Genomic DNA, 144,179 nt, shown 5'->3' on the forward strand with positions numbered 1-144,179 from the left:
CCTTGCACGTGGCCGACCCGGGTTCAATTCCCAGCATCCCATACTGTCCCCTGAGCACGGCCAGGAGTAATTCCTGAGTGCGGAGCCAGGAGTAATCCCTGTGCATCGCTGGGTGTGACTCAAAAAGAAGAAAAAAAAAGAATAGAAAAAGTGCCTCCCATAGAGGCAGACTGTGGGGTTGGAAGGAAACTGAGGACATTGGTGGATGAAGGAATTGGTGCTAGAAAACTGCATGCCTGAAACTCAAATATCTGTAACTTTGTAACTAGTAATTAAATAAAAAAAAATTTTGGTATTCTCCATATTTTTTTTTAAACCGGCATGGTTGAGGGTGGGAGGAAACAAAATTCTAAAAACAAACAAACCAAACCCATGGTCCTCATGATGTAGCAACAATTTTTAATTCTTTTAAACAGATGAGAAAATTTTATCATCCAAAAAAAAAAAAGTCTCATCAGAAGATTGAGAACCTTGGTCCAAATTTCTTTTCTTTTCTTTTTTCTTTTTTTTTTTGGTCCAAACTTCTAAGGGGAAAAAGGCAAAGTTTCCCTTGGTGGGGCTGTATTTTAGGCAGAGAGGTTTAGAATTGCTTGAGGAACGTTTCAGTGTGATGCCTCTCGAATTGTATGGCCCCTTTTCGATCTTACACAGCCTTTGGAGTCTAAAAAAGCAATGAGGGTCTTAAGTCTGCACACAGCGGTCAGAAAATATGATGCATTTTGCCTTATCCGCCAGCACAAAGGTTAGCTCCTCCACAAACCTCCCAGCTCTCAAGGATGAAAATGTGGCTTTTTCTCCCCTTCTTTTTGCAGCAGAGAAGCTGCTACACGACCCTATTACCATCCTAGTCACCTATTAAATATGATTGAAACAACGCCCACTGGAAGTCTTAAAACCTTAACCACCAGTTTTACTTCTAAAATAAAGTAAACTGCCAAAAGTTCGGATAAAAGTGACAATTTATATTTTTAAGTAGTACAACTGGAATTTTCCTATAGCTGTAGACAAAGGAATTCTTCCTCAGATAAGTAGAAGAGCACCAATAAATTTAAGGTAGCTTATGCAAGTTAGGCACTAATGAATGTCATCTTCTGTTTTGTCATGAAAAAAGATCTTTCTGCTGCTAAAGGAGACTGATTTAGATTATGAATAGCTGTAGTGATTTGCAAAAATGGCTCCAGAGAGATAGAATGAGACTCCATATACTCATGGCACTTGAGGTTTCTGCCCTTTTTGTTGAAAATTAATTTGTCCTGTGGGTTATTGGATTCTAGCTCAGCCAATGTATATTGCTCAGTCATCACAAATTTACTTAAAATTTAGTGTAGCTGAAGTTCATTCAACAAGACAAAAGTCTACAGTTGAAAGCTTCTAAAAATCTTTTTTAAAAAATGGGCTAACAGTGGAATTGAAAGTGCTGGCGTCTAAGTAGATTCACATAATGTTTTGCAGGTATCAATATATACTATATTACTATGTTGGAAAGAGATTTTTCTCTAGTTTTCCCAGGAAAAGCAGAGAGGAAAGATTTATTCGCCTTGGGGAAGAGGATGTCTTGGTTCAAGATTTCCTAGCTGGGAAAAAAAAAATTATATATATATATATATATATATATATCCCTAAATGTAGATTCAATTCTGGAATACATACCATCTGTTTCATTCATTCAAATAGTTTATGCAATTTTGAGACAAATATTTTTAATAGCAGACAGACTATACAACGTAGCGTGTCTCCAAGGCCCACACAAATGACACGAGAATTCAAAAGTTCCCCCCTTTTTTTCTTCCTGTTCGAGTGCTTCTTATCACCGGCCACTCACTTCCTGTCCAGGAACTGTGGAAGGAAGCTGAAAGGGCTGAAGACCCTTCAGATGGAGGACTGGGGTACAAATCACTGACCTCTGACAAAAGGACAGGGGGTTAGGACTTCCTTCTTCAGCAATCACAAAAGGAAAAGAAAAGGTAGGAATCTGCCAAAGGTTTGTTGAGAGAAGAGCCGCAAAAGAGAATGAGAATGATAATTGTGGGAAATAGCAGTTTTTTATAAATCCTTCCCTCAAAGCCATTTTCTGGAATAGAATCTAAATTTCATCTTTTATGTATATGAAATTCATTAAATACATATTTGAGTGGGTGTTTGTGGCCTCTCCCCCCCACCACAAACACACACACACACACACACAAAAAAAAAAAAAATCTGGTAACTTAATAGCTACAATCAACCAGAGAATCTCAACTGTGTTAGTTAGGACTAACAGTTAACTAACAGCTTCTGATTCAGTTGGGTTACACAAGGCAATAAACATTATTTTTTCATTCCACTTAGAGTCAAAAGATCACTTGATCATCTTTTTCTCTTGAAACATTATATGACAAAGTAATTAAGAGCAACACCTAAAATGATTTCCCCCCCCCCCAAAAAAAAAAACAGGATGTGTGGTCTCAGAAAAGAAAGCCAACATTCAGAGTGACCTAAACCACCGTATTTTTGAACTTTGGCCTGTGGCTCATTCTGTGATTCCTTGCACTTGGCTTAGTCCTAAACTAAACACCTGATCAAGTTCAAACTCGGAAGCTATCAGCTCTTTTTGCCTGAGGTCCAATTGCACAAAATGAGATACAGAGCGCTCACCAAATCATGACACAATGGACTGGAAATTTTAGATTAATAAACCTCTTCCCGTGGAGAACTAAATAACTTTTACAGTTTTATCTAGGGTTATTTGTTTCTCCGAAGATTTATGGTCCTCACCACAGATATGCATTTTATCTTTCACATTCCAGATTAAAGAGAGATGATTGTAAAACAGGCTTCTGACTGGCATAATCTAGAATTGCAGATGATCTCCATTTTTTCTTCAAAAAAAAAATGCTAAAAGTGAACTTGCGAGTCAGATGAAAATGACTTTGCGCATGTCAGGTGCATGGAGGTGGGTCGGGGGAGGGAATAATCCTCCTTCAGTGAAACCAGGCTGATCTCTCCTCCACAGGCGAACCCCCTCAACTGGCACCCTCAAAATCGCCCATTGCGATTTTGTCCCAGCTTGCCCTGGAATTAAAACTCTTCATGCTGCTGCGGCGGCTTTAATTGATCGATGCTAAAAGTTTAGCAAATAAAACCTAACCAGTGATTACAAAGCGCCCTTTAAGCAAGCCTTCTCCTCCGCAAGCAGGAGCCTCAATTGAAACTGGCAGACCACATTTTTAGGTTTCAAGCAGCTCTGTCATTCTGCAAGGAATGTGTCTGCCACTTCACACGATAGCCTGGGCTGAAAGACATGTACTTGGAATCCGAGAATCAATAGAACACTTAATGGACAATTAGGGGAACAGCTGTAGGGCTGTCCGAGCCCCATCTGTACACAGCTCAAAAGGCAGCCTGGACAGGCCCGCAAACAAAGTACACTGCCCCGGGGCACTGGCCCCGGCACAAAACCTCCCTTTCATTTCTCATTTCACGTTCATATAGTGTTCTTTTTCATTACAAATTTTAACACGTGTAGAAAATTATGGAGATTGCTTAAGCCATTTGTCAACTTCCATCATGCGAATTGATCAATAAATTTCACGACTTTGTTGTTAATGTAGATAAATTTTGGCATTTAATTAAGCGCCAAGTGAAAATGTGGCCACTTTTAATTTCAGCAGATGCTGTCGTTTCATTTGTAATACATAACTACAGGGGTAAATATAACCCGATCGTGAAGGATCACTAAATATTTATAGACAACATAGCAGCAATTCAGAAAAAAAAAAAAGACACAAAAGATTTTTACAGCGGGACCGTGACAGGGTGTGAGATCTAAAATAAGTGGAGATGAACGCTAATAGGTATGTGAAGAGAATCTAAATACCAAGCTCTGCAAAAAAAAACAAATAAATAAGACATATGTATATTTTTCTCTCCCCATCCTGCCTCCTTCATAGAGGCCATCTCTATTCGGCAGGCCTAATTTCAAATTCTTTTCATAGAACAGTTCCAAGTGTTAAATAAGAGTTCCCAAAGTTTGCGCCAACCTATTCAAATGTATCAATCAAAATGAAAAAAAAAAATCCACTTCTGTGTAGTTTTTTACTAAAACGCATAGGGGTACAATCGGGAGGTTAACGGAACAGGAAAATGGAAAATGTTACACTATTGTCACCCCACCCTTGGGACTTAGAGTCCGTGGTCAGCCCAGGGACACAGGCCTGGGAAACGGGGACAGGATGCCAGACAATGGGAGGGCCAGGCAGAAGTATCTCCCTCCATCTGGCCTGCGGGGCCCCACGATGCAATCCTGCTCCTGACAGCCAGAACCCCTTAGAGCCTTAGTCCTCCATCGCCGACTGTGACATGATGAACGGCTGTATCTCATTTGAGGGGGACAGGCTGCCTCTTGGTGATTCTGCCAGTGCCTTCGGGGGAAGGGGGATTCGAAATCACATTGCCGTCTTCACAGCATCATCCATTCCCGGGCGCCAGGCCTCTGCATTGTCTAAGTGCTTCCAGCTCAGTAACCTCCACCCGCCTTCTTGGCAGCCAAGAGCATCTGTGTGCGCTGCCTCTGGGAGCCTGGAAGACATTCAGAGGAGGGAAGTCTCGAATCTGGGTCTTCCGGTGCTGGACACTTGTCTCCATGTCCTATCGGCTGGCACTGAAGGGGCAGTTGAGCACTTTGTTGTCCTGGCAGAGAAGGAGCCGGTCAGAAAAGCTGATTCTTTTCATCCTGACTCAGTGGGCGAAATGAGGAATTAAGTGGCCAACGTGAAAATGAATTGGGTTTCCCAGTCGAACTGAATTATCCATCTAAATTCCCAGCCAAAATTCTCTTTCTGGCACATTCTTCCTAGTTACGCCCGCTTTCTATTTCAAAATTTTAATTTTCTAAGAGACTTATTTGAGGCTTTGTTTTTAGACCCCTAAAAAGTAGATGAGGCTTGGAAACCCCTCTTAGTCCCAATGGAGATAATGAGGAATAGTTTGTAATCTCTAAGATTTAGGGTTCACAGAGTCACATTCCAAGCGTTTTTTCCTGAGTCAGACATCTGTAAATGCCTTTGGGGGAAACTGAGGCAAAATATAACTGGGCCAAAGAAACACTGACATCTCTTAAAGACATTTGGTGTGGATGTTCAAGTCGCAATAAAGTTCAGACAGAAGATTGGGTTGAGAAACAGAATTGATATCCTAAAAAACTGAGATTCTCAAGAATTAGAGATGGTGGTGATGTATCCAGAAACAGAGTCTGTTCTCTTTTCCTTTGAACCTGGGTTGGTCTCATGAGTTGTTTGACTTAAGAGAAGTTAGCTGATGGGTCAGAGAGATTGCACAGTGGACAGGGAGTTTGCCTTATATGTAGCCAATCTGTGTTTGATCCCTGGGACCCCATATGGCCCACCGAGCACCACCAGGAGTGATCCTGAGTACAGAGCCAGGAGTAAGCCCTGAGCACCACAAGGTGTGGCCCAAAAACCAAACAGAGAGAGAGAGAGAGAGAGAGAGAGAGAGTTTACCAAATTAACTTCTGTAAGATCCAGTCCTGACCTCCTCCTCAAAGCTAGTGGCTTTGAACTGCTTGGGTGTCAGCCTCGAAGCTGTCAAACATTCGGGTCAGACTGCGTAAGAATGAGCTGTCACTTGGAGAGTCTTTGAAGATAATCCATTGTGGACATTCTAACCCCGGGCAAAGGCCCAGCTCAACACAGGTGAAGGAATGGCCAGTTTCACATCAGGGGCAGAAGGACCTTGTAGTTGAGCTTAATCAACCCACAGAATCATTAGGAGTAACAAACACATAGGAATTTCAACCATGAAGCATTAAAGTGAGTTTCTAAAAGATTTGATTTGGGTTTGGGGTCACACCCAGCAGTGCTCAGGATGACCACAGACAGTGCTGGGATTCAAACCACAGTCACATGCCAGGCAAGTGCCTTAACCCTTTGGCTTTTCTCTCTAGCCCCCGAAATAAGGATTTTTATGATGAAAAATCTCCATACTGTTTGTTTGTTCTCTGATCCTACACTCGACTAAAATTTTATCAACTAACAATCTTTCTTCTTTTTCTTCCTGACTCTTCAAGTAACACCCTGAAAAAGAAACTACTTATAAATTGGGGTAAAGTGTAAGAATTCTTGAAAAGGAGCCCAGACTGAGCCCCCTGCTGTTGGTTTACTGTTCTCTCCTAATATCTTTATCCAATATTCCACTCGACAGCAACGCTCAAACTGGGCCCAGAGAAAAGGCACTTTCTGAAATTACTCTATCCCTTTCATAGTTCTGGACTTGAGAGCCCGTGTCCTTAAGCTGACTTATAGACACCACTAGTCTAACTTCAGTAATCATGATGAAATCCTGCCATTAGCAGCATTGTAAATCACAGTGCCTAAAATAAAAATTTTTGTAAAGACACCACTGGCCATGCTGCTATATAAGTTGCTAAATATTCTTCAAAATGAATTTTATTTCATTAAGACAATGAGCTAGATTCTAGTCATAGTTCTGTCAAAAGTCACTGTGCAATTCAGACTGGTCTTTGGGGGTTTTAGTTAACTGATTTATAACACACACACACACACACACACACAATTTAATGGATCTTGTCTTTGTATTCCAGACACCATATATGCAGAATAACAACTGGATAATCTTTAAAATTTCCTTAAAAGTTTGTCATCTTGCCAATGTATGTCATTTTTCAAGTGACACCTTATTGTTATTCCTTTGGAGTCACTTAAAAGTCCTTCTTTGTCGTCCACGACAGGGATGGATCTATTCTCAAAATAATATTCTAACCCAGAATAACTGAGTTTGAAAATAAAATTAACTTTCTCCCAGAAATCATAATTATTTATTTTTATCCCATCACTCTGAGATCAAAGTTCATAAAAATTTCATACGTGTTTGTGTCTTTTGTGTATGTGTGTGGAAAGGATCTGAGAGGAACTAAGAGAAGGGAATGGCATTAGCACTGAAGGTAATAACTTTGAAACACACTTGTTCTTGTGTCTGACATGGAAAACGTTGGCACTGACCATGCTATTGTAATTCATAAGTGTTGGCGAGGATGCAAAGAAAAAGGAAAGCTGGGTATGCTTTCGATGGGAATTAAATTGGTACAACTGCTACCGCCACTCCTTAAAAATATAAAAATGGAAATTCCATATGATCCGGTAATATACCTGAGGCATTTACCTGAAGGATATGTAAACAACTGGAAAGGGATCTTTACCTATACTGTCATAGCAGCACTATTTTCATTAGTGGAATTTTTCAAAACGTGTAATCAACATAAATGCCCACCAGCAGAAAATGGAACAAAGAGCAGAAGACAATCAAATACCAGTCAAGAATATGGCTGGGGAGATGGTTCAGTGGGTTGGGGCACATCCTTTGTTTGCAGGAAGCCTGGATTCAATCCCCAGCACTGCACTGTCTGGGAGTGAACTCCTAAGCGATGAGTGGGAATATCCCCCCAGCACCAGTGGGTATGCTCCCCACACACACAAAATAAAAATTAAAAAAAAAAACTCACACTCTGTACTGGAGCAATAGCACAGCAGGTAGGGCGTTTGCCTTGCATATGGCCACCCCGGGTTCGATTCTTCCGTCCCTCTCAAAGAGCCCGGCAAGCTACCGAGAGTATCCCGCCTGCATGGCAGAGCCTGGCAAGCTCCCCGTGGCATATTCGATATGCCAAAAACAGTGACAACAAGTCTCACAATGGAGAGGTTACTGGTGCCCGCTCAAGCAAACTCATGAACAATGGGAGGACAGTGCTACAGTGCTACTTGCTCTTCAAATTGTGTTCTCCCTTAAACATGAATTTCACTTGCTTGTCTTGTGTTTCTCTGCTGGCTTATTTCCACTCTGGAGATGCCTGTGTTCTCTCTTGAACACATTTTCTCTCTTTCTCCTCTCTCACATCTAAGCCAGTTTCATTCAATAAAAATTACTTTGCTGGGGCTCGAGCGACAGTACAGTAGGTAGGGCATTTGCCTTGCATGCAGCCGACCTGGGTTCGATTCTCAGTATCCCATATGGTCCCCCGAGCACTGCCAGGAGTAATTCCTGAGTGCAAGTCCAGGAGTAAACCCCTGTGCATTACCAGGTGTGACTCACCCCCCCAAAAATTACCTCGCTTCTCACACACAAAAATAAGAACACTCAGTCATCAAGTTATAGCACAGCGGGTAGGGCGCTTGCCTTGCAAGCAGCCAACATGGCCGACCCGAGTTCAATTCCTCCGCCCCTCTCGGAGAGCCCGGCAAGCTACCGAGAGTATCTCGCCCGCACGGCAGAGCCTGGCAAGCTCCCCGTGACGTATTTGATATGCCAAACACGGTAACAATTGTCACAATGGAGACGTTACCGGGCCCGCTCGAGCAAATTGATGAACAACGGGAGGACAGTGACAGTAACAGTGAAAGCCATCAAGATAAAATTCTGCTTTTGGGGATGAAATATATAGAATTTGAGGTTACTGTGCTCTGAATTTAATAAGTCTAGAGGCAAAAAAATTTACTAAAATTATGTTAAATAGAAATAACTAAAATCAATGAACTGGCCAAAGACAACAAAACTAAGTCCAAGATTTGGTGCAAATTTTGTTGGCTCCTACAGGGAAGAGGAGGGGAGGAGGGAAGAAAGAGGTATGAAGCTCACCCCAAAACATAATATTGTAGCCAGTAAGTCAATAACAGCATAACTTTAATTTTGAATAAAGGTCTGTTACATTTTGAGCTTCATGAAATCTTGTTAATTTGGGTGTCGTCAAATACATTTCTAATATGTCACACAGGCCTAATTGAAAACCTAAGGAGGAAAATTTAAAACTTGGAACTTCTGCCTTGTTACATTATTATAGCAAAATATGGTAAATGTTTGTCATAGGAAGTATGGGATCTAGAAAAGGGACAGTATAGTTCGTATACTAGAAAGTGCCTGGAACAGTGAACACTCTATGAAGAGAAGTTACAATTCAATAAGAGCTTGGGGCAATCAGGAACCTTACCTGTTCTGTTTTATCTTAAATGCACAGAACGTGGTTCTGGTCAATGGCTTCAATTGCTTTCCAGGGCCTTATTTCATTGTTTATTAAATAAAGATCACTTGGTTTGCATTTCACGGTCTGTTACCTCCTCTGCCCAGCACTATCCAGACACAAACTGTCTAAAATACAGAACTCAGAATGATAGTACACAGTTAAGTGATTCCTGGTAAATTGAAGGTTAGGCGCACGAACTATGCTAAGCACAGCTCACCTGGGACAGCACAGCTCACGTGGAATAGGGGGATCCCTAATCACAGAATAGGTGCCTTGGGAAGTAGAGCTAATTGCCTTTGCAAAGGCCATGACTTTGTCGCGTTTCTGTTTTTGGTGAAAGTTTTCTAAGAGAAAACAAATAAATTGGGTTTTAGGGGGTCCCTGTGGGGTAAGTTATAACTCAGTTTGGCTGGAGGAATAAAACAGAAGAAGCTTCTAGTTGACTGGGCCCAGGCGAGCCCAGGACTAAACTGAAATCAGAACTCACAGTGCCCGCCTGATTTCCCTAATCGCCATTCTATTACTGTCCATCCTTCCTTAAGGGAAGTCAAAGTGAATTTGCAATAGTCCAGAAAAAAGGAATCTTCAAAAGATCAAAGATCAAAGCCTGCCCTGGGGTTACTCCCGTGGTTCTGGAGGCTGCAGCAAATCTGGTTCACTTTGACCTAAATCTTTAATGTGTATGAAATTTTAGTTGAAGATGAACTTGTGCCATCCCCAAACTAAACCAAACCGATGCTTAATCATCTCCAGCAAAATGAACAGACCCTACTTCCTACAGATGTCAGACATAAAACCAAACGAAAAGATTCAATCCAAAACACAACGACTGCTCATTGCAGACATGGGGTTACTGGTGAGGCTGGAGTCACTTAAGACCGTTATGATAAGACTTAAAAAGTGGAAGAGAGAGTTCGGAGGAAATACAAGAAAGGGGCTAAAGCACACATACAAAACCTGGTATTACACATTCCAGGTCCCTAATAACACAGCATAGATGAAAGGAGCAGAGAACCACACTGTGTCCGTACCTCTCCACTCCCCTTGTCGCGAGGATGACAGCAAGTGCTAAGAAATGGGAGGGAAAGACTGTAGAAATGAAGGCCAGGAGGAGTGGTCCTGGTTGGGAGCTTGCCATAAGTGGGGGGTTGGGGGGAGAGAGAAAGCAGTTAGGATAGAGAAGGGACCACTCTGACAATGATGATTGGGAATGATTGCTCTGGACAAGAACTGAATGTTGACAGGACGTAAAGGGATGTACACGATAACCTTTCAGTATCTGCATTGCAAACCATAATGCCAAAAAGGAGAGGGGGGGAGGGAGAAGTGTCTGTCATAGAGGCAGGAGGTTAGGGTGGGGGTGGCAGGAGGGAAACTGGGGACATTGGTGGTAGGAAATGTGCACTGGTGAAGGGATGGGTAGTGAGCATTGTATGATAGAAACCCAATCATGAGCAGCTTTGTTAACTGTGTCTCTGACGGTGGTTTAATAAAAATAAAAGTAAAAAAGAAATGAGGGGAGCATCCAGAAGAGACAATACAGAGGTTATAAGACACAGGCCTTGCATGAACCAGAACCTGGTTCAATCTCCAGCACCACACAGTCCCCTAAGCTTTACCCAGGTCATCCGGGAGGGCTCCTGAGCACTGTTTGGGGAGCCTCTCCCAACCCATGCCCACTCAAAAGGAGGTGGTACTTTCTTTATAAGGCATGACCACACACAAAACTCATTTGAACTTGGCTATCAAAAGGGTTGGACACAGCTTTCCAGAATTACAAGAAAGGTGTTAGATGGGTCTTGAATTTTCACCTGCCTATCAACTTGTTTGAAGCTTCTGATGAGATTTCAACTTCCTGGCTAGCCTTATTGCTAATCTGTTGGGTAAAAATAATTTTGGTCTTTTGTTTTGTTTTGTTTTAGATTTTACGAGCCTGAGAGCTCGGTTATCTAAATATAAACAATGATAATAAATCGGGCGCTGCTTTTCTTTCCAGGCTAAGGCCCTTTCCCAGAGTGCGGCAGTTGGGGACAGTAAGCCAAGGGCGCTCTGCATTCTGGGGAGAAAGTGACTTCCTCTCAGAGGCGGGGGCCCCAGCCCCAAAGCAGAAGGAGCAACGTGAGTGCGTCACAAAGATCCTAACGCTGCCGCTTCCTGGGAAGTTGCTGTGTACCTGTGCATAAAATGTATATTGGAAGTATATTAATACAATTTTATCTCAACAGATTTAATTCTTAAATGCTACATATACTTGTTTAATCTCCCATTTTAAAAGAAGAAAAGGTTAGATTATAACATCAGGTTAGCTCTCTTTGAAGCAGGTAATAATTAAGTTGATTCACTGTTGCAATTACTGTCAAATCCCCCTTAATTACCAGAGATTTTATAGCGGCTTCATTATACGTCTGCTGTAATGCATTGTGGCCCTAAGGAGAAGTGTTGCAGGAAATTCTGCATAGCATGGGTAATTCTGACCTGCAGTCACCGCTTCCAGCAAAAGCGCCTGCACTAAATTTATCTTTTTTTTGACATTTCTCCCTGTTTCTCGAGCAGTTAAATGAGGTAACATTACTAAAATACCCACCTAACTTGGAATGGTAGAATTGATTTCTCCATAGATATGAACAACAAAAAATATATAAGTGAAGCAATTAGTCTTCAATAATTCCTGAGAAGGCATTAAATGATGCTAAGTCATAAATTTAGGTTCTAATATTCAGACCAAAGTGAGATCTATATAATCCTAAACAGAACCTGATCTTTGGATGTCTTATGGTTCCTTATGTGATCTTCAAGGCAAAAAGCATTCCTGAATCCTCCTTGGATAATCATCATGAGGAAAATCAAATGCCTTTTTATTTATCAATGCTTTTTCAACTGATTTGGGGTAGGAGGCAAGTGGTCCTTTTATTTAAAAAAAAAAAAAAGATCGTCTTTTAAGTTTCCATATGCTTGCTTATTTGCATTGACAAAACCTTTACAAACCCGAGCCTGTAAATTGAGTCAAGTTCAAAACAGATAAGTGAATAATGTCCCTCACAGATCCCTTTTTGGCCAAGGAATTCACTCCCCAGAATATATTAGATCCAGCAAGGGCTGCAGTGTCAATGACACTATTGGCAGCTGTGTTAACAGTCAAGGGCCTGGCTTTGTACAGCAATACAGTTATTAAATTTCTCCAGAGACCATGACTCATTAATCAAATATTCATACATCTCTGTAAATACACACTGAACAGAGAATACCCTCAGAGCCGGGCATCCCAGTACAAGCGCTCTTTCATGTAACACTGACAAAATACTGAGAACATGCGGTCATGTTTTGCATTTCTAATGCACTATGGACTCTTCAAGACTCCATTTCCTAAAAACGGAACATAAAATGAGCTTACTGATGGCAAGTGTTAGAGGGTTACAATTAAAATTATTCCACTATTGCTTCATACCGTCTTTTTTTAAAACGGGGACAGTGAGCCGATTCTTCTGTTCTTTGTTTACCATCAAACAAGCGATTTTTTTCCCAGGCGGATGAAGAAACCCAGGGCCGTGCTCCTATTAATACAAGAATTTGTATTAGCATGAAAACAACAAATCGCTCCTTAAACGAGGGAGGCCAAATAACTTAACATATTAGCAGACATGAACTTGCTATATTTTGCAAAGTCCTCGGTCTGTTTTATACCACGGGGGGCTTCCCCCTTATTGTACAGTAACAAAAGGTCTTTCTCAATTGCGGACTCTGGAAAATTGGGGTCTGAAGGGCGGGCAAAGAGGAGAAGGCACAAAATGTCGCCTCGGAGGGCTGCTAAATTCAGACTCACTCTCTCTGCATCTCAGCAGGCCCAGGATACAACAGTACAAGGGGAGAGGAAAAGGCCATCCTGCCGAAGTCCCCTTCTACCTAGCCATTTTGGAAACATGGGGACCTGATGCTCAGAGGACGTGAAATATAAGAGGATCTGTCAGCTGCCATCTTCTCTCTACTCCAACTCTCCAGCACACTAACGGCCTGTGTTTTAATATGAGCACTATCTAAGACTTCTCTCCTACCGACACCCTCTTTTATCCCATTCAACTCAATCCTTCTCCTCTAAAGGTCTCATTTTTTAAGATGATATGATACATATATATACATATTTTTAATTGAATCACTTTGAGCTACAGTTACAAAGCTTTCATGTTTGAGTTTCAGTCATATAGTCATACAGTGATTGAACACCCATCCCTCCACCAGTTCACATTCTCCACCACCAATGCCCCCAGTATACCACCCCTGTTCCTCCCCCACCCCGGCCTCTATGGCAGACAATTTCCCTCTGACTCTCTCTCTACTTATGAGTATTATAGTTTGCAATACAGATAGTGAGAGGCCATCATGTTTGGTCCTGTTTTGCTAGCCCCTTCCTGTCCAGAGTTTAGATCCTCTAACACAATGTAATGGAAGAAAAGGGGATAAACTATCCCTATTTCCTAGGATTTATGGGAAGGATAAACCTAACCCTTAGAAAACACATGGTGGGGCCGGAGTGATAGTACAGCAGGAAGGGCATTTGCCTTGCACTCGGCTGACCCAGGTTCAATCTCTGGCATCCCATATGGTCCCCCACGCACTGCCAGGAGTAACTCCTGAGTGCAGAGCCAGGAGTAACCCCTGAACATCACCGAGTGTGACCCAAAAAGCAAAAGAAAAGAAAATACCTGGTGAGTGCCCAGTAAATGACCATTGTTGTCACTAGGTCATTAATACAACTGTTACTTTTCCATCGGTTCACATTGCTTCGTACTTTTCTTTTTCCTATCAATACTTCCTCTCCCTGAAGCCCCTCTGACTCAGAGGAGTGGCTCTGCATCCAGGTTCTGCACGTCCATTGCCATCTCACTCTCCCCTGTGGGTTCAGACCATCTACTTCCAACATGCTCCAGCTCCAGACTTCAGTCTGGGTCTGCCTTGCTGATCACCCCTGTAACCTCCTGCCTTCACCTCTCACTTCCTGTCTATAAATCCTGAGGTAATCTGGTAAAGGCGACAGGCACATTCGTCATAAAATACAATTAAATACAAATAAAATACATGATTACAAAGGGGATAGTTACTAAAAAGCCTTCAATTTGAAATATATAGTGATATATATATATTTTGGCTTTATCAAGACAAAAATAAGTCTGGACAACAGAGCCTTATTATATTTATTCATTTATTTTTGCTTTTTGGGTCACACCCAGTGATGCTCAGGGGTTACTCCTGGCCCTGCACTCAGGAATTGCTCCTGGCGATGCTGGGGGGACCATACGGGATGCCAGGGAATCGAACCTGGGCCGGCCGTGTGCAAGGCAAACGCCCTACCCGCTGTACTATCACTTCAGCCCCAGAGCCTTATTACAAATTCAAAGCAAAGTATTTTAAGATATTTTTCATTAATTAAATGGAAGTATTTATGATCAAAATAAAGTCCAGGGGTGGAGAGATAGTACAGCAAATAAGGCATTAGTCTTGTAGGTGGCCAGCTTGGGTTTGTTCTCCCCTACCCCTGAGCACTCACTGCCAGGAGTGATCCCTGAGCACAGAGCCAGGAGTAGGCTCTGACCACCATAGGGTGTGGCCCCCAAAACCAAAAATAGTAAAGTTTTATACAACTGTACTTTTTTGCTACAGTCTTTGTGGGAATAAATACTATGGTTCAGTAGATATTAATGGAAGATGGGTTTTTTTTTTCAGATTCAAATTCATGGACCTTTGAATTCTGAGAGATTCCATTAGCTTAAGGACCTCTATATTAAATAACACTACTTCTCCTTAGCCCCATCTAAAACTCTTTAATGCTGGGGTTGGAGTGATGGTGCAGTGGGTAAGGCACTTGACTTGCATATGATTGACCTGTGTTCAATCTCCTCCAAGACTCACCAGGAGTGATTCCGGAGCCCAGAGCCAGGAATAAACTTTGAGCATTGCCAAGTGTGGCCCAAGAACCAAAATATAAATAAGTAAACAAATGAAATTCGTAAAGGTCATTCAGGAGTTTCCATAGTATAGTGGTTATCACATTTGCCTAACAAAAAGGTCATCCAGAGATGCTCTAGAATGATATCTAAGGAAAACCAACAACAAGTGCAGGGTTTGAGAAATCATCTTCCAGTTTGAACCCTTATATTTTAAAGAGTTAAAGTAAAATTCCATTTCTTCTGCCTTCTATATCCTATGACTCTCGTCCAAACATCTACTTACATAATTATAAGTTCTAGCTGAAACTCAAGGACCAAGGCTCTCAATAATCAAGTGTCCACAAATATTTTATACTTATCATCTACCCTTCTGGTCATATCACATAGGATGTGCAGAATATTCCCTGACCAAATGCCAGCAAGACTCCCCAAGTTGGAGCAGAGGGCCCAGTCGTTCTGGCGACAAACAGAGACAAGATGGTTTATATCTCAAATGCACAAGCACTGGACAGCTAGAATCAGTCTCCATGGAGATAATCTTTGATAACATATTTCTTCTGGGGAATAACTGAGTTCGTGGTTTTGATATTATTATTATTATTATTATTATTATTTGCTTTTTGAGTCACACCTGGCGATGCACAGTTATTCCTGGCTCTGCACTCAGGAATTATTCCTGGTGGTGCTCAGGAGACCACATGGGATGTTGGGAATTGAACTTGGGTTGGCCACGTGCAAGGCAAACGCCCTACCTGCTGTGCTATCACTCCAGCCCCATGTGGTTTTGATTTTCAAGACTGTTTCAGCAAGGTGTGAAAATGGGAAGAGGCGATGGGAACCCATTTGACTGCAGATATGACACAGAGGAGCAGCAAGAAGCCCTCCTAGAAAAACGGGGAGAATCGTTATCTGTGGAGCCCTCGTCTTCCTCCAGTGACTGGTGGTGAGAAAGGTAAACCTCTGCTCTAAGAAGCTGACAACTGGACATGCATATTCACAGTAGAAGGAAACCAGGAGGGAAGGGAAGGCTTGACTGTGCAGCCAAAGAGATGAATGTGCATCTCAACAAGGGCTGCTGTGTCCCCACAGATGAATGAGGCCATCCATGCCGGGAATTCCCTAAACCGGGATCAGGAATACTAATACGAGGTTTGACACATGCTTGTCAGTCTCATTTTTGGTACAGTTTATGAAAGTGTTGATATAGTCTGCATAAGCACTTTTAGGTTCTCAGACTTATCTTTATATAACTCAATTGGAAGAAAAATAAAGGGCCACGTATCCGGTACTGGAGTGTCACCTTTTTCAGCTTCTGAAGTGGTTCTATTCATTGTTAATTTCTTCTCATTTAGAAATAAATCAGGTACTTCTAAGTAATATGCATGAAAACAAAAACAAAACTCTCCAAGTCAGCCACAAGTCTGTGAAACGCGCCTGTGAGAGCCCTCCCACGCCCCCCCCCCTTCCTTTATAAAAGACGTCCACACACTGTCTTTGATCTTTGTGCTGTTTTCTTATTAGACCAAATTCTTGCTGTGGCCTTGCACAGAAATCATACTCAATTTTGGGGATACATTTCAAGTATCACCTCCTTCATTAAAACTTTCCTCATTAAAACCAGGTGAGAACTCATTTGGAAACAAATTGTTTTGTTTTGTAGAACTATCATAAATCCTCTCTTCCCTTACCAAGAGTGTAATAGTTTTATTTTTCCCTCATTCTGAAGACCCAGACAAATAATATACTCAAATTACTTATCACATAATACTCACAGTCTTAAATTTGATTTTGGAGTAAATTAAAAAGTTTTTTATTGCGGGGGGACAGGGGTAAGGCATTCGCCTTGCATAAGGTCGACTCTGGTTCATTTCCTGGCACTGCATATGGTCTTGACTGAGTCCCATCAGGAGTGATCCCTGAGCATAGAGCCAGGAGTGATTCCTGAGCACCTCTGAATGTGGCCCGGACCTGCACCCCCTCCCCCCATCAAGAACTAAGATGAGTAAATCTTAACAACAGATTTAACAACTAAGAGTTTTGATGATTTACTATGTGTAAATCAAGTCATTTATGAAGCGTGTGTGTGTGTGTGTTTCATATTTCATCACATGCTGCCTCCACAACAGCACAACACAATAATGACTGTTACCTTTTTACAGATAAGGTTAGGCAACTTGCTCAAGACCATACAACTACCTTCTTCCCCAGTGATCAGAGAAGAAAAAAAAAAAGACCATACAACTAGTGAGAGTGTCCTTCCTCACTTGAGCAGAGCCTGCCTAACTCTGTAGCTCCATATGCTCCTTATGCCTCACCATCATGGCACCCCAGAGCTTGACAGGGAAGTATGTTTTCCCACAAATAAAAGAATCCATGTTTCTGCAAACTCACAGAACTAATCTGTCAAGTTCCTTTTAAAAAACTTGGCCATATTGAACTCTGCTCTGACTTCACATGTTCTTATTCAATATTACCATAGTTAGGGCATTAGCTTTGCACGCGGCCAACCTGGGTTCGATCCCTGGTATCCCATATGGTCCCCCAAGCACTAACAGGAGTAATTCCTGAGTGCAGAGCCAGGAGTAACACCTGAGCATCGCTGGTATAACCCAAAAAAGCAAAAGCAAAAAAAAATATATATGTGTGTATATGATGATAGCACAGAACTGCATTTTGCATGTTCCATGTTCCATCATTTGCCAAACATTTTACCTGTGGTGTTTTGGAACATTTTGCACTATGTTTAAGTTCAGTAGCATATCACGTTTTGAAAAAAAAAAAAGGGAAACAGCTGAAAGACTCCCTTTGCATGTAGATCCAATCCCTGGCAATGCCTGGTCCCCAACCACCAAGCGCTGAGCCAGTGGTAGTTTCTAGGCAGTACTGAATATGGCCACAAAAATAGAAAAAAAAAATTTTCGAAGAAGATGACTAAAGAAGATGAAGAAAAATAAACGATAGAAATTGACACAGTGATCATAAATTCGTATAAAATACAAGGGATTCAGGATGACCTAAATTATGTTGAAAAAGAACAAAGTCGAAGAATTCATATTTCCCAATTCCAAACTTTACTGCATATCTTTAGTAGTAATCAAGATAGCTATGGCTCTGGCATGAGAAAGAGAATTGGGAATCCAGAAATAAACTCCATCTCTTCTGGTCACTTGATCTTCAAAACAGAATGTCAGTGGCAGAGAATGGTCTTTTCAACAAAAGGGGCAAGCGCAAATGAAAATCGACATGCAAAAGGAGGAACTTGGACACCTGCATCCTATCATGTACAAAAACCAATTCAAAATGCATCTTTTTTTTAAGATTTTTTTTTTATTGAATCACTGTGAGTTGGACCCTTAGAAAGCCATTCATATTAGGTTTCAGTCATACAGTATTCCAAAACCCAAACTCCAGTGTATGTTTCCCAGCACCAATGTCCTCAGTTTCCCGCCCATCCCTAACCCCTACCTCCCAGCCCGTCTCTATGGCCGGCACTTTCAAAATGAATCCTAAAAACTCAATGTTTTAGGGCCTGCTACTGGAGCAGGTTTGGGTGGTGGTTGGGAAAACTGGAAATAATGGTGGTGGGAGGGTGTAATGATGGTGGGTGGGATTGGTGTTGAAATATTGGCTGTAATAAATCATCGTGAACAACTATACAAATAAAATTAAATTAAAAAAAAAAAACAAGAAACCTAAATGGGGCCAGGGAGGCAGTGCAGAGGGCTGGTATGCAAGCTGTGCACACAGGATGCCTGGGATCAATCCCTGGTACCACATGAGTGATTCCCCTGGAGCACCAAGTCACAAGGAGCCCACCCACCCTCCCCCCCGCCCCGAGCCTAGTGTGGGCCCCAAGCAAGAAATGAATGACAAGAAGACAAACACCTATATGTAAGAGTGAAAGATAAAAAAAGGAAGCAAAGGTGACATCTTTGGACCTGGGAAGTTTAAGCAGTGGTGTGAAGGCCTCGCCTGTGTGAGTCCCTGGGCACAATCCCAGACTCTGAAAATGAATAACCAAACATTTTGAATCTTGGATTAAGTGATAGGTAACAGGAACTTAAGTGAGAAACCAAAGCACACAAACCCAGGTTTAAAAACTAACAGATACCAAAATTATCAAAATTAAAACCATTTCAAAGGCTACCATCAAGGAAGTAAAGAGACAAGATATAGGATGAAAGAAAAATGCTGATAAGTCATATATCTGGTAAATAATCTCTATGCAGAATATGCTCTTACAGCCTAGTCACATAAAGAAAAACCACTCAATTAAAAAATAAACGAATATGGTGGTGGGAAATGGGCACCGGTGGACGGATGGGTATTTGATCATTGTATAACTGAAATCCAAGCACAAAAATGTGTAAGTCTGCAACTGTACCTCATGATGTCTCACTATTAAAAAAATTTTTTAATTAAAAAAAAAGAAAAAAATGAACGAATAATGTAAATACACATTTTTCCCAACAGTGTGCAAATAGCCACAAGCACATGAAAAGATGCTCAATATTGTTAGTCACTAGGGAAATACAAATCAAAATCACAGGGAGGCACTTTACATACTAGATGATGAAATAAAGGACATCAATGAGGGTTTGTGAAGCAGGAAAAACTGTACCCTCATACATTGCTGGTGGAATGCAAAATGGCACAACCACTCTGGAAGAGTTTGGCAGTTTCTTACATGGTCAAACATGGAGTAATTCTACGTCTAGGCATATACCCAGGAAAAATAAAAACAAATGTCCACACAAAATGATGTACACAAATGTTCACAGCGGCAATATTATAACAGGCACACACACAGAAATAGGAGCAATTGGAATACACATCAATCCTTTTGCATGTTCATTCACTGCCCCCCTGCCCCTGAGGAACGAGGTGCTGACACTACATGCTACACATGGTCTTAAACACGATAACAACAAGTGAGAGTCTCGCATAAGTCCACAAATTGTCTGACTCCACCTACAGGAAATGTTGGGAATAAAAACCTCCAGGCAGAGTGGGATTAGTTAATATGTCTAGGGCTTCCTTTTGGAGTAACAAAAATGTTCTGGAATTCAGCAGTGAATAGGGTGCAATTCTTCAACTGTATAAAAAACAAAACAAAACAAAACAAACAAACAAAAAAATACACTGACCGGTACACGTCAAAGGGGTGAATTACATCTTGACATAGCTATCACTTAAAAAAAACAATACATAAGAGTCCCGAGGAATGAACAGCACAGTGGCTAGGCTGTCTGCCTTGTGTAAGGTCATGAATTCAAATTCTTGATGTCTAATATGTGTAAAATGTGACCCTCATGAGTTCTGCTTCTGTGACCTCTGGTGCCATGGGTACTGGGAAGAACACAGCAGGAAAATCACTTGCCTTGCACACAGTCCGCCTGGCTTCAGTCCCTAAGGCCACATAGGGTCGCCCGAGTAACACCATGAGTGATCCCTAAGAACAGAGCACAGCAGGGTGAGGCCCCACCCCTTCACCCGTTTCCCCCGCCATCACCTCCCAATTAAACCCAATTCACACAGCCAGACATGTGTGAACAGACCAGAAAGATTTGTTCTGGTTGTTCTGGGTGTCACATCATTGTGGCATGATGCAAACATGTGTATGAGCACTGTGGTGGCCCTAACAGGGGGTCACGTAAGTTGAGGTGCTATGCCCATAACCTTGTGTGCCTCAACTAAGAGAAGGACCTCCCGTGAGCAGACCTGCAAGCACAGCAATAAACGAGTGCTGTGACCACTGCGGTCAAGCAGGCGATCACCTCAACCTGCTGAGGGAGCTTCAGGAAGCGCCACAGCCAGGCGTGTGCGCACCCCAAGTCACCGCAACAATAAAGGGAAGTGGGGTGAGGGGAACGGGAATACAAAATAAAGCACTGAAAAATTAAAGTGGGAAGACGCACGAGACAGAAATTCACACGCTAGCCCGTGCCTTGCCTAGAATCCTAGATTGCGCAATCAAAAAAGATAATCGGGGCTGGAGAGATAGTACAGTAGGGAGAGTGTTTGCTTTCCATGCTGGCAACCCAGATTTGATCCCCAGCATCCCGATACGTGTTTTCCAAGCACTGCCTTGAGGGATTCCTGAACACAGAGCCAGGAGTAAGCCCTATGCCCCTCCCTCCAAACAAACAAAGCAAAAAGATAATCAGTTTTTGTCTGTACTCTGATCCCCCTACATCTTCTTAACACTTAGAAAACTTGGGTTTCTACAGGGAAGTTGACATCAAAGCACTTCAGACTCTGAGCTAATGCTTCCTGCTGGCCAATACTGCGCAGAACAGCTCAGTGGCAGTAATGTCTTGCAGACTGGCAGGAAATTTGTGTGATAGGAGTCTATGGCCCATCATCCCTGGCTTATGTAATACTAGATTTTATCTATTTCTCCTCATAGCATGACCAAAAGAAAAAAATGGAAACATGATCACAACTAAAACTTAAGGCAATAAAGGAAGGAATCATACATTTAATACAAAAAGTACAATAGAAGCACTCGCTAGCCTCCACTAAATGTTCACTGGACAGGAAATCAGCCAACTTCAAGTTCAATAATAAAATAATAAAGATAAAGAACACACTTGAAATGCTGGATCTGTAGCGTCCAAGATCATGGAAAGTTTATAGGATTAGAAATACTTTTATAACGTTTTAAATATATATATATATATATATATATATTTTGCTTTTTGGGTCACACCCAGCGATGCACAGAGGTTACTCCTGGCTCTACGCTCAGGAATTACTCCTGGTAGTGCTCAGGGGACCATATGGGTTGCTGGGAACTGAATCCAGATCAGCCGCGAGCAAGGCCAATGTCCTACCCGCTGTGCTATCGCTCCAGCCCAAACGTTTTAAATATTTTTATAACGTTTTACACCCCGGGACAGAACTTCATTCAGCCCTGAAGCCAGTAAACAGTCACATACAGTGGTTGAGAATTAGTCACAAGTCACAGCAAAAATACTACAGAAGGCAGAAGCTCCAGACAGTATCATTAAGCAAACGAAACAGGCAAAGGCTGAATAACGGGGCGGTCCTGCCCACCAAAGAGAACAGTTACATTTTAAAAATCCAACCTTTTAGACATGCTTGAACATGAACACAAAATTGAATTAAAGAGAGACAATTAAGAAACGCAGCAGAGGAGTGGAGAAGATTTCTTAAAGTATTCTGAAAGGAAAACAAATATACATGTGCATCTCTCCATGAAAACCCTTTGACTACTGACTGTCGTTTTGGCCATGGGTTCCCCTGACCATGTGATCAACCAGGTCCCAGGACTCATGTTAATTTTCCCCCTTAATCCCAGATCTAATTCCCTGTCTTGCATTCATTAGCTATAATTTAATAGAGGTGAATTGATCAGTACAGCGCTGAGTACACAGCAAGTGGCATGTAAGTATTAGCCCTGGGGATGCCCCACCATACTTATCTAGGGATAAGTTCACACAACATGCAGTAACACAAGTGCCTCTGGGCCAAGCCACGGGGGTGGATCCACACCCACTTACTGGTACTGGTCATTGCTCATTCTTCTATCCATATAGGCTTAATCTTCCAAAGCCTACATTTAAAAAAAATTTTTTTTATTTGGGTGGCCACACTTGACAGTGCTCAGGGCTTGCTTACTCCTGACTCTGTGTTAAGGCATCACTCCAGGTGGGCTCAGGGACACTTTGAGGTGACAGGGATCAAAGGTGGGCCAGCCACATACCCAGTAAATGTCATAAGCCTTGTATTATCTCTCTGCTCCTAAATCAAATGTTTTAAACTATTCCTGTCTACAAGTCTTTTATTAATTCACGTATTTTTTTTCCTATGCCAGTTCTCTATGGCATTATTTGACTAGATACACTGAAAACTTTCTGACAGATCTCACAGTCTTTGTTACCAAACTTCTACTGAATTTCTAACTTTACTCAGTTTACCTCTGCTCCCTATAGAATAATTTCTATGGGGGCTGGAGAGACAGTACAGTGGTTAGAGTGTTTGCTTTGCACACCAGCAACCTGAGTTCAATCCCCAGCATCCCTTATGGTTCCCTGAGCCCCACCAGGAGTGATGAGTGCAGGACCAGGAGGAAGCCCTGAGCACAGCCAGGTGTGGCCCCAAAATAAAACAAAACTTAGAAGACATGAATTTTCAGTTGTTGCTAATATTGCCTTAGTGTTTAAATATGCTTTCTGCTTATAATTAATTTTATTTTCAATTATTTATTTGAAAAATGTTCTCAGGAAATCTTGCAGGGTTTGATCTCTGAGGAAATTTTTGGAATTCACTCTTGGATACTCAGGAAAATAGGAGATTTCTGACTAAAACAGAAGAATGAGCTTCTAAATTTGTAGAGAAAATGGTGAGAGGATAGTAGGGTAATTTTTCTACTTAATAACAAACATACATTCTCCACTTTTAACCATTTTCTTATTGTGAGAGAATAAGTGGGATTTTATAACTGTGGTTGTGAATGTTTTGGGCCATTGACTGATGCCAATAATGCTGAGAAGAAGTGTAAAAAAGAGAAGAAAATGCTAATTCAAAATGTGTGTGCAGTCCCAATTCAAAATACAGTAGTTTTCAAAGTTTATAGGCAAGGAGAAAGTCTTTACATAACCATGAAAACCACACAAAAATGCTTAAGATTCTAAACTGACTTAAGATGCAAACTGGAAAATGATATAAAACTTATATTTTAGAATCAGTAGAATGTTAACAATTTTTCCTGGCCTGAAACTTCACCTTTTCAATTCAGTACCTCAAGATATTCAGTCTAAATGCTCAACTGAATATAGTAGTTTGAATGTAGTTGACTGATAATTTTGAAGTATCACATCGTATTTAATTAAAACTTTATAAGACATTTGCTTTATATAAAAATTACAAATTCCTATCCCTTTCAAGAAATTATCTTTATAAAATTTCTGGATATCTTGCATTGGCTTCACTATTATTTAAATTCTCAGTTTTCTCCTTCTATGTTTCAATGGGAATTAACAGTTATTTAATGTTTTCAAAGTGTTTGGGGGGCTACACCTGGCAGTGCCCAGGGCTGAATCCTAGCTCTGCATTTAGGGAAACACATGGGGTGCCAGGGCTCCATCCTGGGTCAGCCACATGCAAGTCAAACACTTTCCCTACTCTCAGCCCTTGGAGTGTTTTTAATCACCTGGTCTTCCTTTTGCTTCCTGTTTTTGGGAAACCCAGACTATTGTTTTATTGGTTATATATGACTGTATACAGTCAAAAAGACCTGAATGTGAAACGCAAGTTACTGTGACAAACCAAGAAAATAAAAACTTTTCTTAATAGTTAGGAAGGGGCTGGAGCGATAGCACAGCGGTAGGGCGTTTGCCTTGCACGCAGCCAACGTGGCCGACCCGAGTTCGATTCCTCTGCCCCTTTCGGAGAGCCCGGCAAGCTACCGAGAGTATCTCGCCCGCAGGGCAGAGCCTGGCAAGCTCTCCATGACCTATTCGATAAGCCAAACACAGTAACAACAAAGTCTCCAATGGAGACGTTACTGGGCCCGCTCGAGCAAATCGATGATCAACGGGAGGGCCTTTACTTTACTTACTTTTAATAGTTAGGAAGAAGAATGGGGCAGGGGGAAGCTGAATTACTAAGGTTTGACCAGAAATACAGTACTTTTCAGATGAAATAATGGGAAGTAACTAGAGATATGTGAAAGCGGAGATTTCTGGCCTGAGTCTGAAGAAGTATTATATAAAAAGTCCTTTTTCCTGTTTTGTTTTGTGTTTTTTTATGGCATACAACTACATATTTTTCGGACTCTTTGGTCTCCAAAAAAGTTAAATCCTAAGGTTAACACAAAAGTAACCTAAAATCTTAATCCTCTATAGTTGTCTTCTCCCTAGTAGAGATTTAATGGGCTTAGTTTAATATAAAAATGAAAAAAAATGGATACCCCAGGGAAATTCTTTTGGATATACTTATACTATAAAAGATCTTTTCATTCACTCATTCAGCAAATGTCTCTCAAGATTGCCTGCTGGTGGTTAATAAACTGACAAAAGGGGATTCAAAGTGTCACATCTTATGAAGAAGAGAGAGAAAAGAAACCTTCACCATCAGAAGAAAGTCACATCAAGAATTTTAAAAATTCATTTCTAAATGTTAATGGTAAAATCTAGTCTCTGGATATTGACGTCCAAATGGAAGATCCTGCACTCATAATTCTAACAGAACGTCCATCTTAGAATCTTGTCCGTTTTTACTTTCCTTTATTCCAGGAGAAAAGAGATCATCCATAAGCTTTACTGATTGAGTTTACTGGCTGTCAGAACTTGAAATGAAATCTGTGTTCAAAACCGAGTCTGAAATAAGAATATACCGATCTTCTGTTTGAAATCTCATGCTGTAGTCTGGGTGGCTGCATTTTCAATAAACGATAACACCACTTTTAGCTGCCCTCACTTGAGTGTCAATTAATTGGCAAGGTAAAGGGAACAGTACCTCATTTTGTGGGGGCTACTTCCAGCAGTGTTTGGGGGACCATGCAGTGCTGGGAATTGAACCTGAGGTCCGTTTCCTCGGGCAGTGCCTGCACCCCTATCTCCTTGGTGACTCAATTTTCAGGCATATATGTATTCATTCAGATCTAGTACTGGACACATTTCTGTGCCTAGAATCCCCATATCGCCAATTGCAAACCCTTATTCTCAATCATGACAGTGACTGTAAGATGTGTTTGTCTGAATTAGCCTCAGATTTTCGGTATTATTTCGTATGAAAGAAGCTTCCATCTCCTGTCACTTCAACTTTGTCCAGGGGTAATTTTGTTTCATTCATCTGACTTCAAAATGATTACCAAATATATTGAGAAAGTAATGGTGCTATTATACAACTCTAAGTATTTATACAATTCTTGAAAGAGAACACCTATAAGGCCAGGCAGATTGTACAGAGGTTAAGATGCATGTTGCAACCCACACTGAATCCTGGCCACCAAGCAGCTAATGACATCTTGGCAGTATCTTTAGATTTAGAGAACTGTGTAATAAATACAGATCCTCTTCAGTTCATTTTTGAAATAGGGTATAAACACTACTCCTGTCTTATAAATGCCTCTATCTCATTTGATGGGATATGGTTATTATAAATACCCTATATATCTGGGGGAAACCAAGGAGGTTCTGCTCCTCTGAATTCTGTCAGAAGTGATCCCTGAGCACAAACCAGAAATAAACTTTGAGCACTACCTGGTGTGGCCCCAAAAACAGAAGGAGGGAGGCAGGGAAGGAGGAGAGGCTGAGAGAGAGAGACAAAGAGAGAGAGAGAGAGAGAGAGAGAGAGAGAGAGAGAGAGAGAGAGAGACTTTGGATCTTGCATTCTCAGAAGGTACAGGTGCTCTCATTTGATGATGTTTTGTTAATAGAATCCTGTGAAATAGCCTAAGTATGACAAGTTAACCTTATTTAGATGCAAAATATAAAAGCAAACATACTACTAGCCGTTTGTTCTTATTTTATGCTAGAAAAACTGGTACTGGACTTAATTGTCCAGATTTTGAAAATTTTAGATCTCAGAACTTATTTCACTTTGCAATAAACTAATCACACTGGAAAACGGCCAAACCAGACTCTATAATCAGGCATCCTCGAGCAATCTGCTCACCCCACTTTGGTTCTGCATACAACTCTACAAACTCCACAAACAGGCTTTCTAATGGAAGAGATCAACGACTTTAAATGGTATGCAATTTTCTGTCTTTCAAAGTCCCTTTCCACACTGACAGACAAATGCTCCATGAAGTAAGCCAACATTTCGCTTTCACAGCCACAGTACCATTTGCCTTCAATATAAACAGAATTCATTTGCGATGATGACTTTTCAAATGAGATGATCAAAATTATTCCATTAAAACCAAAACAAAGGCATTTTACGTTCTTACATCTTTATTAAAGTATTCATTTTAGAAGGCTGACTCAATAATAACTCATATTTTTTATATCACAAATTAACCTACAAGTAGCACATAATAAACATGGCGGACTTACCTCAGAGATGGCCTGAGCTTCTAACACCACTACACTGATTTACACAAATAGCAAAAACCACACAGGGAGCAGCTATTGACAGCTTGGTAGTATCTTTAGATTTAGAGAACTGTATAATAAATAGAGATCCTCTTCAATTCATTTTTGAAATAGGGTACAAACACCACTCCTGTCTTATAAATGCCTTTATCTCAGTTGACGGGATACGGTTATTATTAATACCCTATATATCTGGGGGAAACCAATATTTTGTATTGACTCCACAAAGAAGGCTCAACAGCAAGCAAAATGAGGAGTCATTATAAAATCACACTGAGTATTTCCTGAACTCACAATTCTGCTTATGTATGTAACTGTGCCAATCACACTAACGCTTACTACATAATAGATCAAGATAGATCCAAGAATATCCTTTGGTTGCATTAATATCAGGACACTAGGACCGAAGATTCATTCTCTGGCTTTTTGGTTCAATCGTATTAAAAAAAAAAACTATCTGATTATCCCAATTTGGGGACCAATATCACAAACCATTTTGGTGACTTGTGGCCTCAGCTGTAAGAATCTGAAGACTGGCAGTGTTGCAGGTAAAGTAGTTATCATTAGCAGAGTCACTTATGTTTATTAGAAATCAAGATTCATTAAATCACTTCTCATTCAGAAAAATAGCTTTAAAATGTGTATATTTTCAAATGTTCTTTTTTTTAAAAGAACATATAAAATTAAAGATTTTTGTGAAAATAAACCAGTTTTAAGTACATGTTTTTCTTCATTTTTATCCTGTCAAAGGAGTTCTTCTCACCAAGCAAAAATGTGCATATCTTTAAAGCAAAACAAACTCCTCCGTGCTAAATCGTTTCAATCTTTTCTTTTCTTCCTCCGAAAAAAGGTCTTCTTCATTGGCGGTAGTAGATGTGAAATCATAGTCTCTTGAATGACCGTTCACAAAAGTAAACAAGGGATATTTCTCCTTAGAAGAAATAGTCAGCATCTGTAACAAAAGTAGAAGAGACCCCCTTTATTGGATGTCACATGCCCAGCAAGACCACCTGGTGAAATCAAATGTTTCAGCTAGGAATCTCTCCTTAGATTTTCGTGTATACTTGATGAAATTACTCTATAGGTCTGACAAAAAAGACAGTAAGTTCCTCAGCTAAATAACTGTTTCTCCATTAGGATAAAGCCCTCAAAAATAAGAATATTATCACTCCCGGGTCAAAGAAACAGTGAAGCAGGTAGGGCGTTTGCCTTGCATGCAGCTGACCAGGTTTGATCCCCAGCATCTTATATGGTCCCCTGAGCCCTGCCTGTCCCTGAGCTCAGAGCCAGGAGAACACCTTAAGCACTTCCGGGTGTGGCTCAAAAACGGTCCTCAGTAACCACCTTCACAGTAAGTCTTCTAGTCAAATTAGTTCAAAAACTTTAAATTAAAAAGTTAAGTTGCTCTCCTTTTGGTAGTAACAGACGATGCAATAAACTGGTTTCTCAACTTCAATGAAGCATGGTGAAGATTTCTGTACTGTAACAGAGGATAAGAAGCAAGCAACTGAGTCAGAAGGTCCATTCTAACCTCAGTTTCACAATTTACCCTGAAAGAATCTGAAATCACTACCTGGGTGTCACTGAAAAAGTTAAAAAGAGCCCAAACCTTATCTTAGAGCATTCTTGAAATGATCAAAAGCAATAACAAAAACTTACTTTTAAAAAGTTTGGGGTGCTTTTAAATTACTTATTGATTTTTCAGATTCTGGCATTTGGACAACTATTTCTGCAATCATAAGATCAACAAGGAAAAGAGGAGAGTGTGCGTTTCTGTCGCTTGGGGCCGCATCTGGCAGTGCTCAAGGACTGTTGGTGCTGGAGGCTGTTCTCTGGGCCCACCCGCACACACAGCCCGTGCTGCAGCATCTGAGCATCTCTGTCTCCCCACAACAGCGTCCTAACACGCAGTAGTAATAATCCCCACTGGACACACCTTCTGAAGTCACACTGCATGACTTAAAAGTGGAAAAGGCAAGACCTAGAATTCTGCAGGCAACATCCACAGCCTTTTTTAACCTCGGTGGGTCTGGGACTCACCAGCTCCAACAGGGTGGGGCTGGTGACTTTTGTGAGGCCTCGGGTCTGAGCCCCAGCACCACAGAATCAATCAATAAGGCTAATGATAACCTATTAACAACACCGATGCATAGCATGCCGGAGGAGAAGTAATTTTAGAAGAGATGAAAATTAAAATGCCTACCTCAGTCTCGTTATATGAACTAGAAAACTGAGGCCCAAACCATTTCTATCATTTTCCCAGAATGACATAATAATAGCAACAACAACAACAAAGAGATAAATTAATAATGAACTGATGAGATATTAATTCATGAATCAATGACTTGTCCGCATGCCACATAAAACTTTCTCCAGCTCTACATATCGTAGTAAAACGTTTTAGGGGTTGAAGAGATGGCATGGCAGAAAGGGCGCTTGTCTTGCCCTTTGATCCCCAGAACTCCACATGGTCCCTCAAGAACTGTCAGAGTTAATTCCTAGAAGAATAGAGCCAGGAGTATCCCCCCAAGCATCCTGGGTGTGGCCCCAAACTGAATAATAACAATAATAGTGAAAATAAAGTGCTTTAGATACTTTTTATAAAAGGATAACTGCTGCTTTCAAATTTTATTGTGAAAACTTTTATGAGAAAGTAAAAAAAAAGTTTTCCCTTTTGTCTTTTTTTATTTGAGGGGCTGGGGCAGGGATGGGGGGAGCACACCTATTTGTGCTCAGGGATCACTCCTGGCAGGGCTCAGGGATCCCTTTTGTGATGCTAGAGGTCACACCTATGTTGGCTGCATGCAAGGTAACTTATCTCTCTGGCCCCAAAAACCATGTTCACTTTTCATAAGAAAGAACACACCAAAATTTAAAAATTTCTCATAATATATAAAATCTAGTTTTAAAAAATCTACATTAGATTATCTCTGACATGGTTTATAATCCACTTAAAGACTATACAAACTTTTTTAAATTAAAATTATTTAATAACTTTGTGATATATATTATTTTAGTTTGGGGGGGCTACATGGTCTACAGACAATATTGAACCTCTGTCCTCCTGTTGTTCATCAATGTGCTCGAGCAGGCCCAATAACGTCTCCATCGTGGGACTTCGTGTTACTGTGTTTGGCATATTGAATACTCTCGGTAGCTTGCCAGGCTCTCTGGGAGGGGCGGAGGAATCGAACCTGGCTCGGCTGGGCTGGCTGTGTGCAAGGCAAACGCCCTACCGCTGTGCTACCACTCCAGCCCTACTGAACCTCACTTATGTTAAAATAATTTTAAATGAGTTTTAAAAGTCTAGGCAAAATGAAACAAAATACCTAAGTTATCTAAATGAAAGATTTGGCCCTTTAAAAAAATCTTTTGTTCAAATGAACAAGTATTTCCTATAATTAGAAAAAACAATTTATAAAGATGAATGAATTTATTATCTTGGTTGCTTTTTAAAAAGTTTCAAAAGTGGTTGGTCTGCTTAACAATACTTCAAAATAGGCCATTTATCTTCTATTATACAACATAACAAAAGAAACACTGAGGCAATTTTATTATCTAAAAAGAAAATGATAATTTATTTTTCAAGAGGTCAAATATTTTTGTTTTGGTTTTGGAGCCATACACAACAGTGCTCAGGGATCCCTCCCGGTGGTACTTGGGGACCATATGTGGTACAAGGGATCAAACCTAGGTCGGCCACATGCAGGACAAGCACCCTTCCCGCTGTACTATCTCTCTGGCCCCAAAAGGTCAAATATTTTTATTACATTTTCCCTATCTGAAAATTTTCAGAATTTGAAAAAAAAAAGAACACACACACACCCACACACAACTGAGGGACATCAGTTGAACAAATTCTTCCTTCACAGAGCCCATGGTTATAAGGGTTATAAGCACAGATCCAGATCCAGGAGATGGATCCCAAACCCAAAACTTCTCCAACTAGTTTCTCTGTCACCACATGTGTAAAACTGCATCTGGCAGGAAGCAGTCTAAAGTTATATGGTCTAAATCCACCACAGTGGGGCTACAGTTTATGTGGGAGTTAGGTGGTAAAGTCAGTCCATAATGTGAAAACTAAATGTAGTTCAAACCAATATAGTCAACATTACCCTCAAAATCTGCATAATTGCATGTATACTACCATTCAGTAGCATAACACGTTTAAAAAATAAAAACGCATCTAGAATATGCCACGGAGATATACGCCTAGCCATCTCATTTATAATCCCATCAAAATAAATTAAATGTCTTGAAATAAGTTTAAATAAGGAAATGAAGAGTCTACATACTTAAAATCATTGATATTGATGAGATACTGCAGATACAAAGATTTTTTTTATTCGTGGATAAGAAAAATTAACATCACTAAAGGGGCTATATAATAGAAAGCAACATGTAGCTTCCATGCAGGTGCAATCCCCTTCAAAATTCAAACAGCATCCCTCACAGATATGGAGCAACAAATGACAAATTGCGTTTGGAACGATAAAATGTCCCAAAGAGTGAGAAAAAAAAAATTCTGGGGGCGTGGAAATGAAGGCATCACATTCCCAACGCCAAAGTCAACTTCAAAGCAATCGGACAGCAACGGGGAGGGGAGACATGCTGTTGGCCGGGAGAAGCCGGGGCTCAACCCCAGCACCAAAAAGCCCCAATGCAAACAGAGAAAACCATATGCAGCATAGTACAGAAATGAAAACACACCGATTCCTGGGATGGGCCGGAGAGCCCAGAAAGAAACCCGCTCAGACAGGGACAACCCATCTCTGGCCAAGGACAGAAGAGGAACTGCAGAGCGGAGCGGGGCAAGTCGCTTGGGTCAACTGTGACTGGAAAACTGAAGAGGCACGAGCAAAGTCACACGAGGTCACCACTCAACAGCGTGCACACACACAAAAAGAACTCAACATGGAGTTCAGTCCTGGAAGGAGCCAGAGGGATCACTCGCAGGTTGCACGCAGGAGGCCTGGGTTCATCCCCAGCACCGCAGGATCCTGAGCACCAAGAATAACCTCTGGGGTGGCTGGAGCAATAGCACAGCAGGTAGGGTGTTTGCCTTGTATGTGGCCGGTCGGTGATCAATTCCCAGCATCCCATATGGTCCCCTGAGCACCACCAGGAGTGATTCCTGAGTGCAAAGTTAGGAGTAACCCCTGAGCATCTCTGGGTGTGACCCCCCCCAACCAAAAAAAGAATAACCCCTGAGCACTGAGGTGGCAGTAGCCCCTGGGCCCTACCAGATATCATACCCAAAATAAACAAACGAAAATTTAAAAGCAGGAATTCCATTCTCTCTAGTTATCCCTAGGCTAGAGCGATAGAACAGTGGGTAGGGCGTTTGCCTTACACGCAGCCAACATGGTTGACCTGAGTTCGATTCCTCCGCCCCTCTCGGAGAGCCCAGCAAGCTACTGAGAGTATCTCGCCCGCACGGCAGAGCCTGGCAAGCTACCCGGGACGTGTTCGATATGCCAAACACAAGTAACAAGTCTCACAATGTTACTGGGTCCGCTCGAGCAAATTGATGAACAACGGGAGGACAGTGACAGTGACAGTTACCCCACTTCTGGAATAACCCCACTTTTTACCCCCCCCCCCAATTACAAACACTCAAACTCAAAAATATGTAACCTACCACGTTGATTGCAGCAGTATTTACAATAGCCAAAAACTGGAAACAATTTTTGGGGGGGTCGTGCGAGACCAAAAAGGGGCCTAAATCCACAAAAGGTAAGTGTTCTACTACTAATCCACATCCACAGCCCTCTTTAAAAAACCTAAGTATCCACCTGCCTATTGAGAAAGGACTGAATAAGAAGTGATACACACAATGGACCACTCCTTCTTCTCTCTTTATGTCCAGATAGCAAGAATATGGAGCTCTGGGGGCCGCGCGACACATTATAAGACACTAAATACCCATCTTCCGGAATTGCCGTACCATATTTGATAGGGTTCAAATATGGTAACACCTACAAGGGCGATTAGAGGTCGCCCCAAAAGCCTCTGCCCCTCTCGGAAAGACTGGCAAGCTACCGAGAGTATTCCGCCCGCATAGCAGAGCCTTGCAAGCTATCCATTGTGTATTCGATATGCCAAAACCAGTAATTACAATGGGTCTCATTCCCCTGACCCTGAAGGCATCACCAATATGGCAGCATTGAGAAGGATGAGGAAGGAGAGGCCGATAAGATCTCAAGGCCGAACGAGGCTGCCACAACGAATCGGTTTGAGGCTCTTCATGTTCCTAGAGCGAACAGAGGCCATTGGGCTACACTAGCACGCGGCAGGGACAAATGGAGACGTTACTGGCGCCTGCTCGAGCAAATCGACGATTAACGGGAAGTCAAGTGATCAAGTGACTTCATATAGTGGAATCACTGCATCAGGTAACTTAAGTGTGTGCCTGTTTACTGAACCCCTCACCAATCCATCTAAAATTCCTGTAAATCAACTTTTGACCCCTCACTACTGTACTGAAAATACTCTCCTCGTCCTCAGGGAAAAAGATCTTTCATTAATTTCCAGCCTCTTGATATTTATACCATAATCGATACTGCTGAGCATTTCTTTCTTAAAATAGTCACTTGCCCTTGATTTCTGTAATATTTTGCTTTTCCTGTTTCTCCTATTTTCTGAGCGATTTCTTTCCCCTCTCTGTCATGACTGCACATTTTTCTCGGTATTTTTGAAAACGCAGCGATGACTCAAGCAAGTATTGATCTATCTTCTCTGTCTAGTCCATCGTCTCTCTCAAAAATGTTATCTCCTCTCCGTTTCAACCCTTCCTCCATTAGGTTTTATACTCTCCGTGTCATCTCCTTGAGCCTATTCAAATGGCGAAGGGTTGGGTGACTTGTACAAGTTCACGCAGTGAGTAACGGAGTCAGGATTTGAGCGGTCAGTTGGCTGGTTCCGTTACAACCCCTATACCACACTGCCCCCCACAGCTAGGGGAGGCGTGTTGCACCATCAGAATTCAACTTGCTCATCCCGACAGAAAACGACCTCCCCGCCTGACTCTTTCTAGCAGCAGTGACCCTCATTACACTGCTTTTTTTTTTTTAATTGAATCACTGTGAGATACAGTTACAAGCTTTCATGTCTGAGTTGCAATCATACAATGTTCAAACATCCATCCCTCCACCAGTAGACATTTCCCACCACCAATGTCTCTCCAATATAGCCCCCCATTCCCACCCTCCCCCCTGCCTTGCTGGTCAAAAATTTCCCCCGTATTCTATAGTTTTGGGCATTATGGTTTGCAATACGGATACTGAGAGGCCATCATGTTTGGTCCTTTATCTGTTTTTAGCACACATCTCCCTTCCCGACCAATCTCTCCAACCATCATTGTCTTAGTGGTCCCTTTTGCCAGCACAAGCGCCTCGGAAGAGCACCCTGGTCACTGCAACCACTAAGCACAGCAGAGAAAAAGGGAAGAGGCAAGATAAAGCAGCAGGGGGAGGGGTGAGGAAGGATGGGAAGGCTGCCGTGAGACAAGAACTCAGACGCCAAGGCCCTGGGGTAGACGCCAGTGGGGAGGAGGTCACACGCACGGCTGGCTCAGAGAAGATAACCGTTCGGCAGAAGGAGAGGGCCACGGGATGGCCAGCTCACACAGGCTTTTGGTGGCACTCTCCTGCGGGCGTTCCACTGTAAACCTCCAACCTTCTCCCCCAGGGCTCCTGCTGCCCCTCACACCCCACCACCCCTCGCCCTTCCTTTCTGGGTACAAACTCCCACTCCTCCATCCCAGCTCAGCACCGCTTCCGCTTTCCACGGAGTTCAAGGCTGCAGCGTCCCTCCCTTGCTCCCAGGCCCTGGGTGTGCTCAGTGCAGGGTCGGAGAATCAGAGGCCACGGACCTTACACAGTCCGAGCTCAAAGCCCGGCTGGCCCTTAAGGACCACGTGGCACTGGGCAAGTGCCTGATCCTCCACAGTGACGATTGTGTTGGTGGAATTGTGATTAAATCAGCTGATATATACAAGGCGCATAGCAGAATGCCTGGGTGTCAAATGTGGTCGCCGCTATCATTATTGCCACCACTATTACCACGTTATTCTTCTGGCATTTCTTAAATATGCTCCTGTGCAGTCATTTGTCCTTAATATCCCTCTCGTGTCTTCCCAATGACACGATAAGCCCCTGAAGATTTTCAAGGAAATCAAGAGTGCCTATCATTAACATTCCAGGGTTTTTTTTTCCCTTTTTCTTTTCTTTTCTTTTTTTTTTCTTTTTTTAAAAAAAAGACCTTGCGGGATGGAGCAATAGCACAGCGGGTAGGGCGTTTGCCTTGCACGCAGCCAACATGGCCGACACAGGTTCGATTCCCAGCATCCCATATGGTCCCCCGAGCACCACCAGGAGCAATTCCTGAGTGCCTGAGCCAGGAGTAACCCCTGAGCATCGCCGGGTGGGACCCAAAAAAGCAAAAAAAAAAAAAAAAAGACCTTGAAAAGGAAAATTTCCCTCAGATTTCTAATTGGAGACTACAGAGCTGGAAGGGTGGGGGTCTATCATTGTGGGCACAGAGTTCATGCAATAAAATGATTTCCAAAGGAATTATCAAAAAAAATAAAGGCATTATCAAATAGTGAAAGTGGGGAAAACTGTGTGCCCTTTGAGGAGATGGGAGTGTTTGTCCTAAGCAAGAACGCAAACATCTCTTCTGATTCTCTGAGACGAAGAAATAAAAGTTATGCGAGGCTGGTTCCAACTCAACATAAGGAAAGCTTTTTCTTAGCCATAATGCTCTGTCCCCCCAGTGAAAAGAGACATCCAAGAAAGTAACGGGTTCTCCAGGCCCCGAAATCCAGAGGCCAGAGCCAACGGCCAGAAGCGTGCATCGGCGGCTTCGTAGGACTGGAGGGGCGTGACGATGAACCCAGATCCCTGAATTCAACTGTGGCTGGAGTCTCTGCATGATCGTTTATGACTGTAACCTGCTTGCAAAGTTACTGAGCCCTTGTCAGTGTCCTGATCCACTGCTGAACAACCGAGCTCGCAAGACTTTCCTTGGAAGGTTTGTGTAGATTAAACACGCTCATTTACATCTTGGGCACAGTATCTGACATCCTGGGAGACTGTCAGATACTGTGAAGAAGACCCACTAAGATCCCCTGGTCTTGAGTATTCGGCAGCTGCAGTACCAATTCTGTGATGGAGGCCGGGGATAATGGCTCCTGGCATCAATATTTTGCCTGTGTTGACATTCATTCCATAAACAAATGACTGATTCCCTAAGACTTGCTTTTGAGATGTTCTGGCCTCACTATCTGGTAACGCATCATCCCGGCCAACAGGAGTACTTCCTGGGCAGTAGCTGTTACTGGGAACAGGTGAGAAGAAGACAAACCAAGTGTGGGAGAAGATGGAGTTAATGGGGGGGGGGGGGGCACAGGGGCAGGGAAGGGGTGGAGCAAAGGGGCTCTCAGGCCCATTTCATTCCACCTGCAGAACTTGGGGGGAGGGGGAGGAACGATACAGAAAGACACAAACACAGAGTGAGCTTGCACAGAACTGAAAAGAAGAAAATTCAGTGCATGTCTGCAGCGAGATTCAGCTCCCTAGTCCCTCCCTGCCCCTGGTCCCCTCCAGAGAGCCCCCAGCAGCAGCCGTGTGAGATGATAAAATTTCCTCAGAAAACCAAACAGGGCTCAAGACTCTGGCATGCGAGGCGTAGGGGTGAGGCTAGATGCAGGAGGGTGAAGCGACGGCATGAAGCGCTGAGCAGTGACCCCCACCCACACCTTTCTCTGCCCACCTCCCTGGAGCGCTGGTAGGAGATAGGCCCCCCCCCCCCCGCCGCCCCCTCCCCCCCACCTCCCGAGAGGGCAGCACCTGGCTCTGAAAGCACGTAGCAGCGCCCTTAGGGGAAAGAAACTGGCCTGTGAGCACATGAGGGCCACCAAGGAAGGGGCAAGCTCAATGCCTGGTCACCTGAGGAGAAAGAAGTGCAAGCTGAAAGACCCGCTCTGACAGTGCTCAGGGCCTCCATCCTGACTAGGAATACACAGGAAGTTACTCGGGGTTATACCAGTTAAGGAATACACAGTTACTCAGGGGGAAGTTTCCCATGCAAAACTGGGAGACTGGAAAGAAAAAAAAAAGAAAGACAAACAAACCAAAGAAGAAAACTTCAAAACGACGATCATTAATCTCCTTGGGGAGTCTGCATCTTCCCATCACTGGGGCTGGGGTGGGCATCTGGATCGTCCCCGGAGTCACTGTGCCGAGGGAAGATTTCGTCTTTCCATGCCACACCAGCGGCGGTCACCAGCCCCGATGCCTGGGAACTGGGGCTCTGGGTGTACAGCACCTTTGTCTATAGCAAGACACCGACTGCTGAAGAAATAAGCACCTACTGCTCGGGGCTGATTCAGGCTCTCTGCAATCTCCCTGCTTTCTTCAGTTTCTTCTATTGGGGGCAGCGGGGATGGGTCACACCCAAGGGTGCTCAGGCTGATTCCAGGTTCTTGCTCAGAGGTCACTCCTGGCAGTGCTCAGGGGACCATATGTAGTGCCAGGGGTTGGCCGCATACAAGCAAGTCTCTTAGCTCCTGTACTGTATCTCAAGGCCCGGTTTATTTACTTTAAAATTTATTTTAAAAAAAAACAAAAACAAGTTTTGGGCTGGAGCGATAACTCATCAGGTAGGGTGTTTGCCTTGCACGGGGCCGACCGGGTGCAATTCCCAGCATTCCATATGGTCCCCCAAGCACCGCCAGGAATAATTCCTGAGTGCATGAGCCAGGAGTAACCCCTGTGCATCGTTGGGTGTGACCCAAAAAGAAAAAAAAAGTTTTCTTGGAATGGATATTAGAGAACGATGTAACCTCATCTTCTATGAATACTACAGTCATTTTAATATGGTAAAATTCCAATGAACTACAGAACTAAATGTAGTTTGGGGGTTAGGATTTTTTTGTGGTAGATGATCTTATTTTATTTTATTTTATTTTATTTCTGAGTTCCACGCAGTGGTACTGAGGGCTTACTCTGTGATTTGTTATCACTCCTGGTGGTGCCAGGGACCAAACTTGGGTCGGCCACATGCAAGATGAGCTCTTAATCTCTGTACTATCTCTCTGGACCCAGAACTTTTTATTTTTAAGTTATAGCCTATAACTTTCATAGCTGAAACAAGCAATTTATTAATACAGCTACCCAGAAGACCACTGCTCAGAGATTAACACCATCACTAGGAATAACCATGAGACATGGATTAAGTAGATAATGCAACTGTTGGAATAAACCCAAAACCAAGGACTCCTTGAGGCATGAGGCCCTGGGTTTGACCCCTGGTGCCACAAGAACCAAAACCACAAAGATGAAAGCTGAAAAGACACAGAGAATATATTTGAAGTTCCTAAAACACAGCCCGATGGCTCACCCAGAATTCCACGCAGCAGGAGTACATCAATGGCCAAGGCAAGATTTCCCTACCACCTTCACTCCCACGGAATAAACTTCAAAAGGCACTAGATAAAGCTGGGGTGCGCGGGGGTAGGGAGGGGGCACAGGCTAAGGGGAGGGGCTCACCCTGGTCTACTTGGCAGGTGGAAGCGACTGGCACGTGGTAGTAGCACTTTAATCAAGGATCAAAGCTCCCATGAGCAAAGAATGGACGATTTTAAATCTGTGCCAACCACGACGAAGGGAGAAAGAGAAGAACACAGAGACGCACTTTTATCTTCAGCATAACCTGAAGACCTGCGAGGAAAGGAAAAAAAACAAACAAAAAGAAAAAAACCAAGTGCACCCAGACTGAGGGGGTAAACTGATAACAATGCCAAGAGTACCTCGTGAAAACCTAAAGACAAGAGCTACAAAGAAACCTGTCCTGTTATCCAAAGCATCCGTGCACTGTGAAAGGCAGGGAAGAATGGGGTGTTCCAAATAGAGGGAGAAACAACATACAGAAATGCCACACGTTCTTCTGAACAGGGTCCTCGCAGCAGCCAGAGCAGTACCGGGACAAGTCTCAGAATCTGAAGACTCAGAGTTGGCAGTGAGAACACTCAACGCTCTTCTGCTGGTTCCAACGGTTGTAGCTAGGGGAGAAACTGGCGTCACAGGCTCTGCATGTTCCAGCATGCAAGGGTTACATGGGCACTGTACTGTGAACTTACTCCCAACGGCTCAAGGAAAAAAAAAACCCACATTATTGGCACTAGACTGGCAACTATGCTATCAGCTTGCTATAAAAAATTTCAGTTTTTCCTTTTTTTAATGAAGACAATATAATGATGCATTCAAACCAATGAAAATGAGAGAATTATCACTGGCAAAGAGCCCAAAAAGACAGAGGGAAGGAATTTCTTCAAAGTGAAGCAAAAGATTCCAGAAGGAAGCAGAGCAGTATAGGGAACAATACAGGAATCAGAAAGGGTAATTTGGCTCTTTGAAACACAGGATCTTGTGGAAGGCAAAAATGCCTGTTAAAATATGTGACAGAAAGTGCAAAATGTGCTTATCATATCATACTTATATTCAAATATATATGTGTATTATATTATCCCCTGTGTTTCTGTATGCTTAAGGTTAATTTCATAAAATAACTTTTATTTTTTTGCCTAAGTACAAACATCTTCAGCCTGGCATTCAAGACTCTCCACAACACTATTACAACTTCCTTGTCCAGCCTCACTCATCACTAATTCATATAGCTGTGTTCCCAATGCTTGGGACAGTTATATACCTCCTTTGTTATTTTACTGTGAACATCATTTCCATTATAACTGACAAGTATCTTTCTTTTCAACACTTTTAACTCTCACAGCCTTGTATGAATCAATAATAAACAGGAAAAACATATCATACACTAATTATTCTAATGTGAATGCAAATAATCATACAACTGTGAAAATATCTGTCCTCCTGTTACACTTTTTCTTATACCTGTGCTCAAGGCACTTAGATTTGCTGTGTAATATTCTGGTGGGGAGATGGTGTTTGGAGCCACACCTAGCACTGCTCAGGGGTCACTCCTGACTCTGCACTCAGGAACTGCTCCTGGCAGTGCTCGCGGGACCATATGCGGTTCCAGGGATGGAACCTGGTCAGATGCAAGCCAGGCAAGTGCCCTACCCACTGTACTACCTTTCTGGCCCTAGGTGGAGCGCAGTATTATGTTACTTGGGCGACCTGCTAACGGTGCACACTCCCGGGGCCCCAGGGGAATCGCGCAGAGGCGTCGAGCAGCTGCCCGGCAAGCATGTGGTTCTGAGCTGAGAGTCCCAGCACTCCACATGTGCTGAGTGGGAACCAGGCAGCTCTGTGGTCTGTGACGTCCCCAGCTGCCCCTTGGCCAGGGGGGTGCCTGCCCCAAAGTGAGGGGCATGACCCCTAGTGGCACCACCTGAGACTGATGAGCAGAGGATACAACTGCCAGCATGGACCCACTGTGCAGCCCCGGCAAGCGAGCGCCACGTCGGCTCGAGAGCTCACCCTGGTGGGCCCGGGTGCGAGTACCCATCACAGAGGCTTAGTGAGCCAAGTCTATATGGGCGCCACCAGCCGAGTGCCATCAGCGAGTTCAACAGCCGGGCAGGTGATGGAGCCCCGTCATCAGGACAAGAGCAAAACAAGGAGGGAAGGAGGGAAGGGAAGAAGGAGGAAATATAAATGATGGGAAGAAGGAGGGAATATAAATGATGCTTTAACGGAGATTCCAAGGCGGGTGCCATCGCCGGGCTGATTCACTCAGAAGACAAAAATCCTGTCCCTGACAAACCGGACAGTTCCCCGCGCTCTAGAGTAGCCTGACATGCCCTCGTCCCCGTGCCGTCCCTGTAGTTCTCCCTTTGCTGCGAGTCTCATTCCCTCTCCCTACGCCCACAGAGATGAAGCCTGCACGCTCAGGCCCACATTAAATATCACCGTCACGACCAGGAGTTGGCCTTGCCTGTTCCACCTGTCACTTCCACCCCGTTCTTCCCCCTGCAGTGGGTTTCCAGCAGGGTTGCACCCCATGCTCAGAGCAACACTCCCCTGCTTGCCTCAGTCCCCTGCTGGACCCCGAATGGTATGTGAAGGCAGAGCCTCGTCCATTGATCCAGAGTAGGGACCCTAGCTTGGTCATTTCAGGCTTCCAACACGAGTTACTCGGATCTTGCTGCACTGAGCAATACTAAGCACTGAACTGATGTAATGTCTTCCATGAACATTTATTAAAAATCATGGATGCCGGGGATGAGAGGTTCTGGATGAAAGCCTAGATTTGATCACAGGTACTGTGCGTATACAAACACACACACACACACACACACACACACACACACACACACACCTTATAGCATAAGACACTACATTTATTTACTCATATAGAATTACAAGTTAAACGTGAAAATCTCTGTGCCAGGAGATAACTCAAACAGCTGGACAGTATGCTTTGCATGCGGAAGGCACGGTTTCACTCCCCAGTACCTCCTGATCCTCCAAGGAGAATGGCCCCCAAGCACTGTGCTGGGAGTAGTCCCCAGGGACTGCTGGGAGCGGCCCCAAAATCCAAAGCCAGAAATCCAAAATGAACAAAACAAAACAAAACAAACCCATTAAAATCAGTACTATCTAGCTCCACATGTAGAATCAAGTGGTTTTAACTGTTAACTATAACATTAAAAAAAAAAAAAAGCTGGGGCTGGAGTGATACTACAGTGGGGAGGGCGTTTCCCTTGCACACTGCTGACCTGGGTTCAATCCCCAGCATCCCATATGGTCCCCCAAGCAGTGCCAGGAGTAATTCCTGAGTGCAGAGCCAGGAGTAATCCCTAAGCATTGCTGGGTGCTGTCTGTCCACTATCCTTATGTTGTTCATCAGTTTGCTCAAGCGGGCACCAGTAACGTCTGCATTGTGAGACTTGTTGTTACTGTTTTGGGCATAGTGAATACGTCACGGTAGCTTGCCAGGTTTTGCCATTCGGGCAGGATACTCTCGGTAGCTTGCCAGGCTGAGAGGGTGGAAAAATTGAACCCGGTTGGCCACGTGCAAGGCAAACGCCCTACTGCTGTGCTATTGCTCTAGCCCTAAGCATCACTGGGTGTCACCCAAAAAGCAAAAAAAAAAAAAAAAGATTGAAAAAAAATAAAAGCTAACCAGGAACACCAAAATTAATTTTAAGAAACACAAAAGCACTTCCTAATTTACAACCTTCCAAGCAAAAGTAAATGATCAAGTTATTAATTGACAAAGTGAGTTTCTTATCCTGCTACAAAAAGCTATTAACTTAAGAACAACATGACTATTAAAGCAAAGTTAATTGACTCTAGCAAAATTATCAGTACTTTCACATGACATTTCAATATGGCTTCTCTTTTGCTTTAATATTGCAATTACTCTGATGTAGCAAGAGCAATAACCGAGGATCCCGAGAGATGGTGAAGAGTCAGCTAAGGAGCTTGGCTTGTACACAGTCAACACTGTACACAGTTCAACCCTCAGCACCATATATAGCTTCCTGAGCACTGGCAGGTGGTCCCAAAACAAAACAAAACAAATTTTTCAAAAGGGCAATAATCTCCATTTTCTTCAGTGTTAAAACCATGATAACTACCAGTATAAAATCCAGGAAAAAAAGTGCTTTTGTTCAGAAAATATCAATATGCAGCTCATTTGAAGATCTTATCTTTTCAATGTGGTCACTGACAATGTGGTTCATTTCTAAGCCTTGCTGTTTGGAACATATTTAACCCTGGGAGAAGAGAAACCGAAATGGGACTTTTTCGTCAAAATTGTTCAATCTGTTCGGTCTAGAGTCTACTTTCAGCATGCTTCTGCCACAGATGCAGGGTGGGATGGAGGGATGGGGGTGTGGGAGGGATACTGGAATTAGTGGAGGTGGAGAAAGGGCACTTGTGGAGGGATGGGCACTCGATCATTGTACAACGGAAACCCAAGCACAAAAATTTGTAAGTCTATAACTGTACTTCATGGTGTTTCACTAATAAAAAAAAAAGAACATTTTAAAGAAAATATGAAAAAAAAGTGTTCAATCTGCATCAATCTTTATTACCATTTTGTCTGGACAGTAAACGGACACATGAGAGCTTAGAAGACAAAATTGTCAAACTCATACATATAAACGACTAGACTAATTTTAAGTAATGAAAGGGGGGAGATGGAGAATGTGCATCATGTGATGCAGTTCCTGGGCCTTCCAGGTTGAGAAAGGAGATGGACAGAGAGTGAGAAATGAAGACTGAGGGGGGCCCTGGCGACCTCCCTCTCTCCTCTCCTCCTTCCTGTTCCAGTCACATCCCTCTGAAAGTTCCTAGCAGGTCAAGTAGATTGAACCCACCTTATATCAAACTCTGTATTTAACTTTTTCATTAGAGTTTCACATTGCAAAAAACAACAACAACAACAACAAAAATGGTTAACCCACTCTGTCCATTTTCCTGAATTAAATTAACTAGAAGTAAAGCAATAACTGGGGGCAGGAGCAAGAATGCAGCGGGCAAGGCCCAACCCGGGTTGAATCCCCAGCATCCCACCCGAGTGCAGAGCCAGAAGGAACGCCTGAGCACCGCCGGATGTGGCCCCAAACCCGGAAAAAAAAAAGAAGTAAAGCAATAGTCTAAAGTTCTTGTCTTCCAAGATCAAAGAATTCCCCCAAATGAAGCTAGTCTTGTTTTAATTGCCATAAAATGATCATCTGCAACTATTGGTGCTACTGAGAAGAAACGTCCAATTAAGTTTATTTCCTTCCCAAGTAAGCAATCTTTTTTATTTTTCTAAAATGCTAAATAGAGACAGAGCCTTGAGGTTCTATAAATGTATTCAAGCAGTACAAGAGGACCGGGAAAAAAGGCAGAAGTTTAGCGGTAATGAGAAGGAGTTAAATAAACCTATTTCAAAGATTCTATAAGTAGAATAGATCAGATTAGACAAGCTTATTGGAAGGTAACAACACAGCTCATTTGATAAAGCAGTTCTAAGAAATCCAAAAATACCATTTCTCTTTTTAAAAAAATCAAAGAAGCACTTGTACTAACAAGAAATAATGCACAATTTGGCTTGATCAAATACTTCATTAATTTTTTCTTCCCCCCAAGGTATTGCCCTTTTAAAATCCTCTTCAAGTAAAATATAACCTAATTGTCTGCGCAGCTGCAGTTTACAAAGGGATTTTTATTTCAACAGTGCCACCTAGTGGAGCGATCAACACTTCCAGCTGGTCACAGGTTGAGTTTTTCTAGTCTCAAAGGATAGGAATTCCAGTTCCCAATAGCCTAAATCATATTAACACACAAATGGCGTGATGCTACGGGAGTATCCTGGTATTTTCCCCTTCTGAGAGGCTGTCATAAAAATTACTCTTGAGACAGTGGTGGAGGAACAGTGGCATTTGGTCGTAAGTGTGGAACAATGCCTGGTACATAATTACTAACACCACTGCAAACCCTGACACCCCAATTTCTAACCGTTAACTGCTCACCAAACGTATCAATATTACATCAGAATACTGTCAATGCAAGTACCTTAGTGATTTCTTCAGAAGCTCGCTGGAAGTCCTGAACATTTCGACAGTAAAATCCTATGGTACAGCTGGGGTCCATCTTCCGAAAGGACATCTTCTTGGGAGAAGGGCAGTGGAATGTCTGCAATGTGAAAATGTTGCTGAGGATTCGGTTTCATCTGATGGGCTTGTGACATGCAAGAATTTCATTCCCTTTCAAACCTACCAACGCCCTTTCCAGAATGGGGGCAGCAGATCCCAGGCAGGGGAAACTCCCCTGGAGCTGCTGGGTGTGGGGGTGAGCCCCCGCCATACACACAGGCCACCCCTTCTCCCGGCACGCGGGCAATGCCACCCTGGCAGACATAGGAAGCTTGCGCCTCTACCCTTGCACTCTTGCAGAGAGCTGGGGAATGTGACACAAATCAGCCAGTAGATGGGTGTAGACCAAGTCAGCTACCACTAAGAAGGGCAACGCAGCCTGATTTTGTTAGCTCTTCACAAATAGCACAAAGGTAGGGCATTTGCCTTGCATGTAGCTAGCCCGGCAGAGCAGGGTTTGATTCCTCTGCCCGTCTCGGAGAGCCTGGCAAACTACTGAGAGTATTCAACATGCCAAACACAGTAACAAGAAGTCTCACAATGGAGACGTTACTGGGCCTGCTCGAGCAAATCGATGAACAATGGGAGGACAGTGTTTGTTCCCAAATCTTTAGAAACCTTTTGTAAAAAAAGAGCAACTTTTGGGGGGCAGAGCGATTGGACTGAGGGTAAGAAGCTTGCCTTGTACATAGTTAACCCCAGTTCGATCCCAAACATCCCATATGGCCCCCTAAGTTGGGTCTAGACACCCCTTAAGAAAAAGAAGAGGGAAAAAAAGTGATTTTTAAAACAGATTCACAAAATCATGTACTGGTTCCCCAGAGACAAGAAGTCAAGCTGCAAGTTTTGGTAATTTTCACAACCAGCTCCTAACCATCTGCTCCTCCAGCCCACGCTCCCTCGTGCTCATCTAAGTCCAAGCTCATTTCTGGCCACCGGGACATGAGCGAAAGCTACTCTGTTCCTGCAAGCAAAGGCTGTTCTGCCTTCCAGTCCTCTCCTGGCCTGTCTCGTCCTGCTCTCCCTGCTTCCCAGGCCTTCCCTTCCCGCCTTGCCTGTCCTCTTCTCTGAAGCTCAGAGCACCATCGCCTTTGCGGGCTGGGCTGCTGCTCCAGGCTTTTCTTCCCTCACTGGAAGCGGCAGCTACCAGTCTCTGCAACTTCCAGAACACAGAGTGGGGGAGAGAAAGTGGGAGCCCAGGAGCCTCACTCCCACCTTTTCTTCTTCCTTCCACCACATTTGGTTACTTTAAAAGATTTCTACTGCTTAGCACGTTCTTCGTATCTCTAAGGACCAGGTTCCATCCTCGGCACCAAAAAAAAAAAAAAAAAAGGAAAGGAAAAGAAAGCAGAGAACCCACACTCAGATATGCTATCTTCCAACGTCACTAATGCTGGGGGGGTCCTGGGTGTGATCCCCAGCACCTCAATGCCACCAATGAGAGTAGCCATTCTCCAGTACAATGTCTTTGTTAAAAAAAAATCACTGCTGCTACCAGTGATTTCATTTGTATAGAATTTTTAAAAGGAGTCTATGCAGAATAAGAGGGGCATAAAAATGCATACTCACATGTTTTTATTTGCGTAAATAAACCTGTTAAGGATAAACAAACAGAAAGGCATAGGAGAGCAGTAGACCTTGAGACGAGACATGGGACATTCTGTGTAATTTTTATATTTTTTAATTACAAGTTTAATTATTCAAAATTTAAATTAAAATTTTAATTATTCAATTAAATAATCCTGGAGTTGGAGAGGCTATGCCGTGGGTAAGGTGCTCGCCATGCAGACAGCTGAGCTGGTTCTGTCCCCAGAGCCATGGGTGCCCCCAGCACTGCCAGGAGTGATCCCTGAGCACCACCGGGTGTGACCCAACACCAAAACAATCTGTTCAGAACACTTAAATCCAAATCCGCCCCCCTCAAAAAAGAAAAAGAATCTGGGACTGGGAAGACAGCAAAAGGGCTGGGGCATGGGCGTGAATGAGGTCCAATTCCAGACACCTCTCCTGACCCTCAACCAGGGGCAGGGAGTAGACGGGCCCCCTCCCTGACCAGCACTGACACAGGTGCCCAAAAGACAGAAGAAGGGAAGGAGGGAGGGAGGGGAGGGAGAGAATGAAGGAGAGGGAGGGGCTGGAAAAGGAACAAGGAAGGCAAAGATAGAGAAGGGAAGAAGTAGAGAGGGAAGGGGAATGAACCTGCTGGATCTGGACTCACGAACTCAAATTTTCCCAAACAGTCAATGCCTAAAACTAACGAATTTTAACTTGGAACTCTACTAAAATGAAGAACAAGGGCTTTCATACTTGTCATGTTCATAGTGAGTCAATCACTATCACTCTAACATTCTCCTACATCTGAGCTATCCGATTTATAATGTCTCCCACTTCCTAATCAGAAAACAAGCAAACTGCTTGGAAAGACAACTGAAAAGACAACAATTTGAAAAGACAACTCTCCTAGGTAGCAAGGTCTGTAGCACTGTCCTCCTGTTGTTCAGTGATTTGCTCGAGTGGGCATCAGTAATGTCTCCACTGTGAGACTTGTTGTTACTGTTTTTGGCATACCGAATACAACATGGGGAGCTTGCCAGGCTCTGCCATGCAGGTGGTATACTCTCAGTAGCTTGCCGGGCTCTCCGAGAGGGGTGGAGGAATCGAACCCCGGTTGGCTGCATGCAAGGCAAATGCCGTACCCACTGTGCTATCACTCCAGTCTGGTACCAACTCTTCTGGGTCATTGCTGAAATACACACAGCATTAAATCATTGCTGAAATTAGTGATGTGCCCAGCTCTTTCCACAGCAAAAGGTACAGAATATTTTCTAGTCTTTATGACTTGATGAAAGGCCAAAGTTTATACAAACCCTAACAAAATAGTTTCACTCATTATACTCAATTTACAGTATTGAGCAAAGTTCTCGAGTAAGAACCAGCCAAATGAAAGCAGAGCCGGCTCAGTGCTCACTGCCTCACCGCAGGAATGACAAAGAGTAAATTGTTATTCATGGTTGTGTCGACTTCAAGAGAGAATTTGATATTATTTGCAGAAACACAGAAACATAAACCTCTGATCACTGAGAAACGGAATTGCTACTAGGTGTTACAGTGCTCATCTTAGTTGAGTATTCAGAGGTAACTGATAACACTTTACCCTAGTAATTATATTGTATTGCTCACCGAAAGATTCTGAAGTCAAATCAACATTGAGCCAAAAGTGAGAATCATTTCTGTCCCGTGCAGAATAAATTCAGCCTTCAGTTATTTTCCCCAGTGTACTGACAAGCTATGTTCACTTTGTGATAATTCTTTGACCTGTGCACTTCAGATGATTTCCCTTTTACTTTTAAAAACTCTGTCAATTCTGGGGCTGGAGCGATAGCTCAGCAGGGAGGGCATTTGCCTTGCATGTGGCCAACCCGGGTTTGATTCCCAGCATCCCATACGGTCCCCTGAGCACCGCTAGGAGTAACTCCTGAGTGAAGAGCCAGGACTAACCCCTGTGCATTGCCAGGTGTGACCAAAAAAGCAAAAAAAAAAAAAAATTTTAATAACTTTAATGCCATGATTCTCTAAGTTGACTAAGAGAAGAGTATGAACCCCTTCTGAAATTTGAAATTAAGGGGCTGCAGGAATCAGAACAGACTCGCGTGTCTATTAGTAAGGCCGTTCAAATTAATAGACTCTTAACAGTAAGACAATAGAATACTGAAACAGAACAGACCTGGGTATTTGTCAATTATTGTCAGAACCAGTTATTCTGAAGGCGTATCATAACACGGTATAACAGCTTCACTTAGGACATTTCAACTTAATAAACACATACACACACCACACACGAGAGAGAGAGAGAGAGAGAGAGAGAGAGAGAGAGAGAGAGAGAAATTACCTCTCTGCTAATCCTAGCAGCTTAAACTTTTCCCTGCGTCACTTACAACAGAACCCACGGACCTGCCTACCCTCATAGCGAACCCAGCTGAGTTTTTATCATTCCCTTCTAAATTCACACTACCCACTGACTACCCTTTTCCTTTAGGGTCACTAACACTGCTCCCTCGAATCCTCATTCTCTGTCTGAAAATGGCAGTGGATGAGGCAAATTTAGTAATTTCTCCTCACACTTCCCTGTGGCCTCTCAGTTCTCATGCAGGGTTGCCCCTGCAAACCCCACTGCTACCAGAGCCTCTGAAGAGAACTACTCACATTCACTGCATACTGTTAGCAACGCAGTGATCAGAGCCACGCAGTGATTAGAGCCAGAGATAACAATATCCTCAAAGGCACAAAATCTCTGGAGTCTAGACCAATATAAGAAAACGCCGCAAGAACTTAGAAATGAACACACACAAGCCAAGCACCAGGGACTAAGTTGGAGAACAGCTCCAAAGAGGACGTGAAAGTGCTTAGCACAGTACCTGGCACACAGAAGAGCTCGATAAACAACAGCTTTAAAACAAAAGAAAGAAACCAGTCTGGCTTATTTTCTATTGTTTTTAAGTTGAGCTCTGGAAGTAGCGGAAATTTTATAAGAACCACCAATATCACTTAATAAATCTCTTCTTCAATCACTAATATTCTGATAAACTACTTGCTTAAATTTCATAACCCACTATAACAGGAGACACTTCAAATATCAGCATTACCACTAGTTATTTATATGGAATTAAAGAGCTAGGATTTTTATTTTCCCATCTATGACTCAAAAGAAGAACTGATCCAAAAAGTTACTTCAAAAAATAATTTTAGGAATAGATATATAAAGTAAATATAAGAGCATATAATTCCTACTATCAAACACAAAATTTCAATGACATATAAGCATACAACCTAATAGCCAGGCAAGTTAAGGTTACAGGGTAGCTAAAATCTGTCTACATGGAGCATATGATAAAAAGCAAAAAGTGAAATTTTATTAGTGTACAAAGAAAAATACTTTGTCATATTTTAATTATATTCTCAAAGAGGAAAAATTATGCCAGACATGAACAATTTAAGATAAATACCAATAAGGAGAAAAAAAGAGAGAAAAATAGCTATCCACAGGAATTACCCAGTTCAATATATTCTATCAACATCTAAAACTTAACAGCTACAACCCATTTTCTTGGTATCTTTTTATGCAAGGAATAAATGCTACGGTGGCTTTAAAAGTTTCCTGATTTCACCAAAGTGAAATTTTTACAAAGTCTCTTAAACCAACTCTTCCTCTTCCTTTCTCTACTCCCACCTAGCTTTCAGTTTCCACAGAGCTCTGTGCCCTTCCTAACACTCAGTGGGTAAGCAGACGCAGGCCATTTGTCACCAGATATCTTCGTGACCTCTCAAAATACTGGACAAAGACACTAACATAATCTGGATGGAGAATATTTCAAGCACCTACTTTTTAAAAGGACCAATTTTGAATATATACCCTAAAAATAGAACTCAGACCTGGGTCTGTGTCTTCGGACCATAACACTGCAGCTATGAGTGACGACGTTCTTCTCGTACACAATTCCATCATGTCTACACCAGTGTCCATCACTCAACTTGCAAATACTCATTCAAGCTTATATGTGAGATACTATAATGGGAGAAAGGAGAAAACAAACCCGGTCTCTGGTCGCAAGGTAAGTTAAAATAGGAATTTACAAAGGATGCCAGGATGTCTTCTGATGTATCCTCCTGAACCAGACTTTAATTATCCAGCTGACCTTGTGTCATATCTGCACCTTATGCACCACTTAGTATTAGTATTTGCTAAAAAGCTATTACTAAAGCAAAACACACTTCCAATCTTCCAAGTGCTCAAGAATTAGTACACCACACCACTCAGCTGACAAAACCAGTTTAAAAGTATATAAAAAACATCACTGAGGATCATCAGTAACAAAATGCAATAATTATCTCTCACTTGTACATGGTCAAAATTTACTGAATTTAAATACTGGAACACAAAGAACTCTCATAAGGAATAAGAGGATATTAGGAAATTAAAGCTAAAACAAATTATTGGATAGCCAACTTGCACTCTTTCTTTCTTTTCTTTTTTTTTTTAAGGCACCATGATTTACAAAGTTGTTCAAACATCTTAACTAAAGGCTAAGATTTAATGGGTAAACTTAAAGCAGATATCTCCTTTAGTCATCGTGTTATTTTAACCCAAATTCATTTTCTCGCCCCCCTCCTCTCTTGTTCTTCTAAAATCCCAACATTTAAAATTCCTTAGTACTATTCAGTTATGTATCTATAAAACTACTTGGAGGGCTGATCATTAATTCTGGCTGGGCTAGGAGAACTAACAAGTTAGAAAGCAAGACAAACGGAGAGGGAAGTACATAATAAATTAAAATTCAACAACAAATCATTTAATCTTTGACCTTTGTGTTGATTATGGCTCTAGAAACGAGTAAAATATTGACTATTAGTGTGAAATTGGAATGCCATGAAAGCAGCGCTGTCTAGCACACCTCTCAATAATTAGAATTTGCGAGATCAGTAAGAAAACAGAAGTGGCTCTTTATCTAGTACCTCGAGAGGGAAATCCTTTATGCTGACATCTACAAAAGACTGGCAGTAATGAGGATCCATGTAAATCAAACTGTCATCTACAAGGACAAAACAGAAGACAAGTAATTCAAAAAACACCTTATTATTACACTGCTTACAATCCAATTTCTATGTAGAATAGCTGAAAAAAAAAATCTGGGAGTAACAGCTTGCCAGGTTGATATTCATTGACTAAAACATAGGTTTGCACAGGACAGATTAAATTTTGCATCATCAAATATGCTTGTATAAGCAGAATTTTTATAAAGTGATGAGGCTGTCATTTAATTTTTGGTGATAAAATTACTTTCACAAACACACAATTATATTCTACGGTTTGCATATGAAAAATGTATTGCGCTACGTTATCTTGACAGGGAGAACATATTGCTTGTCATTTGATCATCAACTAGCACCACCAAAACTGGCAAAAAGTAAATATGTAAATAGCAACTGCCAGAATATGGCACCTGAAATGTCTTCTGAAGTTTCGTGAAATAAATTATGCCTTGTTTATGCAATAACAGAAATTAAACATACATTTTGCAGAATCCAATTACGCTGTGGACCAAATGACAAATGAGGGGCTAGGGCAGGATTGATGAATTTACAAGGTATTCATTCTGCTCTGTTAATCATCCTGTGTCCAGAAGATACAATATTAACTTCCTGACTTGTGAAAGAAAACAATGAAGAAATACATTTTACGAAGTCACTAACCTTGAAATCCGGCAAAGTAATATGACTGTTTGGGTTTGCCACCAATAATCCCCACACAATATTCAAGGCTTAAAACACCCTGTCAAGAGAAATTAATTCAGGTTTAGAGATGCAAGATGAATGGCAATTACTCAAAACAACCAAACCTATATTACCAGGGATAGAAATTGTGCAGCTTTTACTTTCAGTTTTATTTATATTATATTGGGCCCACGTTTTGAAATCCTTTTGTCTACTAACTCAATATTAACATGAGTAAGTCAAACCTTCTAATCAGCATCAAAAACATTAAACAATTATCACATACCGGATGAGCGGATAGACCAGGTTACCGTATTAGAGAATAAAATTCTACTGGGGCCTCCGCAGTAGAGTATATGCTTTCCTGCATGAAGGTCTGGGTTCAATTCATGACTTTAAAAAATATATATATATAATAAAAATTTTTAATTCCAGTCAAGACCAAACACTTGGCCTTTTAATTAGCTGGCTCACGGATTAGAATTAACATTTTAAAAAATCACCTTGGGACTAGAGAATTAGTACGAAGTGTAGGGTGCTTGCCTTCCACAAGGTCAAGCAAGGTTCAATCCCTGGCACCCAATCCTGTCCCCTGAGTCCCACCAAGAGTGATTCCTGAGCATAGAGCCAGGAGTAAACCCTGAGCACTGCCAGATATGGCCCCCAAGGGAAAAAAATTAATAAATGGCCACTCCACACAAAGCATTTCAAGGCATTATACAGATGCAATATAATTCCTATGATTCCTATCCAAATCCCAGTGGCATTCTTCAAGGACATAGAAGCATGACTAAAATTTGTATGGATCCACAAAATTCCCTGAATAACCAAAGCAATCCTGAGAAAAAAGTGAAGAGGTGTCACATTTCCTGACTTTTAATGATAATACAAAATTAAGGTAATTTTGTATAAGTATGGTAAAGAACTGAAATGCAGGCACTTAGATGAGTGAGAGCACAGAACTAGAAGAACCTCAGGTATACAGAGTTAATTTACAACAAAGGAGACAAGAGCATAAAATGGAGAAAGGAAAGTCTCTTCAACAAATGGTGCTGGGAAAACTGAATACACACAAAAGGAAACTACCCTATCTCACACCACACCCAGACTCAACTCAAACTGGATTGTGGGCATTTCACCATTACCTAGATTAAATCTGTGATACTGGCTTCCATATGTATTCAGGGATTGGACTCCACAGCAGGGAAACAAAAGGAAAAATAAACCAGTGGGGTCACACACTAAAATGTTTCTGCACCCAAAGACAGATGAGCTTCGTGCAAAAACCATACTACGGGAGGGAGAAGTATCTGTGCAAATACTTCTGACAAACAGCTAATGTTCCCGACAATAAACTCAACAACAGAAAACAATCCCACTAAAATGGCAGGGAGACAGCTGGACACTTGTCCAGAGATGTGCAGACAGCCAACAGGCACATGAAAACATGGGCATCAGCCCTGACTATCAGAAAATGCTAATCAAAATGACAAGGAGAGATCAACCTCACACCATTAAGTATGGCAAATACCAAAGTGGTCAGAAACAAGGGCAGGGAGAGGGTTAGGGTGGTAAAGTGCCTCCTGACATCTGGAGGTCTGAGTCTGATCCCCAATAATTCATGCTACTCCCACACACACCCACCAATGTCCCCGGTATCCCTCCCGCCCCACCCCCCCTCCATATTCTCCTTCTCCTTTGGGGCGTTATGGTTTGCAACACAGATACTGAGAGCCCATCATGTCTGACCCTTTATCTACTTTCAGTGCACATCTCTCATCGAGTGATCCCTCCAACCATCATTGATTTAGTGATCGCTTCTCTATCCCAGCTGCCTTCTCCCCCAGCTCAGGAGGCAGACGTCCAGCTGTGAAGCAATCTTCCTGGCCCTTGTCTCTACTGTCCTTGGGTGCTAGTCTCATATTATGTTATTTTTATGTCCCACAAAGGAGCGCAGTCATTCTACGCCTGTCCCTCTCTTTCTGCCTCATTTCACTTAGCATGATACTCTCCATGTACAAGCAAATTTCATGACTTCATCTTTCCTAACAGCTGCATAGCATTCCACTGTATAGATGTACCATAGTCTCTTTAACCAGTCATCTGTTCTTGGGTGCCCGGATTCTAATTGGAGTCGGTCATATGCAAGGCAAGTGCCTTAACTCCTTGTAATATTTCTCTGTCCCATTTCAAATCATACCATGGTTGTGCAGATGCAGAGTGACAGAATTCAGACTAGATCATAGCCACAGCCGACCAAGTTTGTGACTAGCATATGACAATATGCCAGAAGTCTCCAAACCCTCAGTGGATTCTCTAGATAAAATACAATTATCACCAAGCCGCTGCATCTCCCAGGGAGACCAGTCCAGGCCGAGAATTCTGGGACTTTCCCAGTATGAGGGCTGTTAGACTACCCCCACCCAGACCCCACCCAAAGCCCATAAGTCCCCATCCACGCTAAACATTGCTGACACAGAAACAGCCCAGCTCCACAACGAGACTCAAAAACAATACCAAGGGGCTGGAGCGATAGCACTGCGGGTAGGGCATTTGCCTTGCACGCAGCCAACCCAGGTTCAATTCCCAGCATCACATATGGTCCCCTGAGCACCACCAGGAGTAATTCCTGAGTGCAGAGCCAGGAGTAAGTCCAGTACGTTGCCGGGTGTGATCCCAAAAGCAAAAAAATAAATAAAAATAAAAAATAAAAATTTAAAAAAAAATACCAAGATGCCGAATCTTCTAGATAGATGGGTCAGGGCTGAGAACTCTGGGGCTGACTCGGAATTGGGGGGGGGGGTGTCAGATAATCAAACACACACACACACACACACACACACACACACACAGAGGCCCAGCATCACAGTCCACACCCGACATTTTCCAGCAGAGAGACCGCCCAACTCCACAAGTGAATCTCATCAAGCCCCAGCCCTCAAATCATGCCAGCTACCACGGAGCACAACCACATAAGCAGCTGCCTGACACCTCCAACATCACAGAACTGACAGCCCAGAAGAAGCACAGCAAATTTGATGGGAAAGTTGCGTAGAAGCCCATCGAGTTCAATGAGCAAAAACAGTAACACGGGACCAACAATAATAACTAGCACCAACCAGCTCAGTGAACCCTCAATGACTCCAGTACCACCACTGTGAGACATAATGGTGATTTCAAATTGGCTTCTGTTGATCAATTTCGTGATAATGCCTCACTGTAACAAGCAGTATTAAAGGATATTATTTCGTGCCGGCTAAGGGGGCAGGGTGGGGGGTGGGGGGAAGGAAATGCCCTTGTGTGAGGAACCAAAATAATGAGCGTGCAGTCAAGTGTGCTGACATCACAGCTAACGCTAACGTGTGCCACCTCACAGGGCCAGCCTGCCTGTGCCACTTCAGAGCCAGCACAGCTGTGCCACCCCGTCCATCCCAGCAACACCCCCCATTACAAACTAGAGAGGACAAGTCTCTGAAAAGTCAGATTGGTATTTTTTTTTAATCACACAAATACATCTTAATGTGGGTTGTACAAATAAGCCAAGGTGTGTACTTTTAAAAGTCACCAAAAAAGAACAGCCACAGAAACTATAGCCTCTTCATCTCTTATAACTATTCTTTCTGTGTCTCCACGATTAGTGACAAAGATGAAAAGAGTCCTCTTCAAATCACACCTGATCTCCTAATACTAAAATTTAAAATCTCAAATGTCAAAATTTACTAGCTACAGGCATAAAGATATTACTACTCATTTAAGAGAAAAAAATAAAGAGCATAGAGCTATGGATTTCACATTAGTCAGCACTTCCCTGAAAATAAACAAGAGGGGCTGGAGTGATAGTACAGTGGGAAAGGTGCTGGCCTTGCATGCAGCTGACCTGGGTTGGATGCCCGGCACCCCATATGGTCCCCTGAGCCCAGCAGGAGTGATTCCTGAGAGCAGAGCCAGGAGTAACCCCTAAGTTCAGCAGGGAGCGGTCCCAAAACCAAAAGAATAAAAGAATTTTAAAAAGGTAAACAACTAAACCCTTAACACTCACACTCCTATAAACCAATGTTAAGTCAATAAAAAAGACAGATTAACAAGCCAGTGGAAAAAAAAACTGAAGTCTTGTTTCATACCTTGACAAACTCCAAGTATTCAATATTGGTTCTTTCTCCACCAAGTCTGACAGGAACTAGAATAATCACGGCCTTGTCGTCTCTGTTCCCAGAGGACAGGGAAGGGCGCTGCTTGTCAATGACATCGGAACTGTAAACTGAGAAAAGCAGATTGGAAAGTCATCAAATTTTAAAAATCTCAGAAGCACTTTCTCTCTCTCTCTCTCTCTCTCTCTCTCTCTCTCTCTCTCTCTCTCTCTCTCACACACACACACACACACACACACACACACACACACACACGCAGAGGATCTCTCGGATGTAACCGTTAACCACACCTTCCTCCTTCACTGATGTGTTGACAAAACAGCTACTTACACTACTTACCGGGTCTGCGTACCCTAGGCTTTAGCAGTCACAGAACAAAACAAACAAAAAATATCCCTGCCCTCAAAAAGCAGAGTCTCTAATGTGGGGAAAGAGATAATAAGTGAATGCACACCCATCGGATTAGAATAGAAACCTGGAAGAGAAACAGAAGTTGAGGGGCCAAAAGCACTGAGAAGTGGGAGAGAAGGTCTTAGGAGAAACTCACTCGAATCAAGACCTTTTATAAAAGTAAGAAACTGAATATCAGCAGGTCTGGGTAGGAAGAATCACTGTAGGCAGAGAGATCAGCAAGCCCCGAAGACCTGTGGCAGAAGCACAGCTAGCATGTTCCAGAAATAAGAGGTGCGTGCCTCTGGAGGGATGAGAATGGGGAACAGTTTGGGAATGAGACAGGAAGTAGAAGTTCCAGCTGGCGGATAAGGGAAATAAAGAAAGGTCACAGAGGCTTCTAAAGGCCATGCAAAGACTGACTTTACTTCGTAAGAGAAAGCTTCTGAGGGTTTGGGCTTTGTTTTTAGCAAAGGGCATGTCCTGAACTGATTCATAAGGTACCAGTCGAGTTCCCAAGTTGACAACAGACCGGAGGGGTTCAGGGGTGGGGAGCGAGGCAGGGACAGCTGGACTCGAACAAGAGACCACTGCAGCAGCGTGGACAGAGGCAGGAACTGTGATGTCAGGGACTGCACATGGGACAGTTGTGTGGAAGTGGTGAGAGTGGTCAGCTGGAAGGAAAAGAACTCCCTGAATGGCCAATGGGACCAGAGAGGGAGATGGAGGCACGGGGAATCGGCAAGGTTTGGTACCAACAAACTGAAAGTGTGGTCGGTTACAATGAAACAAATGACTACAACGACACAGATGACTATAGCAGAAGGAAAAATACACAGAGGCCGGGATTCTTGCCAAGGAAGCAGAGAGGCTGAGTGGGGATAACGGGCACACGAGCTTGGGTTCAGGGGCTGATCAAGAACGGGCCTATAGCTTGGGAGTTGACAGTTGGCAGAAATGAGGCCACGAGACTGGGTGAGAACATACCTATGAGTACAGCAGAAAGAGAGAGGGTCCACAGGCAGAGACCCCAAACTATGCAGCTGAGTCATCAGAGACATAGGGGGGCAATGGAAGGACACAGAGAAAGGAAGCTGGAACATCTCAACATCAGTGTGGACAGGGAGTGACCCACGTGTCGGGCAGGAAGAGGAAGCAGTGAACCGTGCCACGTGCTGCTGACAGGCTGTAACTAAGGGTGCAGAAGTAACCAGCGGACTTAATAAGACTTCATCCGGGACAAGAGTGACGGCTGCGAGAGCCAAGAGGCGTTATCTGTCCCAGAGAAAAAGCCGTACTGAAAACTTACTTTGCAAGCTCACCCCCTGTCCACTTAATGAAATGCCCTGCGCCAGTTAGCAAATGCCGCCCTCTGGGGCACAACTCAGCCCCCCCCTTTTTTTCTTTTTTGCTTTTTTGGGTCACACCCGGCGATGCTCAAGGGTTACTCCTGGCTCATGCACTCAGGAATTACACCTGGTGGTGCTCAGGGGACCATATGGGATGCTGGGAATCGAACCCGGGACAACTCAGCCCTTTAAATGACAAACTTAGATCCTCAGCTATCAAATCCCTCTGCTCACCAGGGGCCTTCTTTTCCAGAGGCGGTCTAAACCAAAGAGGCAGAAAGGCCACAGACATTGTTTCCATGTTTCAATGCTAAGCTCTCACTTTCTCCAGACCACACAGAAATCACCAGCTCTTGACATTCTCTGACCTCCTCAAGCAGGGCACCCCCCGTCTTTTACTCTGGGGGTAAATACACGCGCCAATCCAACAAGTGCTCCTGAGGCCAGGGAGCAAAGCCACATTACTGTGTGCACGAGGCTGGGTCCCCTCTCTGGACCCACATGGCCACTCGCCGTGCCAGGGACGGCCTTGGTGGCTCCCAAACACCACTGAGTGTGGGCCCTATAACAAAACCCATTTTAGAAATCAAATCTTTTTTAGGAGCTGGAGAATAGTACAGCAAGTAGGTCTTTTGCTAGCACACAGCTAACCTGGGTTCACTCTCTCCCAAACCCTCAGCAGCTTTCTCTTATGAAGTAGAATCAATCTTGGCACAGCCTTTAGGAGCCTCCCATAGGGTCCCCCAAGACTGCCAGGAGTGATCCCTGAGCACACCAGGTGTGGCCCCCAAACCAAACATATATACGTGTGTATATATATGTTTATATATGTATATGTATATATATATATACCTATGTGCACAAACACTATATATACATAATATATGTATAATATATGTACATACATGTATACTTATATACATGTATGCTTATATGCATATATGTATACATATATAATTATGTGCATATATGTGCATATATACATATGTATATACATATACATAAAATATATGCGTGTGTGTATGTGTATATATATATATATATATAAAACTTAAATATCTCACTGCCTGAGTCACATTTGGAGGCCAGGGGATGAAGTACAAGTGGCAGAGCACATGACTGGCATGAGCAAGACCCTGAGCTCAATCCCTGGCACCACATGCCCCCTCCTGAGCATCCTGAGGCCAAAGAGCCCCCGCAGGGACCTTAAGAAGAATGAGCTTTCCCTTCAGAGAGATCTACTTTATCCAAAATAAATATTGGCAAGATCAAAGTAACTTTTCTACCTGCATATATGCCCATTTCCTCCTTATTAAATGTCTCTTCATTATTCATCTCTAGCCAACACTCACACGCTGAGGACTTGCTTATTTTTACTAAGGTTTTCTGTGTTCCGAGAATTAAAAAAAAAATGGATCCTGGCCTCAGAAGTGTCTCACTCAATTATGTTAGTGTTTCCTCTCAATCGTTAATATATGCAAAGGCTATGAAATGTGGAACTTCCTAACCCAGGCTATAGCAGTGGTTTCCAACTAAATGCTTCGACTTCCTCTCCCCTCCCCCACTAGCAACATCAATACAGAGAGAAACAGATTACATGGCAAGGTGATACGGTCAGGGGATTCTAACGGCACTCCTTAATAGCAACACCTCCAACGTGTTCCCCACAAAGAAGAGTAAGTCAACTCTCTTCGATGGCAGCTGGAGAAGGCTTCACCAAAGATGTAAGTTTGAAAGTGTTCTTAAAGAATACAAAGCCAACAAGAAGCATTTTAATAATACAGGGTATCCAATCAGAGGCAATAATACATGCAAAGACTGGGGGAAAAGATCATAGCATGTCCAAGGAATGGCTTGATGGTTGACAAACTCTTTGGCGTATCACATGAAAGACTGCCCTGCACACGAAGGCCAGGCCAAGTTTCAAAGTACTTCCTGTGCTTAACATGCTAATGGGGGCAATTGTTACTTGCAGATATGGCTCTTCAAATGAGCAGACATGAGCGATTTCTTCTGATTACATGGATCAAAAAAAAAATCCAAAGACAAGGAAATTAAGTTATATCCCAATTCAAGGACAATGGTCTGATCTGCATCAACAAGAGAAGAGAGAACAGATTTAGAGGCACTTAGAAAAGTATCAGTGGTACGCAGTGGAGGACTGGTCACGTGTAAGTGATGAGAGAGGAGTGAAGAACAGGTGACTGTCTACATGTGGACATGACACCGCTTCTGAGGAGAAAACTGAAAGTGGTGCCAAGAGAAGCATATGCTTAGTCTCCAATGTGTGGGATTTAAAGTGTTTGCAGAACATCAAGGAGAAAATCCTGTCCAGAGAAAGACAAGCTACCCACATTAACACAAGTAGCACAAGAAATGATGCTTCTATGTCTTAACTCATAGTGCCTAGTTCTACCTATGTGAAGCTATGAGTAGAAAGGAAAAGAATACAGAATGAGAAGAGGGAAAATGAATGCAAAATGCAATCTTTTTTTTTTTTTTTGGCTTTTTGGGTCACATCCAGCAATGTACAGAGATTACTCCTGGTTCATGCACTCAGGAATTACTCCTGGCAGTACTCAAGGGACCATATGGGATGCTGGGAATTGAACATGCTAACGGCCACGTGCAAGGCAAACACCCTACCTGCTATGCTATCACTCCAGGCCTGCAAAGTGCAATCTTAAAAACATTAATAAAGGCATATGGGTAGAAAATGATACTATTAATATAAAATGCCCATTTAAAACTGTCAAACATATTACAAATTCTAAGAACTACTTCATATAAGGAGGAACTTGTCTTAAGCAACTATACGTAATGAAGACCACAACTGATATCAATAAAAAGCCAAAAGGAAAATTCACAAATAAATGTGATGATTGTTTAAGTACATTCTTTGGTTTAATCAGCATTGGTAACATAGCAAATTTTATTTAAAAGGCTTCCTACTTGAACACAAACACCATAACATCTTCAATACTCATACACTATTCTGAAAGATGTACAACTTTCATTTTCATATGGCTAATACCCTTTCTTAAGAAACTAATGACCTTCATCAAAAAGCAAAAAATGTCTATTCATGCGGTAACCATCCATTCCTTGTGGTCAACACAGTTAAAGCTACATATACAAATATATACAATTGGGGATTTAGACTTTTTCTCGGGGTGGGGGCCACATCTGACTGTGCTCAGGGCTTAATCCAGGCTCTGCGCTCAGAGATCACTCCTGGCAGGGCTCAAGGGACCATAATGGGTGCTGCGCATGAAACCTGGGTCAGCCACGTGCAAGGCAAATGCCCTACCAACTCCCTTCAGCCCAAATACTCTTATTGTCTATTAAATATGACTAACGTATATTTTACCTCCTTAAAAACATCAACCTGTTTTATCCTGCTGATAGCATTTCTATAAATAATAAATTCAGGGCCAGAGAGAGAGTTCCAGGATTAAGGCACTCGCCTTGCATCCAGCCAAACCCTAGTTCAAGTCCCTGGAACCACGTATGGTGCCCCAGCAGAGAGAGGGGTCACTCCTGGAAAACACAGAACCAGGAAAAGCTTCTGAGCACACGCAGTCTAAAGATACACACACACACACACACACACACACACACACACACACACACACACACACCTTTACAGCCTAAGGTGACTTCTTTAGACAATACCTTTACAAGGTAAATAAGGGCTCTATCTCCAACAAAGTTTCAAAATTACTAAAATACCGATTATAAAACAGGAATACAAAACAATCATTTGTTTTTTCTTTTCATATGTTCCTTACCTGTACAATCTTGTGCAACATAAATTGTTAGTCCTTGTAAATCAGGGTGTCTTGCTTCTTCAACTGCTTTTCTAAGAAAAAAAAATCAGCATCATCTTTTAAAATTCTAACATTTCAGTTAGCAAATAAAAATTTAAGGAGAAATAACAGTGTCACTTTCCCAACTGTCATATTTAAACTATATTGTAGGGTTTTTTTTCCTTTTCGGGCCACACCCAGCAGTGCTCAAAGGCTATACCTGGTTTTGTGCTGAGAAGTGAGCCCTAGAAGTGTTCAGGGGCCCATATATGGTTCTGGGGATGTTCAAATCCAGAGTTGACCCAGGTTCAACACTGTCAGCCACAAGCAAGGCGAGTGCCTTTCCCACAGTACCATTTCTCCAGCCCCATTATCCATTTTTTTTAAACCTGCCATCTGGAAATAGAGTGATAGTAAAGCAGGCAGGGCACTTGCCTTGCATACAGCCAACCCAAGTTAAATTCACAGCATCCCATATAGTCCCCTGGGCCCACCAGGAGTGATTCCTGAGCACTGAGCCAGGAGCAAGCTCTATGCACCACTGAGAGAAAGAAAGCAAGAGAGAGAGAGAGAGAGAGAGAGAATTATCACTTGAAATCAGGTCAATTTTTTCAGCATGAAATATTACATTAAATTACTCAAAGAATAATGAAATATAAATTCCAAGTATGCAACTTTGGGGCCGGAGCAATAATAAAGCAGGTAGGGCATTTGTCTTGTACACAGTTGACCCGGGTTCAATCCTCAGTATCCAATATGGTCACCCACGCACCATGAGAAGTAATTACTGAGTGCTTAGTCAGGAATAATACCTGCACACTGCTGGGTGTGGCACAAATACCAAAAGAAAGAGAAATGCAACCTTGAGTATAAAGCAATAAGCCCCATTTTTAAAAAAATGTTATTAGTGAAACACCATGAGGTACAGTTGTAGACTTACAAATTTTTGTGCTTGGGTTTCAGTTATACAGTGATCAAATATCCATCCCTCCACCAGTGACCATTCACCACTACCACTGATCCCAGTATCCCTCCCACCCCCCACCTCACCCCCATCCCACCCTGCCTCTGTGGCAGGGCATTCATTCCCTTTTGTTCTCTCTCTCTCCTTTTGGGTGCTGTGGTTTGCAAAAGAGGCATTGAGTGGCAATCATGTTTGGTCTATAGTCTACTCTCAGCACGCATCTCCCAACCTAGGGAGATCCTCCCAACACCCTTTATTTCATGCTCCCTTCTCTATCTGAGCTGCCTTTTCCCCTAGCGTGTGCGGCTGGCCTCCAAGCCATAGAGTAAACCTCCTGGTACTTAATCTCAGCTGTTCTTGGGTGTTAGCCGCCTATTTTATTACTTTATGTTCCCCAGATGAATGCAATCTTTCTATGTCTGTCCCTCTCTTTCTGACTCATTTCGCTTAGTATGATACTTTCTATGTAGTACCACTTGTATGTAAATTTCATGACTTCTTTTCTAACAGCTACATAGTACTCCATTGTGTAGATGTACCAAAGTTTCTTTAACCAGTTATCTGTTCTCGGGCACTCAGGTTTTTGCCAGATTCTAGCTATTGTAAATAGTGCTGCAATGAACAAACAAGCGTAGACGTCACTTCAACTATACTTTTTTGCCTCTCTGGGATATATTCCCGGGGTGGTATTAATAAGCCCCATTCTTGTCAAAGAATTTCCCCTCCACCACTTCTGTGGCTGTGTTTGGAGGTTTTTTAACGTTTATATACATCACTTGCTCGAGCAGGCCCAGTAACGTCTCCATTGGAGACTTTGTTGTTACTGTGTCTGGCATATCGAATACTCTCGGTAGCTTGCCGGGCTCTCCGAGAGGGGCGGAGGAATCGAACTCGGGTCGGCCATGTTGGCCGCGTGTAAGGCAAACGCCCTACCGCAGTGAGTTACTGCATGCTTGTCCTTGGGTACACTGAAGTGTCTTTTTTTCCTTAAACACTAACATGATGCTTTTCCCCTTCACTTAAACAAATGACGGGGCCAGAGCAATAGTTCAACAGGGAGGGTGTTTGCCTGGCACACGGCAGACTCCGGTTCAATCCCCAACACCCCACATGGTTCCCTGAGCTCCACCAGGTATAAGCCCTGAGCACTGCTGGGTGTGACCCAACAACAACAACAACAAAATAAAAAAATAATGGCAGAAACTGTAGCACTGTCGTCCTGTTGTTCATCAATTTGCTCGAGCAGGTACCAGTAATGTCTCCACTGTGAGACTTGTTACTGTTTCTGGCATATCAAATACACCACAGGGAGCTTGCCAGGCTCTGCTGTGCGGGCAGGATACTCTCAGTAGCTTGCCGGGCTCTCTGAGAGGGATGGAGGAATCAAACCCGGGTCAGCTGTGTATAAGGCAAACACCCTACCCGTTATGCTATCGCTCCAGCCCATGGAAGAAACAAATTTCTGAATTTCAAGTCTTGAATTCGCTAAGAAACATTATACATTAAAAACCACATGGGGTCCCAGGGATGGCTCAGTGGTCGAGCTCAGACCCGGCAGGCCCGAGGCACAAGTTCAATCCTCAGTAGCACCTCACATGCCTTCTGGGCTCTCCAGGGCATGGGTCATTTACGATCCCTAACACATACCTAACGAGTATGTGTATTGGAACAAAACAACCCAGCACGACCATGAATATGAGCGTTATGGCCAAGTGTACACAATCACTGCTCACCAGGACCACAAGAGTGTGGAGCCGGGGGTGGTATTTGTGAGTACAGTGAGTATAATCTTGATATGCAAAAATGTCACAACAGGAACGTCTGCCTAAAGAAATAATATGAATTATGGAACTATAAATATTTTTACTGAACTCCATCTTCATAATTTCTTGACAAGGTGCTTTATCATACATACTTGTATATGTTAGTATAAAGAAGAGAGAGTTCATATAGAACCTATGGCCTGATTTTGTACTGCCTGCAAGCTGAGTGGTTTTTACAATTTTAAAGGACTGTAAAAAGAAAAGTGGGCAAGAGAGTCCATGTGAAGCCCGTAAATCCTAAAATATTTAATATCAGGTCCTTTATATTAGTTTTCTGGTTCCTGGGATATAGAACACATAGAATATATCCTAAATCCTTTTACAATTATACTTTTACATATATCAAGTTGGACTTGATGTTATTAACAACCCATTTCATAGCATTCGGCAAATACTTTTCCAATTGTAAGCACTGGTCCTATGAAATATAAAAGCATATTATATGCAAAATAATTTCAAATTTATGTATTGTTTTAAATGAAATACATTTACTACAATATACTATACTTGAATGATATACTAATAATTCAGTTTATAATAATAATGGAACACAATAAATAAAACCATTTTTTAACTTAAGTAGTATCCAAGTAAATGGCATATAAAACACTGAGGGGTAATAGTGAAATGGGACTTCCAACTTTCTTTCTAAGTTCTCTGTTACAGACCCTTTACTTCGACTATAATTATAATATTAATAGTCCCTTACACTTCACAAGAATTTGATGTATGCAAAGAAATGCTAAAAACATCAATTTTAGCTCTTGACATTTCATTACACTACCAGTACATTACAGCCCCCAGGTCCACTATTAAATTTAAAAACCTATAATGTTATGCATGATCCAAGGTTAAAAAGAGTTGTTAGTTTTTAGAACATTTCACAATGAGGTAGTCCAAAGACAATTGGTGAAGAGACCTGGAATAGCTATACCAATCAGAAAGGGAAGAAAAAAATCTGTCAGCTGATGAATATAAGTAGTGTCACAAAATGTTGTCTTTCGTTTTGTTTTTTACTATTAGCTTCTATAGGCTGGAGCGATAGCACAGCGGGTAGGGTGTTTGCCTTGCACATGGCCGACCTGGGTTCAATTCCTCTGTCCCTCTCGGAGAGCCTGGCAAGCTACCGAGAGTATCCCACCCGCATGGCAGAGCCTGGCAAGCTACCCATGGCGTATTCAATATGCCAAAAACAGTAACAATAAGTCTCACAATGGAGACGTTACTGGTGCCTGCTCGAGCAAATCAATGAGACGACAGTGCTACAGTGCTACTATTGGCTACTGACAGAGCTCACTGATGAACATTTCCTTTTAGTGAAGACTTCCTACACTCCAGCTGCATGTGTCTTGCAGAAATCCGTTATCTCTGAGTTTGGGGACCCGAGTTAAAGATGATCGATTTCATGACAACGTTACCTTAAGATGTGAGCTACCACAGCTGGTCCATACCAATCTCCAGCTTTTTTGCCCGATTTCTTCCCATATTCTATGAGCTGATGTAAACCGAAGAGAGCCAGGGGGGAGTCGCCAAACCAGGAGATGATTGTCCTATGATACATTTCATTTTGCATTTCACGATCATCGGAGTATCTCCCCATTGTTCCCTTCAGAGAAATGGTGGGGGTTTTGAGTTCTCTTTCCTCGGAGAGTGATGCCTCAAAAGATGCAGTCAGTTTTTTTACAGTTTGGGAAGTCCAAGAATCAGAGTCTGAATTTTCAATGTTCAAAGCATCTGGCCAAGTCCATGCTATAAGTAGTTAAAAGCAAGGTGTCAGAATCCATAAATAGTTATGACTTAAACAATTCTACTAAAATAAGTCTATAGCATTGAAGGTCATGAATTACTAAAATAAAGCAGTCAACTTGGGAAGAGACACATTTACAGAAACAGAAAATAGATTAATCATTGGGGGAATCTGAAATCAGGGGTACTGGAAGTGATTACTATGGTGATAATTATAAAATTATGCAAAATAGGCCAAAACCCACCAAACTGTTACTTTAAGGGAATTTCTAGCATGAAGATTATACCTCAGAGAAGCTACTTTTGAAAAAATCATGAGCAGAGAAAATATGCCAATTACATTAATGTATTTTATTAGTGGCAATATTATTTTCTCAGCTTTTCTATAGTTTTCAAATTTTCTAAAATGGGATCTATAACACATAATCAAAAAAAAGTTGTCAAAATAAAAAATAGGAATAAATAGTAAGCTCGAGTGTAAATAAAAATTCTGGAATATGCTTTTCTTTCTTTGACATTACTGAGATGGAATAAAGACTTCTGCATGCCATTACCACCACTGCTTATCAGAAGTCTGGTCTGGGCCACCCCAAGGCGCCATAAACAAATTCACTAACATTCATAGTATTCATGAGAGAATAACTTCAGAAAGTGGACGGACTATATGTTAAAACAGAAGTCTGAACATGAAAGTTTTACATTTCTTTTCACAATGCTTTTTTTTCTCATACACTCCTTTCAGAATAACTTAATCATTGTTTAGGGAGTAATAGCAATTCTCGGGCAAATGAAAAGTTAATAAATGAAGTCATTACAGATCAAAGATCCCCCCCAAATCAACTACATCCACTGCTTCAATGTCTTTAATAACAAGATAGTCCCCAAACATACATGTAATTTTAAGTGAGCAAAATGAGTTATAGGTTCAGAGATCTCGTTGGACCGGTGAAAAATATCCCAATTCTAGTGCCCGTGATTGCACAAGTCTACAAATAAATCATCCCAGAAAAAGTTCAAAACTTCTTTGTTCTTGCATTAACCAAACCACTCTCAAATCAGCCTAATCACTAAATGATCTCATCAATAAACTCTGAAGAAAGGTTACCAAAAATTTACTATTACTTAGAAAACATCAAATACATAACTAAAATATTATGGCAATTAGTAATAACCACATATAATAGACAAGAGTGGCAATTTTTTTTGAAAACTCTCTTGTACATGTAACTATTATTTAAAAATGGACTAACAGAAATGTAAGCCAGCTTTCCACCCTGCTGAGTCCGAGAGTTGCCCCCCATAAGCAGCTCTCTGGCATGGTAATGTCCCCAGAGGCACGCGGACCTAATTCGGAGCCCAGCAGCTTTTGTCCTGCCCTCCCGGGAGGGAAAGGATGTCTGTCTCTTCCGCCCCCCACGCCCCCGCGCAGCACGGTGGCCGCTGCCTCAGAGCTTATTGGACAGACAGGTATGAGCAGGCCGTGATGGGGCAACTGTGGCTTCATGGGATGGGGGGAGCAGAACTGGCACGTCCTTCCTACCCTGCCGAGGCTGAGAGTTGGCCCCCACGAGCAGCTCTCTGGCACGACCGTGGACCCAGAGGCACACAAACCAATCTCGTAACTACACGGCTATTGGCAGAAATCCCTCCAGACTTAATTAGTAAAATATCAGAAACCCAAGATCATACATCATACGGCCTTCATAACCAGCAATAGAAAACAAATTATTTCACAATGCCTTTCCAGCAGGTCTGATTATTGGGGGGAAATTCAAAATAATAATGGTGCATCTTTTGTTGAAATAATGAATGTAATCAAAGTAGAGAGTTAAGCAGAAATCATCTGCCTCACAGGCATCAAGAGAGGTGGGATGGGGGATATATTGGGGTTCTTAGTGGTGGAAAAATATGCACTGGTGAAGGGATGGGTGTTTGATCACTGTTTGGCCAAGACTTAAACCTGAAAGCTTTGTAACTTTTCTCATGGTGATTCAATAAATAAATTAGTTTTTAAAAAAATGTAAGCCAGGTGCCACATGATTAAAAAATAGGTATGTGTAACTAGATATCTGAGGGTCCAAAAGACTAATCCTGATAAGCATACTAAGAATATACTGAGGCCAGAGAGATAACACAGGGGGTGAGGTGCTCACCCTACAGCATGCAGACCTTTGTTCAATCCCCAGCACTGCATAAGAGGCCCGACCACCACCGAGCATACAGCCAGGAACAACCCCCAAGGACTGCCTGGTGTGGCCCCAAAACAACACTCCCTCCAAAACCAAAAATAAAGATGGTGATGATGGTGATGCAGGAGTGTCTGACATAGAGAATATGGCAGGGAGGAGTTCAGGGGGCAGGGTTGGTTCTGCGACCCCACGTGGGCCTCCAGGCATTGCTAGTTTTGTTTCTGTGGGCTCCAGCTCTGCTTCAGTGGCCCATGAGGGTTCCTGCACCCAGCAGCAAGAACAGCACCACACCAAAGATCCCTACCATTGGATCATGTAGCCCAGTATTACTTAGAGTAACCCCTGAGCACTGCTTGGGAGGACTCCCGGTGCCCAACAGGATAGCAAGAGCAGTGTCTAACCAGTTTAGGATTACAATCATATCCATAGAGATAGAAATTACAAATTATATATCCATAGAGATCAAAAATTAAAGCATTTTTGATATGTAGAAAAAAATAAAGAAGCCCAATAAAACTACTAAGATTTCAACACAAACACATCCACTATCTGTTCAAAGTTTGCTACTACCTTCTCCAGGATTTACTGGATTAAAAAGAACAGAGAGGTGAACTGCAAAAAAAAAAAGATAACATAACAACAAAAAGTCCCAAGGTGGTAGCCAAGAATGCTACAAATCTTGGTGTTTTAGTTTAGTTTAGTTTAGGGGGTTGTTTATGTTTTCATTTGTTTTGGGGGCCACACCCAGTGATGCTCAGGGCTTACTCCCGGCTTTGCACTCAGGAATCACTCCTGGCAGTGCTCAGGGGACCAGAGGGGGTACCAGGAATCGAACCTGGGTTATCTGCATGCTAGGTAAGCACCCTATTCACGGTACTATCTCTCGGCCCCTATTCTTATTATTTTTAACAGCTGAGCTGGGGGCATGCAGTGCCAGAGACTGAATGCAGGGCCGCACACATATGTAGGAGCCAGCAAACACCCATTTGCCCCAAACAGGTCTTTCTAGCCTGTTCTGTTGAAGGGGAAAATCTTGAAAATGAACATACAAGTCATACCTCACCGAGCTAAACAGGGATGTAATGATGTTAGCACTGTCCTCCCACTGTTCATCAATTTGCTCGAGCGGGCACCAGTAACGTTTCACAATGTTATGAGACTTGTTGTTACTGTATTTGGCATATTGAATACGTCAGAGGGAGCTTGCCAGGCTTTGCCATGCGGGCGAGATACTCTCGGTAGCTTGCCGGGCTCTCCCAGAGGAGAAGAGGAATCGAACCCGGGTCGGCCATGTCAGCCGCGTGCAAAGCAAACGCCTTACCTGCTGTGCTATCGCTCCAGCCCAATTGTGTTAGATTCATTATAATTTGAGAAGGAATCAGGGAACCAAGAAATTAACCTACAAGGATTTTGCACATTTTTTGAGAGAGAGTTCGTGTTTTAAAAAACGAGTAACAACCCAAAGCACAGAGATTGGATTTACCTCTACCAAGAAAGTGTAGTAGGAGGCCCTGGGCCAACAGCATCTGACCAGTCCTCAATGTACAGCCCCAACCACAGTCTGTTGTCAAGGTTGAGCCTTCTATTGGAGGAAATTCTTCCCTGTAGGTCAGCCATATTCTTGAGATGAAATCTTCGCGAAATTCTTCGACGTTTCCTGCTATTACGTGGTCTTCTTTTGTGCAGCCTGATCTTGCCGGTATCAGTTTATTTTCATCTACAAAATAAAAAGTATCAACTAGAATCTCAGTATAGGCAAAGAAACGTCAGTACGGTAGTATAGGCCCGGCAGAAATGGAGTATGGCACAACCTTTCCAATCCTTTCTCCTGTTTTAATGAAGAGAAATCTTATTCTGCCTAATCAGACTACTAAGAAAATAAAACCAGTCCAGAGAGATAGTACAGGAAGTAAGGTACTTGCCTTGCATGTAGTCAGTCACACCTGGTTTAAATTTCTGGCACCACATATGGTCCCTGAGCTCTGCCAGGGGTCACTCGTAAGCACACAGAACCAGGAACACATCCTGAGCATCACTGGGTGTGGGAGGGGAGGGCGTGGGAGGGGAAGGGAGAGAAAGTATAGAAAACAGGGGCTGGATGAGAGGACAGAGTTAAGGCACAGGTCATGCAACTGATGAACCACAGTTCAGTTCCCCAGCACTACCCAATACCCGATACCCAAAGCATGGAAATGCACTGGGAGGGGTCCTCAGGCCTCCTGACCACCACCGGGGAGACTCAAATTTTTTAAAAAAATTATAAAAAAGAAAAGAAAATGAAAATTAATACTGAAATGTTTTATATACTCAAATATGAGGTATTCTCATTAATAGGACTGCTTATGATACTTTATATTCTCTCAATAAAATGAGCTATTAGATGAGGGATAGTAGGAATTTTCTTTTTGTCTCATTCTGCTCAGAACAGATATTTGTGCTCACTAAAATCACTGTTGTGATAACATCCTGTTGTTCATCAATTTCCTCGAGCAGACCACAGTAAAGACTCCTTTGTTCTAGTCCTGAGATTTTAAAAAGTGCCACATTCGAGGCTCTTTCAGGGTCAGGAGAATGAGACCCATCATCATTACTGTTTTTTGGTATATTGAATATGCCACGGGGAGTTTGCCAGACTCTGCCGTGTGGTAGCCTGCCAGGTTCTCCAGAGTAAGACCTAGATAATAAGATGGGTTTTATAGTCTCTGGGTCTTGGACGCTGATGGGATTACACGGTGCTGGGGGAGATTTGCAAATAAAGTATCATGATTTATCAGTATGTTAAAAATGTGTGTAGTCACAGAAGCTGGTTCTCAAAACCAAATAAATGCACACTATTTCTTATATTTATATTTAGTTTATAAAACAAGACGTGCTAAGTAGCAAGACTATAAGATTGTTAAAATACAGTCTTAATCTTGTATGTTGAGATGAGCTGTTTTTTGAGCTTGAGTTGTCCTCCCGTTCTTCATCGATTTGCTCAAGTGGGCCCAGTAACATCTCCATTTTTTTTTGAGACTTGTTGTTACTGTGTTTGGCATATTGAATATGCCACGGGTAGCTTGCCAGGCTTTGCCGTGTGGGCGAGGTACTCTCAGTAGCTTGCCAGGCTCTCCGTGGGGGGCGGAGGAATCGAACCTGGCTCAGCTGGGCTGGCTGCGCGCAAGGCAAACGCCCTACCGCTGTGCTATCGCTCCAGCCCATGTTGAGATGAATTTTTAAAAATTGCTGCTATCCACATATATCAATTTCCAGACTGACCATCTCTAATACAGTTTCTCTGTGAAAACTGTGGTCTCTTCTTGCCCAATAATTTACAAAGCACTAAGAGCTGGAAGTGATTTAGCATCCCTTGATGACTTTGTCATCTTTACAGTGGAAGCAGACAGCACGGCAGCACCCAGCACGAGTAGCTCCTAATAAATGTTGGTTGGGGTGAGTAAATGGATGAGTAGATAAATCTGCCTACAACTCTCAGTTCCAAGTTCAATGCCCAATACCCTCCTGATGTTAAAGCAGTTTTTATCATTCCTCATACCTCTTGCACTATCCCTGCTCGATCTTGGTCTGAAAAAAACTACAATCAAGCAAACTTCAACACAAATTCAGTTTAAATGCACTGAATTACAGCCTGTGTGTGGCTCCAACGACGATAAAAAAGAACGGATGTCAAGCCCGTATCACCACTGTTCTTCTGTCTACATTAGAGTATGGAGTTAGTTACAAAATTGAAATTGCCTGGAAATAAAACACCACTCTGCAAATATGTCCAAAATTTCCACCTGAGAGATATTCGAATGTGTCTGAAATGAGATTGAGGAAATAATTCACACCTCATCCTGTGGCTTGTCGAACATCCAGTTCTGAATTTCTCACCTTGAATAAGGGATTCATTCCTTATATCTCTCACAGTAACTGATAAAACTAATTGGAGAGGTCAAGGATGATGATGTGACCCACCATCATCATTGATGGTGAGATGTGCCCCCCCCTACCAGTATGCTCTACCAGGAGTGATCTCTGGGTGCAGAGCTGGAAGAAGCCCCAACTACGGCACAGCTCTGGCCCCAAAGCATACATAAGAATCAGAAAATATACCCTTTTAAAGTGAATTAGGGTGGAAGTTTTAATTATTTTCGTATATTTTAAAGCAATTGCCAGAGAGCTTGATACAGCATCAATTCAGATACAGCACTAGCACTCATACCGGAAGTCCAAGTCGATAAAGGAGGTCAGGAAAGATGGGCATGACCATTATTGTCGAGTTCACAAGACGCCCGAACCCCAGGGCAGTGAGGTCTTATTTTATATGTCATATAAAATGCAGTTGTTGAAAAGGAATATCCCAAAAGAGAAGCATAAAAACGTACAAAGGTGGTCGCAGGGGAAGAGAGGAGTGTGGAATGACTGTTTATCAGATTCAGAGCTTCTGAACTTACAAGACAGGAAGTTCTGGAGACAATATGTGATAGTGGTTGGACAACTTTATGACTATTTAATATCACTGAAACACAGAATTAAATATCATAGAATTGAATATCACCGAAACACAGAATTAAAATTGTGATAAATGTATACTGCATTCTTACCCAATAAAAATATTGGAAGCAAAAGAGAATAGACGTAAATATATCTGAAAATAAAATCATGAAAACAGTCAAAAAAATTACTACAAGATTTTGGAAGGAATTACAAATATGGAACTTACCTTCATATTTAAAATGGTAACATTTTCCAAGCAATAAAACAGGGGAGTTTCTACTAAAATATGTCTTTGTTTTCAACACCCAACCTAAACAAAAGCAAAAGGAAGAAATAGTTTAAAGCGAAAGGATTTCAAACTAAAAGTCTAGCAAATCATCTATTATCAACTGTGAAGGTACAATTTTTGCAAAGTAGCAAAACATCTCCAGGATGCTTTCTGGACCGCAACACATCATAAGACACTTAATACCCATCTTCCAGGATTGCCGCACCGTATTTGATGGGGTTCAAATATGGTTTGAACATGGGAATACCTACAAGGGCAATTACAGGCCACCCCAAAAGCCTCTATTCCTTTCAGAGAGCCTGGCAAGCTACCGAGAGTATCCCGTCCACACGGCAGAGCCTGGCAAGCTACCCGTGGCGTATTCGATATGCCAAAACCAGTAAATACAATGGGTCTCATTCCCCTGACCCTGAAGGAGCCAGTAAATACAAGTGAGCAAAACATCTAGACTACAGCCTGAATGACCAAAGTCATTTCTTGTACTTTCAGATAACGTGAAACATGGAAACTTAAGTCCGTCCCTTTTTCAAAGATGAGAGGGGAAAGGTTTAGTAAAAACCACTGGCAATTGCAAAGAAAGCAGCCCTCTGGAGAACCTCCCTCTGGAGCAGCTCAGCCTCAGGAAAGCCTCTCTCCAGATCCCTGGGCCCTAAGAAAACGGAGTCCGGTTACTCAGCAACACATTTCACGAGTAGGGACGTATGGTGCTTTTGAGCTCAAGCTCCACTTGCAGTGCCCGTTTTCTCCCCCTGCTCTATTTCTGGTGCAGATCCCGCAAGGCCTCGCAAGAGTTTGTCTTCCTCCAGTGCTCCAGGAGGCCAGGACAGAGATGAGGACGTTTCAGAGCCACTTTTTCTCTTTTACATAGGCGCAACAGGACTGAAACAGGCTAATACACCAAATCATTACAGAATGGACTTTCTTTCTCATTTAATTACTTAGTTCTGCTTGGTCAGTTTTCATTTCACCTTTAATAAAAGCCCTGGAGGAAACGTATCCCTACTCTTGGCCAGGTTTGCTGATGCTGAATCAGAGCGCTATGGTGCAGATAGGGGAAAATAGAGGTTACCCAAAGACACAGTGCATCAATTCACACACACTGGGGCATACATAGGTAAGAGCCAGGAGAAGAAGAGAGGGCTGGAGTGATAGTACAGCGGATAGGCCGTTTGCCTTGCACTCGGCTGACCCGGGTTCAATTCCCAGCATCCCATATGGTCCCCCGAGCATGACCAGGAGTAATTCCTGAGTGCAGAGCCAGGAGTAACCCCTGTGTATCGCTGAGTGTGACTCAAAAAGAAAGAAAAACAGAAGATAAATGATGAGGAAGTTCCTCTTCTATGTATTAGAAAGAAAATATTAATCAGAATTCTTCATATTCAAGGATATATATTGATTCTGTCTCTCGATTCTTTAAAAATTTTTTAAATATTAAATATTTAAATATTTTATACGACTTTCTGTAATTTATAAGATTTTCTGTAATTTATATTTATTTTCCTGAATTCAGATGCTTAATGTTAAAGATTCATTTAAAATTTGACCTATACAATCTTAATTTTTTTTAATTTATTTATTTTGAATACCCATCCCTCCACCCCCCTTTAAATATTTTTAATGAATTAACTGGGGAAAGGGAATTTGGAGCCATAGCCAGCGGTGCTTGAGGGCTACCCTCAATTCTGTTTTCGGTGGATTATTTGGTGCTGGGGATCAAACCCGTATCAGCTGCTTGCAAGGCAAGTGCCTTCACCCTGGACTACCTCTCTAGCCCCTTGCTCCCTTTTGACATCCAAATGTCAATCTATAGTAGCAAGGACAAAGACAAATTAAATGGCATGGTCTCTAAGTGAAAACTATTTCAATCTAAGAAAAGCAGGTAAAATGCTAGAGAGTATAGCGGGAAAGGCACGTGCCCTTTCAAATGCAGCTGAGCCCAGTTCATCCTGGGCACCACATAAGGACCTCTGGGCACCACCAGGGGTCACTTCTGCACACAGACACAGTTCCACGGGGTCCCCCGGGCATCACCAGGCAAAGTCCTAGAGGCTCCAGAGCACGATCAGGTATGACCCAGAGCCCCCAGGGAACCATGGGGTGGCCTGGAAATCCAAGCACAAGGGCCCAGCAGCACGGTGACCTCAGGGTTGCCCCTTCCACCCTGGCCCACTTGGCCATGAACTGCCAGGAGGAGCCAGAAAGACAGTATAGCTCGTTAGGGCACTTGCCCTGCACACAGCCAGGATGGCACAGCACGAATCCCCAAGTTGCATCAGGAGGGACCCAAGCACAGAGCAAGGAGTTAGCCCTGGGTCTTGCAAGATGAAGTTCCCCTGCCCACCAGCCCCATCCCCACCTTGCACCCCACACCCCTGCACCATGGGGGGTGCGGGGGGGGAGAGCTGTCAGGAGGGCTTCCCAGACCTTCTGAGCACTGCTTGAGAGACCCTCAAATTAAGAAAGTTAGGTTAAGATTTTGTAGATGATACACATCTTCGATTATTTCCGAGAGCTTCTACAAGCTTAAGTCATGGTACTTACTATATTTCATGTTGTTCCAAGCAGATATAAATTTAGTTTTTAGCTTGTCAACTTCATCTGTTCCTGTGGCCTCCATATTCAAATTCTAAAAGCAAGCCATCACTCGATTGCATTCTTCTGTCAAGTTTAATCTTTGTGCTGACTTTTTTTTTTATAGAAGAAAGAACCAAAGAAAGAGAAAAAAACAGTAACAAATATATTCCATATGCTGCCCTACTTGCTAAGCTTACTTATTAAGTGATTAAAAGTGAACTGGAAAAATGCTAACCAACGTCTCATCTTACAGATCAGAATATTATACAGTCTATAAAGATTTTAATTACAAAAACATTGAATATTAGATCTACAATAAAATTAACACCAATCATCTTCCCCCCCCCCCCCCGTGCCCCCTCCCCAGCCCAGCACTCACAATTAAGCACAATAAATAAATCAGCTTAGTAACACCATTCAGCTTTGGTGGAAACGAGACCATCAAGATTTATTTGTAATTAGGGAAGGTGATTTGAACACTTATGAAAAATGATAACTCTCCAGAACGGAGGCCTCCACTTCTATTGCTCTTCTTTCAGATACAGTCTCCTGGTTTCCTCTCTTTCCCTCTCACTGTTTCACTTTCTAACCTGAGGCATTTCAGCGGGTGCCCTCCTAACCATTCACCCATTAACTCCGCTGCTCCCTCACCAGGGACCACCCTTGGTTGGGGTGTTCCAGCACAAGGGTTGTAACACGAACTGGGGGGTCTCTCTCTCTCTCTCTCTCTCTCTCTCTCTCTCTCTCACACACACACACACACACACACACACACACACACATTTCTGGCTCTGGGACTGCAACAGTTGCTCACAGTATGCTGGAAACCACAAATTTGTGCAGAGACAGGTATGACTAGCCCCCTTCCCCGGGCTCCTTGGCAGGCATGCCCCCACTGAGTCACATGCTCAGGCCCAAGGCCACAGCACCTTACTAAGAAAGAGAATGGCATTTTATATTCCACAAATGAGAGCAGTCATTCAGTCTGTCCCTCTCTTTCTGACTCATTTCACTTAGCATGACCATCCACTTATAAGAAAATTGCATGCCTTCATCTTTCCTAACATCTGCATAGTATTCCATTGTGTGGATGTACCAAAGTTTCTTTAACCAGTCGTCTGTTCTCAGGCACTCAGGTTGTTTTCCGATTCTGGCTATTGTGAAAAGTGCTGCAATGAGCATACAGGTGCAGATGTCATTTCTACTGTGCTTTTTTGCACCCTCGAGATATAAAATAACATAATACAAGATAGCACAGTGGTAGGGCATTTGCCTTACAAGCAGCCAACATGGCCAACCCGAGTTCGATTCCTCCGCCCCTCTCGGAGAGCCCGGCAAGCTACCGAGAGTATCTCACCCACACGGCAGAGCCTGGCAAGCTCCCCGTGACGTATTCGATATGCCAAACACAGTAACAACAAGTCTCATGATGGAGATGTTACTGGGCCCGCTCGAGCAAATCGATGAACAACGGGAGGACCGTGACCGTGACCGTGAATACAAGACTGACATCCAAGGATAGTAGAGACAAGGGCCAAGAAGATTGCTCCATGGTTGGAAGCCTGCCTCATGAGCTGGGGGGAGAAGGCAGCTGGGATAGAGAAGGGACCACTAAGTCAACGATGGTTGGAGGGATTGTTCAGGATGGGAGATGTGTGCTGAAATTAGATAAAGGACCAAATGTGATAGCCTCTCAATATCTATATTGCAAACCATAATGCACCCCAAAGTAGAGGGAGAGTATGGGAGAAATTGTCTGTCAGAGAGGCAGGGGGAGGGATAGGTTGGGGGTTGATACTGCGGACACTAATGGTGGAAAATGTGCACTGTTGGAGGGATGGGAGTCATTGTATGATAGAAATTCAAAGATGAAAGCTTTGTGGCTATAGCTCACAGTGATTCGATTAAAAAAATTTTAAATAAAAGAAATCGAATGGCTTCATGCAAGCCCCAGCTGTGAGCTCTGAGCTTCAGGGCATGTAAACTCTGGCCAAAGTGAAGACAACAAAAATTTGGAAGGGGGAGGCGTGGAAAGAAAGAGAAATAAATACTTTTTTTTTAAAAGTAGAATGACTTTCTCTTTATAATAGAAAAGATACATGAAAGGAGCCAGGCAGGCATGTGGCCTCGAGGTAGAGGAATACATGCCTAGCATGTGCGAGGCTGATTTCGAACCCCACAGCATCCAGGGAGCTGAGCCTGACCCCCAACATGCCAGCTTCCCCGCATCACTGAGCCAGGCCCCAGCCCTGGAACACCGGCCCTTGTGGCCTGCTGGGTATCACTCAAGAGTGGTCCTTGGCCCCCACGAGCAGCTCTCCAGCACGGCCACAGCCCCAGAAGCACAAGGACTTAATGCAGAACCCAGCAGCTTGGAGCAGAAAAGTGAAAGGACTATGCATTAATCCAGGCAATCATGTCTGCCCAGAGGGGAAAGGGTGTTGCTCCCTTCCGCCCTCCTCCCTCTGGAAAGAAAGATGGCGGCCACATGGGAGCCTTGTGGACAGCAGGTATGAGCCGGGGGTGTGGGGGTGACTAAAACCTCATGGGTCGGGGGGCATTCCGGTCCGTCCTTCACGCCCTACCGAGGTCACCAGTTGCCCCCCACGAGCGGCTCTCCAGCACAGCCACGGCCCCAGAAGCACAAGGACTTAATGCAGAACCCAGCAGCTTGGAGCAGAAAAGTGAACGGACTATGCATTGATCCAGGCCATCAAGTCTGCCGGAGGGGAAAGGGTGTTGCCCCATTCGCCCTCTCCTCTCTGGAAAGAAAGATGGCGGCCATATGGGAGCCTTGTGGACAGCAGGTATGAGCCGGGAGTGTGGGGGCGACTAAAACCTCATGGGAAGGGGGGCGTTTCGGTCCGCCCTTCACGCCCTACCGAGGCCACCAGTTGCCCCCCACGAGCGGCTCTCCAGCACGGCCACGACTCCAGAACACAGAAACCAATTTCTTAACTATCTGACTTTCAGTAGAAATACTTCCAGGGTCAATAAGTAAAATAGCAGAAATCCAAAACCAACATTTAATTCTTGAACCCAGCTGTAGAAAGCAAATCACTTCACAATGCTTTTTCAGCATGTCTGATTGGGGGGGGGGGGGTAAACTCTAAATAATAGTGGTGAATCTTTTATTGAAACAATGAATCTAATCAAAGCAGATAGAGTGCTAACTAGAATTCATCTGCCTCACAGGGACGGGGAGGGGTGGGGGGTGGGATTTTATTGGGGTTCTTCATGGTAAAAAATAAGTATTGGTAAAGGGAAATGTGTTTGATATTTGCATGACTGAGACCTAAACCTGAAAGCTTTGTAACCTTTCCCACAGTGATTCAATAAAAAAAAAAAAGAGTGGTCCTTGGGCAAATGGAGAAATGGTAGGAGTATAATTCGATAAATAAATAAGTGTCATCACTCTGTGATCAGCTATTCCATTCCTGAGCATCTATCCAAGAACACAAAAACACTAATTCAAAATGCCACTTGTGATGGGTATTTGATCATTGTATAACTGAAACCCAAGCACAAAAATTTGTAAGTCTACAACTGTACCTCATGACGTCTCACTAATAAAATTTTTTTTTAAAAATCCTACTTGTGGGGCTGGAGCGATAGCACAGTAGGTAGGGCATTTGCCTTGCACGCAGCCGACCCGGGTTCGATTCCCAGCATCCCATATGATCCCCTGAGTACTGCCAGGGGTAATTCCTGAGTGTAGAGCCAGGAGTAACCCCTAGGCTCATGGCCGGGTGTGACCCAAAAATAAAAAACAAAATGCTACTTGTATACCTACATCCAATTCGGAACTATTTACAAGAGCCAAAATCTGGAAACAATCCAAGTAACAGAGCTGTTCTGTACAGACTCAGAGGACAACTCCTCCGCTAGTAGAACATATCTGCTGGGCAGGAAAGACAACCCCCATTCAGCCCTGGCACCACCTGTGCTCCTGGGTACTGAACTGAGAATAACCCAAAGATTGTCAGGTGCGTCCCACAACAACAACAAAGATGAAATCCTGCCTTTTTCTACAATGTGGGTGGAACTGAGGCGAGTCGTGCTAAGTGAAATGAGAGAGGAGGAGAAAGAAAGCAGAGAGCTGATGTCACTCCCATGTGGTAGACGAACAAACAGAAGGAAGCGGCCCGTCCAGCGAACATGAATCACTGGGCTGGCCACAGTCCCAAGGTGACCAGGACTGGGGAGTCTAGACGCGGTCAGTGGACCATGGCAGTCAGTGGACCGAGGATTCTGTCACTTGGGCAGTGGGTGTGGAGTGTAAACACTGCACCCATAAAGGTCATAAACATTTATACTCCTGTAATCCCATGCTTCCTCGATCAAAATTAAATTTTCTAAAGGATTAAGGGCCGGAGAGGGAGCAGCAGGGTCTTGTCTTTCATGCAGCCAATCCTGGTTCAATTGCTGGAACCACGTAGGGTGCCGATGTACTGCCAGGAGTGACCCCTGAGCGGAGTCAGGGGCAAACTCTGAATACAGCAGGGCATGGCCACCAAGAACATTTTTAAAGGAAGAGTAGTTCATAAGTGTTTTAACACAGGCCTGAGGGAAAAAAAAAAACTAGTATGAACTAGTATGTGGCGTAATTTGAAGGAGCAGTAACATGTGACTGGAAATTATTTTTTGGTGGGGAGGCCTCCAAGCAATGCTCAGTGGCCAAAAAAGAAATTCACAAACTCCTGGAAATAATAACTGATGAAGTTTCTAGCATACAGATTAATGGAGAAAACAATCACTTCCCTGCATGTCCACAGTGAACAATTACTGATTTTTAATTTCATTTGAAACACATAAGCATTTGTAAGAGTACTCCCAAAACCTTGAAATACCTATATATGAATCTAACAAAACATGTACAAAATCAACATAAAGAAAATTACAAAACCCTAATGAAAGGTAACAAAAAAGAACTGAGCAGTCGAAAGACGTCCTATGTTCACTCACAGGAAGATTCAGTTCTGCCAAGGTGTCAGTTCTTATCAACTTGATCTATAGATATAATGCAATCTCAATCGCATTTTTGTATTTTTTATGTACATAAACAAATTAGTTCTAAAATTTATATAAAAAAAAAAACAAAAGGTCCAGAAAACAGGACTAATATTGAATAGCAAAGTTAGAGGGCCAGGAATAGAGCCTCATGGGCAGAACACACATCGTGCATGGGCCTGATTTCAATCCCTGGCACCACTCCACTCTGGCCCCTAGCACGATGACATAAAACAAATGACCTTGAATAAGGTCATGGCTTTTAACTGGAATTCCAAAGGCATAATCCCCAGAGAAATAACTGTGAAATTAAATGTTCTTTATTAAAATTCAAAATTTTCTGCTCTATGAAAGAAAATGTCAAGTACAGAAATGTCAGAGATTGGGGGAAATCATTTTTTCAAAGACACATGTGATAAACACAACTCCTAAAAACCATAATGCCCAAAAGGAGAGACAGGGAGAGAGGTAGAGACAGACAGACAGACAGACAGACACAGAGACACATAGAGATAGAGAGAGAGGGGGAAAGAGAGAGAAAGAGAGAGACAGGACTGATGTTGGAGCATTATATGACTGAAACCGTATCATGACCAACTATGTAACTGTGTATCTCACTGTGATTCGATTTAAATACATTTTTAAAAAATAAAACGGGCTGAACACCTTAAGACCTTCACCTCATCAGTGAAGCTATGTGTGTGACAAGTAAGCAGATGAATCCAAGTCCACGCAGGAAAACCACGTAAGAACATTAAGAGAAACACGACTCGCCAACCGGAATGGTCGAAATCCACTGACGACCCCCCAGACATGAGGAGGCTAAGGAGCAAGAATCACTCTTTCCCTCTCGGGTATTGCAACTTTGGAAGACGGCTTAAGAGTCTCTACAAAACCACTGCATATTCTCTCCTGGCAAGCTAGCAATTACACTTCTTGGAATGTATCCGAAGGAACTGAAATTTTATAGCCACACCAAAAATTTGCACGAAGGTGTTTCCAGAAGGCTTTTGATTAATGGCCAGACCTTGGAAGCAACTAAGATGTCCTCTAGGAGGTGAGCAGATAAATAAACTGTGGGACATGCAGACAACAGAGTATTATTCAGCACTAAGGGAGAGAGGGGAAAAAAGAAAGAAAATGAACTATTTTCCAGGAAAAGGAAGAAGAAAACAAAATATATAATACTGGATGGAAGAAGCCAATCTGAAAAGACGACATCCTGCGTGGCTCTGATGGTCTGACATTCTGGGAAAGGCAAAATTATGGAGACAGGAAAGAGAGCAGCAGTTGCCGACGGTTGGGGGTGGAAGCATAAGGAATGAGTAGGCAGAAGACAGAGGTTTTTTAGGGCAAAGAAATAAGTCTACCCGCCATTGGAATGGTGAGCATATGTCAAACATTTATCTGAAATCACAGAATGTAAACCCCCAAGCATAAACCCCACCGGAAAGTATGACTCTGAGGCGATAATCATGTTTCAATGTCGATGCATCAATAGCTGGTCTCGAGCAGACAACAAATATCCCCTTGAGAGCAGGACGCTGAGAGGGGGAAGGACTCATATGTGTTAGGGGAACACAAGTCACAAGGAGATCCACAGAACTACCACCCAATTCTGCTGTGACCCTACCACTGCTCTAAATACTAAGCCTAACCAAACACTGCTCCAAATACTAAGCTTATCACTTAGTTTCTAAAATATTAAGATACTCAAAACACAGTGTGGGGGGGAAAGAGATGAGACTGAATATATATAAAAGCGCATGATGTATGTGGATATATGTGCCCCAACATACAGACACATGCATAAAACCAAATCTAGAAACCCACGGTGTGGAAAGCAAAGCAGCCAGAGCACAGAGGTGGGGGCCAGAGAGGCAGCTTGACTGACTGGACACAAGTTCCATATACCAGGGTCCATGCGGTCCCCCAAGCACCCCCGGGAGCGACCCATGAGCACTGAGCTGGGAGCAGCGCCCATTCTGGGTGTGGCTCGAAAGCCGAAAGAAGAAAAAGGAAGTATCTGAGACGAACTGTCATGTTTTCCTTTCTTCGCTTTTCTTTATTTTGATCACTTACACTGAGCCTCATTTAGAATCCTAACAAATGACTCAGAAGTACATTGTTCAAGTGAAAAATTGGGCAAGTAAGATCACAGATGTGCCTCGGCCATGTTAATTTTGAATGAAACAACGCTAAGTGCACAGTAAGAAATCTACAGAGAAGATGCTTTAGTACAAAATTCGCAGCACGGTCTGTAAGAAAGAGAACAATGCTAAGGTAGGGCCCTGTTTCCAGCTATTGGGTACCACTCGGGAGTTTCCTTTTCTCGGTGTCTCTCCAGTGTACCTGGGGACGCATTAACTGACTGGGAGAGCATCCCCAGCAATTGGTAAAACATTTTGATTTCTTATTTAAATAAGCATACAGGGATTTGAAAAGAAGTAAAAAAATTAGTATGTGTGCCTGTTCAACCTATTATGATTTCTTTAGTCTGTGAGACAGACCAAGGAAAACCACCTCCCACTCCTGTTTGGAACTGTCCCAGGATCAAACGGATAAGCAAAAATTCTTGTTTCTTAAGACTTTAAACAAGTAATGCCATTTTCCAATAGACTTTTCTTACTGATGTATACTACATTAAAGGGGCGGGGGGAGAGAAAGAGAGAGAAGAAAAGTGCCTGCCATAGAGGCTGGCTGGGGGCGGGGAGAACTGGGGGGGTTGGGAGGGGAACTGGGAATACTGGTGCTGGGATGGGTATTGAAACACTTATGACTGAAAACATAAAAACAGAACGCACACTACAAACCTTACTCTCTAACACTTGCACTGTTACTATTCACTGCTATTATTATAAGGGCCGTACTACTCTCACAGAAGTTAAGCCACTTGCCAGTGTGATCCCTGACACCCCATACAGCTCCCGCAGGAGTAAGCCCTGAGCACTGTGGGATGCAGCCCAGCCCAACCCCCCAAAGGGTATCGCAGTATTAAGGACCATTTCTGTCAACATAGAGAAAAAGTACCCGAGAGAGGTTTACTCCTAAACTTTACTGCTAATTATCTGAAAAAGCAGAGTGAAAACAAAGCAGAGTTCTTTTGGAAAGCAGAACCACAGCCTCATACGAAAATCACTGATTGAGACCCAGATGTCATTTTTAGAGTCACTTTTTCTTACCATAATCGCACATTAAGACAGCCGATAAATTATAAACTGATAAATGTAAAGGGTACTCAAATCAATGTCCTTGAAGGGCAGATGAAGGTAATCAGCCTCTCCCATCTGGCAACAGAGAGAATATTTTATCCCCTGAGGATTTAAAGCCCAGTAAGAGCCCTGACAGAACTTTAGGCACTGATTCTACAGAATCTATTCAGCCCCACAGGACAACGAGAAAAACACCGCAGCCTTCCAAGATCTGCGTATGCTCGGGCATCCTTCCCAAATGCTCTTCTGCAGCGTGATGAAATATAGATATTGATTTAGAATTTTTGATGTGCTCTTAGCTATACCATCAAATAAAATGAACTGTGAGGTCTGCTCTAAGCTTTTCATCTCCTGCAACCTTTTCTACCTGCTTGCATTTTCAGCAACAAATATCAATTCCCTGCCTGACCTTGAAAGTCTCTAAATAAGTGGACCTGTCCTCTCTGCTCTCTGATTTCTTCGCGCCAACTCAGTTCTTTTGTTTACAGAGTTATCCGTTTTTAAATTGAATTAGAGCTGGGTATAAGTTTAGCACGCATCATTTTTAAAATCTTCATGCGTATTGACTCTATTACTTCACACTAAAATTCTAGGCTCTCCGAGCCCTTGGAGGGAGTGGGAAAGGGAAAGGCTGGTGACCCCCTAGATGACAGGGAGGGTCTGAGCACTGAGTTTCTGGGCCCAAGCGTTAAACTCTCCAACCTGGTTTGCAAGGGGTCCCCATGGCCCCCGAGTCCTGCTTGGGAGGACCCACCCCCCAAAAAACAAAGTTCAATTCTATCCTTAACCATACAACTGACCCCTTTCTGCCCACTTACCCTCCCTCTTCTAGTAACCATTAATAGGTCTTACTGTCTAAAAGTTTGTTTTCCTTTTATTTAATTCCTTGCACCAACCACTGCCCCCTTCTGATTTACTTCCTTCCTATGTCTCCCCCTCCTCACAGTTGCTCCCCGCCAATATCATGCCATGTGATTTCCACTGTGACCCCCTTGGAATATCCAGGGTCCTACAGAGGGTCTCACATGGGCCCCAGTTGAGAGATACTGATTCAGTTTCTAATTTGTTCCCTCCATGTGAGTGAAAGACTCAACACTGAGTGAAACATCCATTTGGGTTTCTTTTCTAATTCCACCCTTGTACTCAACTTGCCAATCTCCTTGCACTGAACTTGCAGTCTAAACATGATCCTTTCACAGGGTCAGAGCAGTAGTCCAGTGGGTAGGGTAGCTGTCTCGGGTTCAAGCCCCAGCACCCTATATGTTCCCCCAAGCTGACCAGGAATATCCCTGATTCCTGATTCCTGAGCGCAGAGTCAGAAGGAAGTCCTGAGCACCACTGGGTGTGGCCAAATAAATAAAATCTGTAAAAATAAAAACTATCCGCTTGTTTGCCCAGTATGCTTATCAGGGAAAAAATAGCAAGTAGGACTATTTGAACTCTACCCGATCAGAGCTAAGGGTTAGGCAAAACAGAAGGCAGTAGGGAAAAAAAGACAAAAAAGACTCAAGGGGTAGGGATGGGGGTAGATACCAACATAGTAAAGGTATATTCATAGGCTGACTTTTAAAAGAGGAATAACGGGATCGGAGAGACAACACCTGGTTTGATACGGCCCATGCCGTCCAGGGAGCTGGCCCCAGACAGACCCCTGGCACCACCAAGTGTGGCCCTGGAGGGCCCTGGGCCCTGCTGGGGTGGCCTGGAGATCTCCCAGCACCTATCCTCAGGGCCAACAGGGTAGTTTTGCCTCCGTTACAGTCATTATAAACATTCTTAGGAGTCTTCGGAATGAGATTCTTTCACTTAAAAACACCAGAACAACTTAACGACTTTGTAAGAAAGCCATAAAATAAACGATATGTGGTTTCACCTCCTAAATGTACAAAGTAGGGGCTGGAGAGATGCTCTGGCAGGTAGGGCACTTGCCTTGCATGCAGCTGACCCACGATCAAGCCGGAGCTCCCATAGGGTCCCCTAAGCACCGCCAGGAGTGATTCCTGAGTGCAGAATCAAGAGTAAGCCTGAGCATTGCCAGGTGTGGCCCAAAGAGTGAAAAGGAAAAAAGAAGAAAAAAAGTACAAAGTGACATATGCAGACTCATATTTCAGATTTGGCTTCTAGGATGATAATAATGCCACTCAACAGAAATGGGAGAACTAAAAGAATCGGGCTGAGGAGAAGAGGGAAATTTCCAGGGCTGGAGAGGCAGGAGAGCGGGCCAAGCGCTTGCCTGGCCTGTAGTCCACCTAGGGTCAATCCCTGGAAGCTCAGACCATCCCTAGAGTACCTGAGTACGGAACCAGGAGTAAGTCCTAAGCACTGCCTGGTATGGCCCAAGAAAAGAAAAAGATGGAGAATTCCGTTTGAGACCATGACTTTGAAATTCATATCAAGCAAACGTAAAACTTTATCAATTTTGTAAATAAGATCTTTCTTGAGCCTCTTTCTATTAATTACATTTGCCCAAAAACAAAGAAGCATCCATGCTATTATGACTAGTAATTATATGTCGTTCAAATAATAAACATCACATTTACTCATTCACCAAGTATGTGAGTTGTTACTTCTGCCAGGCGAGAGGGGAGGGAGATACAATGAGCCATGAAACCCAATTCCTGTCCTCATTAATCTTACATTTTAATAAACAAGGCGATTATAACAAAGCGAGACAAAACTAAGCCTGGTGATTACAACACAAACACACACTGTTACAAGTATTAAGAAATATTTTCTGGGTCAGGGAGATAGCTCAAAGGCTAAGATGGGGGCATGCCTGGTGTTTATGAGATCCTGAATTTGATGCCCTGGGGCTGGAGCAATAGCACAGCAGGTAGGGCATTTGCCTTGCACGCGGCCAACCCAGGTTTGATTCCCAGCATCCCATATGGTCCCCTGAGCACCGCCAGGGTTGATTCCTGAGTGCAGAGCCAGGAGTAAACCCTGTGCATCGCCGGGTGTGACCCAAAAAGCAAAAAATAAAATAAAATGAATTTGATGCCCTGCCCCACACAGACTCCCAGACACAGCCAAGTGTAACCCTAGCAGCCCCCAAACACCACTGCCGTAGCCTGGTGGTCTCCCTTCAGGCCCCTGCTGGTAGACCTAGTATTACAAAGTGAGTACAACCAAGCATTACTAGGGAAGTCTCCCCACCCAAATAACAATTTCCCCTTTCCCAATAAAAATATTCTCTCTCTCTCTCTCTCTCTCTCTCTCTCTCTCTTACACACACACACACACACACACACACTCATAGTAACACAGAGTCACAGATGACATTCTTCAAATATAGAGAACAAAGACATACAAATAACATTAATCACAAATTTTTCTACTCTAGATATAAATAAGGGGGCGGGAACACTACCGTTTTTTATTAGGAATGAGTTAAAATACTCTAACAATTAAGTCTATTGTTAATCATTAATGCTGGAATTGTACCAAGGACCCAAAGAAGCGCATTGTCTAAAACGTCCACAAACACGATTGTTTTTGCAAACATAATTGCTTCATATTATTTTTCTCACTGCTTCTAATTTTAGATAATACTATACCATTTTGGGAAAGAGAGCTACAATTTGAAAGCCTTACAAAGATTTATAAACTGCACATTTCCATTCTGATATACAACTGTCCTCAAGTTCCACCAACTATAAATTATGATCATTTTCAAATTATTATATCTAGCAGTTTGACAGATTACTGGTTTTACAGAAAAATGATCAGTGGTTTAGTCTTTATATTTTGAAAAGATGACATAATTACACACACAAAACAATTCAAGTAATTTTGAACACTAACCTGCTTTCACTATACATTTTTAACGGAATCTACTCTGAAGCCGTAAGATGGCAACAAAATCTCTACTTGGTCTACTTGGTAGACCCGTCATTGGAAAAGGAGTATCAGCATAGTAATTCCAAAATTATTTGTATTGTAGGCTAGATTGAATGAGTAGATACACTGATATGGCAACAATCAGATTCTCCCTGTAGAAAAAAAAGACACAAATACTCGCCAAGAGAAGATGAATATGAACTCTGTTTTGGACTTGAATCAAAGGCCCCTTATAAACTCATGGTTTCTTTTTAAACAGACAAAATGTGTAACGTAAGAGTTTACATTTTGTAAAGGGGTGATCCATTTAAAGACCTAAACTGCAATGCAAATCCTGTCACAATCAGAATCTCTATTTTCCAAGCCATGATTCTCCAAAAACCATTTCTAATATAAAAGAACCACATGATACAAGGGTTGATTTCAGGTGTCAAGTATGGACATACTAAGTGAGCCTCGATTTCATAGCACCAAAAAGAAAGAGCAGACTCAAATACCACCACAGGCACTCACTTCCATAGCGGAGAAGCGAATACCAATGTCCACGTACACAAAAGCCATCAAAACCAGCCCAAGGGAACTAACCAACTTTGAGATAATCAACAAAAGAATGATGGCCACAGACTATGATCCAGTGAACAACTATTTTTTGGGGGGAGGGCACATTCGGCAGTGCTCAGGGCTTATTCCTGGCTCTGAATTCAGGGATCGCTCCTGGCAGGGCTCAGGAGACCTTATGGGGTGCCAGGATGGAACCTATGCCAGCCGTGTGCAAGGCAAGGGCCTTACCCACTATGCTACTTCTCTGGCCCCTAGATAAATATTTTCAAAAGGATCTTTAAGCACACAATGATACTAAAATAAAAGGGAAGAGGAGGAATAGCTTTGAGACGACAACTAGCTAACATGTGAGAGGATTAAGAGAACCACAAAATCACTGTTTGACAAACCACCAATAAAATTATTGTACCAGGAAGAATCATCAATGCTATTAAAAGCAATGGACATAACGGTCATTATATGAGGATGGAGTTTTTAATAAGTAATAAACATATGTAATTCAGATTTTTCTTATCTTGTAAAAACATCCTAAAAACAGATTTTTCTGCATTCATTCATATTCTAACTTAACAAAATACTGAATACCAAAAAAGTAAAAGCAATGGATGGGGAAAGGGAACAACTGGTGAAAAACACAATATTCAATAATCTCAAGGTCCTAGCCACACAGATGATGAATAAAAGGGAAAAGAAACTTTTATAACATAAAAAAACTGCCTGACCTAAGTGACCTAAGCTTGTCAATAATGGTATAAATGATCATTATATCACTTTGTTTCCTTTTGGCTTTTGGGTGACACCGGTGATGCTCAGGAGTGATTCCTGGCTCTGCATTCAGGAAGTACTCCTGGAGGTGCTTGGGGGAGCATTTGGGATGTGCTGGGAATCGAACCTGGGTCGGGCACATGCAAGACAAGAGCCTTACCTGCTGTACTGTTGTTCTGGCCACTCACTATATCACTCCTGAAGAGATGGAATAGAAAGTTCACAACAAACCCTATGAAATAGTCCTGAAAAGAAGACTGACCTAAAGTTACCTGCGATGATACCATCAAATTCATCTTGTAAGGCATTCTACAAAGCAACTGTCGTGGGCTCTTCAAAACTGGCAGGATCAGGGGGCTGGAGCAATAGTACAGCGGGTAGGGTGTTTGCCTTGCAAGCGGCTAACCCAAGTTCGATTCCCAGCATCCCATACGGTTCCCCAAGCACCGCCAGGAGTGATTCCTGAGTGCAAAACCAGGAGTAACCCCCGAGCATTGCCGAGTGTGACCTCCCAAAAAAAAGCAAAAGCAAAACTGGCAGGATCAGACAGAGATAACACAGCAGGTGAGGCACTTACCTTGCATATGATAAAACCGGGTTTGATTCCCATCACCATCTATGGCAACCCACCCTCCCCGCCCCGCCCCGGCAAGCCTCACCAAACCTCACCAGGAGTGATCCCTGAGCAAAGAGCCAGAAGCCCTGAGCACTGCTGGGTGTGACCAACAAAAATAAAAATAAATGGCAATATCCTGAAAGGCTCCCCCTCAAAACAGGGGAGGGCATGGAGGAGGAGAAAGAAAAGTATTGTTCTAGATCAAATAAAGCATGAAAGTTAAAAGCAAGTAGAATTTCAGAAAAATTTGGTGAAACAGAACAGTAAACACGGGTAAGGCACAACAGCAGCACATGCTCTGCATGTATGAAGTCCAAGGGTCAAGTCATGACCACACACACACACACACACACACACACACACACACACACACACACATTAATCTTAATAAGGAACTACAGGGGCTGAAATGATAGTACAGTGGGAAGCGCATTTGCCTAGAATGCAGCTGACCTGAGTTCAATTCTCAGATTACGGTCCCAGAGCCCCGCCAGAGATCCTGGAATTTGGAGCCAGGAGTAAGCCCTGAACATCGCTGGGTGTGGCCCCAAGACAAAACCAAAAGAACAACCACAAACCAATATACTGTTGCTTACCACTCATATCCCAGGATAAATATAGTTGCTGATGAGAATTCCGCGGAAGATGACATCTGACTCATCTTCAACCAGGGTAAGTGAATAAAGCAAGCTTATATAATTTTATTTTCTCAACATCCAAATATGACAAAGTTTTCTCCATGTGAGCTATACAGAACTCAAAAATTAAAATGTTCTCAAAGAAGGGCTGGAGCAATAGCACAGAGGGTAGGGTGTTTGCCTTGCATGCTGCCGACCCGGGTTCGATTCCCAGCATCCCATATGGTCCCCTGAGCACCTCCATGGGGTAATTCCTGAGCGCTGAGCCAGGAGCAACCCCTGTGCATCGCCAGGTGTGACCCAAAAAGCAAAAAAAAATGTTCTCAAAGAAATCCAGATAAAATCAGGCCCACAACAGTGTAAGAATGATGAAAATAGACAGTGTACTAGAAATTTTGTTAGAGGTATAGGTATCATCTAATTTTTATCCTCCACTATATAAAGTGGGTACCTTATTAGCCTTGCTTTAGAGATTGAAAAAAGAAACGACTAAATTTCTTCAAAATGATACTGCAAGCGAGGCTGGAGTGATAGCACAGTGGGTAAGGAGTTTGCCTTGCACGGGGTCGACCCCGGGTTCGAATCCCAACATCCCATATGGTCCCCTGAGCACCGCCAGGAGTAATTCTTGAGTGCAGAGCTAGGAGTAACCCCTGTGCATCGCCAGGTGTGACCCTAAAAGCAAAAAAAAATGATACTGCAAGATCCCCTCAAGCCTAGATTCTGGACTCCAGTGGCCCATGTTCTCTACATCTACCCCACACTCATTGCTCTCAGTGAAATGTAGAATGAGAACAAGACAATTAATTGCATTGGTTCAATATCCATTTGAAAAAATTACACAAAGAAAATCTTCAAGGAAAAATCAAGTATGCCTTTTTCCCTAATACTTATCCATATTTACATATACACACCAATTGAAATAAATTAGAATTTAATCAGATGCCCAATTTGCTAAATCCATAGCGAAAATAAAGGTGACATATAATTATATCACTCGGTTACCTATTCATTTATGTCTGGATGCCATATATAAATCAAAAATAAACATCAGCATTTTTTCCAAATCCTTTAATATAGAAAATCATCCCTGCTCACTCAAAAACAAAAAAAAAATCTGAAAAAATTAATCTCAGGGCCTTACCAGTACAGCAGGCAAAGTACTTGTCTTGCACACAACTAACCAAGGTTTGATATCTAGTAACATATATGATCTGAACACCACTATATGTGACCCCTGAGTACAGTCAAGTGCAGCTCAAAACCCAAAGACAAAAAAAAATCTAAAAAAACAGCATAAAAAGAAAAAGAAATTAACTTGAACACTGATGCTATAATGAAAAAAAGGGCAGCTCAGATAGAGAAGGGAGCACCAAATAAAGGGTGTTTGGAGGATCCTCCCAGGAGGGGAGATACATGTTGAAAGTAGACTATGGACTGAACTTGACTGCCAACTCAATGCCTCTTTTGCAGACCACAACACCCAAAAGGAGAGAGAGAACAAAAGGGAATGCCCTGCCACAGAGGCAGGCGGGGATGGGGGGATGGGGGGCGGGAGGAATACTGGGATCAGTGGTGGTGGAGAATGGGCACTGGTGGAGGGATGGGTACTTGATCATTGTATAATCGAAACCCAAGCACAAAAATTTGTAAATCTACAAGTGTACCTCATGGTGTTCCACTAATAAAAATTTAAAAAATAAATAAATAAATAAATAAATGTCCCCAAACCTGGTCATCTCACAATGCTCTCTCTCAATGACTTGTATAATAATCCATTCCATTATTTATTGTATAAACCATTGATGGTTCCTCTCCGATCAATACTCATATCTAGTCTATCATTCAAATCAACTTCTTAAGCATCTCAAAAGCCCATCCACTTCCATCTGTCATCACCACTACTTTGTCCAAGATACCATCATTCCCCATTCACAATCATTCCTCTGTAATTCATTTTCCCTCTGTATTTAGATCCTCAGGTTATTTTTGTCCCAGCACTTAGAAGGGCTGCATCCCTCAATTTCTTCCACAGAATATCTGATTGATGCCTATTTTTCTTGTTACACAGTTCTATCTCAAACTACAAAATTAATTACAAATAGCTGCTCGAATTCAGTGATTTTAAGGTTCATCAATTATTAGTAGGAGTAGTTTATTTCATCATTTCTAGATCACAGTCTTCATTTTTAACTCTGAAACGGAATCTTATCATTGACAACCTGCCCAACTGGCAAATGTTTTCTTTCGTAATGCTTCATGAAATAATGAGACATACTGAAATTTGCTTAATCTCATGATTTGATGAACCGATCAAATGCACAATTCAGATGGTCCACTCAACTCAAATCAGTGAGCCCAGATTCCCCTCCCCTTTGACCTCACCCTACGTCACACTCAGCAGTTTCCAGAGCTCATGGATTCCTTCCCCAACAGCTTGCAAACCCGTCCCTTCCTCCCCTTCTTCTACACTACCTCCTTCTCACTGACTCACCACCGTGCTCTTCCATTGCTTCACTAATACATGCTGATGCCAGCACCCAGCCCAGTGGCTCACGTGGAACATGGCTTCATTTACTCAAATTGCAACACTGACATCAACATGAGAAACATTTGCTTCCAATTCGACCAACACTGTTTTACATGTACAAGAGACCAAAAGTACAAGGCAGTCCTTGATCTGTTTCTGTTCCCTGCCTCCCCTAAGATCCAGCCTTCAGAATTTTGTTCCTCATATGCCTCAACTTGGAATCACTGGCTCCCAAGGTGTCTTTAGCAAATCCTTCCTCACAGAAATTCTAGATCACCTCTCATCCTCTTCAGAAAATTTTCCCTGGTTGATGGCTCTTGTTAGCATTTGTATTTTTAAAACACAAAAACTCCGTGGCTAGGGGTGAGGTTCACGGGGTAGAGCACATGCCTTGGGTTTAAGAGGCAGCCCTGGCCACACAAGCGTCCCACCCCAGCAATGCCAGTGTGGACCAAGTGTTCCTAAGTAGGCCAAGTAAAAGAAAGTGCCCACACACATGAGAAAAACAATAAAATAGAACACAGACAATCTACATTATTCAGGCAAATTATTTCCTGCTTCTTGAAGGCCAGTTTTACACGTTACACATTAGAACCCCCCAAAGAGTAAGGAATTTTTCTTTCTGTTCCCTGCTCTATCCCCTGCATCGGATGAGTATTTGGTATGTAACAGTTGCTCAGGAAATACTTGATTAAATTAAGGCTCTCAATGTCTTCCCAGGAACAGAACAAATCTTCACAGTGCAGTACAGAGGGAAAGTCAAACAGAACTGGACAAGGTGATGTGAATTCTCTAGGCTCCTGTTCCTCTTCCACTAAATGTAAACAATATTCAACAGCTGATCGCTGCTGTAATAATTAAATGTTGTAACATCTGGGGCTCAAGGAGCTGGTTAGTGGAGGCTCCGCATGTGGAGGCCCAGGTTCTAATCCCTGGGACTCTCTGGTTCCTCCAAGAACCTCCGGGAAGGAATGTGCAACACACAGAAGCAGTTGTTAAGCACCTCCAGGTGTGGCCCCCAAAGATTCGAACAACAAAAACATAATGATGCTTTAATAACTAGTACAGAGCTGAGGATAAGTGGATGCTCTCAATAAATGTGTGATATTTTGTTTAAAATAATAACAATAAAGCTAAGAATTCAGTGCCTATTGAATGAATAAGCTTAGGAAAACCAAAACATTTGAGTACTATCTAACCTATTACCACGTATCCAGGGCAATGTAAAAAATTCCATGTTAATTCTGAATTATAAACTTAACCTCAAATCTCAGCTATTTCAGATAGATTATGAATAATCTTAATTCCCAGAACACAATTAGTACATACACTAGTATTTAAACTAGTTCATATTTATATTTTAATGACACATATATACAGTTGTTTATAACATAATCATACTACTAGAATAACCATATTTTGCAATAATAGTTCAAGAATTTTATTTTTCAGAAAGTACAGGCCTATTTGAGTTTCATGGTCCACAGAAAGATAAATGTAAAATATTTGCCTAAAAATCATGAATAAATACTATACAACCATGTTTTGCCAGACTTATCAAAACATACAGAAATTTCCATAATCACAACTAAAACGTTTATATATCTGTATTCCATTTTATAGAAGAGCATCAGTTAAATCACTTTAAAATTCCTTTAACTGGGCCAGAGAGATTCAACAGTGGGTAGAGCCCTGGCCTTGCACTGGCCTTGCACGATCCAACAGGGGTTAGATCACTGCATCACATATGGTTCCCCGAGCACCTCCAGGAGCAGGTCCTGAGGGCAGAGTCAGAAGCAACCTCTAAGCATCGCTGTATGTGGCCCAAAGAACAAAACAAACAAAAAATTCCTTTTACTAAACCATATAATTTCTTGTCTTTGGCATGTTTCAGCACTAAGCAGTTAGCAAAATGTTATAAAGCAAGAATTGAAATTAATTTAATACAGAATCAGATGATTGGATTTCTTAATAATTTCTTTATTAATAATTTATTAATTATACATAAATAATTACTTTATACTTAAATCGTTATTTATACTTTATTAATTACTTTATTTTAGCTTTATAAAATTTGCAAGATTTTATAAAGCTAGAATTGATATTAACTTAGTATAGTATCAGATTATTGGATTACTTAAGTAATAATTACTTAAATACTCTTCCCGGGTGAGAAAAGACGCTTTATTTATCATATTGGAACCAGCGAGACACTTTATCTTTCAAAGCCTTTCCAATCCCTCTGGGGACTTTCAATGACTCTCAATGTAATTACAAATTACAAGCAATCAAGAAGGACAGACCATTCCCTTGAGCCTGTTATGAACTGACAGAAAATCAATGCAAAAGGCAAAAGGCAAAAAAAAAAAAAAAAATCTCTGGGGAACTAAGATCCGAATAGGATAGGAAACTGGGAGAAATTCCACTCGAGCCAGCCAGATAGCAAGAGCTAAGGGATGAGGCGTAGCAGGGTACCCCTAGAAAAATCACGCAAAAAAAATGCACAACCAAGAAATGTGAGTCCCAAGGCCAGGTATGCCCAGCCTCCACGCCCCCTCCCCTGCAGAGCCGCGCGTTCCAGGTCCGGGAGTCCCGAGGACCCGGACGAGGTGAGGGCCTGCACCGAGGTGCCGAATACAGAGATCGCACCTTGGGGTGGGGTTTTAGAAAGACTTTCTACAGCAAGAATTGGTATTAACTTATCAGTATAGCACCAGACTATTGGATGACTTAAGTAATGATGACTTCAGGGCTCTTCCCCGTCCAGGAAAGACGCTGCATGTATCTTATACTGGAACCAGAGCTACACTGTATCTTTCCAAGCCTTTCCAAGCCTTTCCAAGCCCTCTGGGGATCTTCAATAACTCTCAATCTAATTACAAATTACAAGCAACCGAGAAGGAAAGGCCATTCATTCCCTCGGGCGCGGGAAAGCCCTCCGGGGTGCTCAGCGAGGCCGCGGGCAGGGAAGCACCCGGCCGGGGGCGTGGGCGGGCGGACCCCTCGGCGGACCCACCTCGGGTTTTCCTTTTCGCAGGGTTTTTCTGCTGCAAAGGGGAAGGAAAGTGGCAGGCGAGGAGCCGGTGCCACGGCCCGGGGGCCAGCGGCGGTGCCTGCAGCGGCCCGCGAGCCCGGCCAGCTCCGGGCTGGTCATCTCCCACGCGCAGGACCCGGGGCGGCCAGCGAGGGACACGCCGATAGCCCCTCCCGCCCCCACCCCGGCGCCCGAACGGACTGGCCGCACAGAGGGCGGGATGCCCCAAGACCCCCGATGGACAGTTGGGGACCATACAGGCTCAGCCCCAACCTGCTCCGACTCGACCCTCACCGAAAGAGGAGTGGAGACGTGTTTTGGTTTGGTTTGATTTGGTTTGGAAGGTGCAGGAGCCACCAACCCGGGAAACGGTCCAGCGCTGGCAGCCACCGCCACCAAAGCAGCCCGCACTCTCGCAGTCGCCCGGACCTCAGCGCCGCACCGCTGGCACGGACCCCTCCGGGCCACCGTAGCGCCAGGGCTTGACCCGTCCCGCCCCCTGCTGCCCCGCCTCCCCACCGAGGGTGATTGCTTCCGGGGCACTGGGTCCTTTTCCGGGTGAGCCCTTGCAAGCCCCTACTCTGCTGGCTCTTTCCATCCTTTCTCCCCCTCCTGCTCGTCCCCCAGCTCCCTAAGGCGGTCATGCGGCAAAATGAGAACCAAAGGACGGTTTTCACCCTAGGCGGCGCCTCTCAGACGCTTCGCTTGTAGAGTCGTTGGACTTCAATTCCCAGCATGCCTTGCAGCACGGCTCCCGCCCCTCCAGCGCAAGGACCACAAGATCCAGCATGCACCGGGCCCCTCTTCAGCCTGGGGCTCTGACACCAGCACATCCCACTTGCAGTTTCAGAGGACCCTTGAAATGCCTGAGACCGAGGCAGCGCAATTGACCAAGCCCCGCTTTGTTTAAAAACAAATAAACCAACCACCACTATTTCCTCTTGCCTTGTGGTGAAGGTACTCCAAGGCAAGCTAGAGCTGGGATTGTGGGTAAAGAGAAAAATTCAAAGAATTTGTACATATATTTTTCTCATCCAAACTACGTTGAGGGATTGAAACGCAAGACTGCAAAAGCTTCGTATGACATGAAAATCTTTATCCTCACTCTTTAGGACAGCTGAGTTTTATTGCATAATTTAATCCATGGGGTTTGGGGAGGGTTCTTTTTGTGGGGGGGGGATATTTTGTTTTTGTTTTGCAGTACTACAAGATTACATTGGAACAAAGAATACCAGGCATGCATTTAACTTGCATAGGAATTGCAAAAAGAGCTAGAATTTTGAAAATTAACAGTCTGTACCACATGAACCCACATGGGTAGGAAAACTTTTCCAAACATAGAGTCAGAAACTTCAATCTTAAATCTGAAAATATCTTCCAGTGTTAATGAAGTTAAGGATTCATATTCATTTTCTTTATATTATTTTTTAAATTTTTTCCACCGTATTTAAACACCGTAGCTTACAGAGTTGCTTATGACTCATTTGGTACAGGCATGCAATATTCCAATCCCAATCCCACCTCCACTGTCACCTTCCCTCCACTGTTGTCCCCATTGTCCTAACCACCCCTCAAGCCTGACCCATAACAAGCCCAAAATATTCTATTTTATTTTGTTTGTTACCACTAAATGGATAATGGAATTATCAAACAGTACTTCAGTAAAAGAAAATTTGTGAAAATTGTTATATCTCACTATGGAGACATAAAGTCTTTGTTTGGGAATTTTCTAAGGTATTGTTGCTAGTTGAGCCTTCTGTGTTATGTTTTTACTAATTGGTCTCAGTTGGCTAACATTAGGTTCCTGTCCAATCCAGTGTGCTAGTATTGTATTGTACTGCTAGTGAGATATTACTATTGTAGAGTTTAGAGATTTTTTTTCTTACTTTTTTTGTCACACCTGGCAATGCTCCGGGCTTACTCCTGGCTCCACATTCAGGAATTACTCCTGGCAGTGCTCGGGAGAATTTATAGGACGCTGGGGATCAAATTTTGGTCTCTGTGTGCAAGACAAATGCCCTCCCTACTGAACTATCACTTTGGCCCCCGAGTTTAGAGATTTTGCATGGTCACAAATACAACTGCATATGCCAGAAAATCCAGAATATTGACCGTATATGATAACAGGAGTGGAATGTGGGGTGAGGTTGCTGGGGCTTCTGGAAGTAAGGGGGAGTGGGATTACCCACCCCCACTCCCAGAAGACCTGAAGTTTTCAGGCGCCACTGTCCCCACCCCAAAAAAATGGTGTACTTGAAATTTTCTGCTTGTTGATGTCTCTGCAGAGCTCAGTCATGAGGCACTGTATGTAGTCTGGCTGCCTGGGCTTGGGCAGGGCAGGGTCTGGGCCTACCCCCTTCCAGAGGTTACCCCAGAGTTTTCAGCCAGGAGCTGACGTATCTGAGAAATTTTTACAGCTAGTTGATCTCTATCAATAGTTAATCGTGAGCCTCTGAGGACAAGCCTTCAGCGCTCGCATGATGAGCTCACATGGTGGCAATGGTGGAATGTCCCTTTATTTCATTTTCACAAAAACCGATAACTGGAACTATTCTTTACTGACATGCAGTAGGGCAACCAAATAACCAATCACACGAAGGACGTAGCAAAATCACAAGTATAGTATTAATCAGATCTTGCACACTAAGTTTCTTGCCTGATTACATTAACTTCCAAGGGCAAAGCACTATTGTCCATTTCTGAAGTACAGAGGGTTAAAAAAGATTTAAAGGAAAATTAAAAGATGAAATGGACAGGGGCTGGAGCAATAGCACAGTGGGTAGGGCGTTTGCCTTGCACGCAGCCAACATGGCCGACCCGGGTTCGATTCCCAGCACCCCATATGGTCCCCCGAGCACCACCAGGAGTGATTCCTGAGTGCATGAGCCAGGAGTAACCCCCGAGCATCGCCGGGTGTGACCCAAAAAGCAAAAAAAAAGATGAAAGGGACAACTTTAAGGGGAACATTTATATACTCTGATCCTATTAAACTCAAGTTAATAATGAAATATCCAAGACATGGGAGAGTAGGACGGAAGTGTTTCATGGCGGATCCAGAGGTCGAGAGGCGTGAAACCCATTGGACCAATGATTCAAAAACTGAGATTTCATTTAGAATCCAAAAGCACATTCCAAAGTGTGGATTAAAATGCTGCAAGACTACAGTTTTTACTTATTTTTGTAATCATAAAGCAATTTCCCCACATTCTAATGAAGCATAAGGAAAACAAGTTACAGTTATATCCATATATCAAAAGGAAGAGCAAGATACAGTTCACACAGGAGCAAATGATCCTTTAAAACATACAGGGTCAGGCTTCTCCCAGAAGGGAGCACAACATGAGGCCCCCATAGCCATGCCGCCGGCCTCTGCACCAGGCTGTTTCACTTGAGGCGCCCCCAGAGGAGGGCAGGTGAGAGCCCTCCCCGCCCCATGGGACCCATCCCCGGCAGTCAAAAACCTTTACAACCCAACCACCGCCACGCTCAAGGCTGCTACCCACACGCTCAGGCCCAGCCTCATACATGAGTAAATATATTCTTGGACCACACGGCCACGACACATAATAGGACACTCTCTACCCATTCTCCATAATTACCATACCACATTTGATGGGGTTCAGACAGTAGGCAACAAATCATAGAGGGAAATATATATGCATATATACATATTTTCAGATATGTAAACCATAGTCCACATCACCCAAACTTTAACAACATGTTAGTGATATCCTCTAGAATGTCTTAACGGCTCCTGCCAAAATAGAACGATCTTCACACTGTTTCCTGTATGAACACTTTTTTGTAAGCATGTTCAGCAGTTCTTTACCACAGACAATACGAAATAAATTATTTCAATTGTGTTTTGGGACAGGGCTGCTTGGGGTTTGGGATGAAAACATCCCAAATTTGGTGGTGGGAAGGTGTAATGGTGGTGGGATGGGTGTTTGAATATTAAACGTAATCAAACAATGTTAAATAACTTATAAAATAAAAAATATTTAAAAAATCACTTCTCCAGAGTGGAAATAGCAAAGCTGTTTTATAAATGGCAAGAACTGTATCAGATTTAGAATGCATAGTTGAATTATAAAATAAATAATTTTTCTCAAACACACACACGCACAAGAAAATACAGGGTCAGAGCACACTTTCTCCCAAACTTTATCAGCACAGAAAGTCCCATGGCCAGCTGCCTTGGGTCAGGGCACACTTGTCCCCAACCATTATCATCACAGCTGTGACTCTTACTCAGGATCCAACAGTGGATGGATAATGTTTTCTTAAACTTTTAACCATGAGGATATTGCTCTCCTTAAGAGATATTTTAAAGAATTATAACAATAACCTTAACATATTTTGGTTCATAACAGTTCCACATTTTGAGCCACAGAACACAAAATTCTGTTTTTGTTTTTTTTTTCCAAAAGATAGTATGCATTTATAAGCTGTCTAGATACCTCCTTGTTGTTTTCATTAAAAGGTGAACTACAAAAAAAAAATTTGAATTACAAGAATTAATATTTTATTTTTGATATTGTGCAATAACATCCTATAAGACACTGTTTTGGTTCTTAAACTATATGGTAATTATGCAAAATAAAATTCTGTGTATACGACAGACATTGATTTGTGAATTTACAGTAAGACAGTTTTAATTGGTTAGAAAAATGGAGTACAATGCTTTTCGTTTTTACAGCTTCCCATAGAAGTCACAGAGGGAAATTATGTTCTGGAACACTGGTCTGGCATAAGCTATCACATAAACTGCCTTCCAACACCAGTCTGCTAAATTATGTAATACGATCAAGTAAATATTTAAAATCTATGATCATGAAAACCGATCTGCTCTTTTCCACACTCATACACCAATACAATAAGAACCCAGAAAAAGTTTTCATGGAAATAATTCAAAGATAATGATAAGCTAGGTTTGATGTGATAAATTTGGTTATATGCTATCTATACTTGTTTATAATGAATAATGACATAATTGCAGCCACTTCTAGGACTGAGATTCCTAGGAAGTTTAAACTTGGTGCAGACATTTGATATATATCTTTTTTTTTTTGGTTGCATATTTTGTTTGAGGGAGCCACACCCGCTGTATACAAGGCTTATTCCTGGCTCTGCATTCAGGGATTACTCCTTGTGGGGCTCAGGGAACCGTATGTGATGCAGGGAATCAATCCCAAGTCAACTGCATGCAAGGCAAGCTCCCTACCCACTGTACTCTTGCTCTGGCCCTGATACATATATTTTTAAGTTAGTTTCTATGATAAATGGTATAAATGGATGTGTAAGAGAATTCAAAGATGACATAATTTGTGTAACAATATTAAAAGAAATTTGTACAGCTGTAGTATTTAGCATCCCTCTCCTCTAAACGTGTCTTGGACTTTTCAATTCAGCCAACAATCAATCACCAGCAGTTAACAATTGGAAAAGATGTTCAGTTGTTGGTATTAGTTCCACAAGTATGTGAGAATTGCTCCTAGGGGAAAAGCACACTCTCACCTGTTTCTGAAACTCAGAGAGTTTTGAAATTAAGAAAGATTTAAAGGCAAGGGGGGAAATTCCAGAGAAAGTTTTAAAAATAAAGAGAACTGTCTCAATGGAATTTAGAATGTAACGGGTGGCATTGATTATTAATCATTTATGCATTTGGTTCATTGGTGTTATATACTATTTAATAAACCATTAAATAATAGAATAGTTAATAAATAGTTAATGAACCCAAGAGTCAGGCATTGCATTTCGATAGGGCTGTGCTCCTCTTGACTTTTAGCACAGGTAGGTGCATTGTGTGAGCCCTGTAGTAAACCCTGACAAATGCCACAACGAGAGTGTGCATGAACACAACTAAAGAACCTCACCCTTGGCCCTAAGCAACCACTACAGTCGAGTGTGCGAGCCAGACAGGCTGATGTGCCACTCTCGGTGAACACCATCACTAAATGTGTGAGCCCACTGTCAGACGTGTGCACGGCTGCCAGTCTTCACGACAGTGAAGGGAAGGGGGAAACTGTTTTTATACTTTTAAAGTCGAAGTCCTCCAATGTAGTATGATGCACCTAATAATAGAGGTTTGGACAAAGTGTTAATAAGAGAATAAGAAGCATTGGTGAATTTTTTTTTTGCTTTTTTTGGGGTCACGCCCAGCAATGCTCAGGGGTTACTCCTGACTCATGCACTCAGGAATTTCTCCTGGCGGTGCTTGGGGGACCATATGGGATGCTGGGAATCGAACTTGGGTCGGCCATGTTGGCTGTGTGCAAAGCAAACACCCTACCCGCTGTGCTATCCCTCCAGCCCCACATTGGTGACTTTTAACCTGAGGGTCTTCCTTGATAAAAGAGAACAGAATACTTTGCTTATAAAAGTAAAAGTTAACTAAACGGGAAAAAATGGTTGAACCTGATTGGAATTTCATACAAGGTTCTTTTATACACTGATCATCTTAGATTATCACTTTGTTACAGAGAAACATTTAGGGAATGACAAATCGCATTTTAGATTGCTAGTTGAAGTATTATGAAGATCATCTTGGGCTAAAATAAAACAGTTTGGAGGTGATTTTCATAAATAGAGGCTTTGGATTTTTGGGGAAGGGAGGGGTGAGGTTCAGTGACAAGGGTGAATACAAAGCTTCGTACATGTGAATCATGTGCTGTAACACTGAAACACGTCTCAAACAAAACAAAACACTGTCCTCCCGTTGTTCATCGATTTGCTCAAGTGGGCCCAGTAACGTCCCCGTTTTACGACTTGTTGTTACTGTGTTTGGCATATTGAATATGTGACGGTTAGCTTGCCAGGCCTTACCGTGCAGGCGAGATACTCTCAGTAGCTTGCTGGGCTCTCCGAGAGGGGCAGAGGAATCAGAACCCGGTTCAGCCAGGCTGGCTGCGCACAAGACAAACACCCTACCGCTGTGCTATCGCTCCAGCCCAACACGTCTGAACCCTCATAATTCAGAACTTTTTAATAGGTTATTTTTAATAGTAAATTATCTTCAATGATACAATAATAGGATCATACTTCATAAATGTGTGATATATTCCAAGGACACAAGAATGGGACAATATAATACTAATCAATTAGGGTATAATACATTACATCAACAAAGGGAAAGACAAAAATCATATGATTGTATCAAAACTGAAAGCTTTTCCTTTAAAATCAACAAGAGACCAGAGAGATATTATTGCCTTGCATTTTACCATGATTTTTAATCCCTGGTTCAAATTCCAAGCTGACTAAATAGAAGACATCTGTACTTCATACATCTATGGTGTCTACTATCCGAGGTTTATAAAGAACCCATGTGTGTCAACAACAACAGAACAAGTACCCAAAACAAAGTGGAGAAAATATTCATATAGATCCTTCTCTGACATACATATGGCAATAGGAACATGGAAAAATATGCTCACCATCTCTTATAATTAGGGAGATGCAAATTAAATCACAGTGAGAGACCATCTCACACATCAAGAGAATTCTAACAAGCGTTGGCAAGGGTGTGGGGACAAGACACAAAGTTGAATGAAAGTTGAATGCTAAGGGCAGAGAGGGGATAAAAGGATAGCAAGAAATATTTATTAACCAGCGCAGAGTCATTTTATAAAAAGAAAAATAATTTGTTTGTTCATTGCAGCACTCTTTACAATAGCCAGAAACTGGAAGAAACCTGAATGCCCAAGAACAGATGACTGGTTAAAGAAACTTTGGTACATCTACACAATGGAGTACTATGTAGCTGTTAGAAAAGATGAAGTCATGAAATTTACATACAAGTGGTACAATATGGAAAGTATCATGCTAAGCGAAATGAGTCAGAAAGAGAGGGATAGACATAGAAAGATTGCATTCATCTGGGGGATATAAAGTAACAAAGTATGAGATTAATACCCAAGAATAGCTGACATCAGCACCAGGAGGATTACTCCATAACTTAGAGGCCAGCCGGGTATCCTAGAGGAAAGGGCAGTTCAGATAGAGAAGGGAGCACCAAATAAAGGGTGTTTGGAGGATCCTCCCAGGAGGGGAGATGCATGTCGAAAGTAGACTATGGACTGAACATGTTTGCCACTCAATGCCTCTTTTGCAGACCACAACACCCAAAAGGAGAGAGAGAACACAGGGGATTGCCCTGCCACAGAGACAGGGGGGATGGGGGGATGGGGGTGGGAGGGATATTATCCATGGTGGTGGAAAATGGGCACTGGTGGAGGGATGGGTATCTGATCATTGTATAATTGAAACCAAAGCACAAAAAATTGTAAATCTACAACTGTAAAAAAAAATAAAATAAAATAAAGGAAAAAAAATAATTCTGAAAGGGGGTGATGATTATGGTTACAGTACAATATATTGTACATAGCAAGTGAACTTTACAGATTAAAATTATAAACTTGAAATTATGGGGAAATAGTACAGGGTTAAGGCACTTGTTTTGCATGTAGTCAACTCCAGTTCAATCCCCAGCACCAGAAAATGTCCTCTGAGCACCCCCCAGGATGATCCCTGAACACAGAGCCAGAAATAGGTCCTGAGCACTACCAAATCTTACCCCAAAAGAAAACCAAAAAAGTGTAGACTTTATGTTCTGTTAATTTCACCACCATTTTTAATGGAGAAAAGAAAAATAGTGCCAAGGTCATTCAACAGTAAAAAATAGGTTCTTCCAACAAATAGTGATGTAACAACTGGATTTCCATATGCAGACAAATGAAGCTGGTTGAGGCCAGATAGCCTGGGCGTTGCTTGCACATGGAAGCCCCGGGATCAATCTATGGTGCCCCATGGTTCTCTGAGCACCACCTGGAGTGACCATGAAGCACCAAGCCAGGAATAGCCCCTGAGCACCGCCAGATGTGGTCCAAAACCCAAATTCATACAAACAAAAGAATGAAATTGGCTCCCTACCCTGCTTTATATTCAAAAATCTACTCTAATAGAATCAATGATCTAAATGTAGAAGTTAAGACAACAAAACTCTTCAAAGAGGACATTTGGTCAATCTCTATGACCTGGGTTGGCAATAACTTCCTTCATGCTACCAAAAAAATGGGCAGAAAAGATAAAATTGGATTTAACCAATGTTAAAACATCAAAGGACTCTACAGAGATATGTAAAGACAATCCACCAAACAGGGAAAAATTCACAAGTCATAGAACTGATGGGGGACCAATGTGCAGAACACGTAGAGAACATTTTCACAGTGTTTACTACAAAAGGAGGAGGATATAAAATGGGGAAAAGGGGACAACCATATGGAGCAGGATAGAATTGGGCTTTTCCTGTTAAAATTAATGTAGTATATACAGACATTGGTTTCTAATAATTCACGTCTGAGACATAATGTACAATGAAACGTTATTTTAAAACTACAGATTTAGCTGAAGAGATAGGAAGGAATTAAGCATTTGCCTTGGATGTGGCTGACTCCAGTTCAATCCCTGTCGCTACATCACTTAATCACTTAATCACTTAACTTCCCGTTAGTAGTCGATTTGCTCGAGCGGGTGCCAGTATCGTCTCCATTTGTCCCTGTCGCGTGCTAGTGTAGCCCAATGGCATCTGTTCGCTCCGGGAACATGAAGGGCCTCAAACCGATCGTTCATGATCTTGAGGAAGAAGTCTGACAATCTGGTAGGTGGGCGGCCACGCAGTCTTTTGACATCCCGTGGAATCCAATCAGTAACAGCTCTAGTCCAACGGTCGTCTTTAAATCTCATTACGTGACCAGCCCATCTGATTTTCGACACCTTGGCAAATGAGACAGCGTCCCTGATCCTTGATCGTTGACGGATGTCAGAACTCCAGATTCTTTCTCTCATTTGAGTGAAACGTGATATTCCAAGCATAGCTCTTTCTATTCTTCTTTGGGAGACCTGAATAGCGTTCTCATCTTGTTTGCGTAGGGCCCAGGTCTCTGAGGCATATGTTAATGCAGGAAGAACAGTGGAATCGAAGAGATGTGCCAGGAGCCGGAGGTTCTTCGTCCTCTTAACTATTTCTTCGACGTTCTTGAAGGCGTTCCAAGCCGCTCTCTTCCTCCTGCGCAGCTCGGGTGCCAGGTCATTTGTCATGTTGACCTCTCGACCTAGGTACACATAGCTGTTGCATTCGGAGATGGTCGTTCCATTGAGAGCGCTACATGATCCCCTGGAAAACATCTCAAGTGATCCCTGAGCAAAGAGCCAGGAGTAGGCCCAGAACACTGCTGGGTGTGTTCCCCCCCAAAAAAATTACAGATTCCCAGACTCTCTGGAATCCCAAGATTTAAGAAGCACCCCTAGATGATTACTTTAACTAAATTTGGGGAAAATACTGTACAAAATGTTGATTATATGTGGAAATCAAATATAAAGTAAGAATCTTGTTAGACTTTTTTAAAGTTCTCAGCTCTAGAAGTTAAAATTAATTAACTTAATAGAACTTGAAAAAATAAAATATTGTGAAATATGAAAAAAATCAATCATACAGACAACAGATCCTTTTAAAAGTCAGGCAAAGGACTTGAACAGCCATTTCCCCAAAAGATACGTGAAGATGCTTAATAAGTATCCGAAAAGGATGTTAGACTGTTGTATGATAAATAAAATTTTCTACTAATACCTCCATGCGTACAATCTAAGAGCAATATATGTTGTTTGGTACTGCACAAAGTTTCTTAGCCATTGTTATAGTTATGCATTCTGCATAGCAAACTTTCCAACCATTAGTGATTTTAGAGAACATTTATTATTCAGTTTTTTTTATTATTATTCAGGTTAGGATTCTAATCTGGCTGAGTTGGGTGCCCTTCTCTCTGCAGTCTGGCAAGGCTACAGTCAAGGTACCAAGATGTTGGCCAGAACCAGGGAAGAAAGTGCTTGCAAGCTCAGGCGTCTTAACAGATTTCCATTCTTTGAGGTCGGAGGGCTCAGTTCTTCACAGGCTCTTTGTAAGTCATGAGTCACTTTCATTTCTTAGCCATATGAGCCTCTGCAACAACAGTAGCTTATGTTGCATAAAGCATGTGAGTCCAGAAGGCAAAAGAAAAAAATCTTCTCCAAGCTGGAAAATCACAGACTTTCAAAACCTAGTTAGGAGCCCAGTGAGACAGTTCAGGGGAAAGGAGCTTACTGACCGCAGTTCAATCCCTCACCTGTATATGGTCCCCCAAGCACTGCCTGGAGTGACCCATACAGTCAGATGTGGTCCAAAAACCAACCAAACAAATGAAAACTTGTGGAGGTCACTTCCCACCCCCTTTGCTAGTTCACATTCCAAGGGAAATAACCATGCAAGAATATGCCTACCAAGGGGCTGGAACAATAGCATAGTGGGGAGGGCATTTGCCTTGCACGTGGCTAACCTGGGTTCTTATATGGATCCTGGATCCTAGCACCCCATGTGGTCCCCCAAGTGCCACCAGGAGTGATTCCTGAGCACAGAGCTAGGAGTAATCCCTGAGTATCGTTGGGTGTGCCCACAAAACTAAAAAATAAACAAACAAACAAAGTACACTTACCAAAAGGTGGAAACCTTGGGAAGTCATCTCAGAAATCTAACTACCACAGCCGTCATATGCGATTGTTGCAAAAACAATTACCTGGAACTGCACACTGGACAAGGAGCAGGAGTAATAAAAGCGAATGCCCAGAACTTAATTGGGAAATGATTCTTGGTTTTGCAACAATCAATTGTATTTCTGCTTTCATAGAGGAAGGGTTTGGCAAGTTTATTATAGCCTTTCTACCTAAACATTTTACCACTCAAATCTCCCACATCCTCTGAAGTAGCATTTTCTTTGATGTTGTTAATAGCAAAACCCACAAACCATCATAGCATTTGGAAAGCAAAGAAAATGGAAACTCATTTCCCTGGGGCCCACACAATGTTAATCATGAGATCAGATGTTTTGGGTGAGGGGCTGTACTGAGTTAGTGCTAAGAGTCAGTTAGAAAACAACAAAGATACTCTTTTGTGGTTTAGAACTAGAAGAAAGTGCAAAGGGCTGCAGCACAAACTTAGCATGTGGAGGCCTCAAGATCAATTTCTGGCAGGATCACATTCTAGGAGTGATCCCAGGGTGCCCTGAGCACTCCATCAAGGATCCTCCCAATATAACCACTTTCTGCTTGTGTGTTTAGTTGGTTGGTTGCTGGTTGGTTGGTTGGTTGTTTTCTTTTGGGTGAGTGTACTGGACCCTCAAAGGGAACATGGGATATTGGATCCTCTCCCCAAGCATCGCTGGAGGTAACCCAAAAAGTATGAAAAAGGAAAACAAAAAAATTCTGCAGCCTGGTGTCCACTAAAGTTTAAACTTCTTAGGTGATTTGGGGCCAGAGAGATAGTACAAAGCATAAGTAGGGTTCTTTCTCTGCAAGCAGGGGACCTGGGTTCCATCCCTGGCACCCCATCGGATCCCCCAAGCATTAGCAAGAGTAATACCTGAATACCTGGCCAGGTGTGACCCAAAAGCAAACAAAAGGAAACCGTTATTTACCCTCTTCCAAATAATTCCAGAGCAAAGCTCAAGCAACTAGAGACCCACTGCAGACCAAAGTCCAATAAAATATGCAAAGAGTGAATTCTGAATTGTATACCCTGTGTCCACCATGGTAATGCTAGATCTGGTGGGGTGAGCCTGATGGTTTGGTGCTTGGGGCTACAAGAATAAGACCTGACTCTACAGTGGGATTATGTAGGACTAGGGATCAAACTCAGGACCTCAACCACCGTAGGCATGTGCTCCATCACTTGGGGGAGCATGAGGATGGTAAATCAAGGACAATAGATATAGGATTATTTGGGTGATGAAATAGTCTGAAGTTTGTATTGACGATAGCCAAATTTTATGAATGTACTTTAAAAGCTAAATATTTTACATCCAAAAGGTGACATTTGGAAGCTAGAGCCATAGTACCATGGGTAGGGGTTTTGTCTTGCATGCAGCTAGCCTGGGTTTGATCTTCAACATTCCATATGGCCCCCTAAGCACTGCCAGGAGTGATCCTTGAGTGTCGAGCTAGGAGTAAACCCTGAGCACCACTGGGTGTGGTTTCAAAATTTTAAAAGAAGGTGATATTCAGGAGTCAGAGAAATAGTACAGTGGGTAAGGTACTTACTTGTCTTGCGCATCACCAACACAGGTTTCATCCTCAATACCACTTATGGTCTCCCAAGCCTCGCCAGAAGTGATCCCTGAGCACAGAGCCAGGAGTAGATGCTGAGCACAGCCAGGAGTGCCCCCGCCTGAAAATAAAAGTGAATTTTAGACCAGAGAGATAGGTGGTTAGTACATGTGCATTGAATGCATAGGCTCAGGTTCCATCTCCAGCATCACATGGGTCTCTAAGCACTTCTGGGAGTTATCTCCAAGCAACTAGCCAGGACTAGCCCCGGAGGACTATTGGGTGTAGCCCAAATAGCAAGACCCTAAAGAGGTGGAATTCATGATTTGTTACTTACACAACTCAGTTCTAGACTGTTGGTCTCTCTGTGTGTGTAGGGGGGGTCCCTTATTGTTGCACTGTTTTGGTTACTTTGTGTGTGTCCTTTATTGTCACACTGTCTTTGGTGACTTTGGCTTTAGAGGAAATTTTGATATTGAGACATGAATCCTTCACTCAGTTCTTCTTTTATCAAGATGGTTGACTTGGGTTACTTGCACTTCCAAAGGCGTTTTAGCATCACCTTACCATTTTCTACAAATATAAGTTAGCTAAAATTTTGTACAAGTTGCACTGTATCTAGATCTCAATTTTAAAAAGAATGCAAGTCAAATAACAGCTCTGTTGTGGGAAGATCATTGTGATTTCATGTTAACATGTAATGCTTCAAGTACCCCAAGATATCACAGCAAATACCCAACACAGACATTTGGAATTAACCAGCTCTGGAGGAAAAATTGCTGTTCCCTCAGAATTTATTTCCATAAAGTTTGAAATCATGAAAAGTGTGTGAATGTGTAGGGATAATAGAACCATCCAAAGGAAGTTCCTTGATGTAGTCTACAAGTTGTCTAGATATACAATCTTGGCACCCTTCTCTAGCCAAATCTCTCATCATTACAAGTTTGGAACTTTATTTCTCAGTTCCACAGAACTGCAACATTTCACGGCAAATCTTTCTTTACTTTCTGACATGGTGGGGAAAAAATGAAACACAGTTTCTGATTTCAGGGAACTCACAATCTCGAAAAGCCAAGATAAAAGCTGTGGAGATAATACAGAGGTTACTTGCCTTCCATGTGACTTACCCTGGTTTTTTCTCTGGCATGGCATTCACTATGGTCCCTTGAACATCCCAGGAGTGATCACTGATCATTGCTGGGTGTGGCCCAAAATTCAAAAAAGGGAAAAAGAAAAGTCTTGATAAGCAATTGCATTTTAGTGTAGTTGGAGCTGCAGTAGGAGAACAAGTCAGATTTTTCTTCCTTCTTCCTTTAGCGACCTGAGCTACTGGTACGTCCTTTACATACCTCAAGGCAAAGGTATGTAAATGCCACATATCTGTACAGTGAAGTATGTAAGGGCTTCTCTGAGCCTCTCCACTACGGTTCGAAGCATCTTTTACATTCCTTAATTAACTTGCCACAATATTTATATTAAAATTCCTCTATGCTTGCATTTTTCAGCCTATCTTTTCCCAATTTGCTTTAATGACATCTCTATACGATATAACAATGTTGCTTGGATCATGTCAATAATTCATATTATTCTTTTAAAATGAGGCTGGAGCGATAGCACAGCGGTAGGGCGTTTGCCTTGCACGCAGCCAACATGCCCGACTTGAGTTCGATTCCTCCGCCCCTCTCGGAGAGCCCGGCAAGCTACCGAGAGTATCTCTCCTGCACAGCAGAGCCTGGCAAGTTACCCGGGACATACTCGATATGCCAAACACAGTAACAACAAGTCTCATGATGGAGACGTTACAGGGCCCACTCGAGCAAATCGATGAACAACGGGAGAACCGTGACCATGACCATTCTTTTAAAATGAATCACATTCTATTATACATAATACATGTCTAATATCTCTGCGGATCAAACCAAGATCGATTGTCCTCACAAACAGCACATGTCCTACCAGTTCTGTCATTGAGACACATCCCCCTTCCTCCACACCTCCTCCCCTCCATTATACTTTGCATCAGGCAAGTACAGACTCTAAAAACAAATTACTTACAACCTGATTCAAACTTTGAGACTCACGGGTCCAATTTCCATTAGGTAAGATATTTAATTTCTCTTTGCTCAGTTTCCTCTTCTACAAAATCAGAGTAATGAGTAAATACTTTATAAGTGGTTGGAAAGATGGCAAGAATTTATATGAGCCAAGCACATTGAAATATGCTGGACATATTTTCTGTTATTATTATTATGTTTGCCTTACCGAAAAGTATATACACTCAGACATTCTAAATGTAATGGTCACAGGCATTGGGTAAATTTCAAAGAATGGTTTCTAAATATGGATTCTAAACATAGAAATCCTAATTATCTGTATTCTGAATGACAGCAACTACATGAAAAATAGCCTTATTTTGACCAACATAACATAAAGTTTGGTCAGATTACATTTATGCAGCAAATTGGTTACAATATTACAGATGGGAGCCTATTTGGAATAGAAACCTAATGAAATTATACAGATTTCAATAAACTGCCAGTAGATGGCTCTCTCAATATACTATTTTATTTTCAGTTCAGATTTGTACTTTTCTAAGTCACACCATTGTGAAAGCAGTAGCAGGGCAGATAGAAGTCTCTATAAATGGTCTGATTTGCATGTCTATCTTCTGGTCAGTGTTTGGTTTTGTGTTTGTGTGTGTGTGTAGCTGTAGAGGTTTCTATTTTCTGTTTTGCTTTTACTTTTATGTTTTTAGTTTGGTGACCATACCTGACAGTGCTCAGGGACTTCTTCTGTGCTCAGGGGTCACTCATTGTAGCGATTGGGGGACCATTCGAAGAGTCATGCATCAAAGCGGGGTTGGCCATATGCCAGACAAGTGCCTTAACCTCTGCGCTATCATTCTGGTCCCTGATTTTATTTGTAACTAGTAAAACTTATGGGAGAACACAACATATTAGAAAGAATCTAGATTATTGATTATTTTTATCTGGAATAATAGATGAAGAAACATCATGTATTTCTGGGAAAAAAAAGAACTTTCAGGTTTTCCTGCTATATAATTTCTTTACATGGGGAGTAGGATTTAGTAAACCCTGTGATGCTCCAGGACTGCTCCCTGCCCAATGCTTAGGAGTTGCTCCCAGCAGTGCTCAGGGCCCGTATGGTGTTGAGGACAGAACCTGGAGCTCTTGCATGCAAAGCATGTGCTCCTGATCTTTTGAGCCCTCTCCCTACCCCCATAATTTCTGTAGAAAAGATTTTTTATATCTAGCTAATTTAATCGTATAATAAACAAAACAAACAAGGAAAAAAAGACAAAGCTAGATAAAGACTTACAAATATCCAACCATTAGTTCTTTGGGATTAGTTCACAGGATTTCACCTTTACTGCAGTCTGTGGTGTTCAAGTATTTACTTCTCTCCACCTCCATCCCCCCAACCCCCACCCGATGCCCTCCCCTCCCCCCCCCCGTCCCCCCTGCAGGGTTTTTGTTGTGAAACCGGAGGGGCTGGGCACTTGCTTCGCCCCCAGGGGTCTCAAAGCAAGCCAGGATTGGTTTAACCATGAGGTGGTGTCAGGGATCAAACCTGCCACCTCATGCCTGCAAGGCAAGTAAGTAGGCATTCCACCACCTACCCACATCTCTGGTCCCCTGTAAGCAGTAATTTTATCATTAATTCCTTAAAGGCTTAAGGACCATATCTAAATGTATCACAAAGAGAGGGACAGACATAGAAGGACTGCACTCATTTGTGGAGTATAAAGCAACATAACATGAAGCTGACACCTAAGGATAGTAGATACACGGGACAGGAAGTTTGCTCCATACTTGGAAGTGTCTGTATTGCAAACCATAATGCCCAAAAGTAGAGAGAGAATATGAGGAATATTGTCTGCCATGAAGGCAGGGGGAAGGTGGAAAAGGGGGGGGGGGTCTACTGGGGATTTTGGTGGTGGGGAATGTGCACTGGTGGAGGGATGAGTGTTTGAGCATTGGTGATTATAACCCAAATATGAAAGCTTGTAATTATCTCATGGTGATTCAATAAAAAAAAATTTTAGTGTACAACCTATAGTATTTGTAGCCCTGGCTCCTGAACTTTCTACAAAGTTCTAGAGTTCTAGTACTTACACCCCAGACTGGGTCTCTATGTCTTCGTCTTCCAGTTTCATCCCATCCTAGGCCCGTCCAGGGGTAGAACTGCATCTCTACTGGTTCCACAAAACATTTCATCGTCTCCAAGTATATTATGAAGAGTTACAGAGAGGGGTCAAAGGGTAAGTGCTTGATCTTTCACTCACTGAAGAAGTCTTTTCATTTCATTTTCCTCCTTTTTTTTCTTTTTACTTTGTTTTATTTATGCCATTTCTTTTCTCTGTATTGTGAATTTGAAAAAGGAAGAAACTCAATTCTCTTCTCCTAGACCAGAGCTGCCAAGAGTCAGACAGTCTCAAGTTCCTCCGAGTCCTCAGCTGTTGCCCTGGGTGGGAATAGAGCTGGGGAAGCCCTTTGGATAGTCCTGGATCTGAGCAAAAGGCTGGTTATTGCCTTCTTCTTCTTCCTCTTCCTCTTCCCCTTCCCCTTCCCCTCCCCCTCCCCCTCCCCTCCCCTTCCTCCTCCTCCTCCTTCTTCTTCTTTTTCTTCATCTTCTTCTTTTTTATTGAACCACCATGAGGTAGAGTTACAAAGCTTTCATGTTTGAGTTTCGGTCATACAATGATCAAACACCCATCCCATCAGTGCACATTTTCCACCAACAAAATCCCCAGTATCCGCCCCCCTCCCCCATCTCAACCCTTCCACTACCTGTGTGGCAGACAGTTTCCACAATTCTCTCTCTCTCTCTCTCTCTCTCTCTCTCTCTCTCTCTCTCTCTCTCTCTCTATTTTGATTACATTCAATATTTTAACACCATTATTATTTGGAAATTTCCTGCCACCAGCCAAACCTACCGAAAAGGCAATGCTAGGTCCCCCCTCCCCTTCGTTTTTTTTTTCTTTCTGGGTCACATCCGGTCATGTACAGGGGTTAGTTATTCCTTGCTCTGCACTCAGGAATTACTCCTGGTGGTGCTCAGGGGAACATTTGAGATGCTGGGGATCAAACCTGGGTCGGCCATGTGCAAGGCAAAAGCTCTACCCACTGTGTTATCGCTCTAGCACCAGGTCACCCCTTCTTGAGCACCTCCAGATGCCAGCTTCTAGACAGCTGGGGGTGGAGAAAGGACCCAGGGTTTGTTTCTATCTTTTTTTTTCTTTTTTGGGGTCACACCCAGCAATGCATAGGGGTTACTCGTGGCTCATCCACTCAGGAATTATTTCTGGCCATGTTTGGGGGACCATATGGGATCCTGGGAATTGAACCTGGGTGGGCTGCATGCAAGGCAAACACCCTACCCACTGTGCTATCGCTCCAGCCCCTTGTTTCTATCTTAAAGCTGGCATTTAAGTGATGCATTTCAGATTCCATGTCAGAATCCAATTTCAGAAGAAGCTGAGGCCAAAGCAGTAAGAAACACAGGTAGAAAGTAGTAAAGGGACCCAACGCTGTTCTCTGGCTTACTCTACTCTCCTGCTCTCTGGAATTCCTGGACACGTGAGGCAACAAGAGTCTATTTTCATGGGAGATGAACACCAAAGAATAGTTGAGATAAGTACCAAGAGGTCTGCTCCATGGCTTGGAAGCCAGCAGCAGATGCTGGGGGGAAAGGCAGCTTAGATAGAAAGGCAGCTTAGAACACCAAGTAAAAGGTGTTTGGAGGATTTGCTCGGGATGCGAGATGCGTGCTTAAGGTAGACTATAGACCGAACACGATGGCCACTCAATACTCTATTGCAACACCCTAAAGGAAAGAGAGAGCAAAAGGGAATGCCCTGCCACAGAGGAGGGGCGGGGTGGGAGGGGATGAGATGGGGTTGGGAGGGCTACTGGGTTCATTGGTGGTGGAGAATGGGTACTGGTGAAGGGATGGGTACTTGATCATTGTATAACTGAAACCCAAGCACGAAAGTTTGTAAGTCTACAACTGTGCCTCATGGTGTTTCACTAAGAAAAAGAAAAAAAATTTTAAAAAAGGTCTATTTTCTACTGAGGCTATTTGCAATTATATTTCTGAAACTTTCATCAGTGACATTTCTGATGAATAGCACCTGTGCTTGAAGAACACAGTGATCACTGTTTTCTTGGGTTTAACGCTTAACACGATATTATTTTATGCTTTGTTTAGATGTCTTTGGGACTAGACTCTATATTCCAGATAGGGTGATATTTTATTCATCTTACCTGTAGTTGCCTCAAGCAGTACATAAATAAAGGAGAGACTTAACAAGCATCCGTTGAATGAATTAGATGCCCAAACCAATGTTGTTGCATGGAGTTAGGCTTGGCGCATACCCAAGAGCTTTTTAGTTAAAGTTTTCGTAGTCAAAACTTGGCTTCACGAGGCAGGAGAGATGGCACAGGGGATAAGGCATTTACCCTGAGTGTGGCCGACCCTGTTTGATCCCTTAAATCACACAAGATGCCCTGAGCTCTGGGAGTGATCCCTGAGAGCAGAGCTGGAAGTAAGCCCTGAGAGGTACCGACTGTGGCTCAAATACCACTCACCCCGTCCCCCAAATTTACTTGAGGGACCAGATGATAGCTCAACTGTCTGGAGTGCATGCTTTGCTTTTCTGGAGGTTGGAGGAGGGCAGTGCTCAGGAAACCAAAATAAAGTGCCAGGGGTCAAACCAGAGCCTGGTGTCTTATTTAAGCTCTGTAAATCCTGTACTATCCCTCTGGCTTCAAGAGTGGCTGCTTTGCATGTAGGAAGCCTGGTTCCATTCTCAGCCTGAATGACCCTCCCAGCACCCCCAGGATCAAGCCTCAAGCACAGATCTAGGAATAGCTTTGAGTGTGTGGTACACTGCCAGGTGTGGTACAAAACACAATAATGATTTGTGGGTTTTTTGTTTGTTTGTTTGTTTGTTTTGTTTTTTTAACTTAAAAGGCAGAATGGTTCATCTTATTTTCTCTTTTAGCACAATCAAAACTGGAATTTAACTCCAAACTTGCAGATTCTTTAACATCAAGTCGTTTTAGGTGTGCATTTTGGCTAGGTTTAATGGAATGCTAATTTCCTCTACAAATATCCTTTTGATGGACTCAGAGACATACTAGCTCAGAGGCAAATCATTTGCCTGGCATGTGTGAAACCCTGTATTCAATCCTCAGCACCCACCCACCCACACACACACACACACACACACACACACACACACATGCTCCTGCCCCCTTCACTCCTTTTAGACTTTTGCTGTGATTCTAAGCACATTCTCAGTCTATTGATGTGTTTACTGAGTTATTCAGTGAGTTTGTGCAGTAGAGTTCTGCCTCCAGGGAGTGCAAATGCCTTAAAAGGGAGATAGATATTGGGTTCAGAATAACTCTGTGGTCCGACATTCATAAGGTCTCTAGTTTGAACCTTGAGATACTCATTGAATGTATCTCAGTGACACAGGGATAGGAAAAATTTTAAAAATAAAAATGGAAGAAATATATATATGGGGGGCTGGAGCGATAGCACAGCTATAGGGCGTTCGCCTTACAAGCGGCCAACATGGCCGACCCAAGTTCGATTCCTCCGCCCCTCTCGGAGAGCCCGGCAAGCTACCGAGAGTATTCGATATGCCAAACACAGTAACAACAAAGTCTCCAATGGAGACGTTACTGGGCCCGCTCAAGCAAATTGACGATCAACAGGAGGGCCTTTAACTTTTTTTTTTTTACCTTTTTATATATATGTATGTATATATATGCATTAAGTCACTGCAAAATACAAAGTTGTCTATGACCGAGCTTCAGGCATATATTATTTCAACACTGATCCCTTCACCAGTGCCCTCTTCCCTCCACCAATGTCTCCAGTTTCCCTCCCACACCCCGTCCTGCCTTTGTGGCAGGCGCTTTCTCCCCTTTTCTTTTAGACTCTCTGGTTATTAATAGAGCGGAAGATACACTTTAATATTTTGAAAATGTATTGCTGAAGAGTCTGTGGTTTACTGTACTATTAATACTGGTTTCCCATGCACATAATTCCAACACCACACCCATCACTGGCATACTGACCCCTCCCTCTCTCAGGGTGGATATATCGTTAAATGGGTTCTTAGAAATGCCATGTGTCTGAAGATGACTAGAGACAGGGAGTAGAAGCTAAATGGCGAGATGAGGAACACTGTCCTTGGGAAAGTGCCATTTCTACCAGGAAGGGAAGGAAAAAACAGAAGTGAGCTCCACCAAGAGAAAAGAAAAGTGAATACAAAGTTTTAGGACTGGTAGGATAAACATAGGACCTGGTGGGCGGATGCCGGATGCCGAGGTGGCAACTTTGCAGCTGTCTGTCCCGATGTGGAATGCCAATGGGAGAGAACTGCGAGGTCGTTTAATGACCTTGAGACCGAGGGGAGAAAGGAGGGAGAATGGGGAAGAAGGTGGAGGAGGTGTGGGTCAAGTGTTTGCTAGTGCCACTCAATTCTAACTGCCACTGCACCACTGTTATGAACTCCATATACGTGCTTTCCCGTCACAGCTTGTTAAGATGGGCACAATAGCACCTTCCATTTTTTCTCTGCCTCTCTGCCAAGTGGTCGGTCAGTTTCAAATTCACAATAAAAAGGTGATTGAGAACATTTGGGATGCATGGGGTTATAAGGGATAGAAAGCCTCAACCAAAGTGGCATGAACAATTGAAAAATGTTTTGGTGATAGTACAACAGGTAAGGTGTTTGCCTTACATGCAGCTGACCTGGGTTCGATCCCCAGCATCCCATATGGTCCCCTGAACACTGCCAGGAGTGATTCCTGACTGGAGAGCCACGAGTAACCCTGAGCATTGCCGGGTGTGATCCCCTGCACCAAAAAAAGGCGAAGAAGAGGAAGAGGAGGAAGGAGAAGGAGGAGGAGGAGGAGGAGGAGGAGAAGAAGAAGAAGAAGAAGAAGAAGAAGAAGAAGAAGAAGAAGAAGAAGAAGAAGAAGAAGAAGATGATGATGATACTGGTTTCCCTAACCAAAGCTTATCTAGTTTCTTTCATTTCTTTTTTCTGACTTCAGCATTGTCCCTTTTGCAGGAGCAGGGGAAGGAGTGGCACATCTGGCGCTGTTCATGGTTTACTTCTGGAGGTGCTGGAGGTCGTTCCTGGCAGAGTTCTGGGGACCATGCACAGGGAGTTGTCTGTTTATATGCCTCCCAGACCCAGACTCAGAGACTCAACCGAGCAATGGACAAATTATTCTTTCCTAGAGAGTTTTCAAACTGAAGCGAAGACAATAAAAAGGATCACTTTCCTCTAAAATAACGAAACTTGGAAGAAAGTCATTCCAACTTGCTTTGCTGGAACTCTTCTGAAATTTAGTTCATCTTGGAAAGAAATACAGAAAGCAGTGAGGCAAAAGATACCGAGACATGAATTGTGGGGAGTGGAGGAGGAGAGCAAGAATAAGAGAGGGCAAGAGAATGTGAAAGAGAATGAGTGAGAGAGACAGGCAGGGGGAAGGAGAGAGGTAGAGATTGAAAAATAGAGGCAGGGAGGAAGGAAGAGAGAGAGAAACAGAGGGAGAGAAAGAGGAGAGGAAAGGTCATTTATCATTATATCCCAGGATCCTCTGGTCCCTGGAGTCAACTTAACTTCTGAGGGGTACATAGTTTGGACATATTCCTGGCACCTGATAAACACTCCCAAAATAATTAGTGTGATAGAGATTTAGCTTTAGACTGAGATGGAGTGACAGAGACCACATCCCCCCTCCTATCCAAAATACATAAAAGACAGACAAGCTGGGAAGATGGCTTATAGGGTTGGCAGGTAGATCTTGCGTATGAGTGCGTGGGATTAGAACCCTGACACCACACAGCTCCTCAAGTGGCCCTTGAGATGGCACTCGTTTCTAAGCACCATTTGGTGTGGCCCCAAAAGCAAAAGTAAAAGATATATCTGGGAAAATATATGGGGAAAATCATTTTTTTAGGCTGTAAATATGACACGGGGCTGGACTGTCATTTCTGAGACAGAGGAAACAAAACAGTGAATCTCGTGATTCTCTCTCATTTTACTGTGTGGAGACATTGCAGAGAATGAGAATGCATGAGAAATCCCATATCTCTAAGAGGAGAAGTTGAAACTGGGGCGTTAAGAGGTCTCCTGACAACACCCCAGAGGTCTGCTATGCAGACCCTTGCTCTGGACTTCAGAGGGCACCCTATATTGGGTAGCTGAGAGATCAGAGTGTGTGTATGTGTGTGTGTGTGTGTGTGTGTGTGTGTGTGTGTGTGTATCTGAAGAAGGAACAGTGACATAAAGTTCCAGATAGTTTATTCCAACTAGGTCTATGCTTTTGGCTCAGGGAATAAGTGATCTTTCAAGTTTCCAATGTGCAGAAATTGTAGTCGTTAAAACAAACTTTGAAGGAACAGAGTCCACAGATTTCCCCCTTTTCCTTAAGTTAGTTTCAGTTAGACTGCTGCTCCTTGCCACAGAGAATCCTAACCAAAATATTTTCTTAGAGTTTATCTTCAGAAAGCTAACAAAAGATTCCAAAGATTTTGCTTACAGGAATGCTTGTCACTTTAATGTTTATAAGTCTCAAAAATCAGAAGGAAACCAAATGAGATTTTCTATGCAAATTTTATAAGTTGATCTCAGAAAATAGCATCGAGAAACTGACAAGACATTTACTGTCTTACTTGTCAATATATCACTGTTTGTGACACTTTGATGAATTTTAAAAATCAAGTTATAAAACCATGTAGAGCTTTTCCTTTTATATATGTATAGAGGCATTTGAAGAGTGGAAAGAAATACCCTAAATATTAGTAATTTTTATCTCTGGCTGGCAGAGTTTCTGGTGTTTATTAAAAAGGAAAGGAAAAAAAAAAAGACCCAAATCCCACAGCCGCCACCATGTCCATTTCACAGTTCCATAAATCATCTCGAAGGAGATGCAAGCCAGGCCAAAGAAACTCAGAGGTACATCAGCTTGGGCTGAATACTCCAGGGCACCCTCAGGAGAGGGGCAGGGCTGAGTCCCCACCCTGCTGAAGACCTGACAGCCAGCCTACTCTCCATAGTCACTGCCACACAACGGCCCACCCCTACTGTGTCACAACTAATCTCTGAAAAGACAGCAGGCCAACGAAACTCCCAGGTACACAGATCCTGGAGCTTCTGCTCAGTCACATAACACCTTTAAATTCCACACTGATGACAGCCTAGAGGGAGCACAAGAAACTAGACAAGAAAATAGCACAGAAGCCCACTAAGTTCAATAAGCAAAAGCAATTAACACAGGACGCTCAACTAGCAACAGCTCAGTAAAACTACAATGACCTTCATCACCCTTTTGTGAGATAGAACAATTTTCACAATTCTTCTTTTACTGATTTTTTTTTTTTTATAATTCCATGTATCACTTTGTTGTAATACTTTAGCGCTGTAGCACTGTCCTCCGGTTGCTCATCAATTTGCTCGAGCGGGCACCAGCAATGTCTCCATTGTGAGACTTGTTGTTACTGTTTTTGGCATACCGAATATGCCATGGGGAGCTTGCCAGGCTCTGCCGTGCGGGCGGGATACTCTCGGTAGCTTGCCAGGCTCTCAGAGAGGGACGGAGGAATCGAACGTGGGTTGGCCGTGTGCAAGGCAAACACCCTACCTGCCGTGCTATCGCTCCAGCCCTTGTTGTAATAAGCAATATAAATTAAATTATTTTCTGTCTATCAAGGGGCAGGTTTGCAGGGGGTAGGTGAGAAACGGGGACAATGGTGAAGGGAAGATCACACTGGTGTTGGAATATTGAATGCCCAAAACTACTGGATTATGAACAACTTTGTAAACCAGGGTGTTTATCTTTTTAAAGCTTTTTTAAAATTTATTTTCATAAAGTTGTTCAGAATAAAGGATTACATTCAATATTTCGACACCAGCCCCACCATCATTACACCTTCCCACCGCCATTATCTTGAATTTTCCTGCCACCACTCAAACCTGCCAAGAAGGCAGATACTAGGTAATTTATTTTGTATTGCTTGTTATAAATAGCATAAGCTGTCTAGCGGCTGCACACTCTTGGAATTCTAAAATTTTAGATATTTAGGGTGTGGAGAAATCTCTTCAGTGAGGTTGCGAGATTCTTTTGTGTGTCTCTGGATCATGGCCATTAAGGAGCTTAAATAGCAGCCAGAGGCAGTTCGTGAGTGTGACCTCCAAGGTCCCATAGGGACGAGAAGATGAGAAGGACCGGCCCATCCCTATCCCTTGAGAGCTGGAGTTTGCCATCACTAAACCCATGTACCTACACTTCTCATTGGGGTCAACCAGGGTGTTTAAATAAAGTGTTTTTTAAAAAAAAAGATTTTCGGGCTGTAGAAATCATTTTTTCCCCTCTTTGAGAGCCTGGCAAGCTACCGAGACTATCTCGCTTGCATGGCAAAACCTGGCAAGCTACCCATGACATATTCGATATGCCAAAAAACAGTAACAACAAATCTCACAATTTGTTGTGAGACGTTACTGGTGCCCGCTCGAGCAAATCGATGAACAACAGGAGGACAGAGCCACAGAATGCTACAGTGCTACAGAGCTCAATTTAATAGGCTAAGTGCGTGTTTCACGTGCACTCTGGTCCACACTGAATTCAGGTCCACACTGAATTCCCAGCATTACATGTTTCTCTGAGCCCCGGTGAGTGTGGCTACCTGCCAAAACCCAAAACATTAAAATTAGATAAAAAAAAAAAAAGAATTTGTATTTTTTTTATTTTTCTACGCAAATTTAGTTTTACTCTCTAAAAGTGCCAGTCTCCTTAGCTGACACCTGAGTTTCTATTTTTGATCTAACGTTTATTCCTGATTTTAGTGTATGTGCTCAGCAAAGAAGAACACACTACTCCCAGTTGAATAATCAGATCCTGCCCTGTGTGGATTACAAACGTCTCCCATTTCCCCAAAGGCTTTCTCGTCTCTCCAATCATTGCAGTTTTACAACAGAACATGACTCTACCTCTACTGGAAGCACAGTAACAATTGCTGAGGAGATGGCCATTCTGCCACAAAATTATCCGAAAGGAGGTGGTGTTGAAGGGTTGAAGGTGACAGGGGTGGTGGGGCGGGGGGTGGGGAGGATTTAAACTTTTACAAAAACACAGTGAAGTAGCTTGGTTTCAAGCTTAGAAACGTGCCCAGTGCCCGACCTAGCTAATGCTTTGGCAAATATTGAAAGTGACCTATGTCCCCAGGGGAAGCACATGACTAGGGATTCAGTGTCCCAGATTTTCCAGAAAAAACCCTCTTTCTTTCTTTCTTTCTTTCTTTCTTTCTTTCTTTCTTTCTTTCTTTTGTTTTTCCACAACACAAGTCATCCCTTTATTGGATTTTCGAGAGTGTGTCTACAGAAGAGCTTTTGTCCTGAAAATGATTTGAAGAAAAGGGATTTTGTTTGATGATAAATGTCAATTTGGGGAGTCTTCTTGGTGTTGGCGAGGAGCTTGGAGATCACTTGACCTGATTGTGCAGTGCAGCTGGGCCTGCTAGTACTTGGGGTCACCTGAAACATCCCAATTATGCCTGGGGGTAACCAGGGTTACAACTTAAGATGCTCATGAGTCGTGGGGATCAACCCTTGTGCATTCCAGAAATTTTTGACCGGGGCAGGGAATTCTGGCAAGGGCCACACCTAGTAGTGCTTGGAGGAGCTACTCCTGGATCAGTGCTCTGGGGTCATTCCCAAGTATGCTCAGGAATTGTACCCCAGGATATGTGCCTTAGCTTTATGAGCCATCTTCTCAATTTTCAATTTTAAAAGATCATCACCAAAGTACTTAGGTTGGAACATTTAATTTTCAGGCAGGGAAATTTGGTACTGGTGAACCCAACATCATCAGAAAATGATATGAATATCACGGAGATTAAAAATATTATATGGAACCACAACACCCAAAAGGAGAGAGAGAACAAAAGGGAATGCCCTGCCACAGAGGCTGGGGGGAGGGGGGGAACGGGGGGTGGGGGGATGGGGGGTGTGAGGGATACTGGGATCCGTGGTGGTGGGAAATGGACACTGGTGGAGGGATGGGTTTTTGATCATTGTATAATTGAAACCCAAGCACAAAAATTTGTAAGTCTACAACTGTACCTCATGATGTCTCACTAATAAAAATTTAAAAATATATATTATTTGGAGTCAGATAGATCATAGTACAGCAGGTAGGGTGCTTGCTTTCTATGCAGGTGACCCAGATTCAATGCCTGGCATCGCATGTGGTACCTAAGCACCTTCAGGAATGATCCTGGAGCACAGAGCCAGGAGCAAATCCCGAGAACAGCCAGATGCGGTCCCTAAACCAAAATAAAATAAAATAAAACTACCTAGCTACAAAAAAAGAGCCTCATTCTGTCACTATCTTGCTGCTTTCCTTTCATTATTTTTCAATGGAAGTTTAAAAATGACTTCTCAGCAGTCCTGTGTTGAGCTGGAATTGAAATACTGAATGTACAATGCTTTCAAAAGCACAATTTGGCTTTGCCAAGGAGTCCTTTGTTAATATTTTACTGGGAAAGTGTTTTTTCAGTTAAGTTGAGAATATGGGAGAGAAGAGCCCTTCATGCATATTTCATGTTACTTGGCTCTTTCTCAAGGATATTAAAGAAACATTAGGACAGATTTTTAAAATACATATATTTTTAAATCATTCTTTTTGGCTTTTTGGGTCACACCAGACTATGGTCAGGGATTACTCCTGGCTCTGTGCTCAGGAATCACTCCTGGCAATGCTCAAGGGACAATATGAGATGCCAGGGATCGAAACCGGGTCGGCCTTGTACAAGGCAAATGCCCTGCCCACTGTACTATTGCTCCGGCCCCTTAAAAATATTTTAATGATAAAAAGGGCTGAGGGAAGAACAAAATGGTCAGGGGTACAGGATCCCAGTTCGAACCTAGGCACCACATGGCCTCACAAGCAGCACCATGTGGAGCCCTGGAGGCCCCCCAAGCACCACTGGGGTTGCCCTTATGGTCCTCCAATACCACAGAACCTGAATAATCTCACATTCTTGGGCCCCCATATTGAACAATCTGGCCTGGTTGGGCCCTGGAGCATTGGTTGGGATCAAAAACAGAAATTTAAGAACAGCTCTACCACACAGAGAACAGTTAGTGAACAATAAGCGTCAGATCCTAACGAATATCAAGTAAATGCCAGCAGGTGACTGAATTGGCTCCCCTCCATCCCCTGAGATTGGGGCAGGTGAAGTATGGACCAAAGGTCATGGTGATGAGGACAAGTAGCACCATCCCATGGAGATGGCAAGGAAAGAGAAGACAAAAGCCAGAAAGTGCTGGGGAATGAAGGTGGTTGAGGAGCTAAGCTGGGTGACGCCTTTCTAGGGAAGTAGCCAAACACAGGACTAGTGTTCTTTGAGGTTCGCCCTTTCGGGTCTGAGACTGTGAGCTCTTTTTTTTTTTTTTTAATTTATTTGTTAAATCACCTTGAGAACAGTTACAAAATTTTCAAGTTTAAGTCTCAGTCATACAATGATCGAACACCCGTCCCTTCACCAGTACATATTTTCTACCACCAAGAAGCCCAATATATGCCTCCCACCCTACCCCTCCCCATGCCTGTGAGGCTGATGATTTCCACTTAACTTTCTCTCTATTTTGATCACATTCATTATTATTTTTTTTTTAGATTTACAATTTTTTGTGCTTGGTTTTTGATTATACAATGATCAAATACCCATCCCTCCATCAGTGCCCATTTTCCACAACCATGGATAATATCCCTCCCACCCCTTCCCCCCCATCCCACCCTGCCTCTGTGGCAGGGCATTCCCTTCTGTTCTCTCTCTCCCCCTGGGTGCTGTGATCTGCAAAAGAGGCATCGAGTGGCAAACATGTTCAATCCATGAGACTTTGAGCTCTTGAGACAGCTCTGGACTATCTGAGACCAGAGGGAAGAGAATTCTCTAGACAATTCAATGCAGAATGTGGCCATTTCATTGCGCTTCTGAAACTGCCGTTCTAAAAGGTTTCAGCCTTTGTAAATGTATTACGTTCAAAATACTTTTAATTAAACGGGGAAAAGAAATGCTTGTACCTTTTTTTCCAATTAATTACAATGATCTTCAAATTTCTGCAAACACAGTAAGTATAAATTTAGAGCAATTAAGCAAGCACTTATTGGTGAATAATTACATAGCCTTGTTCCAAGAACTATGTGTGTGATGTTAAAATAAGTATTTTAAGTTTTTTTTTTTTTTTAAAAAAAAGAGTGGGGATAGGAGTAAATATTTCTCTAATTCCCGTGTTTTGCTGCCTTCTTATTATATCACCAGGGAAAGATAAGGAACACATTTGTGAGAGGAACAATAAATTATCCCTTATCCCTCACGCCAGTGAGAATGCTTCATCTTGAAAAGGTCAGAAGTGACAAGTGCCACAGGACCTGCACAGAAAAACGGACCTCATTTAGTGTTGGTGGGATTGCAAATTGACTCAGTCTCTGTGAAAAATAGTAAATAGGCTCCTCACCACATAAAGAATAGAAATGCCATATAATCTGGAAATTTCACTTCTTGACATCCCAAGAACACAGAAACACAAATTCAAAAAGCTACATGCACATTGATGTTCATTGCTGCACTATTTTCAGTTGCCAGGATCTTGAAACAACCCAAATGCTCAACAACATGGGAATCGATAAAGACATGGTCGTATATCTGAAATTCAGATATTAAGAAAAGACGAAATCTTGTATTTTGCTATTTCAAGGATAGAACTAGGGGGTGTGATGTTTCGAAAGTAAGTCAAAAGGAGAAAGTAATATGGGATGATCTCAGTCATATGTGGTATGTAAAGAGATAAAGCAAGGGAACTAATTTTCAATAAAAATAATCCCTTGAATCTGACAACAGAGCTTGAAGTCTCCAGGGTGGACGAGAGACAAGGGAAGGAAGGGAGGGGCCCTGGATATAGACGTGAGGGGTAGCAGCAATCTGGAAACAGGGTATTCCCCAAAACCCACTTGCACTCTAGTAGACCATTGTTACCTCAATTAAAAATGATAAATAGTAATTTTTTAAAATCTTTTAGAATGGTCAAAGTCCAACATATTGACAATATCAAATGTTAACAAGGAGGTAAATAAATAGGAATTCATTGTATATGAAAAATGGCACAGTCACAATGGAAGGCACTTTAGGCAGGCAGGCAGGCAGGAAGGAAGGAAGGAAGGAAGGAAGAAAGGAAAGAAGGATGGAAGGAAGGAAGAAAGGAAAGAAGGATGGAAGGAAGGAAGAAAGGAAAGAAGGATGGAAGGAAGACAGGAGGGAGGGAGGGAAGGAGGGAGGGAGGGAGGGAGGGAGGGAGGGAGGAGAGGGAAGGAAAGAAGGAGGGAGGGAGGGAAGAGGGAAGGAAGGGAAGAAGGAAGAAAGGAGGGAAGGAAGGAGGGAAGGAGGGAGGAAGGAAGGAAGGAATGAGGGAGGGAAGGGAGGAAGGAAGGAGGGAGGGAGGGAAGGGAGGAAGGAGGGAGGGAAGGAGGGAAGGAAGGAAGGAGAAAGAAGGGAAGGAAGGGAGGAGAGAGGGACGGAAGGAAGAGAGGAAAGGAGGGAGGAAGAGAGGGAAGGACAGAAGGAGGGAGGGAGGAAAGGAAGAAAGGGAGGGAGGGAGGGAGCGAGGGAGGGAAACAAGGAGGGAGGGAAGCAAAGAAGGACGGAGGGAGAGAAGGAAGGAAGGAAGGAAGGGCTGAGGAAGCAGATCAGTGGTAGAATGAATGCTTTGCATGTACAAGACCCTGGATTTGAGCCAGTCCCAATATCACCAAATTGAAACTTTATTCCAGGGGGCCAGAGTGATAGTACAGCTGGTAGGGCACTTGCCTTGCCTGCAGCTGACCTAAGTTCGATCCCCGGCAGCCCAAAAGAAGGTGCCCAGAGTTCACCAGCAGTGATCCCTGAGCACAGAGAGCACAGAGCCAGGGATGCCAAATTTGGCCCCAAAACAAACAAGCCCCCCCAAAAAACCCTTAATTCAAATAATATAAAACCAATCAACATGTTGAGACCCAATAAATAAAGTTTTTTTTCCCTCTAACTGTTGCCAAACATTGCTATTGTTCAGTCTCTTTTAATTTACCAAATCTATGAAGAAAAGATAGAAAATAGCAAGATTAGATCTGATTCTCTCGTTGAGTCAAAGCATTGGTCTTGGAACTTGCAAACATTGTAGGCGAAGGTTCAAGAGTTTTCTGAGTCATGTCCTTTGCTGTCCTGTTCATATTTTCCTTGACCCAACCACTGGGCTGCCTCCTGTATCTGTGACTGGTCTCAGCGCCTCTCGTAAATGTCTACTGTGACCACCTCCTGTTGCGTGGTCTGTGTTGACCCCTTTGCGTGGTCTGACCCCTTTGGCTGGAATATAAGCTTCTTTTATTTCTTTTTGGGTCACACCCGGCATTGCTTGGGGGTTACTCCTGGCTCTGCATTTAGAAATTACTCCTAGCGGTGCTTGGGGGACCATATGGGATGCTGGGGATTGAACCCAGGTTGGCTGGGTACAAGGTAAGAGCCCTACCTGCTGTGCTATCCCTCCGGCCCCTGGATGTAAATTTCTATATGAAAAATGCTCCACAAAGCCCAGATGGGTTAAGTTCCCCAATTCTAAGTGTCCACAATTCCCTGTCATTTCCCGTTATAACACTGCGGGGTGTGATTATTTTTGTGCCAGGGATGGCAATTACTGTTCTCGAGGACTACATGCCCATTAGTGCCGGAGCATTCCCCTAGAGACCACACCACACGCCTCACAGCATTCCCTTGATTTTCAAAAACCTATACAGAGAAGAAAGAATGGGTGTTTCTTGCCCTTCATTTAGAGCAATCCTCTTCGTACAGAGTCCTAAACATCAAAAAATAACCCTCATAATGGAAAAAAGCAGAATCCAGCCCCTCCCTCTCCACCCCCGCTTCCAGAGTTCAAAAACAACATTCCCCCATTATATTTGCTCTATGTTTATTCTTCTGGCGCTTGTTTCAGACCTCTTTGTACTACTGCCACTTAGAGAGAGTTCAAGTCACACTACAGGGATATAGCATTGTAGCAAAGCACAAGCTTCAAGGGGGTTCAGCCCCCAGCACCCCCCATCCAAAGAAAAGATGGCTCACTTAGACTTCCTAATATGGGAGTTAGGGAAGCTTAAACTTACACAGGTCTAGCCAGCCTACCGGCCATTCACACTCAATCACAGGCATCCTTTACCCCTTCAGTGTTCCAAGACAGTTATATTATCCATATCCATGCTTCAGAAAACAACACAGAGAGACCAGGCTCTCTCCTCTCTCTCTTTCTCTCTCTCCCTAACTTTATTTTTTCTTTCCCTCCTTTCCTTCCCCTCCCCTCCCTCCATCACTCACTCTCTGCCTTCCTCCATTCTTCGTTCCCTCCCTTCTCTCCTTCCTTCTTTCTCCCTCCCTCCCTTCCTTCCTTCCTTCCTTCCTTCCTTCCTTCCTTCCTTCCTTCCTTCATTTTCTTTCTTCCTTCCTCCCTCTTTCCCTCCCTTCCTCCCTCCCTCCCTTCTTTACTTCCTCCCTCCCTGCCTCCCTTCCTCCCTCCCTTCCTTCCTTCCTTCCTTCCTTCCTTCCTTCCTTCCTTCCTTCATTTTCTTTCTTCCTTCCTCCCTCTTTCCCTCCCTTCCTCCCTCCCTCCCTTCTTTACTTCCTCCCTCCCTGCCTCCCTCCCTTCCTTCCTTCCTTCCTTCCTTCCTTCCTTCCTTCCTTCCTTCCTTCCTCACACCCAGCAGTGTTCAAAGATCACTGCTGGCCCATCCGCTGTGCAGCTCTCTGGCCTCTACTCCTCCTTCCTTGTACCATCATTTTGTTTCTGCTTAAATTGATCTTTGTCTCTATGGCTGTGGGAGCCCTCTGCTCCCCAGTTCCTACATGAATAAGCTTTTCTTAACAGCTGTGGCTCTGGGATGCCTCTAAATCTCCTTCTTGCTCATCCTGGGGGCTCCTTCTCCGTGTCCCATGGGATCCCCTAACTTTTCTCGTTTTGAGCCCATGCTTTGAGGAGCATGCTCTCCAGTGAGCCCGAAGGAAAAGTCTGTGTTAAAGGCTGACGAGATGACTCAATGGGCTGGAGCACATCCTTTACATGCAGAGAGCTACAGTTTGATCCCAACACTATACAGTTCTTCAGGACATTGCTGAGAGCAACCCCTGAGCACTGAGCCCCTGAGCACCACTGGGCATGTCCTAAAAAACAAAAAGAAAGAGTCCACATCAGGTGTAAGTCTATAATATGAACATTCGCTAAGTTCTCTATCCTCACTTGAATAAAAAAAAGGTGACTGAGCGTAGAAGCTGCTTTCCTGAGGATTCTGAAAGCTATGCTCCAAGAATCCAAGAATCCAAGAATCCAAGAATCCATCTGATTCAGATGGAATGTGGAGTCAACAACACCTTCCTAATTCTATATTTCTAGTTCTTTCTTTGAAGTGTTCTCTCTCTGTCCCTGTCTCTGTGTCTCTCTGTCTCTGACACAGAGACAATTTCAAGAGACAAGCAGTAGGGCTGGCAGCAGTAGGACCGGCAAAGCCCCTTCTTAGTTCTTCAGGGTCTTCACTGGACAACAACTTGGAGTTTAAAACGTGTTCATTTGCCTTGTAAAACCAAGACCTAAAAAGCTTTCTCTTAGGTAAATATTTTGTTTAGAATACCAAAGCCCTTTAAGTGATAAAAATTAATAAGGCTATTTGGAAATGGAAAAGAAAATAATTTTCTGGAAATAGTCTCTGCTATGGAAAACGAGGAATCTGCGGATCTGTCATGACTTACCCAGCCTGGACCCTGCTCTCAGCGTCAAGAAAAACCTGGAAAGCAGGATGGAGATGGGATGGACTTTTTTCTGCCAGGACACTCCTACGGAAAGTGAGAGGCCCAAGGTCACCTCCAGCTCATCCTGCAGGCTCGAGACCACAGATTACCAACCAGCCTGTGGCCCCAGCGGCTGGCCAGGAGCTGCAGGATTGTCGGTGATTGGCCCCAAAAGCACCAGGCACTACCAAACGGTGACTCAGAACAATGACAACATATCTTTAAGTTATCTTTTCCTCTTGGAGGCCTCCCCAGCAATGTTTGGGACCTGGGCATCTCCCCACAATATTCCACCCACTGATCCAGGTCTGAAGTTTGCCACTCAGACTGAGGGCTACCAGCACCACTCTGGCAGTGCTGGAGGGCATCAGGGCCATCTGTCACCAAGGCTGGGGCCTCCAAGGCCTGAAACTGAACTTGGGGCCTCATGCACAACACACAAGCACTACGATCCTTTGAGCTATTTCCCCGGACCACCATACGCCTTTTAGTACAATAAATGTAGCACCCACCCATAGGCCTGCTTTATATTTCAGAGACCTGATTCTTTTTTGTCTTGCTTCTTTTGTCGTGGGGGACACACTCAGTGGTACTCAAGCAACAACACAAGATTTGCTCCTGGCTCTGTGCTTAGGAATCTCTCCTGTAGGAACTCTGGTACTATACGTGGTAACAGAGATTGACCATGAATAGGCCACATGCAAGGCAAGTGTCCTACCCATTGTACTATCTCAACAACATCCCCAGAAGTCTAGTTTGGGTTTTTTTGTTCCTTTAGTGTTTTTTTTGTTTGCTTCTTTTGGGGACACACCCCCAGGGTGCTCAGGGCTTACTCCTGGCCCTGTGCTCAGGAAGCACTCCTGGAGGTGCTCAGATGCAGTGTCAGAGATCAAAGTGAGCTTGTTCATGTGCAAGGCAAGTGCCTTCCCTCCTTGGAGTAACTCTTCAGCCCCTAGATCTTAATATATCACTGTAACTTTCCCGGTACGATAAATTTTATGAAGGAAGCAACTGTTGCTGCTTGATTTCTCAGACCTGGCACAGTTTTTCGTACTTTGTGGCTGCTCGATAAATATTTATTGGATGAGTGAATGAAAGTTCAGGGACCTCGCCTTCATCATGTTCCTATCTGAGTACTAGCACAGTGCCTGGCACAGACTCTGTTCTGGGGAAAAAAAAAAAACAACAAGAAAACTTCGCTGACCTGAACTGAACTTGGGACATAGCCTGCTAATTCTGAAAACAATTCCATGACTCTCAAACCCTTCAGAAAAAAAAAAAAGAGGGAGAGAGTTACATTTTCAGAAATCAGGCTTGTTTTCATGATTGCGTGGGGACTTATAGCGCTTAGCTTGCTGAAATAAATTTGGTGTGAAAGCCAGACCTCCTGCCACTGGTCACAGTCACCAGGAACTTCAAATATTAATGATGTGCAGGGGAACTGGTTCCTTGCTTGGTGGCTATAAGATTTTTGCTTAAGATCGATGACAAGAAATAGAGCCAGGGGTAAAAAGATAATGATGCATACCATTTAAACAGCACTCTTGGCTTATTATGTAGCCACAATGAAAATCTAACAGCTAAGTCAAGTTCCCTCTCCCCACCCTATGGTCTGAACTAGCCTTACACCATAAAGAGAAGGTTCAAAAGGGTTCTTGAGCTTGTCAAAGGCTCATATCTGCTCAGGCATGATATTGAGATTTAAAGCAATTCTGTCTCAAGACAAAATCCTGACCTATTTAATTTTTTAGGGAGTTTTTTTTCTTCTGTTTTGTTTTTGTCACTGTCACTGTCCTCCCGTTGTTCATCGATTTGCTCGAGCGGGCCCAGTAATGTCTCCATTGGAGACTTTGTTGTTACTGTGTTTGGCATATCGAATACATCACGGGGAGCTTGCCAGGCTTTGCTGTGCGGGCGAGATACTCTCGGTAGCTTGCCGGGCTCTCCGAGAGGGGCGGAGGAATCGAACCTGGCTTGGCCTGGAGCGATAGCACAGCGGTAGGGCATTTGCCTTGCACGCAGCCAACATGCCCGACTCGAGTTCGATTCCTCCGCCCCTCTCGGAGAGCCCGGCAAGCTACCGAGAGTATCTCGCCCGCACAGCAAAGCCTGGCAAGCTCCCCGTGATGTATTCGATATGCCAAACACAGTAACAACAAAAGTCTCCAATGAAAACGTTACTGGGCCCGCTCAAGCAAATCGATGAACAACGGGAGGACAGTGACAATGACAGTGACAGTGTTTTTGTTGATCAGGCAGCATGCTCCTGTCTCCTTGCTAAGGGAGCACTCTTGGCAGTGCTTGGAGGACTGTATGCAGTATGCAGTGCTGGAGATAGAAGCCAAGTCATCTGCATCCAAGACAAGCACTACTGAATTATCTCTCTGGTTCCTTTAAGTTTTGTTGTTGTTGTTGTTGTTGTTGTTGTTGTTGTTTAGACTTTTTATTATGATGTTTCAATTTTAAATATTGTTAATGATGGCTTTCCATGCACATAATTCCAATACCAAAGACCTCAATGTACCCACTCCTGCCCCCAAGAACCCCAATGTCCCTCCCAAGGCACCCGCTCCCCAACTCAGTTGTATATACCAGTTCTCCCTTTGCCTTTGGCCTTTGTTCACTACTTTGCTGTGTATCCCAGTCTATTTGAATTAGGCTGTGTTTCTTATACATCAGCTGTTCACACACCAGCATTCAAGTGCCACTTTCAGCATTTGGTCTTATCTGGCTATCAATCCTATGATGATTGCTTCATGCTTTCCTTGAGCCTTATTGCAATTATGGAGTCTAATCTGAAATCAGGTCCCTGAAATGAAGACACAATTTTATTATTATTGTTATTGAATCACCATGAGATATAGTTACAAGCTTTCATGTTTGAGTTTCAATCATACAATGATTTGCTCGAGCGGGCCCAGTAACGTCTCCATTGGAGACTTTGGTGTTACTGTGTCTGGCATATCAAATACTCTCAGTAGCTTGCCGGGCTCTCCGAGAGGGGTGGAGGAATCGAACTTGGGTCGGCCATGTTGGCCGCTTGTAAGGCGAACGCCCTACCCGCTGTGCTATCGCTCCAGCATACAATGATCAAGCACCCATCCTTCCACCAGTGCACATTCTCTACCACCAATGTCCCCAGTAAGTCCCCTGCCATCCCATCCTCCCCCTGCCTCCATGGCAGACAATTTCCCCCATACTCTCTCTCTACTTTGGGGCATTATGGTTTACAATACAGATACTGAAAGGCTATCACGTTTGGTCCTTTATCTACTTTCAGCACACATCTCCCATCCCAAACAGTTCCTCCAACCATCATTGTCTTAGTGATCCCTTCTCTATTCCAGCTGCCTTCTCTCCCAGATCATGACACAGGCTTCCGAGTATGGGGCAATATTCCTGACCCTTGTGTCTACTGTCCTTGGGTGTCTACCTCATATTATGTTAATTTATATTCCACAAATGAAATGGGTGTCCTTCTATGTCTGTCCCTCTCTTTCTGACTCATTTCACTTAGCATGATACTCTCCATGACCATCCACTTATAAGTAAATTTCGTGACTTCATCTCTCCTGACAGCTGCATAGTATTCCACTGTGTAGATGTGCCAAAGTTTCTTTAACCATTTGTCTGTTCTAGGGCAGTTGGGTTGTTTCCAGATTCTGGCTATTGTGAACAGTGCTGCAATGAACATACAGATAGATGCAGATGTCATTTCTACTGTGTGAAAACACAAGTTTGAAATGAGCAATGTACCTGCTTCTGAGCAGACATGCAATGAACATCACTCAATGCAGACACATCTACTTCCCTGAGTTCATCGCTGTTTCCTGCCATGCCCCAAATCTCCAGTACAAGTAGCAAGTTAAGGTTCCAGATTACAAGCACAAGTAAGTTATACTTGGGTCACTGCATGAGAGGTTCTCCTATTTATTTCACTTGCCTTTCCTTTTTGCCCTGAAATAAATGAAAATGAATCTATTTCACCGGGAAGGAGGGCTCGGCCTGACTCAGACTTTCTGAGTGAATTCCCCTTGCACGAAACAAGAAGTTTTACCAAAAATTCTTCCAAGGTCACTGAAATCTTCCAGGCAACTAAATTGAAAGTAAACTTGGCAAAGACAACAAAATGCCAGCAGCGTTAGACAAAGGTTTCTGCAAAAAGAATTCCAGAAAAAATAAAGCCAGCTAATTGAAAGCACCTACGGAGAGGGCCATGAGGGAATCAGAGCTCTAAGAAAAGCTTCCTGGCAGTGGGAAGGCCCCAGCCGGAGCTGATAAAATTGTATTCTTTCCCGTCAGGATGTTGGAAGAGGAAGTCATTGGACTGTCTTTCTTGGCTTTGTTGTAGGAGGAATGATACTGCATTGTCAAAGATAATGGCCAAAGTAAAAGGGGAAAAGTGTTTTTGAACTGTTTGGAAGCTATATCCGTATTTCTGTGGATGAACTGAAATTGGTTAATTGTCTCCATGGCAGACAATTTCCCCCATACTCTCTCTCTACTTTGGGGCATTATGGTTTACAATACAGATACTGAGAGGTTACCACGTTTGGTCCTTTGTCTACTTTCAGCACACATCTCCCATCCCGAACGATTCCTCCAACCATCATTGACTTAGTGATCCCTTCTCTATTCCAGCTGCCTTCTCTCCCAGATCATGACACAGGCTTCCGAGTATGGGGCAATATTCCTGACCCTTGTGTCTACTGTCCTTGGGTGTCTACCTCATATTATGTTAATTTATATTCCACAAATGAAATGGGTGTCCTTCTATGTCTGTCCCTCTCTTTCTGACTCATTTCACTTAGCATGATACTCTCCATGACCATCCACTTCTAAGTAAATTTGTGACTTCATCTCTCCTGACAGCTGCATAGTATTCCACTGCATAGCCAGTTTGGAATGTTGTCTGAGGCATTTCAAAGTGGGGGCCATGGGGAGAAGTGGAAGCGCATCAGACTCCATCAAAGCCAGAGTCAAAAATGGCAGGGATTGTTGTTAAGGCTTATAACATGCAAAGGCCCTCATTGACTTAAATGCGAATAGAGCTTCTTTATGGGCTCCCTGAGTCTCTTACCATATAGCCAACTCTCTCCCAGCCTAAACACTGTCCTTGCTCTAAAAAAATGAAACAAACAAAACAAAACCCAACAATAACAAAAAAAAAACACTATCCCTGCTCAACCCTATATCCTAATTGAACTGGATCCGGGGGACATAGGCATGGTGGTCTCACCTAGATTAGAAGTAGACCAGTGAGGCTGGAGCAATAGCACAGCAGGTAGGGCATTTGCCTTGCACGCGGCCAACCCAGGTTCAATTCCCATCATCCCATATGGTCTCCCAAGCACTGCCAGGAGTAATTCCTGAGTGCATGAGCCAGGAATAACCCCTGTGCATCACCAAGTGTGACCCAAAAATTAAAAAAAATATATACCAGAACTTCCAAATCTTGGTTCTGTTAAAAAAAAGTCCTTATTGAGCTAGGAAGTAGGTTGGTTCTGTTTAATTTTTAGGAAACTCACTCTTACACCATAATGAGAACCTCCTGCTTGAACATTTCTTTTTATCTTGCCCTGCTTGTGTGGCCAGCAACCTCAAAAGACAGATTAAATGATTTCCAGTTGCTGTAGAAACTTCACAAAAGGAAGCATGATTTATTTTCCCTGCTTCAGAAGGGTAGGTGGGGAGGGGCCCGCCAGGCATTCTTTGTATTCTGTCTGGGAAAAAGCAGTTAAGAGCTTGTTATTTTCGAAATCTAGGTCTTGGACACTTGTGGTTGGATTGATCTAGAAGGCTAGAGCTTCCATCTAAAGGAGTAGAGATGGATGATCCAGAAGTTGTTGATGGCAGGGCCTCTGGTGGCAAGGTCCTGCCCTTGGCCGCTTGACAGCAAGCTGAAGGTAGAAGGAATGGGATGGGCATGGTGTTGCCCCCACGGGAGATGGGGCAGTCAGCTGTAACCTGCCCTCTCTAAGGAAGGCCATGGAGAGATTATTTGGCACAGAAGAATAGTCACTGTCTTCAGCCACTCTTGAACAGGCCATAGTGGTTTGACAGTGTTCATTTCAACCACTGGTCAATGGAGTGAGGACTCAGTCCACACCCTTTCCTCATGTGACGATACAGGTGCAGAGAAAATCACTCCACATCCCTCTGAGTTCTTCAATAATCTAACTAGCCTTGAGCAGGTTGAGAGAACAATTGAGAAGCTTAAGAAGATTATGTACGTTTTCTGTCTTCATGGGAGAGAGCCAGAAAAAAAAAGAAGTAACTTTTTGGGGGATGGGGGGGTCATGTCTTGTGGTTCTCAGGGCTCACTTCTAGCTCTGTGCTCAGGGATCACTCCTGAGTATGTTCAAGATACCAGAGGGTGCTGAGAATTGAATCAGGGTCAGCAGCACGCAAGACAAATGCCTTACTCACTATCTCTCTGGTTTCAGCAATTAGCTCTTCTGAAAGAGACCCCGGAGAGTGCTTGGTCTCGTGTACCATATAAAGACACAAAAACAAGACACTAAAGGTGTCAGAGAAATAATACAGTGGGTAGGATGCTTGCCTTGCATATGTCAACTCAGGTTTGATCTATGACCTTGTATGGTCCCCTGAGCACTGCCAGGAGTGATCCTTGAGCATGGAGCCAGGAGTAAGCCCTGAGCACAGCTAGGTGTGACTCAAAAATCAAAACCAAAAAAGATAAGACAGCAATGTATCAACCCGGGGGTGGCTCTTCCTAGACACAGAATTTGTTAACAACTTAAACTTGGACTTCTCATCTCCATAACAGTGAGAAATAAATGCTTGTTGATTAAGTCATTCCAGTATATGGTATTTTTGTGACAACATCCCAAATAAACTCAGACTTAACATAAGGATAGATAGTTAATATAAAAAGAACTTATTTTATTTAAAAAGTAAGATATGTCCTAAAATAGAAAGCATGCAAAATTCACAAAGATGAAAAAAATCAAATTAGCATAAAACAGTTCTGCAAAACCTTTTCCTCTCCATTCAGACTAAGAGAAATACATATTAAAATCACTGATATACAACTTTTTATATCTCTATTGATAAAAAAATTTACCAGTCTGTTGAAGCTTGTAGGAACTCGAAGCTTAACTTAAGTTATGATGTGAGATATTGATGAAGCTAAGAAGAAAATGAAAACAGGACAAAGAATTCAAGTGACAGGGAAGGCTATTTTCTATGTATTGGCCCAGATGGTCTTTTGAAGAAGCATTTTAGACAGAAACTGAATAGAAGGGAGTGGGAGAACCTTCCAGGATCTAAAGAAAAAGTCCCTCCAGAAAAAAAAAAAGGCAATTGTGAGTGCTGAGAAGCAGGAACAGGTCTGCAAAGCTTGAGGAATAGGAAGGTCAGAAGGGCTGGAACACAGTGGGCAAAAGAAGGCAGGAAATGCAGGTGGAGAGTGGCAGGGACCACAGGAGGAAAACTCTAGAGTGAGCAAAAACCTCATCATTCTTCCATGAATTTAGCCTACGGGAGAACAGAACAATTTTGTAGGATTTTAGAGAAAGGTGTCACAGCAGTTGCTCTAGGGAGAAAGGATGAACTGGGTGAGAGTGGAAACAAGGAAACCAATGAGAAGCTTTGGATTCATGTCCAATTGAACTATTGATTTCTTTTTTATTTTATTTTCGTTGAGCCACACCAGTGATGCTTAAAGGTTATTCCTAGCTCTGAGCTCAGGAACCACTCCTGGAGGTGTTTGGGTCACCATATGGGATGTCAGGGATCGAACCCAAGTCGGCCGTGTGCAAGGCAAATGCCCTACCTGCTGTGCTATCACTCCAGCCCCAAGAACTGTTGACCTCTAAGTCCTTGTCCTACTCCCCAATCTACTATCTCCCTTTCTTTCCCACCTCCACCATGGAATTTCAGCTTCTAATTTGACTATTTCCTTTCCCAAATATCCAACATCTCTTTTCATCAGTAAATCTTTTGACCTTGTTTTCAAAATTCCAGGCTCACCTCTCCCCTTTCCTTCTCCACATCACTTTATTAGTCTAAACCCTTTTTGTCTCATATCTGGATGGCCGGCTGGAGCGATAGCACAGCGGGAAGATGTTTGCCTTGCACGCAGCCAAAATGGCCAACTCAAGTTCCATTCCTCCGCCCTCTCGAAGAGCCCGGCAAGCAACCGAGAGTATCTCGCCCCCACGGCAGACCCTGGCAAGCTACCCGTGACGTACTCGATATGTCAAACACAGTAACAAGTCTCATGATAGAGACGTTACTGGGCCCGCTCGAGCAAATCGATGAACAACGGGAGGACCGTGACCATGACTATCTGGATGGCCATGAACTCTGCCTTTGCTTACAACCCCTCCAGTTCTTTCTCCCATGCAATTAAAATTAACTTTTGAAAATCTAAATCAGAGCATGAGACATCAGCTTCAAAACTTAAGGGTTTCTTTTAGAATTTGAAATAGTAATCAACATTTTCTACCAGTCTTATAAAGCTGTATATTATTTAACTTGAGACTTATATCCCCCATTTATTTTGTACCTGTGATAGGTAGAAATTTTTCCCCTCCTGGTGTCAGTTCCTGATTGTGTTTCGTGAAGTGACCAAGAGTTCATTTGAGCCCTTAAAAGTAGAGGCAGGAAAGGGCTGGAGCAATAGCACAGCGGGTAGGGCGTTTGCCTTGCGCGCAGCCGACCTAGGTTCGATTCCCAGCACCCCATATGGTCCCCCGAGCACTGCCAGGAGTAATTCCTGAGTACATGAACCAGGAGTAACTCCTGTGCATTGCTGGGTGTGACCCAAAAAGCAAAAAAAAAAAAATGTAGAGGCAGCAAGAGGCATCAGAAAAATTCTTAAAATAAGAAGCATTTGTGGGCCAAGGGATAGTGAGATGGTAGGGCTTTTGCCTTGCATGCACACAACCTGGGTTAAATTCTCGGCATCCCAAGCACCGCCAGGAGCAATTCCTGAGTGCAGAATCAGGAGTAACCCCTGAGCATCACTAGGTATGACCAAAAAGCAAAGAAATAAATACAAATAAAAAGAACCATTTTCCCTGCCTCTCTGACTTTAAAAGTGGAGGAAGGAAGGCTATTAAGACCCAGGAAATGATGCCTTTGGATGCTGAGAATACCTCCAGCCAAGAGCCATCAAAATCATGGGGACCCCAGTCTTATAACTGCAAGGAAATAAGCTCAACCAATAACCTGAAAGACTCTGAAAGTGGACCCCCTACACCCATCCAGTGAGCCTCCATATACACTTGGTCAGCACCTGGATTTCAGCCTCTAGACCCTAAAGGAGAGCTCAACCCTCTTCACAGACTTCTGACCCATAGAACAGGGAACAGAAGGGCACAGTTCTGCCTGTAGAAAATCCTTACACTGCCTGGAAAACGAATACAATGTAACTTTCTCACGAATTACAATGTAACTTTCTCACTCCCCAGGTTTCTTAAAATACGCTCTCCCTGCTTTAATATCTTCACCTTTGATTTTCCTCTTTCTGAAAAGCTCTAATACCCACGAGCTCCTTCTCATACTTTGGATGACAATTTAATATCACAGACTCAGGGCATCTTACACTGACACCCCTCTATTTATTATCCTATGTCTCCATCTATTTTCTTCCTAGGATTGGTAGGCAGCTCTTATTGAGCTCTTACCTTAGTTAACACTTGAGGACATAAAAGAACAGAGACTGGGTGAGTAACTTATAAAAGTCACACAGCAGTGAAGAAAGGAAACTATTTGAGAATAGTTTCAAATTCCAGAGTCCACACACTTAACATTGTTATTTTATACCCCCCTCGCATCTCCCCCCCCCCACATTGTTGATCACATTCTAAAAAATCACCTGGACTTTTTGTTTACCTTCTAAAAAATCACCTGGACTTTTTGTTTACGTAGTTATTTTCTTTCTTGCTACACTACTAATTTGCATACAAGGGTCTCAGAGTTACGTGTCCTCTTCACCTTGTTCACCACATAGCCATGACTAAAAGGGAGCAGAATATGCACCCGGTCTTTGACACTTTGGCATAAGCATTACGTTGGAGGGCTAGAGCAATAGCACGGCGGGTAAGGCGTTTGCCTTGCACGCGGCTGACCTGGGTTTGGTTCCCCAGCATCCCATGTGGTCCCCTGAGCACCGCCACGAGTGGTTCCTGAGTGCATGAGCCAGGAGTGAACCTGTGCATCGCCTGGTGTGACCCAAAAAGAAAAAAAAAAGAATTATGTTGGAGAATGGGTACTGGGTACTGGTGGAGGGATGGGTTACTCAATCATTATATAACTGAAACCCAAGCACAAAAACTTGTAAGTCCACAACTGTACCTCATGGTGTTTCACTAATAAAAATTAAAAAAAAAATAAAAAGAATTATGTTGGAGGCAGGGTGCAGAGCAATAGATAGTACAGCAGTAGAATGCTTGCCTTGCACATAGCCGACCTGGGTTTGATCCTCAGCTCTACCATAAGTAGAGCTTAAGACCATAAGTCCCCTGAACTCCACCTGGAGTAATCCCTAAACCCGGAGCCACAAGTGAGCCCTGAGCACTGCCAGGTATGGCCCAAATGCAATCAATCAATCAATCAATCAATCAAAAGAATCATGTTGAGGGACCAGAGAGATAAGACAGAAGTTCTGACACATGCCTTGCACGTGGCCAGCCCCAGTTTGATCCCCAGCACTACATGGTTCCTTGAGCATCGTTGCATGCGGCTCTGGAGCTCCCCAAGGATTATTGGGTGCAGCCCTGGAGACCCCCAGCACTACCCGGGGGCCCAGGTAATTCCCCGCACACAGGGCCTTGCAGTGTTTACAGTCTTAAATAGTCTCATGGAACCAGCAGCCAGATTGACAGAGAGTTGTTGAGAACACCCACCCATCCACCAGTAGGATGGTTCCCCCATCAGCAAAAGAATTATTACGCTGAGGGACTGGAGTGATAGCACAGTGGGTAAGGCATTTGCCTTGCACGCGGCCCGATCCGGGTTCGATTCCCAGCATCCCATATGGTCCCCTGAGCACCGCCAGGAGTAATTCCTGATTCCATGAACCAGGAGTAACCCCTGTGTGACCCCCCAAAAAAAGAAAGTTAAAAAAAAAGAAAAAAAAGAATTATTACGTTGAGCTAAAGGCAGTTGGGAAAAAGCAGGTGGAAGAAAAGCTCTCGGATTTTGTTGTCCCCAAGAGAGCACTGGAAGAAGCCCCAGGAGATTTTTAGCAGTACCCTTCTTTCAGCTTCCCTGCTCGCCTTCCCCAAATTTGCCCCCCGAGAAACTCCAAGCCCATTTTCTTTACTTATAACGTCTCTAAAAATGTACCGTGCTCTGGATAGATGCATGCCAGCCCACATTCCAACCCCGGTTTGGGTGACTCATCGCCGAGGGCTGCGGTGTGTTGAGCTCCTGATCCCGCATGGTTGCTTTTGCTTTCTGTCAATCTAGCTTATGAGCCTCTGTCCAAGGACCGAAGTCGAGTAGAGGAAAGAAGAATGAGAAGTGCTTTCCCTCCTCTACGTGGCTCATTGTATATTTTGGAATGAAGCCCTTCTTATTCCCATTTCTCAGATGAGAAGAGTGTGCCCGAGAGGCTAATTCATTCATCCAAAGTGGCCCAGCACGAAACACAGCCAGGATTTGTGCCCAGATCTGCCTAATCTAATCGTAAGCCTGTGTCTTTAGCGACTCTCACCTTCTTCATTTAAAATATGAGTGTAATAGTGTCGATAACAATCACTGCCAGGCCGAAGAGTGAGTACAGTGGGTAGAGCTGCTTGCCTTGCATGCGACTGACCCAGGTTTGATCCCTGGTGCCCCAAATGGTCCCCTGAGCACTGCCGGAAGTGATTCCCTGAGCAGAGCCCTGAGAACCACCAGGTCTGGTCCAAAACCAAATAAAATATCATCATTTTGTCCCAGAGTATAAATACCGTTCCTCTCACCTAGGAAAATGGTGGCTGGAAAGTGGTTCTTTGGGCAAAAAACAAGTGATCTCTTTCTGGAAGCTGGACTTCGCAGTTCTCATTTCATCTGTGCTTCTCTGGTTTTCCTCTAGGGGGCCCCACTGGTACTTGTCTCCCACACACTCTAAATCAGGCAAGTGCCCCAAGTTGTCACTGGTGTCCTCTGTCTGTCTGTGCATCAGGCCCCACTCGGTAACCCCACACACCCAACGCTCTGCCCGCCGGGATCCGTTTTCTCTGGCCATGGGAGATAATAACTATTTATCTTTCCCTTGCTTCCCACCCAGCGGCCCTTCCCACCTCTGCTGCTGCCAGTCACAAGCTCTGACACTCTGAAAACACCCTTGGCTGGGTGGGACCTGCCTGTTCACAGTGGACCACAGGGTTCCTTGCTACTGGAGGGAAACGAGTGTGTGTGTGGGGGAGGGGAGGAGAAGGGTCTCCTCCTCGGCCCCACAGACTCAGTACAAAGCATGCAAGGCCCCTTTTGGCCTGCGACCCATTTCCTCAATGTCTGGGCTTGAAACAAAGACCATCAGGCTGAGGCCTTTGACCCAGGCTGCACGCGTCTGTGGAAGTGAATTGTCTGATGACTTCCTGTCCTTGACACACCACTGTTTCCTTTCCCCACAATAGACCGGCAGGAGCACCAGCGTCTCAAGGCAGTGAAAGAAGGGCTGCAGGCTAGCTTCCCGGAGCTCTGCAGCATGGTGAGGATTTCTGTAAGGAATGTGCTCCCAATACACACACACACACACACACACACACACACACACACACACACACACGATTTAAACCAAGACTCCTGGGTTTTGTGGCACTCCAGGCTGTCAAAGCCCCTTTCACATACAGGAGGAAAGTTAGGGGCTTGTCAGCAACGGCCACCCAGAAGACCAAGGATAGTCCCCCCCAACAAGTTCCTTTTCCCACTGCATGTCCTATGGTCTGTGGTGCTAAGAGCCCAGGATGTTGGCTTCAAGGCAAACTTGAACTTCCCCCCAACAAGTTCCTTTTCCCACAGCATGTCCTATGGTCTGTGGTGCTAAGATCAGCCCAGGATGTTGGCTTCAAGGCAAACTTGAACTTACCATTCATTACCTTAAAACTAAAGAGAGAGGGACTAGAGTGATAGCACAGCAGGTAGGGCATTTGCCTTGCACATGGCCGACCCGGGTTCGATTCCCAGCATCCCATATGGACCCCTGAACACCGCCAGGAGTAACTCCTGAGTGAATGAGCCAGGAGTAATCTCTGTATCGCCTGGTGTGAACCAAAGAAAAGGGAAAAAAAAAACTAAAGGAAAGACAATGCAGTGGGTAGGATGGCTGATCAGTGTGCAAGTTGGGTTCAGTCCCTGGCACCCCTTCATGGTCACCCCCCCCAACATAGTCAGAGGGTGAGTCCAGAGTAAGCCCTGAACATAGCTGGGTAGATCCAAACACTAATCAAAATCAAAATTACAAGAATAATAACAAGAATAAAGATGGCCCAGATTTAGATCCAAAGTTTTTATTGGAGAAACCTCTCTCTGTTGGGTGAATATCTGGAGTGCTGGTTTTGCATATGAAACCCGATGGAGACACCCGCTCCTCTCTCCTAGACCCCCTGAACCCCTCTTCCACCTGTTCCCCTGTTGACTCAAGGATGATAATCCTCAGCTTGTCCCATTGGCTGTAGAGTTCATAGACAGTTCATAAATTTTTCGTTTCCATGTGACATCAAATAAAATTGGGGACAAATTTGTACCCACCTTTTTATTGGTTGGGGGATTGGTCTACTCTCTTGTCATGCTCAGGAGCTATTTTTAAAATTTATTTATTATTATTTTCTTAATTGAATTACCATGAGATACGATTTCAAAGCTTTCATGTTTGAGTTTCAATCATACAATGATCAAACACCCATCCTTCCACCAGTACACATTCTCCACCACCAATGTCCCCAATATATCCCCCCTTTCCAACTCTCCCCCTGCCTCTGTGGCAGAAAATTTCCCCCCTAACTCTCTCTCTACTAATGGGTATTATGGTTTTCAATAAAGATACTGAGAGGCTATCACGTTTGGTCCTTTATCTGCTTTCAGCACACATCTCCCATCCCGAACGATCCCTCCAACCATCATTGTCTTAGTGATCCCTTCTCTATTCCAGCTGCCTTCTCCTCTAGCTCATAATGCAGACTTCCAACCATGGAGCAATCTTCTTGGTCCTTGTGTCTACTGTCCTTGGGTGTCAGTCTTAAATAATATTATTTTGGGGCTGGAGCAACAGCACAGCAGGTAGGGCATTTGCCTTGCATGTGGCCGACCCGGGTTTGATTCCCAGCATCCCATA

At 43.1% G+C, this 144,179-nt stretch overlaps 1 protein-coding gene across 2 annotated transcripts; it reads right to left on the reverse strand.

Moving 5' to 3' along the window:
* Positions 1-26,903: 26,903 nt before the first annotated feature.
* On the reverse strand, positions 26,904-96,263 carry ATG4C (autophagy related 4C cysteine peptidase). 2 transcript variants are annotated; one of them, XM_056122232.1, is made up of 11 exons: positions 96,137-96,263; positions 75,604-75,745; positions 73,000-73,083; positions 69,778-70,011; positions 65,778-66,108; positions 61,555-61,625; positions 55,998-56,134; positions 51,856-51,934; positions 51,118-51,194; positions 44,528-44,647; positions 26,904-27,987 (listed from the first exon to the last, which is right to left on the reverse strand). In XM_056122232.1, the coding sequence occupies exons 2-11, from the start codon at positions 75,677-75,679 to the stop codon at positions 27,820-27,822; spliced, it is 1,377 nt and encodes a 458-aa protein (XP_055978207.1). In that variant the 5' UTR covers positions 75,680-75,745; positions 96,137-96,263; the 3' UTR covers positions 26,904-27,819. The 2 variants fall into 2 exon arrangements, with proteins under 2 accessions (XP_055978207.1, XP_055978208.1); XM_056122233.1 differs by lacking the exon at positions 51,118-51,194 and having other exon boundaries at positions 27,851-27,987.
* Positions 96,264-144,179: the final 47,916 nt, after the last annotated feature.

The sequence above is a fragment of the Sorex fumeus genome, unplaced genomic scaffold (genome assembly GCF_029834395.1).
Source record: "Sorex fumeus unplaced genomic scaffold, SorFum_2.1 ptg000045l, whole genome shotgun sequence".
NCBI classification, from domain to species: domain Eukaryota; kingdom Metazoa; phylum Chordata; class Mammalia; order Eulipotyphla; family Soricidae; genus Sorex; species Sorex fumeus.

Coding starts and splice junctions, on each gene's coding strand:
- ATG4C (XM_056122232.1), bottom strand. CDS start 75,679: ATGGAGGCCACAGGAACAGATGAAGTTGACAAGCTAAAAACTAAATTT. Junction 70,012..72,999: donor TTACCATTTTAAATATGAAG/GTAAGTTCCATA, acceptor TTTATTTTGTAG/ATGAAAATAAACTGATACCG. Junction 44,648..51,117: donor TAAAGGATTTCCCTCTCGAG/GTACTAGATAAA, acceptor TTCACATTGCAG/ACATTCCACTGCCCTTCTCC.